This window comes from Callospermophilus lateralis, chromosome 10 (assembly GCF_048772815.1).
Source record: "Callospermophilus lateralis isolate mCalLat2 chromosome 10, mCalLat2.hap1, whole genome shotgun sequence".
In the NCBI taxonomy this organism is placed as follows: domain Eukaryota; kingdom Metazoa; phylum Chordata; class Mammalia; order Rodentia; family Sciuridae; genus Callospermophilus; species Callospermophilus lateralis.
Genome location: NC_135314.1, coordinates 86,347,032 through 86,491,210, shown reverse-complemented (window position 1 = coordinate 86,491,210; position 144,179 = coordinate 86,347,032). Strand labels below are relative to the sequence as shown.

The following is a 144,179-nucleotide window of genomic DNA, read 5'->3' as shown; positions in this document are numbered from 1 at the left end:
ATTTCCCAGTGCACTTAAATGAAAACCGGTAATAAAATCAGATACAACTCCAAAAAGACACACTGGAGGAGAACCGAGCTGGGTCTATCAGGAATTACACATGAAAATGGCACCCAGATTTGATCATCTTGTCACGTCAAGCTGAAAATGTCACCACTATCTGGACAGTTGGGAATATTTAACTGGGAATGTGATCTTTCTTTAGCTCTGAAGGTTCTGTAGTACTGGTTTTGGTTGATTTGGTAACAAACGTGAAATTTAAAAACAATTTTGAAAGTAAAAAAATGTAGATTCATCTTCTACAAATCAATGACATATAAAAAGTGGAAAAGTGTTTCTTGAGGTTAAATCAGACTAAAGAGGTATAACAAGTAGATTTCACGGATGGAATTTATTTGGATCTTGGTTTTGAACAAAACAATTGAAAAAGGACATTTGTCCCGCAGTCAAATTACAGTATTAGAGGATATTAAAGAATTAATGTTAGTTTTTGCTAGGCATAGTGGTGCACACCTGCAATCCCAGCAACACAGGAGGCTGGTACAGGAGGATTGCAGGTTTAAGGCCAGCCTTAGCAATTTAGCGAAGCCCTAAGCAACTTACTGAGACCCTGTCTAAAAATAAAAAGGGCTCAGGACATATCTCAGTGGTAAAGTGTCCCTGGGTTCAATCCCTAGTACAAAAGAAAAAGAAAGAAAGAAAGAAAGAAAGAAAGAAAGAAAGAAAGAAAGAAAGAAAGAAAGTAAGTTATTGTGTGTATGTATAAAAATTATATGTATTCATGTAAGAAAATACTATATTTTATATAGAAGCATGCAGGAGTGAAATGATGTGAAAAATTTTTAAATGCTTCAGAAAGGGGGCAGGGGGAGAGAAAGAAGGAGAAAGATGAGAGGGAGAAGGGAAGAATAAAACAAAGAAATAAATCAGGTGAAGTGTAACAAAATCATATAACTATGGAAAACTTTGATAAGTATAGGGGGTTCAGCTCATTTATTCTTTTTTTTTTCCAACTTGCTTAGGCTGGCCTTGAACTTGTGATCCTGCTGTCTTAGCCTCCTGAGTTGCTGGGATTAAAGGGAATGCCACCATGCCCAGCAGACTCATTTCCTGCCTTCACAGAGAATATATTCTACCAAGAAAGACACTGTGGAATTTCATCCCACCACAAGAAGAAAGTTGTTTTTTATTGTGATTAGCATTCATTACAAATAATTACGCCTTTGCAGAGTATTTTTATTTTTATAAAATTTGTTTATTTATTTATTTGGGGGGTACTGAGGATTGAATCCAAGGGTACTGTACCACGGAGACACCATCAGCCTTTTTTAGCTTTTGATACAGGGTCTCACTAAATTGCTGCAGCTGGCCTTGAACTTTCGATCCACCTTCCTCAGTCACTAGCATTACAAGCGTGCACTGGCTTGCAGGGTTTTTTAAACTTACAATTGACAACATCAGGAAAAGTGATGTTACTTAGTTTGAGGTAGTCAAATTTGGAGTAAGTAAACTAGATATTTCTGATTATGTTTACCATTTTTTTAATATTTATTTTTTAGTTTTAGGTGGACACAATATCTTTATTTTACAATTACGTAGTGCTGAGGATGGAACCCAGTGTCCCTGCATGCTAGGCAAGCACTCTACTACTGAGCCACAATCCCAGCCCCATGGTTAACATTTAGTATGTGGCACCACTTGATATTATGTCTTCAGTACTTCAAGAAGAAAATACTCCAAGAAAATTACAAGTCTGAAAGAATCACAAAGCATTTCAAGGTAGCCTTGAAAGACTGTATGAAACTAACTAAAGACATATTTCTTATTGCCCCTCCACAGTGGCTACCATAGTTATCTTGAAAATAGTAGACTTTTTTTTTCCTTATGGAAAATAGTAGACTTTAATAAGTACTTGTTAAATGAATCCAAATGAAATTCAAAGGCATGTTAATGAAGCATGCATTTTAATAGATTCAATGTATGAATTTAGCCCTTGAAACTGTCAGACAGACTAGTGATTCTGCAATAACAAACAATCCCAAAATTTAGTAAAGCTTGTTTCTTGTTTGTGCAGCCTCTGCTGTGGGTTCTGTTTACTCCATTCAGAGGAAGAGAGAAACTGAAAACTGAGTACTGGAAATGAAATGCCTCCACCTAGAAGTGACACAGAACACTTCCACTGCCATTTCAGTGGCCTAAGCAAGTCACATGTTAATACCCAGTTTCAAGCAGGATAGATAGTATAATCTGAAAGTAGAGATAGATAGTATGCCTGAAAGTAGAGAGTACCAAAAATTGGATATTATTGGAAGGGGGTTATGGCTTAGTGGTAGAGCGCTGCCTAGCATGTGTGAGGCACTGGGTTTCATTCTCAGCACTGCATATAAATAAGTAAAAAAAATAAAAATAAAAGGTCCATCAACAACTAAAAGATATTTAACAATATTGGATATTGCTAAGCAGTGATAATGCTTACCAGAACCAAAACAATGAGCTGTTTTCCCCAGGGATAACAAACATATCTATTACCTGGAAAATGTTTCCTTTTCATCACCTATTAGTGTCAATTTCCCTTTATGTGGTTCAAGCCTTCAGATCATTGCAGGTATGGTGTCAAGTTCAAGTCTATCAAGTGGATACCACGCTTAATGTTTGTTTCCAGGTGTTACAAATACACCCAGTGCTCCAGAAAAATTAAAAGCACCACAGAAGCACTGCACAAAGAATCACTATTGCTATTTTAATAAGGAAGACTGGGTAGATTTTATTCCTTCACTTATTCAGTTACTCACTTAGCTAAATTAAAAATTAGATTAAGTCTAAAAATTGTGAAAAGAGTTTAGAGTCAGGCTAGGACCCTGGTCCACTAAAAACTCTTGGTTAACTCTCAGGGATGAAACTGAAGAAAGGAAAAATGGGGTAGTCTTTTGCAGCCAGGAGATTATCTCTGTCCCATTTTAGGTAACTAAATTGCATGGGTTAATTGGCAAGCTAGTTCTGGGCTTTGTTGGCTTTAAAAGTACTTCACTACCACTATTTGACCCAGCAATCCCATTCCTTGGTGTATACCCAAAGGACTTTTAAAAAGCATACTACAGTGATACAGCCACATCAATTCAATGTTTATAGCAGCATAGTTCACAATAGCCAAACTGTGGAACCAACCTAGATGCCCTTCAATAGATGGCATAAAGAAACTGATATATATATATATGCTGGGAGCCATCAGCCAAGTAGGTATGACAATTTCCTTGCCAGCGTACCCCCACGTTTCTTTAGTGGAAGGACTCGTGGAAATAGGACATTTTGCAGCGACATTGCATGTAAGGTAACCTTGCTCAAGGATCAGGGCGGATCCGTGTTTAGGGTGTTCCCGGTTAAGCATAATCCGAGATTAGGGCGTTCCCCGTTTAGAATAGGGCCTATCCTGCTCCCTTGAGTTCTCACGGGATTCAGAATATATTTGGGAGACAGAAGCCCAGTGTGGTGGATTTGAGAGAGAACATGGATTTCCCCAGAATGTGTTTGTAGAAGGCCGGTGTGAGATCAGGAATAAAGAATTGCTGTTTGAATCTACAAAGCTGTGAGTGGCTCGTGATTTGTGCCCAGCCAGACTGCGGCATATATATATATATATATATATATATGTATATATATATATATATATATATACACACACATATATATATACACACACACACACACACAAATGGAATATTACTCCACAATAAAAGAGAATAAAATTGTGGCATTTTCAGGTAAATGGATGGAGTTAGAGAATACCATGCTAAGTGAAGTAAGCCAATCCTCCCCCCTCCAAAAAAAAGGCCAAATATTTTCTCTGATAAGTGGATGCTGATTCATCATGGGGTACATGTGTGCATGGGATGAGAGGAGGAATTTTGCATTGCCCAAAGGAGAGCGAGGGGAGCAGAAGGGGCATGGAGATAAGAAAGATGGTAGAATGAGACAGACATCATGATCTTAGATACATATATGATTGCATGAATGGTGTGACCCTACTTTGTGTACAACCAGAGAAGTGAAAAATTGTGCTCCCTTTGTGTACAATGAATCAAAGAGCATTCTGCTGTCATGTATAACTGATTAGAACAACAACAACAACAAAAAGGTACTTCACTGCCTGGAAGGCCTTTTCTGTGTAGGTGGCTTGAAATTATGAATGCTAGGTATGTCTGCTGAGTATGCGAAATCAGTGACTTGGGACTACAGCATGCAGCTGCCTGGGAGAGGAGCATATCAATCACTCAGTGAGGTCTGCAGTAGTGCAGTGGTCTAGATGCTCTAGACACTGTTTATCAATTCATTCAGTAAGCTGAATAACTAGACACTTTACCCATTACATCCTCCTTAGACTAATCTAGGCCATCTGTCATGTGCTCCTTTAATACTCTGTTGCCCTATAAGTTTACTTAATGCATTTCAATGTTGTTTAACTGCCTATCTTCCCCATCAACTCTAAGGATGACTAGGTCCATTGATTGTCTTGTTTGCACCACATTCCCAGAATCTATCACAGTGCCAGACACAGGATATATATGCAATGAATATTCTATGAAAAACATTGGTCGAGCATGGTGACACACTCCTATAATTCAGCTACTTGGGAGGCAGAGGCAGGAGGATCACAAGTTCTAGGCCAGCACAGGCAATTTAGTGAGACCCTGTCTCAAAATAAAAATGTCTGAGGATGTGGCTCAGAGGTAAAGCACCCCTGAGTTCAATTCCCAATAGTGTCCACATGAACACACACACACACACACACTCACTCACACATAGAAAGAGATGGAGAGAAAAAGAGGCTTATTAAAAGACACTGTACTTGAAAGGAAAGCGAGGAACCGAGAGACAGGTGAGTGAGAAATGAAAGACGAAGACTAGGCAGAGAGTATATTTGTCAGAGCTGACAAATAAAGGCACATCTCTCTACAGATGGAAAGAGGCAGCACAGGCTTAGGCTCTGCAACTTTTATGGGGCAGGCTCAGGGATTAGAGCTGGGCGGGCCCTAATGTGGGTGGTTAAGATTGGGGTTGATATAAGGGAGTGGTGAGCCTTTCTCAGAAAGGCTCTTGGGCAGGAAAGTAAAACTTTTTCTTAAAATGGTGGCTGTCACTTAAGATGGCCATCCAGATGCTAAGCAAAGACCTTACAGTACTAAGCCAGGAGCTGGAACAGATTGGAAGATAAAATTAGAACTCACTGCCTGTGGAAAAACAATGTAAACAGGAATGGAACCAAAAGTCATGAGGACAGAAGCTTGTGCAAAGTAGAAGAAACATTTAAGAACATAAAATTATAAACACAAAGTACTTTGTCTTGGAAGAGGTTCATGCAACTGAACGGACTTGAAGCTTAAGCGTCACTATATTCATTGCAAATGTATAATAAGTGGTGATAAACGAACTAATGTGCCAATCGCTGTGGAGTTTCTGAAGAATGATCAGAGATCTCAGCAAGGGAAAATCCAAGATTTCAAAGAAGAGATAAATCCTGATCTGAATCTTACAAATAGAGACAAAGGAAAGAGATTGCAGATTTTAAAAAAAGGACATGCTAAATCATAGGTGAGAGAGAGGCAATTTACCTGTGGAACAGTGAGAAGTACTATTTGACTGGTATGGAACTGGGTGAAGAAAGTTTAGGATGGTGGTTCTCAAAGTATGATTCCTGGCCAGCAGTACCAACATTTCTTGGGAACTTGCCAAGTTGCAGTTGCTCAGGTCCTATTCCAGACTTACCCATAGAAAAACTCAGGATAAAACACAAACATCTACATTTAAACAGAGTCTCTAAATTATTCTTTTTTTTTTTTTTTCTTTTTCAGGGGCACTCAAGCACTAAGCCACATCCCCAACACTTTTTTTTTTTTTTTTTTTTTTTGGAAACAGGATTTCACTAATTTACTTAGGGCATCACTACATTGCTGAGGCTGGCCTTGAACTTGTGTTCCTCCTGCCTCAGCCTCCCAAGCCACTGGGATTACAGGTATAAACCAGAGTGCCAGACTCAATTCTAATGCATTTTAAAGTGTGAAAAACAATGCCTTAGATTACTTGAGCATCAGATGAAGTTATTTTATTTCTCACAAATTTAATTTTGGGCTGTTATATAAGATAGGCAGAAATAAGAATAAAAGAATTATGATAGAGAGAGAGAAAAAAATAATTTTATTTCATGCCCCCAAATAAATTACAAATAAAGAGCTAAAGTAGAGAATCTGACCAGAACTTTCATGTAAGAATTTATTGTCTCAGCATAAAGCTAATAATAGGACCTATAAAGAAAAATATTAGTAGGCTTGATTTCATAATAATTGGAGAACTAACAATACTTAAAAGTAAAAACAAACTAAAAAGAAATATACATATCACCTATCTATAGTAAAAGGCCAAGATTATTAATTTTAAAAAAATATAAACAACATGTTTAAAAAAATAGGAAAAGGCCATTCACTGAAAACTCATGAAAGACAAATAGCCAATAAACACCTGAAAAAAAGAATTTAATTTCAAACAAAAATACATATTAAAATGGAACACTACATTTTGCTTACTAAATCAGCAAAGCATTTTTTGAAGATGGAAGCAACTTAAGTGTCCACTACTTAACTGTATGATCCCTTGTAGTAGTGCAAAGTGCTGCTAACATTTTAATAGCATAAGGAACACTCACACTATATTTTTGAAAATGTTGTTACAAAACAACATAAACAATAATATTCTAATTTTGAGAAAACGTATAGAGGGATAAAAATAATGGGTAGATATAGAGCAAAACATTACCATTGATTAGCTCAGAGTTATGGGATAACATTTTTCTTTTGTTCTTCATACTTTTTTACTGTCTCCATTATTTTAAAAACATGCATCCCTTTTCTTTTCTTTCTTTCCTTTTTTTTCCTCCCATGTATCCCTTTTCTAATCAAGAAAATATTAAGCTATTCTATAATGTGGCAAAAATTTAGAAGGATGAGGATTAAATATTCCTAAATCAAAACTATAATAGAATTTAGTAAACTATAAGTTGGTATTTTGAGATTTCAAAGTTTCACTCAAGTTGCCACCCTCCTTTGGAGGGGGACGTGGGGGAGGAGAGGAAAAGGAAGAACTTACAATGAAACTGTAAATATACATAGTCAAGCTACTCAAAGAACTTTAAATTGCCTTTGATTTGTGATTATGTTACAAGACATCTAAACATTGTAATTCTTTTCTAAGTGGCAGTGTGATAATTTTTCAAAATAATGCACTGGGTAGGAGAGGGGAAGATGTGTGTTTAACTACAAAACGTTTTGGAATAAAACTTCATCCTAGAATGCACACTGACACAAGACTACCCAGCGAGCAAAAATAACTAAAGATGGTCGAATGACACCCTCTTGTGGCTTCCACTATATCTAGATCAGGAAACAACAGAACCAGCAGAGAAGGAAGGGAAGGATATAGGTGGTTCTTTATAAATTTATGTATTAATCGCGTGTGGATTCCCTGTTCTGTGCCAGGGACAAACTATACTACAAAACAGCTTTAAGTCTCTTCGTACTTTATCCAAGTCATACCAACACTCGTGAACATTCGTTTATTTGAACTGAATACACACAAAGATTATGAGGTCATAAAAATTAAGCCTCACCAACAAGTAGTGTCTCTTCTAAATACCATATAGCTTTATTTCCTTAGAGAGCGTGAAGGAATGGGGTAAGGTCTGTTTCCTCCTTTCCAGAGGTTCATTGGTTAATTAGCACGTGCGTATCAGAAAAAGCACAACAGAAGTAAATTAAAAATCATGAATTGCTGACATGACTTTCCAAGTGACCTTAGACAAGGATTATTATATATGGACCTCATTCATTCACTTCATAATTATTCGAACCTTGGGTGCTTTGTCTATAAAAATAAAGTGTCAATCTCTCACAAGCTAAATTTTCTAATTTGTAAATTGAGACTAATTACTTCAACCTGTTGTCAAAAGGATTAGGGGCTGGGGGTAAAGCCCAGTGGTAGTGTTTTGTACGCATCAAGACTTGGCTTCCATTCTCAGTCTGGGGGCTGAGGGGGATTCAACATGATCACACTTAAAAGTTGCTTTCTTTCTTGATTTTTCTCTGTGATAGTGTTGGGGCTTGAACCTCAGGCCTCGCGCTTGCAAAGTACACACTTCACCCCTGAGCTGTATTCTCAGCCCTACAGGTTATTTTAAAAACCGTGTTCATAAACTTATTTATGCTCGTTCAATTTAATCCTTTCATTAGCTGCTCAAGGAACCTCTAGGTCGGAAAAGGAGTGAAATAATCTAATCCAGCACTCTATGTAATTTCACGTTCATTCCAAGATGTCTTGAGCAAACGAAACGGGCTGAAGCCTAATAGCCACTCAAGATCTTAACAAGTGTCACCTCTCCGTGTGGACACGATCCTAGACCGGTGTGGTTCTTCGGTGGGGCCCTTTTTGTCGCCTACAGGGTGCTGACCTGCTTTAGGACTGAAATGCCATCTGCCTTGCCTAACCTGGGCAAGATCAGTCGCGTTACCGCCCTTGCGAGAGCACTGTCGCAAGGGGGACTGCTTGCACGCCGCGCTTCTTCGGTTCCTTGCAGCGCCAGAGGGAGGACGGAGCAGCCGGGGTAAATTCGTCCGGCTGCCTGGCTAGGAGCAGTTCTACGGGTGGAATCGCTCGCTGCGTTTCCTCGGGAGGGGCGGTACCTCGTCCGGAAGGGGCCTGCGGCGGCGGAAAGGCGCCGGCAGGGGGCGCGGGCCTCGGGGCCACCCCCGGGGTGGAGGCCGGTGGTCCCTCCCAGGCCGAGTGTGCGGCGGGGCCGTGCACCCGCCCCCCCCCCGCCCCCCATCACCTCGTCACCTCCCCGCCCTCTCCTCTGGCCCCCGAGGTGAGTGGCGCAGGCGCGGAGCGAGGCGGTGAGTGCGGCCGCGCAGCCTGGGCCTGGGGCCTAGCGGGCTGGGCTTGGGGCGCGCGGGAGGGAGAGGGCCGGTCCTGACAGAGCGCCCTGGAGCGCGAGGGCCTGAGCGGCGTCGCCCGCCGCCTGCGGCCCTCTCCGCCCGCGCTCGGCCGCAGCCACCTCAGCTGTGCCTGGGCCGGCTGGGGCCCCGGGGAAACGGTGAGTGTGAGGGAGAAGCGGACGGGCTGGGCGCTGGACTGCTGCAGGGGACGCCGGCGTGCGGGCGCATCTTCCAACGGGAGAGGGCAGGAAGGGCCGGAGGCTTCCTCAAACTGAAACCCTGCCTTCGTTTGAGGCGGGATGGCGTCCCCCTCCCCCACCCCCAAAGCAGGTCCTGACTGGCCGAGGACGCTGAGGCCCCCCGCGCCTCTTCCTTCAGGGCGCCCTTGGGGTCGTGGTTAGGAGTTCCCCAGCGCCAGCCGCTAGTGGCTGGGCCGGGCCGGGTCGAGGCGGGCGCGTGGCGCAGGGTGGAGGCGGCGGGGGCCGAGGATTCTTGCCCGGCCCCTCGGACCGGCATGTGTTTTGCAGCGTGGTGCCACGCTGGCCCTCCCGCCCTGCCCGGCAGCTCCGTGACCCTCCGGCGGCGCATCTTGGTGCTCGCGTTGGTCCCGGCGCCCAGTCTCCCAGAGCTGCCCAGACCCACCCGTTCGGGTGCTTAAGCCCCCTGCCGCCCACCCTCTCTGGCTTTCTTTGAAGTGCAGCCTAGGGACACCAGTAAATTAAGCAGTTTATCTCCTTACAAAGAGATACCGATTGTGCTCGAGTATTTCAGTAGAGACTGAGTCCAAGTTGGATATATAGTGGACTCTAGTTCATACTCTCCTGAAACATTTTGTTTCAATTTAAAAAAAAAACATCTAGGGAATATATACTTATTTTTATGAAGATAAAAAGGAAAGTTTAGCTCTTTTAAAACTTGTTTAAAATGTAGCTTCTTATTGTAAAGATGTCTTATAGCATTTAGCAAGAAAGACTTTTGCATTGCACAAAAGGCACAGTATGAGAACTGTTTTTTGTATATAGACATTCTTGTTGAAAAAAATGACGGGTGAAAAGATGCTAACTTGTATTGTTAAAATACTTTTAAAAAAAATGTTTCTAATGACATGCCCCCCTTTTGTGAATGTATATCATAGGAAGAAGTGTAGGTGTACATACCAAAATGTTAATAGTGGTTTTTCCAGGTGAATGGATTGTAGGTGATTTGCTTTTTAAAATAATTTTAATTTTCCCGCGGGGAAACATTATGTATAGTTTGTACTTAAGTGGGGAGAGGGGAATGAGTGGTAAGTTGCATGTGATTCAAAATCTTTGTGATAGGAGAAGGATTGGTGAGCAAATATTTGTTTTGGTACTGACACTGAACCCAGGGGTGCTCTACCACTGAGTTACAGCCCCAGCCCTTTAAAAAATTTTTTTAATTTTTTTTTTTTAATATGTAGATAAGGTAAATCGCTAAATTGCTGAGGCTGGCTTTGATCTTATGCTTCTCCTGCCTCAGTCTCCCCAGTGGCTGGGATTATAGGTGTGTTCTGCCAAACCTGTTTTAGTGAATAAATTTTTATATTGATAGCTTTGAATAAAAAAAATCAAATTTCTTCATCAAGATAATTATGCATACAAAAAGTTTTTGTTGTTTTAGAGTGTATAGAATATGAATTCTGAAGCTTTTGGCTATATAAATTCTCGAAGTGTATAAAAGGTTTTAGGGATAAGTCTTGGAATTTTAGCTTATTATATAAAAATGAAAATAGCCTTTTTGATATTTGGATGCATTGGATTGGGCTGGAAACTCAAAAGAATGCTCTTTAGGTTGTTGGATGGGCATTTTATATATGCTGGGTGAGGCATTTATATCATTTCTGTAAAATTCATGTTTGTCAGTTTTTCTTAGGTGACTGTCTTCCCCTCCTTACAATTGCTGGCCGAGAAAGAACCGGAAACAAGATGTAACTTGGTGGTGGCAGTGCTTAGCCATGAAGATGTACCCACATACAGTTAGAGTTATTCAATGTCCAGGAATCAGAAGACATGTATTTGCATCTCTGGTTTTGCCATTTCTTAGTTGACTTGACTTTCACTGAGTATGTTTCTTCATCAGTAAAATTGAGGTGGGTTGAACAGTAAGCCTCTCAGTGTACATCACAGAATTTTCTAAAAGACAATCTAGAATAAGGGTTAGGAAAATCCTTAATAAACTGAAGTAATATATTACTATATGATTGCATCTGGTGCTGATATACCCAGAACTTAGTAAAGCAGCAAAAATAGTATGTGCCCCTCAATTCTTTATCACTAGAAATGAGAAAATCACCTAGGTGATAAGAAAAACAGCACATAAGACTGGATTTGGTTTCTGGCATTCCCTCCTTGCCCATGCTTCTGTGGACAAGCACTCTTCTGAAATGAGGGGGTAGTTCTGATTTAAACACTAATCTACTGGAACTGGATTGGTGACTTTATCTCCCTATTTGTTTCCAACACTAAATAAAGGAATTGAAGACTTTGTTTCTAAATTGGTTAGATGTGGCTAGGGATGTAGCTCAGTGGTAGAGCAACCTAAGGCCCTGGATTTATTCCCCAGGACAAAAAAAATTTTTTTCTAATAAAATTAGTTAGACTTATATTCAAATCCCAACCTCACTACTTAGTAGCCAACTTTAACTAATCAATAACAAGGAGTAAATAATAATTTGGGGAGGGTGTTATGGATTTTGCATAACAGGATTAAATGAAATAACAGGTTCACAGCTTGCTTATGGCTGGTTAAGAACCTTAACCATTTCAGGTCTATGATTCAGTATTTGTTTTCTCTATGTTTACTTCCCATTCAGCTGAATAGATTAAAATATTAATGCAGATTTATTTCTATTTTGAGGTCATCCATAGCTATAACTTTAGAAGGTAAAGTCAAAGGAATATGAAAAATTATATAAATAATCACATCAGTATATACAATTTTTAGTGTTTAGTAAAATACACTCAAAAGAGTATTATGCTTGAATTATTTCTTTATACTTTTCTAGTTAATTAAATATCTGGAATAATTGTAGTTTTGAATCTCAGAAATGAGCCACACTTTTGCTTATATGACTTTTGTCATGTTTAACTTACAGGTATTTTTTTTACCACCTGTGGAAACTTTGTAATTCATTTTTCCTCACTGAAGTATTAAGAATTACACCAAGTAAGTGGAAAGTACTGAAACTAATTTTATAACTGTTCATGTGGGAGCCAGGCATGGTGGTGTACACCTATAATACCAGCACCTTGGGAGGCTGAGGCAGGAGGATGGGGATTTCAAGGCCAGCCTGGGCAAGTTAGTGAGAACCTGTGTCAAAATAAAAAATGAAAAGGACTAGGTATTGCTCAATTGTAGAGTGCCCCTGGTTTAATCTCCAGTACCACAAAAAACAAAAACAGTTGATGGTAAATTAATCATACAATGGTTGCCACACCTTTTCTCACTCAGTAGAATAGCAAATGTGACTTTGTCAATAAGTTAAGGATTTTTTTTCTTAAAAATTATTTATATTCTAAGGTTCTATGTGATGCATATTTTTTCTGGAAGCTGTGAGTCAATACAAAGGTGGTAACAATATATTTTTTAGTGTATCCACCTTTAGCTTGAAATCTGAATAAAAATATTCCCAATTGCAGGAAATGTGATTTGATAACATAATGGGCTTTTTAAAATAAAAATTTTAAGCATAAGTTTTATTATAATTATCCAATTCTTATCATTACAACATTTGAAAAAGAATTTCTCCATCTTAGTTAGAAAGAATGCAGAAATCAGTGTCCTGTCTCTAAGCTTAATAGGAAAAGTAATCCAAAATATAAACAGAGACATTGTATAGCATTTCTCGTACAAGGTTTATTTTCATGTGGCACACACATTTCTTAGGGCAATTCTTTGGTTAGAAATAATTCTTATTAAAACATTAACAATTATTTGTGATATTTATTAAATGTTTTTACTTTTTAGATTGAAAAGATATGAATGAGTATCCTAAAAAAAGAAAAAGGAAGACTTTACACCCTTCTCGTTATTCAGGTTAGTGTATAAGTTAATTAATTTAAAGGTGAGTGTGTATATTTTCGAAGAAATTGTATTCTTATCCATTTTCTCAAATGATTAGATAAGACTTAAATATCTGATCAATTTTTAGGTCAGATAAATTTTAAATTCTCTGAATATATATTCCTTATTGTCTACCATGTGCTAGAGACAGACATGTTAGAACTTTAAAGACATTATTGTATTTAATTTTCATAATTCCATGGGTTATAGATATTTAAAATTTGTTAACCATCATTACGACTTATATAGCATAATTGAGCTTTGCCTACCTAATTACCAAGCTGTGCTTAAGACACAATAATAATTTGAAAATATTTTGCATTACTGAGGGAACAAAACTTTATCCTATACATTCTTTTCAGAAATGTGAACTTTCAATTTGACTATGTGATTGAAGTTGGCTGTGTTGTATTGGCAATATGAAGAGGTCTTTATGGCCATTTCTGATATAGCTTACACATACTTGAGACAGTCTCAGACATACCTGTTAGCTTACTCCATGCTCTTATTCTTCTTATCTGAGGAAATTAAGCCTGGTCTACTGCTTACTGGTGTTTTCCAGGCAAAACTTGAAGTGATTATATTCAGAAGCTTTCATTGGACCCCTCAGGCCATTTCCCCTATGTATTATGCTTTCTTTGCCTGATGGCATACCTCTCACTGTTTTGTGTAGTTAACAAAGCATTCATTATATATTTGTATTTTTTCCCCCATGGTGCTGGGGATTGAACCCAGGGCCTTGCGCATGCAAGGCAAGCACTCTACCAACTGATCTATATCCCAGCCCTATGTATTTGTATTTTGTGAGATTCTGATTGTAAGGAAAATTTTATCCTTATGTATTTCAAAGTTATTATATTTTAAAGTCTGTAATTTATGCTTTTCTTAAAGCTAAATGTCAGTATTAGATCTGAAATATAAAAGTTTAAAACTGATAAAAATACACTTTCATTATAGATGCTATTTTTTTTTTTATCATTAAAATTTGTGCCGAAGATATAGCTCAGTGGTAGAGTACTACTTACATAGTATTCACAAGGCCCTGGGTCCAGGAAGGAAGGAAGGAAGGAAGGGAGGGAGGGAGGGAGGTAGTTATCTTCGAAAATAATGTGAATTTGAATATGTTAAAGATATATGTATGTTTGAAACATTTTAAAATTTTCTTTTATTGTTTTATATTCAGATTCCTCTGGAATAAGCAGAATTGCAGATGGATTCAATGGGATTTTTTCTGATCATTGTTACAGTGTCTGCTCTATGAGACAGCCAGACTTAAAATATTTTGACAACAAAGGTACATTTAATATTTTCCAAAATACTTATTTCTCTTTGAATTGATTTTACAGTGACTGAGTATATAGGTAGCTCTATGGTAGAGCCCATGCTTAGCATGAATGAGGCCCTGGGTTTGATCCTAACACTGCTAAAAGAAAAAATAAATGCTTTTACATTTTTTTTTTTTCTTATTTGAAATGGTAGGTGATCTGGGTGTTGTGACACATGCCTATAATCCCAGCAACTTAGAAGGCCAAGATAGGAGGATAGTAAATTTGAGACCAGCCTCAGCAATTTAGCAAAACCCTGTCTCAAAAAAATAAAGGACTATGGGTTTAGCTTAGTGGTAGAGTGCCCCTGGGTTCAATGCCTAGTATCTCCCCCTACACACAAAAAAAGAGGGGGGGGGATATAAAATATTGAGTTAATGATTTCAAAGCAGGCAAGAGTTTGAATTTGGTATAACTTAAGAAAATGTAGTGTTTGGTATTTTTCTTTTAAGAAAGGAAGTAAGTAATTTCATTTTTTAACTTTTTTCCAGACATATGAATAAAAAACACACCTTCCTAAATCCTTTTTAATTGTGTAGGAATTGGTGGCAAAGCAGGAGTGATGTGGAGTTGGGAGCATTTATGGTGGAAGGTTAAGAACAGTGTTTCCATAGCTCTTCCACTCAGCTATACCTCTCAGTCTGAAAGGCTAATGAACAGAGGGTGAGCAAGGTCAACATCAACAATTATGAATCTTGTATCTCCTATTGACTCTTATTTTCTAGGCATTGAGTAGAATGATAACAACTTATACTTACTGTCTTCTCTCTGAATGATCACTGACACAACTAATTCCTTTGGACTCCTATTATAATCACAGAAACATACGTTATAAAGCACACATGGACTCAGGGCTATCATTGTGAACTTACGTTTAGCTTGATATAGATTCAGATTGATATACATTAGTGTTAATAGATGCGGTAGTATACACACACATTTTTTGCTCTGTTAAACTGAGAGGACCTACGAGCAGTGATACTTCAGGAGCAGTGGTGACATTTTGTGTCCATATCATGATTTCCAGTACCATTCATAAGTAAAAGGAACTAAGTCCCCTGGAGAAATAGTTGACATTAGGTCTGGGGCAAGAACAGAAAAGTCCTTTCAAAACAAAACAAGAGGCTAAAGCAGAAAGATTATAAGTTCAAGACCAGTGTCGGCAACTTAGCAAGACTTTATCTCAACATTTTAAAAAGGACTAAGGACCATAAAGAAAATTATATCATTTGCAGGAAAATGAATGGAACTTCAGAACCTTACGTTAAGCAAAGTAAGCCAAACTCAGAAGGTTATGAGTTATATGTTATCTTTCATATGTAGAAGCTAGACAGGGAAAAGAAAGTGGGGTGCATCTCATAAAAATCAAAGGGAGTAAAGGGGAGGAAACCAGGGACAGTGGTGCATGTCTGTAATCCCAGTTGTCTCAGGAGGCTGAGACAAGAAAATTGCAAGTTCAAAGCCAGTCTCAGCAACTTAGCAAGGCCCTAAGCAATTTAACAAGAACCTGTCTCAAAATAAAATATAAAAAGGACCTGGGATTTATACCTATGGTAGTTAAGTACAAAAAAAGAGAGAGAAAGAGACCAGGGGAAGAGAGGATGAGAGGGAGGGAAAAAGGAAATACTTAAAGTTTAAAAGTTAAAAGGCTCTGGGTACCAAAAAAAAAAAACCTCACTACCTAGAAACCACACACACTTATTAGGGATATGCTTAAGGAGCATAAGAATCCATCTGAAAGAGCTCCCAATAACCAAAGCTGAAATAATTTGGGGGATTAAAAAAATCAAATTATAACCTAAAGAATCAATTAAATATCCAAAGTCTATACTGATGTAGATGACTGAATAAATAAATAAGGGATATAAAACAAATCTCCTGTATAGAAGAAGTTTATTTATATAGAGGGGAGTTATGTTCTATCTCCTTTTTCTCAAGTAGATAGAACATAACTTCTCACTCTTTAATTGTGATAAAGTATGAAAGGAAAGAGTGACTTTATAATAGAGAAATTTTAGCCAGGTGATCAAGGTCAACATCAACAGTAAAAGTCATGTTGATATAGTATGCACTCTTACCAAGAGCGCATCACATTTACATCACAGTTTACTTCAGAATTGTGCTGCTCAATAACTCATGATTCCAATGTAACCATAAAAAAGAAACAGCAGATTCCATTATTGGGATATTCTACAAAATACCTGACCAGTAGTCCTCAAAATAGCCTAAAAAGACAGGATAATTAAATATAATATGGGATCCTGGAACAGAAAAAAGACATACTGGGTAAAGTAGGGATATTAATGTATCACTAGTAATATATCCGTCATTGGGCTGGGATTATGGCTCGGTATTAGAGTGCTTGCCTAGCATGCACTAGGTTCGATCCTCAGCACCACATAAATGGAAAATAAAGATATTATGTCCACCTAAAACTAAAAAAAAAAAAAAAAATTAATAATTTTTTTAAAAAGTAATATATCCATCATTAATTATAACAAATGTACTATAAGATGTTAATAGTAGGGAAACAGCATGAGATACATAGGAACTCGATCTTCATAACTTTCTATAAATCTGAAACTTATATAGTCTATTTAAAAAAAAAAAAAAAAAAGTGGGCTGGGGATTTAACTCAGTGGTATAGCATCCAAGCCCCAGTACTGCAAAAATAAAACTTTTTGAAACCCAGTTTTGTCTATTGACCTGCATTTCCATTTCCCCATGCTAACTTGGTAGAACCTGGGCTAAGGCTTATTCAAACTCAGAAACTTAAAATTCCTAAGCAAGTTCAAAAAGTGTGTTTATTCTTGGGCTATGGTTGTAGCTCAGTGGTAGAACACTAGCATGTGCAAGGCTCTGGGTTCGATTCTCAGCACCACATAAAAAATGTCTAACTACAACTAAAAAAAAAAAATGTATTCTTGTCTAATTGGGGCATAAAAGCATTTGCTTATTTGGACAGGTTGTTTTATTTGTTTGTGGTATATAGATAACATCTCTCTTAATGGCTAAATCTAAGTCCTTAGTTTCTATTGGAATTCAAAATTATTATATCAAAAATAGTTATTGCTTTATTTTATAATAATGTTTAGTGCTTTGATATAAATAATAAACATTTTTCCAAATTTTTTTTTTTTTAACAGATGATGATTCTGATACCGAGACATCAAATGACTTGCCAAAATTTGCAGATGGAATCAAAGCCAGAAACAGAAATCAGAACTATCTGGTTCCCAGTCCTGTGCTTAGAATTATAGACCACACTGCCTTTTCTGCAGGTTAGGGAAACTAATCATATTGGCATATTTCTATAGACCTATGAGAAAAACTCAGTGCATACCATAAACTTCTTTTGGCACTGAGGTATCTATCTAATTGATCAATTGAATAACGGTAATATAATAGGATCATTTCATTTTTCAGAAAAATCTGCTGATGTAGAAATTTGTGATGAAGAGTGTGACTCACCCGAATCAATCAACCAGCAAACTCAAGAGGAGAGTCCTATAGAAGTTCACACTGCTGAAGATGTCCCCATTGCTGTAGAAGTGCATGCCATTTCTGAGGATTATGACATAGAGACAGAAAACAATTCCTCCGAGAGCCTCCAAGACCAAACTGATGAAGAACCACCAGCTAAACTTTGTAAAATTCTTGACAAGAGCCAAGCTTTGAATGTGACTGCTCAGCAGAAATGGCCTTTACTGAGAGCTAATAGCAGTGGCCTCTATAAATGTGAACTTTGTGAATTCAATAGTAAATATTTTTCTGATTTAAAACAGCATATGATCCTGAAGCATAAACGTACCGATTCAAATGTGTGTCGAGTATGTAAGGAAAGCTTCTCTACCAATATGCTTCTGATTGAACATGCCAAACTACACGAAGAAGATCCCTACATTTGTAAATACTGCGATTACAGGACAGTAATTTTTGAGAACCTCAGCCAGCACATTGCAGACACCCACTTTAGCGATCACCTGTATTGGTGTGAGCAGTGTGACGTGCAGTTCTCCTCAAGCAGTGAACTCTACCTGCATTTCCAGGAGCACAGCTGTGATGAACAGTACTTGTGTCAGTTCTGTGAACATGAAACGAATGATCCAGAAGACTTGCATAGCCATGTTGTAAATGAGCATGCGTGTAAATTAATAGAACTAAGCGATAAGTATAACAATGGAGAACACGGACAATACAGCCTCTTAAGCAAAATTACCTTTGACAAATGTAAGAACTTCTTTGTGTGTCAAGTATGTGGTTTTCGGAGTAGACTTCATACAAATGTTAACAGGCATGTTGCTATTGAACATACTAAAATATTTCCTCATGTTTGTGATGACTGTGGGAAAGGCTTTTCAAGTATGCTAGAATATTGCAAGCATTTAAATTCACATCTGTCTGAAGGGATTTATTTATGTCAATATTGCGAATATTCAACAGGACAGATCGAAGATCTTAAAATTCATCTAGATTTCAAGCATTCGGCTGACTTGCCTCATAAATGTAGTGACTGCTTGATGAGGTTTGGAAATGAAAGGGAATTAATAAGTCACCTTCCAGTCCATGAAACAACTTGATTATTCTCTTTTATTTTGATTTACATAATGTTTTTGTGAAATAATAAATTCAACCTTTTTTTTTTTGAGATGTTAAAATGGGTAATTTTAAAAACATTAGATTTGCCTTTTAACAAGTAACATTTTCCAGTATGTAATTATACCTTAATTGTGGTATTCAATTGCATGGTAGTATATAGTTTTAATCATTCTTGGTGACTGTAATTTGGTGTCTTGCATGTGGTTCAGTTTTATGAATTGAGAAGAAACATGTACTGAAAAAATTATCTACAGTTTTCCTTCCTTAACCATGGTGCTATTAACCTTTTTAAACGCAAGATATGCTTAGTTTTTTTTGTGTATGAAGTTATTAAATTACTGCACTACCAGAACTAAAAGAACATAAAATACATTTAAGTTCATTCACACTCCATTAATAAGACCACCCCCGCCTTTTTGTAACTCCCATCAGGAATTAACCCCTAAGCAATCAGTAGACTCTGTAATTAATAACAGTAGGAAGTCTTCGTTATAGTAGGGGAAAATGCCATTTTGGGGGGCAGTTTTTCATTTTTTAAATCCCCTATCTGTTGAATAATTTTGAGATTGGGGAGACGGTAAAGCAATAGACCAAAAAAAAGTAACCATTTCATAACTGATAGACATTTTATCTTTAATTATAGGACTATGAAGATATGTCCAACTACTTTTTTTTGGTACCAGAAATTTAACCCCCAGGACACTTAACCACTGAGCCACATCTCCATAACCTTTTTATTTATCTAGAGACAGGGTCTCACTTAGTTCCTAAGGCTCACTTTGAATATGGGCTTTTAACTTGGGATCCTTCTGCCTCAGCCTTTCAAGCCACTGGGATTACAAGTGTGGGCCACTACCCCTGGCTAATGCCCAAACTTCTGATACCAAATTATACATTGAGAAAACTCATTTAACTATTAAATTAGGAAGATCTGGGTGATAAGGAGTTGCTGGCATGATAATGATAAATTAGCTTTATTATTTTTACTAATTGACTATAGCTACCATAACAAATTATTACAAACTAGGTTGCCTAAATAGCAGAAATTTATTGAAATTCTGAAGGGCAGAAGGAGTTGGCACAGTTTGTTCCTTCTGTAGCCTGTGAGGGAAGAATCTGTTCCAGATCTCTCTTGTTGGCTTATACATGGTCATATTCATGTTCATAGGGTATTCTCTTTGTATTAAGTCTTGTTTCCACATTTCCTCTTTATAGACATACCAGTCATCCTGTATTAGGGACTATACTACTAGCTTCATTTTAACTTGATAAACATTCAAATAAGGGCTGGGTATGTTGGCGCATACCTGTAACCCCAGCAGCTCAGGAGGCAGGTGTTAGGCAACTCAGATTGTCTCTAAATAAAATACAAAATAGGGTTGGGGATGTGACTCAGTGGTCTAGTACCCCTGAGTTCAATCCCTAGGGACCAGGAAAAAAAAGATTCAAATAAGGCCTGAAGTACTGAGGACTTCTAACATGAATTTGGGGAAACAACCACAGATCAATAAATAGCTTCTAAAGTAATATCAAGATACAATTTTCTTTTTTAGGAGAGAATTTTTTTAATATTTATTTTTTAGTTTTCGGCAGACACAACATCTTTGTATGTGGTGCTGAGGATCGAACCCGGGCTGCATGCATGCCAGGCGAGTGCGCTACCACTTGAGCCACATCCCCAGCCCCTCAAGACAGAATTTTAAAATGTTTTTATTAGTGCATTGTAATTATACATACTAGTAGGGTTTATTGTGACATTTATACATGCACATAATTTTCTCCATTTCCTAGTACATTCCTTTATCCATACATTCTTTCCCCTCCTTCCTTCCCTAGTCCTCTTACTCTATTTTAATGATCTAAGAAGATAGAATTGTACTTTTTTTTTTTTTTTTTTTTTCTGTTTTTCAGTACTGGGAATTGAATCCAGGGTCATTCTACATTGAGCTACATCTGCAGGCCTTTTTATTTTTTGAGACAGGGTCTGGCTAAATTGCTATAGCTGGACTCAAACTTGTGATAGTTCTGCATTACCCTCATGAGTCGCTGAGATTAAATAAATGTATGTGCCTCCATGCCTGATATTGCTTTCAAATTTAATAAGCATTGCTGCAAACATTATTTCCCAGATATATTGATATAGTTGAAAAGACCAATTTACAACCCCGGAATTTGGTCTTATTTTGAGATGGGTGGCTACAACAAATATTCTCAAATCCATTCCATCATATTGCTGGTCTTAGTGTTTATTCCATAATCCCAGCCCCTCAGCAGGCTGAGGCAGGAGGATTGTAAATTCAAGGCCAGCCTGGACAATTTACCAAGATGTGGTCTCAATAATAAACCTTATTTCTGTTTTTGTCATATAAGCATACTTGCATTCCTAAAAACATTCCATCTGATTATAATATTCCTGGTAAGACACTGCTGATAGAAATGTTTCTCAGAAGACCTAATATTTAAGCACTTTAAATTTTTTTTTTTTTTTTTTTTTTTTTTTTTTTTGGTACTAGGGATTGAACCCAGGCATGTGTTGCTACTGAGCTGCATCCCCAGTACTTTATTTATATTTTGAGATGGGTCTCACTGAATTGTTAAGGGTCTTATTAAATTGCCAGGCTGGCCTCAAACCTGTGATATTCCTGACTCAGCCTCCCAGATTGCTGGTATTACAGGTGAGTGCCACAACACCCACCTACAGTTTGCTACAGGATCAGGTTGTTATGAGGCCAAGAGCACATACCCACTTAACACCTTGCAGGAGTGGAATCCTAGTCATTTGGATTACAGCTTAATGATGTCTCCATTACACCATGTTATGTAAATCTAATCTTTGTCCTTGGGGTATTTTGCATGACTACTTCACCTAGTCATTCACCTAACTTCTTGATAATTGTTTTTTATACTTTCTGATACACATCTAGCTTTGGGAATTTGAATTTTAGGAAGCAAACCTTAATGCCTTGGTGTTAAAAAATAGTATGTTGGTGCAGGCATGTAATCCCCACTACGAGGGAGGCTGAGGCAGAAGGATAACATCTTACTGTCTCAAAGTAAAATTTAAAAATTTGGGATGTAACTCAGTGCTAGAGTGCTTTCCTAGCACTTTTCCTAGCACTGAAAAGAAATCTGTACTTTATTGCTTCACTCTTGATTAGGTGTTAGTAGCAAATGAAAGAGTTACAATGAAACTACTCAAGAGGCATAAATCCATATCATGCTGAGTGTGGTGGTGTTCACCTATAATCCTAGAGGCTCAGGAAGCTGAGGTAGGAAGATCTTGAGTTCAAAGCCAACCTCAGCAATGGTGAGGTGCTAATAAACAACTCAGTGAGACCCTGTCCCTAAATAAAATACAAAATAGGGCTAGGGATGTGCTCAGTGGTCGAATGCCTCTGAGTTCAACCCCTGGTACCAAAACAAAAACCCAAAACCATATGGTTTCCTACTTTTATTTTTGGTACCAGGGACTGAAAGAAGGGACATTTAATCCCGAACCATATCTCCAACCCTTTTTGTTCGTTTGTTTGTTGTTTTGGAGACATTGGTACTAGGTAATGTAGTGAGAAGTTCTCGCTGAGTTGCTGAGGCTGGCTTGAAAATTAAGATCCTCCTGAGTCACTGGGATTACAGGTGTACACCACTGAGCCTGGTTTATAATTTCCCACTTTTTGATAAATCTACAGCATGAGGTCATATTCCACTGAGTTTGTCCAATAAAAACAGTTTTCAAATAAGACTATGATTGTCCATAAATTGCTAAAGTAATTGGGCTGTATTTTAGCTTAATAAGTTTGGGAAAAGAAAATCTATGTAAAAAGAAATTTTCTAACTACTTTTGGACTTTTTCCCCTTTCTGGGACAAGACACTGCCTCTGTACTCTTTTGTGACTTGATCCACAATTCAAGAATACATAATGATTTTTATGAACATTACACAACAGAATTTTTGGCAGCAGTGAACAAAGATGGGTCATTATTGTTTTTCTTGCCTTTGTTTTAATCATCACTTTGCAATGAATTATTACTTCTGAAATTTCAAAGTATTTCCCTGTACTCTAGAATTTGAAAATGGTTGTACACTATTCAAAAGCCTTTATCTGCTTATAAATTTGCTAGCTTTACCATTTTAAATCATCTTTCTTAAATTTCCCTGAGAATGCACCATCACATATTAACCAATTTCTCAGTTTTACTGGGTCTATAACCTATTGTTAAGCGGTTTCAGAATTGTTGCAGGTAAGGCACAGAGGCTTTAAAGACTAACACCCTTCCTAATCTTTAAATCTAATTTACAAAGCTTTGGATTAACTTAATTTCTAGTACTTTTCAATTAACTTTATAGCTTAAAGTAAAATATATTTTCCAAACTATTGTGCTTAATTTTTAATGTATTTTTAATGTCTAAAGAAAGCACTATGTGGGGCTGAGATTGTAGTTTATTCAATGGTAGAGCACTTGCCCAGCATGTGTGAGGCACTGGATTCAATCCTCAGCACTACATAAATATAAGAAAATAAAATAAAGGTATTATGCCATCTAGAACTAAAAAAATAAAGCACTATGTGTTATATAAATTTGAAAAAGCTATAAAAATCAAATGGCCACAGTCCTGTAAAGAAGTAGATGGCATTACCAAAAAAACAGTGTTTATTAGGGATTTAAGTGAACATAAGTAAATTAAGACCAAGTATTAATCCTAATAGAGACACAAATTTGGTTAGTCAGGTTTATCCTACAGCAACACAGTTTCATGCCTACAAATTAGGGACAAAGTTTTGAATATAAATCCCTTTGAAATGTAATTTTTCTGTGGGAGAAAGTGGGGATCAATCCCAGAACTTGCCCATGCTAGGCAAGTGCTTCACCACTGAGTTATACCTCCAGATATCCTTTGTAACTTTTAACCTCAGTTCTGATGCTGATGAGAGTATTGCAAGAGAATTTTTTTTCACAACACTGAATTTATAGATTCATATATATTCCCGATATTTAATTTTCCATAAATTAATCTTTTAAGATAACATTTAAAGTCTAAGAAAAAAATATTTGCTTTTCTGGTATAAAATGTTAATTCACAAAGCTAAAATTTGTCACATAATTTTCCTGTTTTTATTTATTTTTTTGTCCCCTTAGTGGTTCTAGGGATTGAAACAAAGCCTTGTATATGGTAGCTGAGAGCTCTACCTCAGTCCTATAATTTTCATGTTTATATGCAATTATATGATCAATTTGTAAGTTTAAAAACCAAGACTTTAGGGCTGGGGTGGTGGCTCAGCGCTAGACTGCTTGCCTAGCATGTGGGTTCAATCCTTAGCACCACATAAAAATAAACAAAATAAAGATATTGTGTCCAACTACAACTAGAAAATAAATATATTAAAAAAAACCCAAGACTTTAAAGTCTAACAGTTGTTTGGAATTATTTCATAATTCCCCATAATAATCCCATTTCACTGGGTGTTAGGATTTCAATCTAAGAATTTTAGATGGGACACAAACATTTAGTCCACTGTGATTCACTTTATTAGTTTGGAAAACTTTGATTTTTGTGAACTTTATGAAAACCCAAATTAGATGATGAAGAATTACAAAAATTATAAAAAAACAGCCATAGGATATAGTTTGAGGGCCAGGCATTGTGGACACATTTATAATCCCAGCAACTTGGGAGGCTGAGGCAGGAGGATGGCAAATTTGATTTGATTTTTTTTTAATTCGGGATTAAACTCAGAGGCACTTAATTGCCGCAGTCTGGCTGGGCACAAAATGACTGAACCGCCACACTGCCTTGTAGGTTCAAACAGGAACCTTTATTCCCGAACTCTCATGGGCACTCTACACACATTTCCCGGGAACATACTGCCTCCACCGGGCTCTGCACACCAATTCTCTCAGAACCCCACGAGAAGTAAACAGGAACTCCAAAGTAGCAGGCAACCAAGGCAGCAGGATCCGCCCTATTCCCAGCAGGATCCATCCTAATCCCGGAGCAGGGTCACCTTTCAACCATTCCCTCTGGCAAAAATGCCAGGCATCATTCTGACTAAACTGTGGCTCTCAACACCTCCCCCCTTCTATTTAATTAAACAACAAGCATGTGGCTTAGGGACCGTGTCTATCTTAGGTTGTCCAATACTACATATGATCCTTACCTGTCATGGGATGAGCTGACCTCAAGGTGTCAGCCTCTTGTCTTAGGTTGGTACCAATGTAATTGGATCTTACCCGTCATTGGCTACCAGGCCAGCATACAGCCATACTTGTGGATAGGCCTTTGCACCAGTGGGGGGGGCGGTGAGGTTCGTTGCCTCACCTCTGTTGGCCCCCAAATTTTAGACCATCACAAGCAGAAAGGGAGGAGGATGCAAAATGCCACGGCACCAAGCCAAAGGATGGCTCTTATTGGAAAAATTGTACCACTGATGACACCATCAGCAAAGATACCCCAGCAATACCACAATTCACTACACCAACAGAGAGTTCACAATGCATGCAAGTGATACATAGTCCATGCAAGTTCTGCAAGCAGTTCAAAGCAGAGGAATCTATTAATATTCCTCCCAAAGTAAATTGACTCCTTGATTGAGCATCACTTGCTGAGTTATTATTCATTGATGCATCAGTTTATACAGTTTACTGTGATAGCTATCGAAGAAGCTGTAGCTTAGTTTTATCTTTGTCTTCACCGGCACTGGGATGAAGATAGGAATTCTGGCAATGATGGCTAAAAAAAAAATTATGTAACATTCCAGCAGGCACTAAGAAAACAATTTTCTGAACAATTTATATTATCCTGAACAGAATTATTAAATATAATGAAAAGAAAAGGTAAAAGTAAACAAACAGATCTGTTAAACTCCTTTTTTGTTCACATATTAAAACAATCCTCAACAGCTGTTTACCCAATTTAAATTAAACCATTTAAATCACGTGAATAAAAAAAAATATTCGGATCCATTTTTTCATGAGCACTCCTCATATATATGGACATACGCACATACAGACATACAACACAAAACAGAAATGTGCACACATAACATACAACACATAAGACAATAGAAAAGGCCTTGTAGCTTTACACAGGTGAAATCTCCATTGCAATGTTTAAAAACTCCACAGTCATAAAATAGAACTGATCAGAAAAACATTAACCTAGGTCTGTATGAGCTCAAAAAATAAAATAAAAGTTCATGATGTGGGAAAAGGCAATAAGAAAATAGATATTGAAAAAAAGCATTCTGGTTACCACCTGGGTTTGACTCTTATGATATTCCATCCTTCTTCCTGTAACTTGCATAATGGGTCTGAAGGTATTCCCACAAGCAAGCCTCAAGGTTTCTTACATTTGAAATAGGCCTTAATGGTGTTCATTATTCATTAGCCTCCAGGTGTGGGAGAATCACTGTTGCAGATGTAAGAATAGCCAAACTGGAGTTCTGAATATCAGCTGTTATGGATTTGAGTCAAATCATCTTCTTTTTGGTCTGTAGAAATCGCTTTAGTTAATCTCTCTGGAATCCAAATCGGCTGCTGTTCTCTCTGTGGAAACACACAAACAGACCCCCGATTCCAGACAATCACTGAGTCAGGACCTTTCCATTGTCCTGTCAGAATATCCTTCCAAAGTACCTTAGGCTTATGTACATTTTTTGGACACATATGCCTTTCCGCAGCACTAAGCCCTGATGAAACCAAATTTAAAAAGTTTAGAGTAAAAAGGGTTATTTTAAGTTTATCTTTGGGGGATATATACCCCTTCCCAATTCCCTCTTTTTGCTTTAATAAGTACATTTTAATAGTTTGATGAGCTCTTTCAACTATGCCTTGTCCCTGTGGATTGTATGGGATTCCTGTTATATGAGTAATGCCAAATGATGAGCAAAATTGTTTAAAAGAGGTAGAAGTATAGCCAGGGGCATTATCTGTTTTTAACTGTTTTGGAACACCCACAGTGGCAAAATTTTGTAAGCAATGAGCTATAATATCTTTAGTTTTTTCTCTGGCATAAAGGGAGCCCATCAAAAAATCCGGAAGAGGTAGGAAGATGGCCGCGAAGGGAGTGCAGTAACTCCGAGTACTGCGTCACTGTGAGGGAAAATGATGAGTTAGAACGGCTAAAAGCTATCTGGTTAGGAATTTCCAGCAAAATTGGGGTGCTCCAAAACCTAGTGGAAGGATTTTCATCGCACGAGGATCAGCTTCAGGGGCTCAAAAGCGAGCGATTTGTCTGTACAGAGCGCTGATTGTTCGGCAGATCGCCCTGCGGCTGGAGTCTGCGGAGTGCACTGGGAAATGACGGGCTGGTGGCGCAGAGATACAGCGATGCTGATTCTGCGGGCTCCTGCCAGCTAGGCATTTGCTGAGCTCGGAGCTGAATTCTGGGTTGGAGACGGGGAAGGAAACGGTCCAGTTCGGTTCTCCACACCGGTCAGACCACGGAGGAAGCCAGCGGCCACCATCTTGGAGAGCTGACGTCACCATCCTTGTTTTTGACTGATTGCAGCTCTTTCAGCTATAGAACAGGTAATTTCGGGCTGACAATTGTCTGCGTCTCGCAGACAAATTGCTCAGACTTAGTGCTAAATAACACGCGGAAACTGCTTCTTGGAGCCTGCTCCTATCAGAACACGCACCGAGCCCGGAGCGGCGGAGCTCCGGCTACCGGAGCTGCTCTGGCCCAGGGCTATAGAACCCGCGGAAACTGCTTCTTGGAGCCTGCTCCTGTCGGAGCATGCACCAAGTCCGGAGAGGCCGAATTCTGGCTCCCGGAACTGCTCTGGCCCAGGGATAAAGAACCCGCGGAAACTGTCTCTCGGTCCAGGTCCTGCTGAATACTGTGAAGGCCAGAGGGGCGGAGCAGAGCCGCCGCCTGCGCCCGGAACAGGTCCAGCGACCCGCCGGCGTGGTGTCGCGTCGCTCCGGCTAGAGCAGGGGCCGAACAGAGCCGCCGCCAGAGCCCGGAACAGGCCCAGCGACTCGCCGGCGTGGTGTCGCGTCGCTCCGGCTAGAGCAGGGGCCGAACAGAGCCGCCGCCGGGGCCCGGAGCAGGCCCAGCGACCCGCCGGCGTGGTGTCGCGTCGCTCCGGCTAGAGCGGGGGCCGAACAGAGGCGCCGCCAGAGCCCGGAACAGGCCCAGCGACCCGCCGGCGTGGTGTCGCGTCGCTCCGGCTAGAGCGGGGGCCGAACAGAGCCGCCGCCTGCGCCCGGAGCAGGTCCAGCGACCCGCCGGCGTGGTGTCGCATCGCTCCGGCTAGAGCAGGGGCCGAACAGAGCCGCTGCCAGAGCCCGGAATAGGCCCAGCGACCCGCCGGCGTGGTTGTCAAGAATCCCCAATTGGAGTAGGGGGAAAGCAGATCCTCCACCCGCGTCCGCAAGGTAGGCAGGCCTGTGACAGTCTGGCAGAACAGCCCCAGTGGCCTGCCGGCGTGGTAGACACGTCATACCACTTGGGGGAGGGGCAGAGCAGAGCCGCTCCCCGAGCCTGGATCAGGCCCAGCGGCCCGCCAGCGTGGCAGTCACATCACTCCATTTGGAGTAGGGGCAGAGCAGAGCCGCAGCCCGCGCCCAGAACAGGCACAGCGACCTGCCGGCGTGGTAGTCACGACAACCCAATTGGAGAAGGGGCAGAGCAGAGCCGCCGCCCACGCCTGCAAGGTAGTCAGATCCGCGACTAACTGGTGGAACAGGCCCAGGGGTTCACGGACGTGGTGACGTGGTAGACACGTCACACCAATAGGAGGAAGGGCAGAGCAGAGCCGCTGCCCGCGCCTCCAAGGTAGGCAGACCTGCGACCGACCGGCAGAACAGTCCCAGCGGCCCACCAGCGTGGTAGACAGATCACCCCAATTGGAGGAGGAGCAGAGCTGCCGCCCGCCCCTGCAAGGGAGACTTTTCAACTATACAAGAGCAATATAAATATATAGGGGGAAAAATTTCAAAAACACAATAGTTTCACTAAGCAGAAAGAAACACGAGCAATATGAAAAGACAAGGAAAGAAAGGACCACAAGCAATGCAGGTCAACTCAACTTTAGAAGAGGTTATAGCTGCAGCAGATGGAATGTCAGATAAAGAATTCAGGATATACATGCTGCAAATGATCTGGAGCCTCAAGGAAGACATTAGACAGCAAAATCAGACAATGAAAGATCATTTCAACCACTTCGACAATGTATTACATAAACAAATCCAAGAAGCAAAAGATCAACTATACAGGGAGATAGAGGTAATAAAAAACAAACAAACAGAAATCCTAGAAATGCAGGAAGCAATAAACCAACTTAAAAACTCAATTGAGAATACTACCAGCAGAGTAGAACACTTAGAAGATAGAACATCAGACAATGAAGACAAAGTATTTCAACTTGAAAAGAACATAGATAGCTCAGCAAAACTGTTAAGAAACCATGAGCAGAACATCCAAGAAATATGGGATAATATAAAGAGACCAAACTTAAGAGTCATTGGGATACAGGAAGGTATAGAGGTCCAAACCAAAGGAATGAACCACCTATTCAATGAAATAATACGAGAAAACTTCCCAGACTTGAAGAATGAGACAGAATCCCAAATCCTAGAAGCATACAGGACGCCGAATGTGCAAAATCATAAGAGATCCACACCTAGACACATTATAATGAAGATGCCCAACATACAGAATAAGGAGAGAATTTTAAAAGCTACAAGAGAAAGGAAGCAGATTACATTTAGGGGTAAACCAATCAGGATAACAGCTGATCTTTCAACACAGACTCTGAAAGCTAGAAGATCCTGGAATCACATATTTCAAAAACTGAAAGAAAATGGGTTCCAACCAAGAATCATGTATCCAGCGAAATTAAGCTTCAGGATGGAAGATGAAATTAAAACCTTCCACGATAAACAAAAGTTAAAAGAATTTGCAGCTAGAAAACCATGTCTTCAAAACATCCTCGGCAAAACATTACAGGAAGAGGAAATGGAAAATAACAATGAATACCAACAGTGGGAGGTAGGACAGTAAAGGGGGGGAAAATAATCAAAAAAAGGAAAACAAACCATGTTTAGTAACATAAATAAACAATTATGGCTGGAAGAACAACCCATATCTCAATAATAACCCTAAATGTTAATGGCTTAAACTCACCAATCAAGAGACACAGACTAGTAGAATGGATCACAAAACAAGACCCAACAATATGCTGCCTACAGGAGACGCATTTGATAGGAAAAGACATACATAGACTGAAGGTGAAAGGTTGGGAAAAATCATATCACTCATATGGACTTAGGAAACAAGCAGGAGTGTCCATACTCATATCAAATAAAATAGATTTCAAGCCAAAGTTAATCAAAAGGGATAAAGAGGGACACTACATACTGCTCAAGGGAACCATACACCAACAAGACACAACTATCATAAATATATATGCCCCAAACAATGGTGCAGCTATGTTCATCAAACAAACTCTTCTTAAGTTTAAGAGTCTAATAGACCAACATACAATAATCATGGGAGACTTCAACACACCTCTCTCACCAATAGACAGATCTTCCAAACAAAAGTTGAATAAGGAAACTATAGAACTCAATAACACAATTAATAACCTAGACTTAATTGATATATATAGAATATACCACCCAACATCAAGCAGTTACACTTTTTTCTCAGCAGCATATGGATCCTTCTCAAAAATAGATCATATATTATGTCACAGGGCAACTCTTAGACAATATAAAGGAGTGGAGATAATACCATGCATCTTATCTGATCATAATGGAATGAAACTGAAAATCAACGATAAAAGAAGGAAGGAGAAAACATGCATCACTTGGAGAATGAACAATTGGTTACTAAATGATCAATGGGTTATAGAAGACATCAAGGAGGAAATTAAAAAATTCTTAGAGATAAATGAAAGCACAGACACAACATATCGGAATCTATGGGACACATTAAAAGCAGTTCTAAGAGGAAAATTCATTGCTTGGAGTTCATTCCTTAAAAAAAGAAAAAACCAACAAATAAATGATCTCATACTCCATCTCAAAATCCTAGAAAAAGAAGAGCAAAACAACAGCAAAAGAAGTAGAAGGCAAGAAATTATTAAAATCAGACCTGAAATTAATGAAATCGAAACAAAAGAAACAATTGAAAAGATTGACAAAACTAAAAGTTGGTTCTTTGAAAAAATAAATAAAATCGACAGACCCTTAGCCATGCTAACGAAGAGAAGAAGAGAGAGAAATCAAATTACTAGCATACGGGATGAAAAAGGCAATATCACAACAGACACTTCAGAAATACAGAAGATAATCAGAAACTATTTTGAATCCTTATACTCCAATAAAATAGAAGATAGTGAAGGCATCGATAAATTTCTTAAGTCATATGATCTGCCCAGATTAAGGCAGGAGGATATAGACAACCTAAACAGACCAATATCAATTAAGGAAATAGAAGAAACCATCAAAAGACTACCAACTAAGAAAAGCCCAGGACCGGATGGGTATACAGCAGAGTTTTACAAAACCTTTAAAGAGGAACTAACACCAATACTTTTCAAGCTATTTCAGGAAATAGAAAAAGAGGGAGAACTTCCAAATTCTTTCTACGAGGCCAACATCACCCTGATTCCTAAACCAGACAAAGACACTTCAAAGAAAGAAAACTACAGACCAATATCTCTAATGAACCTAGATGCAAAAATCCTCAATAAAATTTTGGCAAATCGGATTCAAAAACATATCAAAAAAATTGTGCACCATGATCAAGTAGGATTCATCCCTGGGATGCAAGGCTGGTTCAATATACGGAAATCAATTAATGTTATTCACCACATCAATAGACTTAAAAATAAGAACCATATGATCATCTCGATAGATGCAGAAAAAGCATTCGACAAAGTACAGCATCCCTTTATGTTCAAAACGCTAGAAAAACTAGGGATAACAGGAACTTACCTCAACATTGTAAAAGCAATCTATGCTAAACCTCAGGCTAGCATCATTCTGAATGGAGAAAAATTGAAGGCATTCCCTCTAAAATCTGGAACAAGACAGGGATGCCCTCTCTCACCACTTCTGTTCAACATAGTTCTCGAATCACTGGCCAGAGCAATTAGACAGACGAAAGAAATTAAAGGCATAAAAATAGGAAAAGAAGAACTTAAATTATCACTATTTGCAGATGACATGATTCTATACCTAGCAGACCCAAAAGGGTCTACAAAGAAACTATTAGAGCTAATAAATGAATTCAGTAAAGTGGCAGGATATAAAATCAACACGTATAAATCAAAGGCATTCCTGTATATCAGCGACAAATCCTCTGAAATGGAAATGAGGACAACCACTCCATTCACAATATCCCCCCAAAAAATAAAATACTTAGGAATCAACCTAACAAAAGAGGTGAAAGACTTATACAATGAAAACTACAGAACCCTAAAGAGAGAAATAGAAGAGGATCTTAGAAGATGGAAAAATATACCCTGTTCATGGATAGGCAGAACTAACATCATCAAAATGACAATATTACCAAAAGTTCTCTATAGGTTTAATGCAATACCAATCAAAATCCCAATGGCATTTCTTATAGAAATAGAGAAAGCAATCATGAAATTCATATGGAAAAATAAAAGACCCAGAATAGCAAAAACAATGCTAAGCAGGAAGGATGAATCAGGCGGTATAGCGATACCAGACTTCAAACTATACTACAGAGCAATAGTAACAAAAACAGCATGGTACTGGTACCAAAACAGGCGGGTGGACCAATGGTACAGAATAGAGGACACAGAAACCAACCCACAAAACTACAACTATCTTATATTTGACAAAGGGGCTAAAAGCATGCAATGGAGGAAGGATAGCATCTTCAACAAATGGTGCTGGGAAAACTGGAAATCCATATGCAACAAAATGAAACTGAATCCCTTTCTCTCGCCATGCACTAAAGTTAACTCAAAATGGATCAAGGAGCTTGATATCAAATCAGAGACACGGCGTCTGATAGAAGAAAAAGTCGGCTACGATCTACATACTGTGGGGTCGGGCTCCAAATTCCTCAATAGGACACCCATAGCACAACAGTTAATAACTAGAATCAACAAATGGGACTTACTCAAACTAAAAAGTTTTTTCTCAGCAAACGAAACAACAAGAGAGGTAAATAGGGAGCCTACATCCTGGGAACAAATCTTTACTCCTCACACTTCAGATAGAGCCCTAATATCCAGAGTATACAAAGAACTCAAAAAATTAGACAACAAGATAACAAATAACCCAATCAACAAATGGGCCAAAGACATGAACAGACACTTCTCAGAGGAGGACATACAATCAATCAACAAGTACATGAAAAAATGCTCACCATCCCTAGCAGTCAGAGAAATGCAAATCAAAACCACCCTAAGATACCATCTCACTCCAGTAAGATTGGCAGCCGTTATGAAGTCAAACAACAACAAGTGCTGGCGAGGATGTGGGGAAAAGGGTACACTTGTTCATTGTTGGTGGGACTGCAAATTGGTGCAGCCAATCTGGAAAGCAGTATGGAGATTTCTTGGAAAGTTGGGAATGGAACCACCATTTGACCCAGCTATTCCCCTTCTCGGTCTATTCCCTAAAGACCTAAATAGAGCATGCTACAGGGACACTGCTACATCGATGTTCATAGCAGCACAATTCACAATAGCAAGACTGTGGAACCAACCTAGATGCCCTTCAATAGACGAATGGATAAAAAAAATGTGGCATTTATACACAATGGAGTATTACTCTGCATTAAGAAATGACAAAATCATAGAATTTGGAGGGAAATGGATGGCATTAGAGCAGATTATGCTGAGTGAAGCCAGCCAATCCCTAAAAAACAAATGCCAAATGTCTTCTTTGATATAAGGAGAGTAACTAAGAACAGAGTAGGGACGAAGAGCATGAGAAGAAGATTAACATTAAACAGGGATGAGAGGTGGGAGGGAAAGGGAGGGAGAAGGGAAATTGCATGGAAATGGAAGGAGACCCTCAGGGTTATACAAAATTACATACAAGAGGTAATGAGGGGAAAGGGAAAAATAATACAAGGGTGAGATATGAACTGCAGTAGAGTGGGTAGAGAGAGAAGAGGGGAGGGGAGGGGAGGGGAGGGGAGGGGGGTAGTAACGGATAGGAAAGGCAGCAGAATACAACAGACCCTAGTATGGCAATATATAAATCAATGGAAGTGTAACTGATGTGATTCTGCAATTTGTAAACGGAGTAAAAATGGGAGTTCATAACCCACTTGAATCAAAGTGTGAAATATGATATATCAAGAACTATGTAATGTTTTGAACAACCAACAATAAAAAAAAAAAAAATGAGCTGTAGTTAGGAAGCATGACGCAGCTAGCGCAGATTCTGGTTCTGAGCACAGTGCGAAAGGACAAGCCCACTGCACCTTGAGCAATGGCAGCCTGTGTGCAAGTGTGAAACCCTGAGAGACACACTTACTGAGATGTCACTTGACATGAGAAACTAGTTCCATGACTTTTCAGTACCATCATGTATGTGAGAACGCAAGGATACACAGGTAGAGTCTCAAACAGAGTAGCCAACTGAATAGTCACATAGTCACAAGACAAGGGACATTTGCAAGGACATCAGGGGAACCAGCACACTACAGGCTGGGGGCCAAATCCAGTCCACCAGGTGTTTTATTAATAAAAATTTGTTGAAACAGAAAAAAAAAAATCCGGAAGAAGTATCAACTTTAACATGCAAATATTTTAATTTTCCAAATTCTGGCAAGTGTGTGACGTCCATCTGCCAAATATGATTAGGTATCAGTCCTCTAGGACTGACTCCAGGATTAACTTGTGGTAAAAAGGCCACACAATTTTGACATTGTTTTATTATTTGTCTAGCTTGTTCCTTAGTTATTTTAAAATGCTTTTGTAAAGTATTAGCATTGACATGGAACCTTTTGTGAAAAATTTTTGCTTCTTCTAGTGTAGAGAAAATATGTATGTCATGTGTAGTTTTATCTGCTAAATCATTGCCCAAACTAAGGGCTCCAGGCAATCCTGTATGTGCCCTGATATGTCCGATAAATAATGGATCTTTTCTGTCCCAGATTAGACTTTGTATAGTGGAAAACAAAGAGAAAACAGTAGAGGAAGGGGAAATCCTACCAGCATCTTCAAGGGATACTATAGCATTAACTATATACTAACTATCAGAAAATAAATTAAATACAGAATCTATAAACATCACAAAAGCTTGTAATACTGCATTAAGCTCTACCTTTTGAGCTGATTGTTTGGGTACTAAAAATGTAAAAGTTTGATCAGGGGTAACTACTGCTGCTGTACCATTATTTGACCCATCAGTGAATATATTTGGAGCATTTATGATAGGTGTTTTTATTGTCATTTTTGGAAAAACTACAGGATGCGAAGACCAAAAAGACAACAAAGGATTAGATGGTAAGTGATTATCAAATGAAACATTAGATTTACACATGATTATTGCCTAAGTATTTAACTCATTAGCTAACTCATCAATTTGATCCATAGTATATGGAGTAATAATTTTATTGGAAGAAATTCCAAACACTCCCTTTGCTGCTTTTATTCCTTTGAGTATTAATTGTCCTACAGTCTCAGGATACCTAGTAAGAATAGTGTTAGGAGAATAAGATAAATGTATCCACAATAATGGACCTTATTGCCAAAATACTCCTGTAGGAATATTTTTTGTTGATAGTACAATAAATAATAAAGGTAAACTTATATCAATTCTATCCAAATGCATATTTTCCATATATGTTTCAATGATTTTTAATGCCTTTCTTGCTTCAGGTGTTAACATTCGGGGTGAATTTGGATCTCATGGACCTTTTAGGATATCAAATAAAGGTCCTAAATCTCCTGTTGGTATGCCTAGATAAGGCCTTATCCAATTTATGTCTCCTAGTAACTTTTGAAAGTCGTTAAGTGATTTGAGTTGATCTACTCGTATTTGTATTTTTGGTGGACGAACCATGGTTGAGGATAATAGAACTCCTAAATAATTAATTGGAAAATTTAATTGTACTTTATCTATTGCTATCTCTAGATTATAATTTTTTAATAAGTTTGTAAGTATGGCATAACATTCTAGCAATGTGTTTTTATATTTGTGTGCTAATAATACATCATCCATATAGTGAAATATTTATAGTTCAGGATTTTGATTTCTAAGTGGCTAGATTGCTTTGTTAAGATAAATTTGACACATAGTTGGGCTGTTAGCCATCCCTTGAGGGAGTACTTTCCATTCATATCTCTGATCAGGACCTTCATGATTCAGTGCAGGGATAGTAAATGCAAAACGTGGACTATCCTCAGGATGAATTAGAATTGAGAAAAAACAATCTTTAATATCTATAACTAAAACGTACCAGGTTTTTGGCAAAGCAGACAATTGGGGAATCCCGATTGAGCAGGTCCCATAATAACCATCTCATTAATAATGGCTCTTAAATCTTGCAATAATCTCCATTTACCAGATTTCTTTTAAATGACAAAAATGGGAGTATTATGGGGAGATACGGAAGGTTGTATATGTCCCTCTGCTAATTGTTGTTTGACCAGGTCATGGGCTACTTTTATCTTTTCTTTAGTCAGGGGCCACTGAGGAACCCATACTGGTCTTTCTGATTTCCAAGTAATTTTTGTTGTCTCATGACCCCTTCTGAAAACCCAATCCATGTCTATCTATTCCTTGATCTATTTGAATTGGTGCTGCTATACCTAGTTCTTGTTCTTCTAATCTTTTTTCTTTCCTAAAACCTTGTCTAGCCCTAATAGTGGGCACATTTGGATTGATGTTATATGTTAATTTCAAACCTAATTGATCTAGGACATCTCGTCCCCATAAATTTATAGGAAGATGATCCAATACATATGGCTGTATAGTTCCTTCACATCCTTCAGGATCCTTCCAATCTAATACCATTGCACTTCTATGGGGATTAGTTGCCACTCCTAGGCCTTGAAGCGTTTGAGTGGCTTGTTGTAATGGCCAATGTTTTGGCCATTCTTGACGAGAGATGATGCTAAGGTCTGCACCTGTATCCAGTAGCCCATTAAATTCATGTCCTTGAATATTTAGTTTTAGCATGGGGCGAGAATCTAAATTTAAAGAAAGCATTGCCCAATCCACACCTGTGGAGCCTAATCCCCTGGAACCTTTTTCTATAGTATGGCTGGAAAATTTATCATGCAGGCTGGGTATTATTAATAACTGTGCTATTCTATCTCCTGGTGAAATTACTGATATACCCCTTGGAGAACTGGCTATAATTTTTATTTCACCTTCATAATCAGGATCAATTACCCCAGGACTTATAATAAGTTCTTTTAGAGTGGAAGAACTCCGTCCTAATAAGCCTACTGTTCCTTGGGGAAGAGGTCCTTTTACCCCTGTGGGAATGATTTGAACTCCCATCTCTGGAGTTAGTACTGCTCTGGCAGAGGCACAGATGTCCAACCCTGCGCTCCCTCTGGTTTGTCTGATGAGGGATCTGATGGACAATGTGTCCTGGGCACTACCCTGATGGTGTTGCTGGGTTCCTCCATTGTCCCGTATATTTGTGGTCGTGGGCACCCCTATCTGTTTTTTGGCAATGGAGCCTGATGCTTTTCTTCACGATATTGTGGGTAAACACTTGGTCCTTGTCCGCTTTTCAATAATGGAGTACCCTTTATGGTGGTTTGAGAATGGCATTCATTAGCCCAATGTCTCCCTCTAAGGCATCATGGGCAAATACCCGGTATTCTACCCCTTTGATACCTAGTTTTGTTAAACCCTCCTCCTATGGGGCAATTCCTTTTAAAATGTCCTGTTTGTTCACAATTGTAGCATGTTTTTGACCTGGCATCTAAAGCCTGTTGTACTGCAGCTGCCAAGACTTGCCCTTGTTCATTAATGTCTCTACATAATTTAATATATGTGTTTAAATCTTCATGTTTCCATGGTCTAATGGCTTCCTTGCACCAACGATTTGCTTGCTCAAAGGCTAGCTCTTTAATTAATGGCATTGCTTGTTCTATACCCCCCAAAACTCTGGTAGCTATTTGAATAAGCCTATCTAAAAATTCAGTGTAAGGTTCATTAGCTCCTTGTATAACCTTAGATAATTGTTATTGTAAATCTCCATGTCCTTGTAAAGTCTTCCATGCCCTAACCGCATCTGCAGCAATTTGTGAATATTAGCAGGATCATATTCAATTTGTTGCTTCTGACCCTCATAAGGTCCCTGTCCTAACAACATATCTAGATTTCTCTGAGGATAACCAGCTGTTGCATTTCGCCTAGCCGTCTCCGTGCAAAATTCCTGATTGGCAACCTTCCATAACAAATATTGCCCACCATTTAGCACAGCTTTACACATGCTAGCCCAATCTGCTGGCGTAATGTCCAAGTTGGTAATGGATTCAATCATGCTTACAGTGAAGGGTGCTTGGGGACCATAGGGTGTTACAGCCTCTTTTAGCTGCTTCACTGTTTTAAAATCTAAAGTACGGTGAATTCGCTGCCCTTCTGTCTGCTCAAATACAGGGCATGCTAATCTTTGAGGTCCTGTCTCAGAATCCCATCTATCAACTACAGGGGTTGGGGACCCCACAGCATATGTTGTCTCTATAGGTGGAGCTGTTGGTTGGACACTTACGCCCTCTGATGATAGAAAGGTATTAGTAGCAGCCTCCTGTTGTAACTTTTTTTCTGATAGCCCCTTTTCCTTTAAAATTTCTTCTTCTGTCTGACTAACTCGAGAGACCTTCTCTTTTACTTGATCTACCATAGTCTGAACCTCTAACAATTTACTTAACATTCTTTCAGTTTGTTTTTTACTAATTTGTGATCTACTATAAAGATAACACAACCCAACAAAATAACACAAAACAAAACCGAAACAGAATGAAATATAAATGGAACAAAAAATCGTTGTATCAGTTTTTCTATTTTCTTGACATGTGCATTTGTGGTCTATCTCTATCTGTTCCTCAGGGGCGAACAACTTCGAACTTTGAGCCAACCATTTTCCCCAGTTTTCCTGAGAAAGTTCTAGGGACAGGCAGCTTGAAATAAAAACAAAATAAATCAAAACAAGAACATATTGTTTTTTGAAATGGTCACCCATTCTTTCACTCTACTTCAGGGGCGAGCAATTTCAATTACCTCCAAGCTTCAGGTGTTCCCTGCACGGGCCACCAAATGCCGCAGTCTGGCTGGGCACAAAATAACCGAGCCGCCACACTGCCTTGTAGGTTCAAACAGCAACCTTTATTCCCGAACTCTCATGGGCACTCTACCCACACTTCCCGGGAACACACTGCCTCCACTGGGCTCTGCATGCCAATTCTCTCAGAATCCCGGGAGAACTCAATGGGAACTTCAAAGTAGCAGGCGCCTGAGGCAGTAGGATCCGCCCTAATCCCAGCAGGATCCGCCCTAATCCCAGAGCAGGGTCACCTTTCAACCATTCCCTCTGGCAAAAATGCCAGGGGTCATTCTGACTAAACTGTGGCTCTCAACACTTAATCAATTCTGATTTATTTGAGACAGGGTCATGCAAAATTACTAAGGCTAAACTTGAATTTGGGGATTCTCCTGCCTCAGACTTCAAAGTATTTGGGACTTCAAGTGTGTGCCATTATGCCAGACTCAGTTGCTGGGATTATCATACTAATGATTTGAAAAATAATTTTCTGAATAATTATTTTCCACATTAAAGCATTAGCCTCCATAACTTGCTAATTAAGGTCATCCTCCATAATAAACTTGGTGTTAAACTGGTAATTATCTCAATCCAAAAAAGTTGTGAAAGGTAATTTCTTCATTCTAAAAAGAAAGTTTTTTACACTGCTAAATAGGAATCCTATATTATCCTCTAATCTTATTTACATACTTTAAGAGGGTGATTAGAGTTTTTAAGAAGGAATTTTCATTATACAACTTCTAAAAGTTGGTTGTTCATTGTTTCATTTTTTAATAGGCAAATGAATCTGACCTGGATAGATAATTGTTTTTCCTTGCTAATAATACTGAGGTGAATTATATCCTAAAAAATGTAATGAAAAGTATGTTTTGAAAGAAAATTTAGTTATCTAGTTTTTAATACCTATGCAAATGTCCACTTCCAAAAAATAGTGTAGTTGAAATAATTGCTTTTTCCTTTTTATAGTAAATCTGAGATCAGGAATTGGAACCATACTCATCATATGTAATTTCTGGTGGGAAGTTTCTCTTTAAGCCCATTTACCATTTTGTTCTGAATTCTAGTTGGTGAAATTTGAAAATATTGAATTCTCTTTCTTCCTGTCTACCCTATTTATTTTATTTAGAGGGTTACCTCTTCATGGCATTATTTGTCTGTTTCTAAAACATATTCCTCAAACTATATTCTTCCCTAACCCCCAGCATTGAGGATTGAACCCAGCAGTGCTCTACCATTGAGTCCTTTCTTTAAATTTTGAGACAGTGTCTAGCTAAATTGCTGATGCTGCCCTCAAATTTGCCATCCTCCTGCCTCAGCCTCCCAAGCTGCTGGGATTACAGATGTGTCCACAATGCTTGGCTCACAAACTATATCCTATGGCTGATTTTTATAATCTTTGTAATTCTTCCTCACCTAATTTGTGTTTTCATAAAGTTTCAAAAAATTAAAAGTTTTTCGAACTAATAAAGTGAATCACAGTGGACTAAATGTTTGTGTCCCATCTAAAATTCTGAGATTGAAATCCTAACCCCTAGTGAAATGATATTATTTCCTTTGGGAAATTAATTAGGTCATGAGAGAGGAGTCCTCATCTAGGGAATTAGTGCCCTTATAAAAGGGACCCTAGAGAGTTCTCTCATCCTTTTTTTTTTTTTTTTTTATGAGGGTATAAAGTCAGCAGCCTGCACTGGAAGAGGGCCTCCACCAAAACCCAACCATGCTCATTCCCTAACCTCTGACTTCCAGCCTCCAGGACTGTAAGAAATAATTTCCCCTATTAATAAACTGCCAAGTCTATAGAATTTTATTATAGCAGCCCTGACTAAGACACCGTGGGTCTGTTTTCATTTATTCTTTTTTTCTCTCTAGTCTCTTTAAAAAATTAAAAAGTCACCCCATTTATGCCATATACCACACCAGTTACTTGTACACCCTATAAATATTTTATATGTAATGACCTAAGAGTAACTTGGCTATGATGAATTTGTACATTTCAAATGCATTTATTTTAGATTTTAAGCAGCAGAACATCATGGCACAGATTTTAATGAAAAAAAAAAAACTTTGTAATACTTACAAAAATTATTATTAAGTTACTTATAGTATTGATCCAATATGGGTTACTGAGCAACTAAAATGTTGAAGAAGAAACTACCCTAAAATGACAATGTTACATCTGGGAGGAACTTCAGAGATCTAGTCCAGGCTCATAAAGTGCACAACATATAAAATAACTCTCTATATAATAACTATGGTATTATAGTTTTGCTTTTCATGGTTGTAAATTATATGCTGTAAAAGTTAGCATACCAAATCTTTGGTTCATGTATATTTTATGATAAGACTAATTTTTAAAGAGAAACAAATAAATTTAAGGAAAAATATTGGTGCATTGGACTACACTTGTAATCCCAGTTGCTCAACAAGTCTGAGGCATGAGGATTTCAAGTTCAAAGCCATCCTTAGCAATTTAACAAGGCTATAAGCAAGCTAGCAAGAACCTGTTTCAAAATAAAAAGGGCTGGGGATGTGGCTCAGTGGTTAAGTGCCCTTGGGTTCAATCCTTGGTATAAAAACAAAACAAAAAAAGTTTCTGGGCATGGAAGCACACAACTGTAATCCCAATGACTGGGGAGGCTGAGGCAGAAGGATTGCAAGTTCAAGGCCAGCCTCAGCAATTTAGGGAAACCCTGTCTCAAAATAAAAAATAAGCTCTCTGCTTTCTGATCATCATGTAAGCTGCATCTCTCCACCACACTCTTCCACTATGATGTTCTGCCTCACTTAGAGCCCAAAGGAATGGAGTTAGCCTTTAAAATCCATAAAGAACTGAGACTTCTGAAACCTGAACCACTGAATGTTAATGAACTACTCATTATATAATTCTTGGCTTTTTTTTTTCAACTGACATTAAAATGTAGCATTTCTACAAGTGAAAATGAAATAAATAGGACATTATAGGATTTTAAGAAGCATTTGTGAAAATTGACAGAATGTGGATGAAGATAGATGGTTGGAAGGTACCAGGTCTTGAGCATCCTGCAATGATCTTTCAAACCTCTCCTGGGATCTGCACAGGCTAGACCTAGGGAGAGAGCAGTGCAAAGTATGCTGTAAAGGGAATCAGAAAGCTTTCATCTGAATATTATGTCCCTCATTTATTTTCAGCTTTATATTGTAGACAACTTATTAGCATTTCTCAAGAGTAGAAATAATATATAATATATTCTTAACTAATAAGGGATTATGTTTGATTTATGAATTTTGAATGGGGAGATGATAATAATTATGTTACTATCACCAGGTGGAGTACACATGCCTATAATCCTAGCCAATTGGGAAACTGAGGCAAGAGGATTACAAATTCAAGGCCAGCTTCAGGAATTAAGTGAGGACCTAAGCAACTTAGCAATACTGTCTTAAAATTAAAGATAAAAAGGTCTGTGGATATCTCAGTGGTTAAGCATCCCTGGATTTAATCTCTAGTAACTGCCCCTGGCCCCAAATTTTTATTACTGGTAATAGGTACCATGATTGAATCCTTATCATGCCTTTGCCATGGCAGTAAATATTTTACATAAATTGTCTTAGTTAAATTTCACAATGATGGTGTGTTTGGTGTCACTTTTACTTGCATGTTGTTGTAAGAAAACACACTCAGAAGTTAATTACATCATCTTACATGACTGGTCTAGTAGGCATTAGACATAAATTCTAACCTGCATTAACTTACTCAAAAGACCACACATGTAGTCAGTATTCACACATAATAAAAACTCACTGAAGCAATATAAAAATATGGGATCTTTATGAATATTGACCCATGATAACTACGGAGTCTGTTAGCTTGCTGTACACAAAATAAATGCACTATGCTTATCTTGTAAAAAATAATAAATAAATAAAAATTTAAAAAATTCAGGGGACGTTTCCTCTAAGTTCAATTCCCAGGACAAAAAAACTAAAACTAAAAAAAAAAATGTTTTAAATGAAGTAAATAATAGTAATATTGATACATGAGTACAGGAAGAACTGAATGGGTGATGCATAAATGATTTTTGAAATTTGAGAATATGGAATTCCATTTTTTTCCAGTACTGGGGATTGAACCCAGTGATGCTCTACCACTGAGGTACATCCCCAGCCCATTTTATTTTTTTAAAATTCTTAGACAGCATCTCACAAAGTTGCTGAGGCTAGCCTTGAACTTGTGATTCTCCTGCCTCAGCCTCCTGAGCCACTGTGCCCAGCTAACATGGAATTCCAATCTAAACTTGTTTTCAGCTTAGAAAAATGATTTGTTAATCATTAGTCAAATGCTTTTTTAAGGTAACATAAACATAACTTCTAACCATTCTAATCATTCTAAGAATTTTCCTTAGAGAAAGTTAAAATGTTCCCTCCCCCTGCCTTTTTTTTTCATTAAACATTATACTTGACACCTGGAAAGAGAAAATAACAAAAGAATATGGACCAAAGCATGACTCTTGATTTCTAATCTGTGTTCCCTAAATATAAATTGTGATTATGACCATGAACAATGAATGCAGTGTTACTAAATTTCTCTCAAAAGGGTCCATGGACTCTTTATAACTCCTTAAAAACTCACTTCTTTACTCTTCATTTCACAAACAGCTAAGGATTATCCAATATCAAGCTAAGTGCTTAGGGATGCAAAGATGAATAAAACATGTGATTCTTTACCTCAAAAAGATATAGCTTATTATATAAGAAACGTCATCACATTTTTGAACTTGGGTTAAAAGTCAAATAATGACTTGCTGTGTTTGTTTGCTTTGTGTATAGTGCTACCATAACCATACTTGTGACTAAATACTCCAAAATATTTTCCAGAGTGGTGAAAGTTTACATAGTCATTGGTGGATCATGTTTCCTTACATCCTTTTTTTTTTTTTAAAGAGAGAGTGAGAGAGAGAACTTTAATATTTTAATTATCAGCGGATATTTGTATGTGGTGCTGAGGGTCGAACCCTGGCCGCACGCATGCCAGGCGAGCGCACTACTGCTTGAGCCACATCCCCAGCCCCTCCTTACATCCTTATCAACAATATCATATGACTTTAAAATCTTTTGTACGTCTGAGGTGTATAAAGTAGTACATTGCTTAAATTTGTAAGGCTGACAATATCTTAATTTGCTTGATAGTCATTTTAAATTTTTTTCTCATTTTGCGAACTTCTTCTCCTTATTTAATTTTATTTTTGTATTTTTGAGACAGGGTTTTACTATGTTGCCCAGGCTGGCCTTGAACTCAGGTGCCCAGGTGATCCTCTTGTCTCAGTCTCTGCAGTAACTTAGACTACAAACTGATGTCACCATGACCAGTTTTGCTTCTCCATAATTTTTTGTCCACTTTTCTATTGTTTTTTTTTTTTCTGATCAATTTTCAGAAATTCTTTATACATTTTAAATACTGATTTTATTTTATTTCTTTATTTTGGGGGGTATATCAGTGCCTGAACTTAGGAGCACTCGGCCACTGAGACACATCCCTAGTCCTATTCTGTATTTTAGAGACAGGGTCTCACTGAGTTGTTTAGTGCTCACTTTTGCTGAGGCTGGCTTTGAACTCATCATCCTCCTGCCTCAACCTCCCGAGCTGCTGGGATTACAGGCATGCATCACTGTACTGGGCTTGATTTTATTTTTTACAGTACTGGGGATTGAACCCAGGGCCTCATTCAGGCTAGGGAAGTGCTCTACCACTGAGACATAATTCCTGGCCCTGATTTTCTTGTTTGTTTTTGGTGCTGGAGATAACTCAAGTGTTGTGTGCATGCTAAGCATGCACTCCCCCACTGAACTTCTTATCATTTATTTTGCACTGGGGCTTTAACCCCAGGGATAATTTACCACTTAGCCATATCCCCAGCCCTTTTTATTTTTTATTTTGAGACAGGGTCTCACTATGTTGCTTACAGCCTGTTGCTAAGGCTGGCCTCAAACTTGCAATTCTCCTGCCTCAGCCTCTTGAGTACCTGGGATTGATTACAGGTATGCATCACCTTGCCCAGTAAGTTTGATATTTATGGCCTATATACACACACAAAAAAATAGATTCCTAGAGCATATCATTTGTTACTGATGTCTTTTGTTGAAATCTTCATAGTTACTAGGGATAAATTGCATTTTCCCTTTGCAAGTTGTAAAATTCTCTCCAGCTCGTATGTTACAAAAACTACTTCACTACATCTTTTTATTGTTTTATTTTTCATGTTTAGGACTTATACACATCAGAATTTATTTCTGTATAGGTATGACTCAAGTTTAATTTTTATTCATTCATGTTAACCTATTTCTAACCCAATACTATCAGTTTAAAATTCATCTTCTTCCATTGACTCATACTACTAATTTTACAAAGTATCAACTTCTCATAGACATAATCAGAATTATGAGTCCATGCCTGTACTCATGATATTTCATTGTTTGTTATCCCAACAGTACCACATCCTTTAATAATAATAGCATGCTTTAAGTATTATGGCTCAGCAGTGTGTGTTTATACCATGTTGTGTGAATTCATTATCTCTAGTCTGAGAACTGTTTGTTATTGGTAGAGTTTTTCTTCCTCCATGTAAATTAGAACTAGCTCCAATTCCATTACAGTCTTTTTAGTACTTTAACAATAATTGCATTAAACTTAAAGGAAATAATCCTGGGTGATCTGGGTGAGCCTGAACCAATTAGCTGAAAGGTCTTAAGAGCAGAACCAAGGCTTTCCTAGGTAGAAGAAATTCTGACTCTGGACTACAGTGTCATGGCCTGCTCAAGAGTTACTGACCTTACTGAAGGACTGCTTGACATATTTTGCTGTTTACATGGATCTTGGTCTCTGGTAGTCTTTTGGGGGTCCCGAATTCGAGCATAAAAGAATCACCTTGGTCTTGGTCTTGCAAAGCCAGTCCATGCACTCATATAAGGCACTTCATTACAATAAATCTCATCCTCCTACCATAACTGAAACACACAGTAATACAACAAAGTATGAGACTGTCCTTGATCATTTGGAATAGTTTTCTTTTCTTTCTTTTTCTTTTTTTGTAATATGAATTGAACCCAGGTGCACTCAAAATGGCTGAGACACATCCTCAGCCATTTTTTTAAAAGTATTTATTTATTTATCTTAGTTAGACACAATACCTTTATTTTATTTATTTATTCTTATGTGGTGCTGAGGATCGACCCAGGGCCTCACATGTGCTAGGCGAGTGCTCTCTACCACTGAGCCACAATCCCAGCCCTTTTTTCTTTTAGAGACAGGATATTGCTGGGTTGCTTAGGGCCTTGCTTAGTTGCTGAGGCTGGCTTTAAATTTGCAATCCTCCTGCCTCAGCCTCCAGAGTTGCTGGGATTACAGGCATATACCACTGCACCTGGCCTACTTTTAGATCTTTACTGGGAAAAAAGTATCTTTTTTCTTTGTTTCCTTTTTTTCTTTATTTAGGTGTGGTCTCACTATGTTGTCTAGGCTGACTTTGAACTTTTGGGCTCAAGTACTCTTGCTGCCTCAGACTACACAGTAGCTGGCATTACAGCTGTGTGCCCATGTGTGCCATTAGGTGGGACTCTAGAAAAAATTTTTTGAACAGGACTGGGGATGCAGCTCAGAAGGTAGAAAACTTGCCTAGCATGCACAGGGCCTTTATTTGATGCCCACTAGAACAACAACAACAACAACATTACTTTTTTCTTTCTTTCTTCCTTTCTTTCTCTTTCTCTCCTTTTCTTTCTTTCTTTCTTTAACTCATGGGTGCTTAACCACTGAGTCATATCACCAGCCCTTTTTCATTTTTTTTTTTTTTTTAATTTTGAGACAGGGTCTGACTAAGTTGCTTAGGGCCTCACAAGTTGCTGAGACTGGCTTTGGACTTGAAATCCTCATGCCTCAGCCTCCTTAGCTGCTGGGATCACACACATGCATCACTGTGTCCAGCTCTTTTTCTTTTTCATTAACATTTCTAAAGATTTCTAGCAGAAATAATGAACATGTTCTGTGTGTGCATATGATTTTGGTGTGGGGAGAGTGGACAGGGAGAGGAGAAAATGAGTAAATGTTGTAAAATACCATGAACCAAATGATTCCAGTTTATTTTAAAAATCACACCTAGGGTTTTACCATATCTCTGTAATTCTAGCCAATGGACTAGCCTGTTTAATAAACAGTATATAGGTCTGGGGATGTAGCTCACTAGTATGTGCAAGACCCTAGATTTGATCCTCAGCACTGCAAAAGCAACCATAAGCTACTAAAGCCCTCAAATAGACTGTGTGGAATCTCTCCATGACTAGTGCCCACAGTGACTGAAATGACCTTCTAAACTGTAAATCAGACCTGGGCTCCAAATTTTCCAACAACTAGCTGTTGCATTTACAAGAAAATGCAAAATTCTAATCTCAACCTCTATGATTCCACATCTGCTTACTTCCCTAAACTTATTTCCCTCACTTTCATTTTCCTTCCCTCTACCCCAACCATACTAGCCTCCTTTCTTTTCATCAGCCATACCACGGTCCTTCCTATGAGTCTTTGGACTTCCTGTTCCAACTATTTTGGGCATTCCTCCTTCAGATATTTCTAGGATTGGCTTCCTGGGGAAAATTTCCTGGGAAATGTTACTTCCTTAGTAAGAATTCAGCCTCTTTCTCATTTTTCTTCAGAAAGTCAATCTCACTGCCATTGGGGATTTTTTTTCTTCAGAAAAAAAGCATTATCTGAAATGATCTAATTTACTGTTATTTTGCTTATTGATAAATCTGTTCCAAGAGAACAATATTTATCTAGTTCTTATTGTATGGCCATCAGTACTCTAATCTGAAAATCACAACACATGAAGTAGGTGTTATCAATATTTTGATTTTCTCTTTCCAGCCGGCGCCGAGCCATGGGCATCTCTCGGGATAACTGGCACAAGCGCCGCAAGACTGGGGGCAAGAGAAAGCCCTACCACAAGAAGCGGAAGTATGAGTTGGGACGCCCTGCTGCCAACACTAAGATTGGACCACGTCGGATACACACTGTCAGAGTTCGAGGAGGCAACAAGAAGTATCGTGCTTTGAGGCTGGATGTGGGGAACTTCTCCTGGGGCTCTGAGTGTTGTACTCGGAAAACAAGGATCATTGATGTTGTCTACAATGCATCCAATAATGAGCTAGTCCGCACCAAGACCCTGGTGAAGAACTGCATTGTGCTCATTGATAGCACACCATACCGACAGTGGTATGAGTCCCACTATGCATTGCCCCTGGGCCGCAAGAAGGGAGCCAAGCTGACTCCTGAGGAGGAAGAAATATTAAACAAAAAGCGGTCTAAGAAAATTCAAAAGAAGTATGATGAAAGGAAGAAGAATGCTAAAATCAGCACTCTTCTGGAGGAGCAGTTCCAGCAGGGCAAGCTTCTTGCTTGCATTGCATCAAGACCAGGACAGTGTGGCCGAGCAGATGGCTATGTTCTAGAAGGCAAGGAGTTGGAGTTCTATCTGAGGAAAATCAAAGCCCGGAAGGGCAAATAAGTCCTCCTCCCTTCTGTCTTAGCTCATGTAATAAAGGGGTTTATTGTTCTAAAAAAAAAAAAAAAAAAAATTTTTTTATTTTATAGATGAAATACCTGTGATCCAGACATATTAAGTGCCTTCACTTGCATCTCATTTGCCAACTCTGGAAAGAAATACCCACGACTCTCTGTTGAGTCACTGTATAGACCACCAGCAGCAGTCACTTTCCATGGATGTGAGAAAAGCACTCTCAGGGTACACCTCTGACTCAGTGAATAAGAACCGGCAATTTAACAAGATTCCCAGGTGATTCTGTTATGCTCAAATTCGGGACCCCCAAAAGACCACCAGAGACCAAGATCGATGTAAACAGCAAAGAGGTGTTTATTGCGAGCTAGCTTGGTCCTTCGCGCACACACAGCAACTGGTGATGCTGAGAGGCCCCAAGCCCAGGGTTTGCAGCAATTTTATACATTCTTTGGAAAAGGCAGGGACCCCCACATACATCATAGCATCTCTCAGCAAATCATCACACACCACATGAAAATCAAATAACAACTCTAAAACATGATTAGCACATTCCCTGGCGGGAATAAATTGGGTAGGGGTGATTGGTTACTACAAGAGGGGGATTAATTTGAACTGATTGGTTTAAGCCAAGAGGGGTGTTTGTACTGAACTACATGGTTTCCCAACACCATAAACTACTGGGAGGGTCATCTGGCATCCCAGGTATTTCCCTGTCTCATGCTGATTGGTGGCTGCTATGGGTCCCCACCTAGTCTGACTGATTCAAGGACACCTGGTGCAGCAGATCTCGTCTCTTATTTGTAGATAAACAATTTAGCAGGGTGGGAATGTGCCTAGGAGTGCTCTGTGGGTCTTTCCAAGGACAAAGGTCATGTCCCTTCCTTGGACAGGCTTTGCTCCGAGGTAGAGGCTGGTTTTTCAACTCCTAATGTTTAAGAATCACTAGTCTAAAGAATGTTGAAGCCAGAATTAGACAGGTAGTCAGGGTAGATACGTAAATCAAGTCAGGTCAGATCTAGGAGGCCAATTTTGAGTGAGTCTAGGAAGTTGGAGACTGTCCCTTGAGGGATCTCATCAAGAACCAACCCCTGCTCCAACCTGTTGCCAAGATAACCTGTCCCAGGAATTTCCCTTCCCCCACGGGGACCTATAAGCTTGTTAATGTGTCCTTGGCTACACCACCTGGCCCTTCCCCCTTCAGCCCACCTGTTTCCCACCTTTTGGCCATCCCACTGAGCATTCCTGGGCCTAGTCACATACACAGGAAGGAGAAAAATAAGGGGGGAAAGGCAGGAGAACAAAGGAATCCTAGGACATATAAAAAGGGCAGGACACCTGGCTTCTTCGGATACCAGGATACCAGCTATGCCCCCCCCCCCCCACTTCTCCCTCTAGGAGAAGTCTATCTATTTCCCTTTGGAGAAGATTAAACTGTTTATTTAAAATAAACTCTTTTCAAATAAACCCTGCTTCATATGCTTGCCTCTGCATGCTTCTCTAATGTTCAAACTTCAACATATGGGGAAGCACGACTTGGGTGGCCGTATCGACGTCATATTCCTAAATCTCACCTTTAATCTCTCTCTCTCTCTCTCTCTCTCTCATACACACACACACACCCATTATTGGAAAAACAGGTAGCAAATCACACAAAAACAGTAGTGGAGAGGTCAAAAGGTTTTCCTTTTGTTGTTGGCCTGCCAAACATAAATCCCTCTGCTCACTCAGTTCAGACCCCCACATTTTTCAGTTGTTTCTGAATAGTCACGGAAAGCTAGCCACACCTAGGCTGGGCAGAGCTTGGCTGACATTGAGGGAGGAGGAAGGAAAAGAACACTTCTGATAGAAGTCCCTGCCCACAACAACCCTTGTCTTCTGCCTTTAAGAAAAATGGCGCCCCATGTAGATGCGTTTCCGGCCACGGATCCCAACATAATAGGAGAGGGCCAGAGACCGGAAGCAACCGCCCTTTTGCCACTCCTCCCGCCCCCCCTTGCCGTCCAGCCTCTCTAGGGAGAATGAGGCAGCCAGGGGGCTGTGGCGGAGCTGCGGTTGCCGGGTGACAAGTTTAAGAGCTGGAATGTGAGTGCCCGCTGCCTTGACCGCTGGTTGGTTCGCGAAGCTTGGGGTGACCTTCGAGCGGCCAGGGACAAGGGGCGGAGAGTTAATTGTTGGCCGAGCTCTCTGTGACGGGGCTCCGCCGCTGCCGCCGCGGGTCTTTCGGGGAAAGAGCGAGGCAAGTGGGGTCCGGCGGGGCCCACGAGGCCGGAGCCCCGGGGCAGCTAGGGGTTCCGGGCCGCGTCCGGCGCGCGGGGCGTGCGGGGTCTGTCCCCCAACCTGCGAGCTGGGCACCCGCGCCCGCGGTGTCAGACATGGAAGGCCTTTCCCCAAGGTAGGTGTTCGCGCCGCGGAGCCCGTGGACGTCCCCGCCCTGCTTTCCCACGCAGCTCCTGGGTGCGCTCATTTCGTGACCCTCTGGAAGGATCCGGCTTCTTTGGGCCACCGTGGTCCATTCCACGCACACGCCACGAACAAAGTGAACAGTGATTGGAGTTTTTTCGTAAGAAGCTTCCAGGGAGGAAATTAAAAAAAAAAAAAAAAAAAAAGTACATTCCTTGAAGTTTTTTTGGTACTTCGGCTGGGAGCGCGAGACTCCGTTAAGACTTGTTTTCTTGTTTGTTCTGATCAAATACTTCTGAACGTCAGCACTGCATTGTGATCTTGGGATTTTATTTCCCCCCTCTCACCTAAAGCTCCTGTTTGGGAAACTTAATAACTTAGTTATTGTTGGGAACTTGGCTTCCTCTCACTATCCCAGTTCCCTGATATACTTGAGTCACATGCAGTCACGATTTAGCCACGGTTAGTTTCATCTCCAAAGGGAAATAAAGTAGAAATTGCAACCAATACTTTGGCCAATAGAGTTCATCTATTTTATCTATTTTAGTGAGATGTCGCTCAAATATAGCCTGTAATTTCTGACTAAAACGCTTTCTGCTCAAAAAACAATTACCTAAAAGTATTTTGGCAGTTTTATTTCATCTGGGAGTTAAGGAGTGATGTCAGAATGTGAATGTCATTATTATACAGTTTTGATCAGTGCTTTTTTTTTTCCCCCCCAGAGACAAGGTCTTTGTGTTGCCCAGGCTCCTGGGTGCAATTGATATATCCGCCTCTGCCACCCAGGTAGCTGGGCCTATAGGCCAGTACCAGTGCTAAGTACCCGCTTTTATAACTTTTTTCTTCTTTTAGTAGCATAATGGCAGAATCGGCTTCTCCACTGAAGCACTTTGTGCTGGCTAAGAAGGCAATTACTGCAATATTTGCCCAGTTACTGGAGTTTGTTACTGAAGGATCACATTTTGTTGAAGGTTAGTTCCTCTTAAGTTCTTAAAATGATTACTGTTGAAAATATGTAAAGGTGCTTTATTATTTCAACTCTAGCTATTAAACTCATTTTGGACATTGTTCTGTATACTTTGAGAGAGTCCGTAATTAATAAAACCCATTTCTGCTCTCCAGAAAATTAAATGGTATTAATAGTTAAGGAATAAGTGCTTATATGTAAAGTACTATTTATTCTAGGCACTTTATTATATTAAAAACTTCTTCAATCCTCATATCACCACTAAGGTGGTTATAATCATACTCATTTTGAAGGTAAGGAAACCAAAGCACAGCAAAATTAAGCAGTTTGCCCAAGATTACACAGCCCTAAGTGCCTAGTGAAAAATAGGCAGTCCACAGTCATTATACTTATTTTCTTCCCCAACTTAATTAAACCAAGACCTCAGGCCCTAAATTTTCTTCTTACATAAGGCAAAGTTACAGTGCAGAAAGGGTAAAAGGAGTTTTCATAAAATTTTATTTTCTTCTCATTCCTTTCATGCTACTGGGAATTTGAACTCAGGGACAATTTACTACTGAGTTACAGTCCCAGCCCTTTTAATTTTTGAGATGGGGTCTTGCTAACTTGTTAAGGCTGGCCTCAAACTTGGAATCTTCCTGCTTTAGTCTTCCAGGTTGCTAGGATTATAAATGTAGATGTGCCCCACTGCCCTTGGCTAATTTTCATAAAATTCCCTGTAACTGTTGAGGCAAAGATGGTAAGGAATGTCTTCCCAGTATATACTAATTTAGAAATAACTATTGAAATTCTTCTAGCTTTTAAGATTGTGTGAACATTAAGTATACAATGAAAGGGGGGAATTATTATGTAAACTACTCTGGTGACATGGGGAAACATTTGTTAGGTTGATAGAATCATACTTTTTCCCCCTTGTTCTCCTAACCCTCCCTCACCAGATTTTGAGCTCAAATCTCTTCATCTTTGTCTCACTTTGTCACTAGCACCAAGTTGACACAGTTCAAGTTCTATTGTTGAATGAGGAGGAAAAAATTACTGGTATAGTATCTTTATGTTTCCAATTTGGAAGGAATTTGAGCTTTCACAGTGACTTTTTTTTTTTTTGTTTTGCACAGTGACTTTAGTTTTTTTTTCCTAAAAATGTTGATAGAAAGTGACAGTGAGGTTAAATGTAATCTGTGATGAGTCTAATAAATTGAGTTAGTGAAAAGGGCAAGTTTTGAATCTGAATTCATTTTTACTGGTTCTAGAACCTCAGAAAAAAGTGTTGCAAAAAAGATCAGGAACAACAAAAGTAAAATGAAAAAGTATAGTACTACTTTAGCCAGTGCTATTTACCAAATTGCACATATTTTTATTAATGTATAGAAAGGTAAAATGAGATGGAAAATTTAAGTTTAATTAGACAAGCACTGGGTAAGTTTTAAGTGGCACAGTTGTCTCTAATTAGGATCATTTAGACAGGCAAATGTCTTTACTCTGGAAAAAAAGGTGATAAGATTGCAAATATCAGTTTATCTCTTACTCCTAAAAAAAACAGTAGAAAAGGTTGTTCTGCTTTTAAACCCAGGCTTTTCTAGCTCCTGGTGCTTGGAAGAGCAGAGGAAGAGGAAGGGTTGAGCTAGAGTGGGCAGGTATCATTAAAGCTATGAAGTGGGATTTAACTTGTAATTCTCTTTCCTCTGCCTTTTCATGTTGAGTGAATTGTGTTGCTCCATCCTTGTAGGAAGCAGAACAAGAAGTGATAAGGTTGCAAGGTCTTTTTTAGCCTGGAAACTGAACCATATCTTAATTTCTGAAGGGTTTTTGTTTAAACTTTATTTCTTAGCCTGTAGGCCCAGGTTCTCAGCTTTCAGTTAGTTGGAACAGTAACAGGTGGTTATTAGATTTTTGTTTTTTTCTTTGGAATTGGATTTTTATGTCAGGTAGATACTTTGTATTTTTGAAATCTAGATGAATAATAAATTCTTGCAATTTTTAATGTCTGAAATTCTTTGGGGCAGTATTCTTATGACCCATTGCAACAGGGCATGGATCTTTTACCAAATACTCATTAGACTATGAGCATTTTTATTTTTCAAATATTTTAATATAGAACAAAGCCAAAATATATAGTTTTAGGTGTTCCACTGAATGGTATTTCTAATATCATTTCAATTTTGCAGCAACATACAGGAATCCAGAACTTGATCGAATAGCCACTGAAGATGATTTGGTGGAAATACAGGGGTGTAAAAATAAGCTTTCTGTCATTGGTGAGGTGCTGTCTCGGAGACACATGAAAGTGGCATTTTTTGGCAGGTAATCCTTATTATTATTAAGAAATTATTATTTCTTCTAAGGTAGGTTTCTAGAAATCAGCTTTTCTTGGTCCTATCCCCAGCTTTGTCTGATGTTTCAGCAAGTTATATTCACCCTCCCTTCCCACACACCCCAACAGTTTGTACCTGTGTTAGATGTGAAAGCTATTAGAATGTAAAGGAATTTCTCAGTGTATCTCTGCCATAGCCTACACATTAATTTAATAATCAGTTAATGGGCTGGGTAGTAGAGCACTCACCTAGCACCTAGCACACTCAGGGCCCTGGGTTGATTTGTAACACCTTAAAAAGAAAATAAAATTAATTGTTAACTCCCTGTATATTGTGTATTCTGTTAGGCATGAGCGGTGCAAAGACAAATGACTAACTAGCTCCATACTTTTTTTCACAAACATCATGCTTTATCCTGTCACAGGAGAAGAGATGTCTCCAGAGGAGGGTCCTGAGGAGTTTCTGGGAGAGAAGCAGGAACTCAGAACTAGATAGATCCAGAATGATGAAAAAGAATTTCAGCACACACCAGGCAGAGGCATACACAGATTTATTTAGGAATGCAGATACATGTTCAAGGGAGAATGTGGGCCATCTGAAGTATGAGAGATGCACTTTTGGGGTTTTGGGCTGTTTTATATGAAATTTTGTTAGTGGTGGGAATGGAAAGATATGTAGGGATGATAACAGTCTGGTGCTTGATGGCTTATGGTGTTTTGGTCATTCTTAGAATCCTTAGGCCAATGTGGTGTTCATTATCTGATCAATAGATAATGTTGGAAAGTTTCTCTAAATTATAAGTTTTTCAAAATATTATGTCTCTTTGGCTAATCTGGAGGGCTGTTTAACAGTGCACAAGGTAATTATCATAAGTGAATTTATGGTTAAGATTTACAAATTTAAGATTTATAGATTTCCCAGAAATTTAGGAATGGTAGGCCTGGGAGAGAGATTGGCTTGGTGAATGAGAGGCCTGGAAAAATATTCAGAACTTCTGAATTAAAATTTCATTTCCTTGCCCTTCCTTTCTGTTTCTCTTCTATTTCTTTTATTCTATCCTACCTCAGTACCAGTAGGAGCATTTACTTACTGAACTAACCTCATAGGTCTTCTACTTTCCATCTTAGGGCTTTTGTACTTGCAATTTCCTCTGTCTAGATTACTCTGCAGATTTCATCCCAAATACTTCGGAAGCCTTCCCTTGTTACTCTGTCAGAGAAATTCCTTCACAATTCTTCTTCTTCTTTTTTTTTTTTTTTTTTTGTTTTGATAGTGGGGATTGAAATGAGGGATGCTTAATCACTGAGCCACCTCTCCAGCCCTTTTTATTTTTATTTTTTATTTTGAGAGAAGGCCTTGCTAAGTTGCTGAGGCTGGTCTGGAACTTGGAATCTTCCTGTCTCAGCCTTTCAAGTTGCTGAGATTACAGATGTATGCCACTATACCTGGCATTCAGTCATTCTTTCTTTTAAACATTTATTTTTTAGGTGTAGATGGATGCAACACAGTGCCTTTATTTTTATGTGGTGCTGAGGATTGAACCCAGGTCCTGCCTGTGCTAGGCGAGCCCTCTATTGCTGAGCCACAATCCCAGCCCCTCAGTCATTCTTTCTTGAAGCGCCCTGCTTATGTCCTTCAAAGCTTTTTACAGAGTTCCATTATTTTGTGTTTTTATTTTCTGCTTCTTCCACTTGGCAACAAGAGTTTGATAGGAGATGGCTCCATAAAAGAGGTTGTACCTCAGATTAGGGTGGAGTAGGAGTGGGAAGAAGCCTCCTGAAGAGGCAGTGACTCAAGCTGTACTACTTGAGAAGGAGAAATAGGTAGGTCCAAGCAGCTGGTCCTTAATTTACCATGGTTCTATTAGCGATTTTTTTTTCTGACTTCTCTGTGGTACAAAAGCAGTGTGTACTCAGCTGCAATTACCTTTTTTTTTTTTTTTTTTTTTTTTTTTATAAAGAGAGGGGGCGGGAGAGAGAGAGAGAGAATTTTAATATTTATTTTTCAGTTATTGGCGGACACAACATCTTTGTTTTGTATGTGGTGCTGAGGATCGAACCCGGGCAGCACGCGTGCCAGGCAAGCGCGCTACCGCTTGAGCCACCCCAGCCCCTGCAGTTACCTTTTGAATTTTGATCTTTTCCTGGGCTAGTGATGTATGAAATAATACTCTCTAGACTCGGGATAGTGGCAGCAAGCCATAACTCCAAGTCAGCCCCATGATTACAAATAAAAACAACTGTAGTCTATATGATGGTAAATTGTAATGTTGAAGAGGTTAGATGCATTAAATGAATTTTCAGCAACATGGTATTTTCAATTTACTATGGGTTTATTCGTGTATAATCCCATCATAAGTTGACGAACATATGTATTAGCTTTCAATGTGAAAAGGGTGGTGTCTTGAAAAGGAAAGACAATGAATTAGGGAGAGGATGAGAAACCTTTCATGAACAGATTTTCTAGACAGGTAAAAGGAAAATTAGAATTGGTATACAATGTAAACAAATATATTTGCTCTATTTACCTCCTGGTACCAGGGATTGAACCCAGGGGCATTGTACTACGAAGCTATATCCCTAGACCTTTTCATTTTTAAAAATTTGAGACAGGGTTTCCCTAATTTGCTGAGGTGGGCCTCGAACTTGCAATCCTCCTTCCTCAACCTCCTGAGTAGTTGGGATGACAAGTGTGTGTTGTCTGGATATAGCCAGAAATATATTTGGTCTTTGAACCCTGGTCCTGTCAGAGTTCCTAAAACCCTTGGAATTTCCTGAGTTATAAGAATAGCTTTTCTTATTTTGAATGAGCCTCTTATGAATAAACCTGAGTTTATGCTAATATAGTAGCTTAGGGTGGAGCCCCTGTGTTGAGAGCTACAGCCGAAGGGGCCCCAGCAAACTTCCAGCTGCCAGCTGATGATTGGCTTACAGCGGCCCCAGCAGACTTCTAGCTGCCAACTGATTGGCTCCTCTGTGGTGATGCTCATTGGGTTGTTTCCCCAATCCAGACAATTACTGGGTCAGGACCTTTCCATTGTCCTGTTAGAATATCCTTCCAAAGTACCTTGGGCTTATGTACATTTTTTGGACTGGTGGCCAAACGACTGAGGGTAAGTGATAAGGTAAACTGCTCTGCCCCTGAGGGCAGGGCGAGAGGATGGGTAGCCATTTTAAGATTCTTTTGTTTTGTTTCACTTTTGTTTTAAGTTGCCTGTCCCTGGAGATGAGTGAGACAGAAGAAAAACCACTCCCATCTGAGGAAAAACTATTTGCGTCTGAGGAACAGATAGGGAGAAAGGACGGATGGACATTTCAGGAGGATGGAAAGGCTGATATGATGATTTTGTGTTGTTCCATTTTTGTTTCATTCTGTCTCGGTTTTGTTTGGTGTCATCGGTGGTACAATTTTTCCAAAAGGAGCCATCACTGAACTGCTTTCAGAACTTGCCTGGACTATGTATCTGTCCTTTATAATATCCTTTTAATAAATGAAGTAAAGTGTTTCCTTGAGTTCCAGGAGCTGTCCTAGCAAATTATTGGATCCAGGAAGGGGGTTTAAGGGAACCCTAACTTAAACCTTTTTTGGTCAGAAGCACAGACCATAACCTAGAACTTTTCATTTGGTATCTAAATTGGGGGATGGACTTGGGAGACTAAGCTCTTGACCTGTAGGATCTGACACTATCTCTAGGCAGATAATGTCAGAAATGAATTAAAGGACACAACATTGGTGTCTGCTATAGAATTGCATGGTGCCTTTGGGAAGGACCCCCCCACCCCCAACAATTGTTTTTTCTTTAATGTTTGGGAAGACAAGGTGACAGTGTCTCCAGTTTCAGTGCACATAAGAATCATTCTGGGAGCACTACCAGACTCTGATTCTGTAGGTTTACAGTGTATCTTAGGAATCTACATCATTAGTGGGCTTACCTGATGATTCTGATGGGGATAGGGGGACCCAGACTGTTCTTGAGGATCATTGCAGCAAAGCTTCATGCAGTCATTAAAAGGATTAATTTTGAGAGAGGTCATCTGTGTCATTGTAAGATGTGTGTAGTGGCAATGGGAGCATTGTTGAGATAATTAAGATGAAGTGGTTCCTTAGGGAGGAAGTGAGGAGCAATATCCATAACACAAGTAGAGTATGACTCTTAGACTGAGGGAAAGAGGTGAAGCATGTACCACAAAGATGCTGTTTTTGCAGTGAAGCAAAAGGCTCTGAATAATTTCTGGGTTTTGAGCTGATTGGAAAGCAAGCTCTTAAAGTGGTATGAGGTGTTCTTAGGGTTTCAGTGTCTTCAGAAGTGTAAATGCATAACAGATTATCCCAAACTTAGCAAATTAAATATAACCATTTTATTATGTTCACTGATTCTGAGTCAAGAATTCAGACAGGGCACAGCAGGGATGTCTTGTCTTTCCTTGTTCCATGGTATTTGGAGCCTCATGAAGATTTGGAGGAGGTTTAACAACTGAGTTTTAGAATCATCTGAAATCTTTTTACTCACATGCCTGGTACTTGCCCAAGAAGAGTAGAAGAATAGGGCTTTCAATTAGAGTATTTAGCTGGACCTTTCTGTTTAGCTTGACTTCCTCATAGTGCAGCAGATTCAGAGTAATTGGACTTCTTACATGGCAACGCTCCAAGTGCATGTGATCCAGTGAACAGTCCAGAAGCTTCATTGCCTTTTATGCCTTGCCTTGGAAGTCACCCAGTGTCACTTCTGACGTGTGTTATTTGTTGAAGTAGTCACAAATCAGCCCAGATTTAAGATGATGAGACATTAGACCCCATTTTTATAATGGGAGGAGCATTACAGAATTTTGACTTGTGATTTGAAATTTCCACAAGAACTGAGAAAGAAAAATTAAGGATAGATATATGAAAAAGGTGGGGTTTGTTTTCTGGTGTTCTCTGCTCCTACTTTAAATATACATTCTTAATATTTAAGTGAGGTTAACTTTTTTTTTTTTAACAAAAAATACAATCTGATGAACTTCCAATGAAATTGGAATTTTGAAAAAGTTGGTGTGAAACCTAGTGAAAGAATTAACTTTTTTATTGTTAATGTTTTGTTTTTCATGATTTTGTATATTTAGAACAAGCAGTGGGAAGAGCTCTGTTATCAATGCAATGTTATGGGACAAAGTTCTCCCTAGTGGGATTGGCCATACAACCAATTGCTTCCTAAGTGTTGAAGGAACTGATGGAGATAAAGCTTATCTTATGACAGAAGGATCAGATGAAAAAAAGAGTGTGAAGGTATAGTATTTAACCTTTAGCAACTTGGTATACCAGCATCAGTGTCCTTGAAGTTTTAAAACTTTATAAGATGGCTACATTGCTGAAGATGGAAGTATTGTTAATATTTTTATTCATAACTTTTAAAGGCATCATTGATATTTTAGTTCTTGTAAAAGTCTTTTGCTTCAGAGTGAAATTATTGAAAGAATAAAACCTGTCCTTAACTGTGTTTTACTTTAGGAGAAGTTATTAACCATATTTGTAAATAAATGTTATAGATTTATTAAATAAGGACTAATACAATTCCCTAGCTTTCACAAATTGATTTATTTCTTCTTTCCTCAGTCCCTTCCTTCCTTGACCTTGCACATGATAGGCAAAGGTTCTACCATTGAGCTAATCCCTAGCCCTTTCACAAATTTCTTCCTTTTTTTTTTTTTTAATTTAGTTGTAGTTGGACACAATTCCTTTCACAAATTTCTAATTCAATGTCACCATACTCCTTCAGCCAATAAAAGAATAAAATAGAAATTAGGTTGTAAGATGATAGCTCTGAGCTGAAAGGAATTGGTAAGACAGCGTCTCATTATAGATACCCTTCCCCACCTTTGGGGATTAAACGTAGGGCCTTACACATGATGTTTATGAAAGTACAAGTGCTATCCCAGTGAGCAACACTCCCAGCCTAGTCACCTTATCTTGTGTCTACAGATCTCTCCCACAAACACTGAAGAAGTTCAGTATTGAAGATTCTTGCCATTTTAGGTTTTGCTAAACTGAAGGTAAAGTCATAGGTCTAGTTCTATGGGTTTGCTGTTTGACTTAGTATTAGATAACGGTCTATATTGGTTTACCTTCTTGGACTGATTGTACCCTTCACTTTTGTTATGAGAAAAAAATTATGTTTATGAAAATACTTTTCAAACTTTTAACCTGTACAGGAATCACTAATATTTTGTAATTAGGATTTTTACCAAGCCATAATTCATACTTATTTGTAGCTTTAGATTCTCAAGGGAAAATATGTTGTGAGATATTTTAAAGAAATTTTCTCTTTTTTCCTGATCTTTGTTCTCTACTTCCAATTTTGTTCCTTCATTGCTTTATTCCTCCTTTCCCCTACTCCCACATTTAAATTTGTTAACCTCAAGTAGAAGTTTGCTTTACAATATAAATAAACTTTGATTCTTGCTTAAGCACTTATAATAACTTAAACTTCATCACAATTCTGTTAGATAGGTACTTTTGCTATCATAATTTTATTAGCCTGTGCAATCTAGCTCAGTGATAAAGCTCCCCTGGGTTTAATCCCCAGTACTGAGGGGAAAAAAAATATTTATTGACTTTTTATATTGTTTCCACTATTCCTATAGGGATTTTAAAACTATTTTAATAACAATATCTCTTCTCATGTTTTTCTTTTGATACTTACCAATACATATTGGTTTTAGAAGAGTCAGAGAATGCAAACAGGCCAAAAGAACAAAGATTACAAAATAACGATTTGTAAAACCAGTGTCACTTTCAGGAGTTGCATAGGATTCCATTGCTGAAGTTCAATTTGTTGGGTCACTTAGAATATTTCCAACCATGATGATTTTGTAAGATAGTATAAGTAAACTTTTTGAAGGAAACCATTTTTTCCCTACTGTATTATTTCAAAGCTGAGGTTTCTTAACATTGCTCAGATGTTTTTATTTCAAAGTATTTGAAGTTCTATCTTTTACAAAAATGATATTGTGCCAAATCAGAATATTTAAATCTTTAAAAAGTTTTTATTACAAGTAAAATTTTTTTGTTTCCTCTCCTGCTTTAGACAGTTAATCAGCTGGCCCATGCCCTCCATATGGACAAAGACTTGAAAGCTGGCTGTCTTGTGCATGTGTTTTGGCCAAAGGCAAAATGTGCCCTATTGAGAGATGACTTGGTTTTAGTAGACAGGTAAAATTACATATGAGCTGTTTTTTCTCTGGGTATACGTTTATTTAATATAGCATGTGGTACACAAAACTTCAAATGTTCAGTTGCTACTTGGTCTCATTTCAGAGTGTTGGTTTCTGTTTTCAAGTTGTATAGTCTAATTTTGTTAGAAGAAATTCTAAAAGATATTCATTTTGGGGGGTTCCTTAAGACAATTTTATAGTTTGAATAAATGGTTGGAAGTTACAAATTGTCTAACTCTCGATATCTAGAGTAATAACTAGATATATAGAGGTAATAACTTTAAATATTTTTTTTAGCCAGTAGTGACTTGGTTCTTTTTGTATCATGCATGTGTCTTACTGGGGAATTGAACCCATGGCCTTGTGCATGCTAGGCAAGCATTCTACCCCTGAGCTACATCCTCAGCTCAAGACTTGGTTCTTTTTTTTTTTGGTACCAAGGATTGAACCCAAGGCCACTTAATCACTGAGACACATCGCCAACTGTTTTTTCTTTTATTTAAAATGGCCTCATTAAATTGCTGAGGCTGGCTTTGAATTTATGATTCTCCTGCCTCAGCCTCACAAGCCACTGGGATTACAGGTGTGAGCTACCACACCCGGCCTGTGACTTGGTTCTTCAGTTTCCCAAAATAACTTTATTGGAAAACTCATACAACTTTTTGTTTTTCCAGAGCTAATAGAATGCTTTTGGATTTTTTTTTCCCCAGTGCTCTTTGATTAATTTGCATTTATGACAGTTTTTATTTTTTAAATTAATTTATTTTGTGGTATGGGATTTGAGACCCGGGCCTTATGCATGGAAGGCAAGTGGCAAGCACTCTACCACTTAGCTATGTCTCAGTCCCTGTGATGTTTTAAAAATCATCCCTCTATACTGATTCTTCATAAAATGATTATGCATATCAGTTATCACTATCATTAGCTAAGAAAGGTATTTAATGTTTTTAAAAATTTTGGTGTGTTCTTTATTCAGTTAAAATTTTAATGTTTTATATAAACCATTTGTTTTGATGATGAGTTTTCCTTATTGCAAAAGTGTTTCATATTATAGTCAGTGGGATAACTCAAAGGAGAGAGAAGATTCTTGTGAAATCAAAATAATTTTAAATATAATATTAGTCAATTTTGCTTTATTTCATAGCTGAACTATATCCATAATCCCACCAGTCAAGATATACAACAGGCAAATCCTTCACTGTAATTTTTATAGATGGTATATTAAATTTATATCTACCAGAGGGTATTTTATTTTTTATTATTTGTGCTTTTAAAAGCACTTAAATCTCTGAGCTGTACCAGATATATATCTCAGAGCCTCATTTTTTGTATTATCTATTAGCCTAGTTTGGTTTGTTTTTCAGTACTTATTTTATTTTTCAATCTTTTAGAACATAAAGGTTAAGAAGATTTAAAAATTGATCATATTACTTGCTTTATCAAAAATTACTATTAAAATTTCCTAGGAATCATAGCAATCATGGTCCTTTAGGCTTCAAATAATACATGAAAGTCTAAACAAAATTGTATAACCCAAATTTTCTTTTTTAAAAATTTCATATAATTCAATCTTTATTTCATTCCTATTAGTCCAGGCACAGATGTTACAACAGAACTGGATAGCTGGATTGATAAGTTTTGCCTAGATGCTGATGTCTTTGTTTTGGTTGCAAACTCGGAATCAACACTAATGAACACGGTAGGATATAATCATATTACTGTGTTTGGGGTCAGTCAACTAATTGATATTCATTTTAATTCCAAAAAATGAGTGAAATCCAAACCATGTATTAGAAAGAAATCTAAAATTGGGTGAATGAAAGCATTTGTGTTTCCATAGGACCATAAAGCACAAACCACTCCCACTTTCTACCATTTATCAGGCAAAGCTTTTCATATTTTCAGTTTTGTTACCCTTTTTCAGCTTTACCTGTATATATTGTAGGTTCCAGTTTACCAGGATACACTTTAGACTGCTATTAAATTTAGATTATCCAGGATATCTGTCTAGATTTTGGGGATTAAACGTAGGGCTTTACACATGATGTTTATGAAAGTACAAGTGCTATCCCAATGAGCCACACTCCCAGCCTAGTCACCTTGTGTCTATAGATCTCTTCCACAAACACAGAAGAAGTTCAGTATTGAAGATTCTTGGTCCTTTGTTTATGGGTTTTTTTGTTTCGTTTTTGGTTTTGGTAGTACTGGGGACTGAAGAACTGAACGCAGGGTGTTGCAAATGCTAGATAAGCACTGAATTACATCTCCAGCCCTTTATTTTTTGGGTTTTTATGTTGAGGCTGGTACTTATTAAGTTGCCCAAGGTGGCCTGGAACTTGTGATCCTCCTGCCTCAATTCCCTGAGTAGTTGGAGTTACCGTATACACTACTATATCTTATATTTATGCTGTTCTTTTTTTGGGTTGTTTTTTGTTTTTTGTTTTTGGTATTAGGAATTAAACCCAGCAGTGCTTAACTACTGAGTCATCCCCACCCTTTTTTATTTTTCGTTTTGAGACAAGGTCTCTTTAAGTGACTTAGGGCCTCCCTAACTTCTTGAGGCTGGCCTTGAACTTGTGATCCTTTTGCCTCAGCCTCCCAAGTTGCTGGGATTGTAGGTGTGTGCCACCATGCATGCCTAGGACTTATGCTGTTATTTACCTATAATTTGTCTACCTCTGAAATTTCCATCTTTCAACAGTCTCTGTTAATAGTGCTTTCAAGGCCATCTTTTATTACCACTTCCTTCTTTATGGAGCTTTTTTCTTAATTTGAACTAGATATAGTATTTGTGGATTATACCTTTCTCTATTTATGATTTGATTTATGTAAGTAGTTTACATTATTATTAATAACTCTAAAAAAAAGATTTTAGGGCAGCTCAGGAGGCTGAGACAGGAGGATCATGAGTTCAAAGCCAGCCTCAGCAAGGCAAGACACTAGGCAACTCAGTGAGACCCTGTCTCTAAATAAAAAATACAAAATAGAGCTGGGGATGTGTCTCAGTGTTTGAGTGCCCTTGAGTTCAATCTCCAGTACCAAAAAAAAAAAAAAAAATAGATTTTAGGTAGCTTTTGAGAGCATGGATTATTGTATCCAATAGTTCCAATTATATCTTGCATGTAGTAGAGTCTGATAAATATTGGTTAAATTCAAAAGTACTCGTGGCAGGAGCAATAGCAATTATCACTTTTGCCTTCTTATATGTTAATTTTCTCATCTTTGAAACATTTAATGTGCATATAGTGTTTTGGGATCCTTTATCAGTGGATGTTGATCATTATTGTATAAATGGTTCAAGTTAAAGTAAAAATTTCAAATATAAATAGAAAGTATCATTTAAAAGTGAATATACTGTTTTTTAAAAATATTTTTATTTGTAGATGGACACAATACTTTTATTTTTATTTTACTTTTATATGGTGCTAAGGATCAAACCCAGTGCCTCACATGTGCTAGACAAGCACACTACCACTGACCTATAACTCCAGCCCTACTGTTTGTTTTTAATGTTTTCCAGGAGAAACATTTTTTCCACAAAGTGAATGAACGACTTTCCAAGCCTAATATTTTCATACTGAATAATCGTTGGGATGCTTCTGCATCAGAGCCAGAATATATGGAAGATGTAAGTTATTTTTTTCCTGTAAATTTTTAAATACAGTCATGTCTGAGAATACTTTCATTACGTGCTTGTCTGAGAAAAGTATGTCATAGAACATTATAAGAAGTATTCTCTTGTGAAAAGAATATGATTACAGAATACGTAAAGTTGATTAGTGATAGACACCAAAATATTAAACTATTTTGAAGAAAAATTGTTATAAAGTACTATCTAATCATTTCAGTACTTGAGAAACTTTTTTTTCTTTTTAACTTTTTATTGAAGTATAAAGTAACAGAAAAATACATAGGTAAATCATTTAAGTATCCAGCTCTTTGAATTTCATAAATTTAAAACTCCTGTGTGAGAGTCCAAATAAAAAAAACACAAGATTCCTAATACCCAGAATCCCTCCTCATAGTCTCTCCCATCCTCTGCCTTCTCTCCCAAGAATTAAATGCCTAAAATGACTTCTAACACATAGATTATTTTTTCCAGTTGTTCAACTTTATGTGATAGAATTGTATAGTATCTACCTTTGTGTCTGTTTTCTTTTGTTCAACATTGTGTTTGTCCTAGGCATCTGTATTATACATAGTTGTTTATTCTCATTGATATATGGTATTGTATCCTGTAATTATTTTGTTAATAATAAGAGAAAATAAACTGTTTATGTTCTGATTTCAAAATTAAGAGAGCCTCATTTTATACACTCTGATTGCATTTTCCATAGCTCATAAAAAACTAAAAGCTATAACTGATTATTTTTCTTCTAATTAAGGCTATAATGGGGGGCAGGTAACTGTGATTGAACTCAGGAGCATTCAACCTCTGAGCCACATTCCCAGCCCTATTTTTCTATATTAAGCTGCTGTATATTAGTATATAACATCACTCTCTATATTCTTGTATGTGTCTTTTGGTGTCCTCTGTATGTGTTTTTGTTTGGACGTATATACACCAATGAGTCTTAGGGGGGATTGGTTGATTATGTCTTTCAGAGGATATTTGGTCATGTCTGAAGATATTTTGGTTGTCACAACTGGGTTAGTGTATTATTGGCATCCAGTGGGTAGAAGCTAAAGATGTCATTTCCCATCCTGTAGCACAGCATAGCTGCTCAAACAAATTTGACTAATCTAAGTTGTCACCAATGCAGAGATCTGTAAATGATGGATATATATTTAATATGTACGTATATGTATATATGTAGAATTGTTGAATTACAGGTTAAGAATATGGTCAGTTTCAGTAAATGCAGCTCAAGAGTTATCTAAAGTTCTTGTGCATTTTATATTCCTACCAGCATGTTAAGAACTACAGGTAGTTTACATCTTAAACTCTTTTTGTAATTGGTATTGGCCTATGTCATATTAATTTGTTTGATACTAGTTTTTCTGATTTTAATAGTAAGAGTTTGTTGTAAAAAATTTAGAGAATAAAGGGTTAAAAAATCTTCTTCCACCACTTTTACATGTTAGATAATTTGCTTTCATTCTCCTCCCTATTGGAATTTTGCTTAAGACAGTTTTGTTTCCTGATATTATTAACTGTTGTAATGATACATTTTTAAATTGGGGTCTCACTTAATCATTGTAGAATTAGGAAATACCACTCCAAATTGTCCTTCCCCACATAGTTCAATGTTCCTTTTAGCTTAATTTTCTTAAGTCTTAATAGATCTCTATTAGCATAATGCAAAAGGCTAATATTAGATCATAATTTCTAATTCTTAATTCTCATTTTAGTATCTTTTGTTGTTGTTTGTTACTGGGGATTGAATTCAGAGCTGCTTCAACTTTGAGCCACATCCCCAACCCTTATTTTTTATTTTGAGACAGGGTCTTACTAAGTTGCTTAGCTTTGCTAAATTGCCGAGGTTAGCCTTGAATTTGCAGTCCTTCCATCTCACCGATTGGATCTGCTGGAACTATAGGAATGTACCACTGCTCCTGGCTCATTTTAGTATCTTAAGCCTAATTTGTAAGTCTAGTACTTAGCTAATACATTTTTCTCAACTTTAATTCCCAGTGTTCCTAAGAAAATAAACTGTTTATGTTCTGATTTCAAAATTAAGATAGCATCATTTTATACACTCTGATTGCATTTTCTATAGCTCATAAAAAACAAAAAGCTATAACTGATTATTTTTCTTCTAATTAGGGCTATAATGGGGGGGGGTAACTTCGATTGAACTCAGGAGCACTCAACATCTGAGCCACATTTCCAGCCCTATTTTGTATTTTATTTAGAGACAGGGTCTCACTGAGTTGCTTAGCATCTTGCTTTTGCTGAGGCTGCCTTTGAACTCATCATCCTCCTGCCTCAGCCTCCCGAGCTGTAATTTAATGATTTCCATTAAACAATATCAGTCTTTCTTATTTACACACACATACAAAATAGCTTAATTTTATCCAATTTTTGGTAGCACTTATTTTCTGATTTCAAAGGTATTAATAGCTTCACTGTTGAAAATTTAGAAAATAAAAGGATAATAAGGACCAGGTGTGGCACCATTTGAGGCAGGAGGTTCACAAGTTCAAGGCCAGCCTCAGCAATTTACCAAGACCCTCTCAGAATTAAGTTTGAAAAAATGATCAGGGGATATAGCTCAAAAGTAAAATATCCCTGGGTTCAGTGTCTAGTAGAAGAGAAGAAAAGGAAAACAAGGAATAAATTAAAATGCTACTGATTTTTTGGGCTTTGCCTCTCTGCTGCTATTATTAATTTTTTTGGAGGAGGTACTGGGAATTGAACTCAGAGGCACTCGACCAATATGCCACATTGACAGGGTCTCACTGAGTTGCTTAACACCTGGATTTTGGTTAGGCTGGCTTTGAACCCAGATCCTCCTACCTCAGCCTCCCTAGCTGGTGGGACTGGGCATGCATCACTGGGCCCAGCTTACTACTATTATTAATTAATACACATCTATATACTCATTATTTTTTGTAATAAAAATCATGTATATCCTTAATACAGATTTGACATTTCCATACCATTAAATATTAACATTTGTCTGCAGTATGTTTTATAATGGTTGTATAATATTTGATGTTTTGTTAGAATTTTAAATAAATGTTCAAAAGGAAGATCATTAAAAGAAAGATTTCTTGTCAAGTATTGTACTTTATTTATTAAAATATTCTGGATTTATTTAGGTATATGGGACTATTCCTATACTATCATTGTAAATGAAGTATAGTATAGATCTATGTTCGTTGGTTATGTTTATTTAAATTATTTGAATTCTTGGGGCTGGGGATATGGCTCAAGCGGTAGCGCGCTCGCCTGGCATGTGTGCAGCCCAGGTTCGATCCTCAGCACCACATACAAACAAAGATGTTGTGTCCGCAGAAAACTAAAAAATAAATAATAAAAAAATTCTCTCTCTCTCTCTCTTAAAAAAATAAATAAATAAATAAATTATTAGAATTCTTTAATATTCTTCTTTGTAGGTACGCAGACAACACATGGAAAGATGCCTGCATTTCTTGGTAGAGGAGCTCAAAGTTGTGGATCGTTTAGAAGCACAAAATCGTATCTTCTTTGTTTCAGCAAAGGAAGTTCTTACTGCTAGAAAGCACAAAATACAGGGGATGCCAGAAGGTGGTATGTATTAATAATAGGTTTTCCTTTTAAATATATAAAAAACAATATTATGCTGGAAATCTAGCTGTATACAGTAGTCCCCCTCTTATTACTGTGGTTTCAGTAATCTATGGTCAGATATGGTCTGAAAGTTTTAAATGGAAAATTTTAGAAATAGACAGATCATTAATTTTATTTATTTATTTATTTATTTTTAGAGAGAATTTTTTTTTTTAATATTTATTTTTTAGTTCTCGGCGGACACAACATCTTTGTTTGTATGTGGTGCTGAGGATCGAACCCGGGCCGCACGCACACCAGGCGAGCGCGCTACCGCTTGAGCCACATCCCCAGCCCGATCATTAATTTTAGATTGTGCACTGAATAGTATTTTGAAGTCTGTCCATTCCAGACAACATGGAACATCCTTTTGTTCAAGGTTTCCATACACTACTCAGCCATCTTGGTTAACATGTTGATTGCTTTGTAATCACAGAGCTTATGTTCAAGCAACCCTTACTTAGAAATGACCCAAAGAGCAAAAATAGTTACTGATGCTCGCAATTGACATACACCAGAGAGATGCTATAAAGTGCTTGTTTTAAGTGAAAAGCTAAAAATACTTGATTTAATAAAGAAAAAATATTGTATGCTGAGGTTGCTGAGATCTACATAAGAATTGCTCTTCTAACTGAAATTGTGAAGAAAAAGAAATTTGTACTTTCAGCTTCAAAAGTTTCAGCCACAGTGCATGATAAATGCTTGGTTAAGATGGAAAAGGCATCAAATTTGTGTATATATGTGTAGATAAAGTTTATATGGGGTTCAGTACTATGTGCAGTTTCAGACATCCCCTAGGGGTCTTGGGACATATTTCTCATGGATAAAAGGGACTGATATATTAGATTTTAAAAAGTCTTTGCCTGTATATTACAGGTGGGGCACTTGCTGAAGGATTTCAGGCAAGATTACAGGAATTTCAGAATTTTGAACAAATTTTTGAGGTAGGAATTTTGTCAATGTATCAAATAATGCAAAACTCCTGAATTGGCTGGAGAGTGATTATAACTTCATTTTCACTATCTATCTTTCAATAACCTCTGCTGTTATTTAGTGTAGTTACTGACACAGCAAGTGAAACAAGGAAAGTTGGAAGAAAGGAAGCCCAGCAAAATGGATGATCTGTAAGAATTGAGAATTAAAGATTATAATTTCTTCCTTATTCTTTTTCCTTATGTATTTATAAGTGAGAAAGTTTTTTCATTATTGCTTGTGTTGTGCAATGTATGAAATTCTTGGTGTTCAGTTATTTTAAGCAAGAGCAACAAATGTAATTGCTGTGGAAGGAGTAGAGAGCAAAGTGAAAATCATCCCCTCTCTCTCTCTCTCTCTCTTTTTTTTTTTTTGATACCATACTATTCATGGAGATATATAGGACATGTTTAATGTCATTTGATAAACTTTTACATTTCTAAAGTGTATTGCAACCTATTCATTCTCCTCATTTTGTATCAAATGTTCTGAACAAGTGCGTTAATAGAAAATAATTAAAATACAGCTCCAACACTAGGAATCTGGTGGGAAACTACCAAAGTGTGACTGATGTGTGTGTATAGTATTGGGGAGACAAGATAATTAATCTCTTATAGTGTAGGCACTTGAGTATTCGGAGACATTAAAAATCCTACATTTGACTAAAAAGTTCTTAAGATATTAATCTTCTAAAACCTTCCATAGCCCTATTTAATATAGTACTGCATAGATTCCACATCAACTTCTCACTTATCAATGAACACAAAGACTTTAGAATTAGAAATCTGGCATCTGTAATTATTCTTCTAAGTGGTAATTGCCTTAGTAGGACAGACTTGAAAGTTGAATGTGCTTGGCAGAATTTTTAAAATTTTAAAAATTTGCTTATTTTTTCCTTATCTATAAATTGATAAAAGGAGGAAAGACCTTTAGACATATGAAGACAAAAGTGTTTAAGAAAACTCACTATATGCTACCTTAGTGAGAACTCTACTTTTTCAGAGGTTCCTGCCATATCAGTAGATGTCCTCTCAAGCCAAGCCATAGGATACATGGATTCCCAGTTACTCGTAGAATATTGTTTGTTTATTTTTTTCTTTTTTTTTTCCACAAGAGAATTGATACTTTCCTCATGCTTTCCACTTACTTCATCCATGTGGAAAATGTGTTGAGAGCATGTATTGTTCTGTTTCCTTGTCTGTATTTATTGACAAGGAAAAAAAAAATATATATATCTTTCATATTGGTTCATGGTATACCTTTTGCTTTCCCAGAATATCTTGAAAAGGGGCAGGAAGGAGAGGAATAAAAGATGTGTGTTATAGAGCATTGGTTCCCAAACTAGCTGATTATTAAAATCACATGAGTTACTTTGGAGAACTGCAGGCACCTGAGGTTTCCAGAAATTTTGATCTAGTTGGGCTGGAATTTGCCTAGGAATCTATGTATAGTCAAAGTTCCCCAAGTGATTGCAGTAATCAGGTAGATTTGGGAACTAGCTTCTTATTCTCTCTCTCTCTCTCTCTCTCTCTCTCTCTCTCTCTCTCTCCCTCTCCCTCTCCCTCTCCCTCTCCCTCTCCCTCTCCCTCTCCCTCTCCCTCTCCCTCTCCCTCTCCCTCTCCCTCTCCCTCTCCCTCTCCCTCTCCCTCTCCCTCTCCCTCTCCCTCTCCCTCTCCCTCTCCCTCTCCCTCTCCCTCTCCCTCTCCCTCTCCCTCTCCCTCTCCCTCTCCCTCTCCCTCTCCCTCTCCCTCTCCCTCTCCCTCTCCCTCTCCCTCTCCCTCTCCCTCTCCCTCTCTGTGTATTTATATATTTTGCAGTGCTGGGGATTGAATCTGGGGCTTGAGCATGCTATGCAGGTGCTCTTGTTTTTAGAAGAAAAAAACAGTTCATTAGAAGAAAAAAGCAGTTTTTTTTTTTTGTTGTTTTAGTTACATATTAATAACAAACTATACATATAATAGTATATGATCATCAGCTTTCTTATGTTATTAGGACATCAGAAAATTAACTTAATTGGCATGATTACTATTTTGAATCTCAATCATTAAGTTTTAAAGGAGCCTATATTCTGACATGAGGGAATTTAAATTGGTTTATAATAGTATTTTTAACTTTCTGGAAAATTAGAGTTTCTGATAAATCTAGGAACTCTATAAGCTGTATATTTTCCCATGGAGATTCATTAGCATATTAGTCTGCATTTTTAATATCCTGCAGATAAATGGGAATAGCAGTTTAGGATACTTTTTAATTAGAAAAAGATTGTTTTTCTTTTTTATATTTATTCATTATTGTGTTTTTGAATCAAAAAATAACATTTCCCAAATAACTTTTCAAGATCTTTTCATTTCTTTCTGGTCTAGCTCTAACATTGTGCTGTTATCTACAAATTTGGATCTTCATTGCTGATATCTAGATTTACTTCATCGAGGAACATAAATTTTATTTTAACCTTTTTGTTTTAAAATTATTTTTATGTTTTTATTATAATTTTTTGGAGCTTAGTTTGGCACATTTATGAGACAGCTATTTAAAATAAAATTCAAGTTGTGTTTTGGTTATTAAAAAATAAGTAGTTTACAATTCAGACATTTACTATTAGGTAATTATTGGTGGTTTTATAGAAGGAAACATCCTGGAATGTTTAACCTTTGTTTTAGATATATATGGGATAGGATACTTAAAATGCATACCACTAATATTTTGAAGATTAGTGAAAATGAATGAGTGTAAATGAGCTTCGCCGGGGGCAAAAGTGAAGGTAGACCAAACAAGAAATGTATGGGCTTAGTTGTCTTTATAAATGAATTTTCTTCACGTGCCCTATCCCTAAAGAAGTGAATTGTTCTGTTTTTTATACCTCAAAATACTGGAGAGGGGAGAAAGATTAAAGGCTTTCTATTTGAATGAAATGCATACATAGTTTTAGAGACAGGGCTGAGTCTAAGTTATAAGTAGTACATTTATTTTTTTATTTTTTATTTTTTTGAGGGTGGGTACTGGGGTTGAGCTCAGGGGCACTCCACTACTGAGCCACATACATCCCCAGCCCTATTTTGTATTTTTTATTTAGAGGCAGTGGTTCATTAGCTCCTTGCCATTGCTGAAGCTGGCTTTGAACTCGTGTACTTCTTGTCTCAGCCTCCCAAGCTGTTGGGATTATAGGCATGGACCACCCGGCCTGGCCAAGTAGTACATTTAATGAGCATGTAACATATTCATTTCAGAATAATAAACATAGTACTTCAGTGCCAAGTGAATACCTTTTAAACCTTGAAAGCTATTTATTTTTACAAAGGAGGGACAATAATGAGCTTTAGGATGTAATTAACAATTTGTACTAGCTAAATATATAAACAACTAAATATAATACTTTCACAGAAGTATCCATCTTAGGGAATTGTGATATAACCATAATTCTAAAAAAATCATTGCTGGGTGCAGTGGCATACACCTGTAATCCCAGCACCTCGGGGGTCTGAGGAAGGAGGATCACAAGTTCAGAGCTAGCTTCAGCAATGGTGAGGCACTAAGCAACTCAGTGTGACCCTGTCTCTAAATAAAATACAAAATAGAGATGGTGTTATGGTTCAGTGGTGGAGTGCCTCTGAGTTCAATCCCTGGCATTCTCCCCTCCAAAAAAAAAAAAAAATTGTCATAGAAGATAAACTTGTCTCCTATGAAGTATTGTTGTAATTACTGATGTGGCCCAGGCTAGCATTTCTTAAATTGTTCAGACTGAATGTCTTTTCTATGTAAACCCCTATAGGTTTCAAATGTTGTCACTATAGAATTTGACTTTCTATGAAGTAAAAAAAATGAGTTCAGTTGTAATATTATAGTTTGATAAACTTGATGAATCACAGTAAAAATAAATTTAGATCAGTAATATTGCATATATTGAAAATTCAAGCAAAAATTTCACAAATAATTGTGTCCATTATTATATGTGATGCATTCTGATGTACTTTATTTATAAAACACTAGTTGATTTGTACAGCTATTGATGGTTATGAGCTGCAGTTAGCTTGAAGGTGAAACAAATGAGGTATAGGGCATCATTCAGACCAGTGTGTACCACACTGTCATCTAGTGATAATACTATTGTCTTTGAAGTAGCTATAGATATTTTTCTGTAAATAACTTAAAATATTACGTAGGTTGTTACATATTATTTTTCAAATTGTTGACATTTTACTCTGTAGAAATCCTTTTTGGTAGCTTTATGAATCACCATATTACTCAACTAATTTTTTTTTTTTTTAATGGTATTGGGGATTAAACCCAGGGCCTTGTGCATGCAAAGCAGGCACTCTTCCAACTGAGCTATATCCCCATCCCTCATATCAACCAATTTTTTAAATTAATATTCTAATTCAAAACTCATTTAAGAACTTTATAGGTTATCTATTATAAGTATGAGAAAAATAAGAGAGATAGATTAGAATTGTATAATATGATTCAAATAGGTAATTCTGATGGGGAAACCTTTTTTAATATTGAAAATATAGTGCCATTTATTTTTAAAATGTTAGTCAAACCATGCCACATTACTGTGTAAAAATACACAAAGATAAGAACTTGCTGTTAAAATCCTTTTTACTTTTGAAGCTTTTAATTTTTTTAACCTTTGTAATTTTAAGTTGTGTTTATCGTGTGTTTTTTTTGTTTTGTTTTATTTCTACCCTTGTTTCTGTTTTGGTTTAAGTTACAATCAGCAAGTTTTTGTGTTTAAATTCCTGAAAATGTTGTGATGGAATTACAGTAATGTGTTATGGCTTGGGCCCCTCGCAGGAGTGTATCTCGAAGTCAGCAGTGAAAACAAAGTTTGAACAGCACACTATCAGAGCTAAACAGATTCTAGATACTGTGAAAAACATAATGGATTCAGTAAACGTGGCAGCAGCAGAGAAAAGGTATGAGTTCATTTTATTGCAACATAAAAATGTTAGTTTTTCTATATTAGACTTTTGTTAAGACTAAGATTTTAAATTGTAAAATTGTATTATAGTTTTGTGCACTAAAATCAAGTCTTGTGAATTTTACTGATACCTACTTGTGTATATCTTTTTTTTTTTTTTTTTTTTGATGCTGAGGATTGGCAGCCAGGGGCACTTGACTAATGAGCTATGTCCTAGTCCTTTTTATTTTTTGAGACAGGGTCTCCCTGAGTTGCTTACAGCTTTCCTAAGTTGCTGAAACTGGCCTTGAACTTGTGATCCTCCTGCCTCACCTTACTGAGTTGCTGGGATTATAGGCATGCACCATCTCGCCTGGCTACTTGTGTGCTTTTTATTTTTTATTTATTTTTTTTTAAGAGAGAGAGAGAGAGAGAGAGAGAGAGAGAGGGAGAATTTTTAATATTTATTTTTTAGTTTTCGGCTGACAAAACATCTTTGTTTGTGTGTGGTGTTGAGGATCGAACCCGGGCCGCACGCATGCCAGGCGAGCGCGCTACCGCTTTAGCCACATCCCCAGCCATTGTGTGCTTTTTAAATGTTTGAGAATATGAATATTGATTAATTCTGTGACCTGTTTGAACACATTGTTTATATTTCATGGATCACTACATTTGTGTATGAATTGCGATTTTAGAATGTTTAGTGGTTTTAAAATATCTTTAAAGCAGTGGAAGAACAAATTCTTCAAGCAGAATTTTCTGAAGGATTCCATATCAGGTGATCCTCTTTTTGCATTCAACTCATGATTCATTCTTGTTTAAAGTTGAAAATGTAAACCTTTAAGTACTAACTGTATTGTTGAAAAGTATAATTCTCACTAACTTGGTATACTTGAAGCAAAGATTAGGATGTTATTAGATATGTTTTCAGAAGTAATGATGTTAAGCCTCAATTGTACTTTTAGTGGGCTTAAGCCAGCTCAAGGAAACATAACAAAGCATCAAAGATTAAAATCCAAGAGGAGGTAAAATTGAAATTTTATTCTTTCTGGAAACCCCCTGCCCCCATATCCTATCTAAGTCTATTGTTTGGTTTTAGTACTTTTTTCAGGAATACATGTGTCAAAAGGAGAAAGTACCAAGTGTATAGAACACAAGGCTGTGAACCCCAAGTCTGATCTCATTCCTGGTGCTGTACCTCTATGTAGCCTTTTTATAATGAGATAGTGTTGTTATAGAAGCCCTTTCCAACTCAAATGCTTTATTATAGTACCCAAAATTTGGTTGCCAGATTGACCTTATTATTTATTTTTTAAAACTATGAGACATCGAACCAAATATAGCATAAAGATGTGATTTGAGGATACTTTGTGTAATATTAACTCTTGGCAACCCTTTTAGCAAAGATCTTAAAAGGGTCTCATGCCTTTGGTCTTTGTGCCATGGAGGGATAAACAAACTTCTACGAAATTTCCTATGAAAGGCCAGATAGTAAAATATTGTAAGCTTTCTGAGCTGTACTATCTATCTTGCAGCTGCTCAGTTTTGCAGTTTTAGAGTTTATATATATATATAAAATAGGCAACTGAGTGAATGTACAGGTATTCTAAGAAAACTTCAACATGAAACTGGCACATGACTGGATTTGTCTTGCCAGGGTACTGTTTGCTGACACTTGTTTATTAAAGTCACAGTTGAGTTCTATTTTTGACTGTTCATATCTGTGAAGTGTTCAGTGGCTTTGTAGAGTCTTTATCAATCCTTTGTAGGAGTTAGGTTCACATGGGCAGAAAGACAGTGTAGTTTATAGCAAATCCATCATTATAAAATATTTCATGAATGAATGTTAGTTGAATACTTTCAGGTGTTGAAGCACATGATTTCTTTTTTCCTTGGGTCTTGCTTGAGTATCGTTGCTTAATTGATTTGGGACTCTAGTGTGTCTTGAATGTTGATTGCTTTTCATAATATAATAGGGTTTATTCAATGGAAGAGAGGGAAGACCAAATTGACAGACTGGACTTTATCCGAAACCAGATGAACCTTTTAACTTTGGATGTTAAGAAAAAAATCAAGGAGGTCACTGAGGAGGTAGCGAACAAGGTAACAAAAATGTTATGATTAAAGCTGGTATACAGAGTAAACTTCATACATTGATCCCTTACAAGAAATTTGACCTCAGTTATGACCTAAATTGCCACAAGTTATGTTCAGATTTTCAAGAGGATATTGTATTTCGTTTTTCCCTGGACATATTTTTTGATCATGGTAAAAATGTTAACCCTTAACTTAAAAACAGTATGATACTTTTTCTCATTTTTTGGAGTAGTTGGTAATCTCATTTTAATTTTTTAACTCTAATTTTTTTAATATTCTCAGGTTTCGTGTGCAATGACAGATGAAATTTGTCGACTATCTGTTTTGGTTGATGAGTTTTGTTCTGAGTTTCATCCAACTCCAAGTGTATTGAAAGTATATAAAAATGTGAGTTAAAGTGTAATTAAAAAGTTGTTATGAGATACTTTTATCATCATCTTTTGTATTCATTTATTTTATTGGTTTGGCCATTTCAATATCTTCTTGGCAGTTACTTTATAAGCTGTTACAACGCTTGTGCACTGGTAATGAATGTAAACTATTTTGCACAGAAAACTGTACAGAGTGGGGCTGGGGCTATAGCTCAGTAGTGGAGTGCTTGCCTGACATGCATGAGGCCTTGAGTTCGACCTCTAGCACCACATAAAAAATTGAAAAAAATCTTAAAAGTTGTTTAATATGTTAAAAAAATTTTTTTAAAATGTGTTTTTAAAAAACTGTACTGAGGGGCTGGACTGGGATGTAGGTCAGTTGTAGAGCATATACTTAGCAAGTGTGAAGTCCTGGGTTCCATCCCCAGCATCAAATAAAAAACCCACAGAATTTATCCTCAAACATTTAAGTCTTTATAAAATCTATATACTTTCTGGAGAAAAAAATAACATGAAAATCTACCATTGTTAACAGGAGTTAAATAAGCACATAGAAGATGGTATGGGAAGAAATTTGGCAGATCGGTGCACCAATGAAGTCAATGCCTCAATGCTTCAATCCCAGCAAGAAATTATTGGTAATATTTATATCTACAATATCATGTGTGGTTTTGTTTTCTTCTTGGTAAACGGTTTGTTTTCCTTTGTGTATTCTTAGAAGGTCAAACATTACTGTTTCTTAAAATAAATGTAATAAAATTTTCTTCTTTCCAGAAAATTTGAAGCCATTACTTCCAGCTGGTATACAGAATAAACTTCATACATTGATCCCTTGCAAGAAATTTGACCTCAGTTATGACCTAAATTGCCACAAGTTATGTTCAGATTTTCAAGAGGATATTGTATTTCGTTTTTCCTTGGGCTGGTCTTCCCTTGTTCATCGATTCTTGGGCCCCACAAATGCTCAGAGGGTATTGCTTGGATTATCAGAGCCTATCTTTCAGGTATGTATCTTTGATTTTACCAATTGAGACTCCCTTTTCTTATTTTACTTGTGCAATTTTCTCTACTCAAACTATCTTCTGCAAATCTGCATGTTTATAAGCTAATATCTATCTATAACAGCCATTTGAGTATGCATTATAAGGGAAAGCCAATTCCAAAGTGTTTACCCAGTACTCTTTATATATATATTGTTGTTGTCAATGGACATCCATCTATCTATCTATTCATTGTGCTGAGGATTGAACCCAGGGCCTCATGACACTTAACCACAACCCCAGCCCCTACCTAGTACTCTATTATAGATAGTTCTGTGTTTACTTTTGAAACTTTTAAAGGATTTTTTAAAAAGATTTCGTTTTCAGACTTTACATGAATTGGAATAAATGCAAACACTTCAAAAGAAAAACTTACAAATTTAATAGTTTTAATAATTTTTAAGAAAATTTATGAAACTGTAAAACCATCACTGTTATCCCATTTTAGAACATTTCTGTCATCCCAAAAGGATCCCATATGCCTATTAGTCAGTCAGTCATCATTCCTACCCATATGCCCAGTCAGGCATCATTTCTACCTCAAGGCATACCCCAACTCCTCTGTATGGTTTTATATACAATACAATTTACATTTAATACCAGTGCACAAGGGATTTATCAGTTTGTTCTGCCAACAAAACACTGAAATAGCAAACTGCTAACTAATAAGAGGACAAAATAGGGCTGGGATGTGGCTCAAGCGGTAGCGTGCTCGCCTGGCATGCGTGCGGCCCGGGTTCGATCCTCAGCACCACATACAAACAAAGATGTTGTGTCCGCCAAAAACTAAAAAATAAATATTAAAATTCTTAAAAAAAAAAAAAAAGAGGACAAAATACAGTGAGGAAAATGCCGCAAACAATTTTTTTTTTGGTTCTAGAGTTTGAACTCAGGGGCAATCTGCCACCGAATTATGTCCCCAATATTTTTTATTTTTTATTTGGAGATAGGGTCTCACTAAGTTGCTTAGGATAGCCTTGAACTTGAGATCTTTCCTTCCTGAACCTCCTGAGTTGCTGGGATTATAGGCATGCACCAACACATCCTGTTTTCAGAATAATTTTTTAACTATTATATGTATATATAATATATAACTATTATATATATATATATTTATATACACATATATACATACACACACACACATTTATATACACTTGGAGGGGGATGTAGCTTGAAACAAAATTCAGTTATTATTCCTATCTCTAGCCCTACCATTAATCACCTTTTTATATATCAAGGGATACGGATTTGCCCTGTCTGGGTATTTCCTGTGAATGGAATCATGTAACACATGGCCTCATATGACTGGTTTATTTCATTTAGTATAATATTTTCAAAGTTTTTCATTATTATATTGTTATAGCATGTATCACTATTTCATTCCTTCAAACGGCCAAGTAATATTCTGTTTTAGATAAAACATTTATCCATTCATCAGTTGAACATCAGGATAGGTAGTGTTTTAGGCCCATTAGGAAAAATGCTGCTATGAACATGCATGTATCTGTTTTTAGGTGGACATGTGTTTTCACCTTTCTCAAGTATATATCTAGGTGTAAAATTGCTGGACCACATGCAAATTTGTGTTTAATTTTCTGAGGAATTGCCACACGGCTTTCCAAAATGGTTGCACCATTCTCACCAGCAGTGTATGATGGTTCTAGTTTCTCAGAATATTTGTCAACACTTGTTATTGTCTTGTCTTTTTTAATTCTGGTGGATGTGAAGTGGTACCTCATAATGCTTTTGATTTGTATTTCCTTTAATGATTAATGATTTTTGACATATTTCCATGTACTTATTAACTATTCATATACCTTCTTTTGTGAAATGTCTATTCAAATCTTTTATTCTTTAAAATTTTTTTTTTTTTTTTTAGTTGTCAATGGATCTTTATTTATATGTGGTGCTGAGAATTGAGCCCTATGCCTCTCACATGCCAGGCAAGTGCTCTACCACTGAGCCATGACTCCAGCATCTCCACCCTTTTTTTTTTTTTTTTTTTGGTATATACTGGGGATTAGACCTTGGAGTGCTTAACTACTGAGCTACATCCCCAACACTTTTTTTTGTTTATTTTGAGACAGGGTCTGGATAAGTTGCTGAGGCTGACTTTGAACTTGGGATCTTCTTGCCTCAGTCTCCTGAGTCACTGGGATTACAGGCATGCACCACATGCCCAGCTTTTATTCATTTTTTAATTGTATTGATTTGTATTGAGTTTTAGGAATTCTTTATATATTTTGGATAAAAAGTCCTTTAATCAAATACGTGATTTCCAAATGTATTTTTCCAGTCTCTGGTTTGTCTTTTAATTTTCTTTGGTTTATTTTGTTTTGAAGTCCAACTTATTTTATTTTTTTTCTTTTTTGAGGATTGTTTTATGATGTGAGAGATTTTGGGGATTTTTTGGTTCTGGGAATTGACCTGGGGCTGTGTGCATACTGTGAACATGCTCTATCCTACTGAGTTACATTCCAGCCCTTTTTTTACAAGAAGGTTTTAATTTCTATTGAGAATTATTGTTATAGGTAGACTCCATTGTATATTATGAAAATTTATTGTTGTTTACTATATCATTTGGTCCATGTTATAGAAAATAATTTTTAGTCAGTTTTAATTTTTTTTTCATGTTTATAGTATACTCATTATTTGGGGTCATTTTTTAAAATTGTTTCGCTACTATGATTTTAAAATAAATTTTAAAATCTAATAAATGTGACTATTTCATTTATACTTACTTCTTTAACTATAATAATCTCTTTTTTCCTCCTAAATTTATCAGCTTCCTAGATCATTAGCTTCAACTCCCACTGCTCCCACCAATCCAGCAACACCAGATAATGCATCACAGGAAGAACTCATGGTTACCTTAATAACAGGATTAGCTTCTCTTACATCTAGAACTTCTATGGGCATCATAGTTGTTGGAGGAGTGGTAAGAAATGTTATTTTTAGTATAATTAAAATTGAATTCGTTTCTAAGTTGCCTATTAGATCATGAAAAGAAAGATTTTTTTGTATTTTCAGATCCATAAAGCAATAAGAAAATAAATAGGCTAAAAGTAATAAATGAAGAGTTTCACAAGTCTAATCTTAAATTTTAAAAATACGTAAATGCTTAGGAAAGAACTATTATCATCTGGGCAGCTCCATCTACTTGTCTGTCTCTCTGTCTGTCTGTTTATCTTAACATTGGTGGGGATTAACCCCTGGACCTTACACCTACTAACCAGGTGCTCTACTACTGAGTTGCATACATTCCCACCATGTCCGATTTTTCAAACAATGCTTCTTTATTACTTTCATACCACAGCAGACAAAAAAATGATATTTGTATGATGAGGTAACAATAAAAGATGGTAGATCAGTGGAGAACAAAAAAAGAAAAAAGAGAAGATCAGGTGCTTTGTTTAGCCTTCTCTGAATACCAAGGGAATCTTGTCTTAAAGTATTAAACATTATTATAGTAGTAGTTCTTACATTTTGAAAATTTATATGTATCATTAACAGACATATATGTGGTTGTTTTGGTTTTTAAATCTCTGACCTAAATTTTAAAATTTATATAATTTTTTAGTGCATCAACTTAAAATATTACAGGTTTTGAATGCTCTTCCTGATATATATGTGCTGATCCCTTTTCCACCTGATTGTCTTTTGGTAACGTCAGATTTTCTTATAGAAAAGGAATATGCATTTTTAGAAACTAGGTACAATTCAGGGATTTTTAGGGACCCCACAGGCATTTTAATATTTTCTCCCAACTGGCATTTTTTCTTTTCAGAGTAAGCTGTAACTTTATCTTACAGATTTGGAAAACTGTAGGCTGGAAACTCATATCTGTTTCGTTGAGTATGTATGGAGCTTTGTATCTTTATGAAAGACTAACCTGGACTACACATGCCAAGGAGAGAGCCTTTAAACAGCAGTTTGTGAACTATGCAACTGAAAAACTGCAGATGATTGTTAGTTTCACAAGTGCAAACTGTAGCCACCAAGTACAACAGTAAGTGGAAATATGCATCTTTTTTTTTAATTAATTTATTTTTTATTCTAGTTTGTTATATATGACAGCAGAATGCATTCAATTCACATTACACATATAGAGCACAATTTTTCATATCTCTTGTTGTATATAAAGTATATTCACACCACTCGTGTCTTTAATGCATCTTTCTTTTTTAAAAAACATTTTTTGAAATATGACATATATGCAAAGAATGAACATCTTGTAATCACCAACAAGGTGGAAAGATAGAATGATACTAAACCTCACTTCTGCCCACTCCCCTTCCAATCACTATTCTCACCATTCTTCTGATAGATTAGATTTGAACATTTGGAAATTGGTATATAGGAAATCCCAAGAACTCTGCTGGGCTTTCAAAAGATAGTTCTTTAGCAGATTTATTCTGAATTTATATTCCTGTGCTTGAAATATTTGTGGTTTCTTAATTATGAAAATTGAATGAATTATTAGCATTTAACAAGTGGGCTTAATGATGAGCAGATTCCTGATTTTATAATAGACATAATATTGTGTTTACTCTTATAATTCAAACTTGTTAGTCTAAATGTATTATTCTTTAGATTTCACAATTTTATTACAACATAATAAACAAATATCTAGGTCTATCCAGTTTCTGTTTTTCTATATCTTGAATATTTATTTCATTGATTTAAAGTATATGGAACTCCCCTTAGATCAAGACACAATATTATGTATTTGGATATAATTGAGAGCAAAATTTAAAAGCTCAATATAGTTGCAGTTTAATGAAAGAGAACGTGCACATAATTATAATACAAAGTGAAAGTGATAGGTAGTGTGAGAAAGAAAAAGCATTCTTGAAATGTGGGGTTCAAGCATTTACTTAAAGCATGAAAGATAGTGGGTCAGTATCTTTACTAAAGGATTGATAGCAAATGAGATTTGAACATTCACAAAAGTAAGATCAGACAGAAAATAATGCAAGTCAGAAGTAAAAAGAGAGAAAAAGGGGCTGGGATGTAGCTCAGTGGCAGAACACTTGCCCCTTACATGTGAGGTACTGGTTCGATACTCAGCACCACATAAAAATAAATAAATAAATAAAGTTCCATCTACAACTAAAAATATATATTAAAAAAAAAAATAGAGGAAAGTGATGTTATCAGGAACATGAAAAGAAAATGTCAGTGTGGCAGATGTATAAGGAAGATGCAGGTGAAGGTAACAACCCTAGGACAGGGCCCTGCTAGTACAGGGCTTGGGATTTGGATAATTAAGAATCCTGGGAGTGGGCTGGAGTTGTGGCTCAGTGCTAGAGCGCTTGCCTGGCATGTGTAAAGCCCTGAGATCAATCCTCAGCACCATAATATAAATTTAAAAAATTTAAAAAGATCCATTAACAACTAAAAAAAAAAAAAAAAAAAAAAGAATCCTGAGAGTGATACTGATAACTTAGCTATAAAACAAGTAATTTTGCAGTGATGTGGTATATGAAATGGTTTAGACTATGGAAACAAGAATTACAACAAAGTTATATCTGTTTCAGACATAAATTAAAGTCTTAACATAATTAAAGCTGTAGAAAATAGAACATGGAGACCGAATAGTTCAAGGAACTTGTTCATCCATCCATCCATTCATTCATCAAATATTTTTTTGAGGTCTTATTTTATATGATAGCTTTAATTTTAATTTATTTTTATTAGAAGATCTTTTCTCTAATGAAGATACCTGGACCTAAAAAGGAAATTTGATTCATAAAAATCAATGTTAATGTAGCTTTCTATTCTCATTTTTTTTTTTTCTTATTACTGAATATTAAACCCATGGAGCTACATCTCAAGCCTTTTTTTGTAATACAAAGGCTAGCTTTGAACTTTCAAAGCTGGGTAGCTGGTGTTACAGGCATGTGCCACCATGCCCTGCTTTTTTTTTTTTTTTTTTAATCAGGCATTGATTTATTTCCTACCATTTTGATAATTATGCAGTTATGGATAATAAAGTTGAGGATAACTTGATCTTTCTTTTTTAGAAGACTTTACAATGGAGGCAATCTCAAATAATTAGTTAAAATATACTAGGTGAATAGTAATATTTATAATAGTAAAAGAATGAAACATGCTCTATTTGTCTGATACTGGGATTTGGTGGAGTGGAGAAAATTGGGATAAAAAAGACCAGGGAAAGGGTGAAGATGCACAGGAGAATAGTTGCACAGAAAAATGAGTTAGTTAGTTAACTGTGTTCTGTAGGTGCACACACATCAGAAATACTCCTGATTGGAAAAATATAAACATTGTGTTTACTAAAGCTAATGTATTAACCAGCATTCAAATTAGATTTAACTCTTTAGATTTGGAAGCATGATTAAGTTTAGATATGATTTACAGTATTTTCACTTACTTCGTAATAGTTCATAGAAATTTTTTCTTTCTCAGTCTCAATTTTTTTTTTTTTTTTTAAACTGGACAAGAGAATAGGTTTATTGTGCTTCTGGAGAAGTACAGCCTTCTTTTGCCTGTTGATAGCTCATTTGAATTCACAGCCATATAGCAGAGGTAATATTATGTCTTTGAGCATTCATTTGTCTAGAGGCCAGATAAAATTAAGCTTACAGTAAGTTTACAGGTGCCATATCTTCCCTCGTATCATTTGTAGTGCAGTATTCTTTGATTCTTTTTAAAAAATTTTTTTTAGATATACATAAAAGTAGATTTTTTTAGATATACATCAAAATGGAGTGTATTTTTATATAAATACATGGAGTATAACTTCCCATTTTTGTGGTTGTACATGATGTGGAGTTACACTGGTCATGTATTCATATATGAACATAGGAAAGTTATGTCTGATACATTCTACTGTCTTTCCTATTCCCATTCCCCTCCCTTCCCTTTATTCCCTTTTGTCTAGTTAAGTAAACTTCTATTCTCCCGCCCCCTTATTGTGTGTTAGCATTTGCGTATCAGAGAGTATTAGGCCTTTGGTTTTGGGGGATTGGCTTATTTTACTTGGCATGATATTCTCCAGTTCCATCCATTTATTGGCAAATGCCATAATTTTATTCTTTATGGCTGAGTAATAGTTAATTGTGTATATGTGCCACATTTTCTTTATTCATCTATTGAAGGGCACCTAGACTTTGTTCCATAGTTTAGCTATTGTGAATTAAGCTACTATAAACATTGATGTGGCTATGTCACTGTAGAATACTAATTTTAAGTCCTTTGGGTATAAACCAAAGAATGAGATAGCTGGGTCAAATGGTGGTTCTATTCCAAGTTTCCTGAGGAATCTCCATACTGCTTTCCATAGTGATTGCACCAGTTTGCAGTCCCATCAGCAATATATGAGTGTACCTTTTCCCCCACATCCTCTCTAATACTTACTATTGCTTGTATTCTTGATAATTGCCATTCTGATTGGAGTGAGTTGAAATCTCAGTGTAGTTTTTTTTTTTAATACCTTTATTTTGTTTGTTTATTTTTATGTGATGCTGAGGGTTGAACCCATGGCTCCCCACATGGCAAATGCTCTACCACTTAGCCACAACCTCAGTGTAATTTTAATTTGCACTTCTCTAATTGGTAGTGATGTTGAACATTTTTTTCATATATTTGTTAATTATTTGTATTTCTTCTGTGAAGTGTTCGTCACTTCCTTTGCCCATTTATTGATTGGGTTATTTGTGGTTTTGGTGTTAAGTTTTTTGAATTATTTATATATCCTAGAGGTTAATGCTTTGAGGTGTAGGTGGCAAAGATTTTCTCCCATTCTATAGGCTCTCTCTTTGCATTCTTGATTCTTAATGATTTAGATGTTGTTTTATAACTTTTCTTCTGATTATGAAAACTTTACATTGAAGCTTCCTCATTTTAGAAGATGTTCATGGCTACTAATTTATTTTTTAATTTTAAGAGAAATGGCTACGACTTTTGCTCGCCTGTGCCAACAAGTTGATATTACACAAAGACATTTGGAAGAAGAAATTGCTAGATTATCCAAAGAAATAGATCAGTTGGAGAAAATACAAAACAATTCGAAGTTCTTAAGGTATTTAAACTTTTATTCTCAAAAATGTGAATATTTAGTGGTCTCATTACCAAAATGTAATTATATAAAACCACAAATGATTTATAAAATTTTGAACTTTCTGTGTTTAAATTAAGATCTTCCATATTTAATTTCATGTTTAGTAATTTCAATATAAGCTTTTTTCAACAAGAGAGAATATCTGAATTAAAAGGAATTTTATAGATCCAAATTTACTCTGTTAGGCCAAATTAGTCCCCTTTTAGAACAGAAGTTCTGTAATTTAAAGTGAATTTTTAGTCAATTATGGTCAAGACCATAAATTCTGTTCTCATTGGGGACTATTAGGTATATTTAAATCTGAAGCAACAAAAATAAACTAGTTTTCTGATAAAATGTATGTTTTTGGTTTGATATTTTTAATTATGGATTGTTTGAGATCTAATATAACTTCCTTTTGGGGCAAGACTGGAAGTGTCACTGTCAGGTTTATACTTAGCAGTTTGTACCTTCAGCTTTCTTATTTATTAGCTAACCTGCCAGTGTGTCTGGGAAAATTTTTAAGCACCATCTAAAAATGCTATCACTACTTCCAGGGAACATACAGTTGCCTATGCTTAGAGTAGCTTAGTAGCCCCTATTTACAAATTGCAGGAACTCTCTTTGTAACCAGAATTGTGGGAACATACATTTGTCACAGAGCACATAATAATGTTTTAGTCAATGACAATGTACATATGTAGTGGTAGTCCCATGATTTCATAATGCAACTGAAAATTTCTATCCCTGATATCATAGCCATCCTAAGGTCATAATATAACACATTACTCATGTGTTTGTTTATACAAATACTAATCCTCATGTTATAATTGTCTACTGTATTCAGTACAGATTTTTAGCCTAGAAGCTGCAGTAGGCTATGCCCTATAGCCTAAATGTGTGGTAGGCCATTGCCACATCTGGGGTTGTATAAATAAGCTCTGATGTTCACACACACAAAAATCAACTATTAATAAATGATGTACTTCTTAGAGAGTATCCCAGTTATGCAAGGCATGCTTCTATGCAGAGTCTCCATTGTTAATAGATGAGGCTCAACCATTTATGTAGAATTTAATTTAACTTGCCTAATGCTTCAGCACGGTGGCCTGAAGAAGTATATTCAATGGCATTTATGGCATATTTACATTTACTCAGTGTGATCTCAGTCATGGTGGGCAGAAACAAAACAAGACCCCCTTCCTCTCTAAAGTAGAGAATAAGCAGGCACCCATCCAGTGAATTCGTGCTCTGGCATAGCATGTGAATGGGAGGTACAAGTCTATTTCTCTGATAGTTTTAGTTACAGTTTTTCTCTATTACTATATGTGATTTTATTGCATCAAGTGTGATTCTAGTGTTGAGAAAATATTTTTGGTCTATCACGGCCCAGGAACATATACCAGCTTCTCTGCATGTACATAAAATGACTTATTCAGTATTTTGTGCCTTACTTACAAGGAGATTTCAAAGACAGTCATAACTGTATGTGACTTAAGATGTAATTCCTATGTAAGATGATATAACTCCACTGTCTTCTTATATTTCAAATCTTTTTCTTTATAAGTTTTTCTCTTTTATCTCAGTAAAGCTGTTTTTAGGTCCTAGACATTGAATTGTGCATTCATTGTGAAGTTTCAGTGGCATATAACAATGAGTATTCTGAAAAGGGTGGGTAACAGTCAAGGAGTTCCAAGGAACCTAATAATAGCTGGTTAGCAAGTTTTTCTTTTTAAGATTGGCTAGAATGAGGCATTTTTCTCATTGACCTTAATGATAATTAAAGTGTTTTTTTTTTTTTTTTAACTAGAAATAAAGCTGTTCAGCTTGAAAATGAGTTGGAGAATTTTATTAAGCAATTTCTACATTCAAGCAGTGAAGAATCTTAAACAATAGAGGTTGCTTTCATGAACTTCATGGGAGGAAATGGAACCTGGAAGATTGGGAGAGTTGCTATTTTTATGAAATGACTTCAATATGAATTATACTATAACTAAGTGGCAAATCCCTGCGTAGATTCTGGTAATGATCTATCCCAGGGTGTTTGCATTTCAGAAAAGTGTTAGGATATGTTCTTTGTTTTAATTTGGGATAAAGACTAAGTTTTTTGTGTTAAATAATGAATTAGTTAAAAGCAACAGAACCAACTTTGTGACCCCTGAGGGGTGGGTCCTTGAGCTCTTTAATTGGGGCTTTCTTTGTTTTTGATTCTGAAAAACTCTGCTTCCTGGTATCCAGGAGTTAGAGAGTGATCCTTTCATCTTCTTTCTCAAAACTAATTTTTTGATGCCTTCTTTAATGGGAATAGTCAACTTTTTGTTTTGTTTTATGAGCTCCATTGCTCTAACCTCCAAGGAGTGTGGAATGTTCTTGAGTGTCCTATTTATGCAGGTTACAGCCATTCTTGCCATCATGGCAAGTATGTAAACCACTAATAAATATGCTGTTTTTACCCCTTCTTTTATTCCCATTAAAATTGATGTTATAAATTTGTTATTATAGTCACTTATAAAAGTATCTGAGTCTAAATAGTTTCCTTATCTGTTTTCTAAGAAATATTTTCAACTTTGCTCCAGTTAGGAGTCCAGTAAGGAAAGCTTTTCTATCTTAGTTGGAGGAATAGAGTTTGATGTGATGAAAATAGCCAAAGATATAGGAGGTCTGCATTTTGGTTGATAACAGTAATGTTTAAAAGCTATTCTTCAGAAGGCACTTGTCTAAGGTAACTGCTGGATTATCCCCCACTGGAAGCTTTTACTTGTATTTAAGATATGAATTTGCTATGGCTCCATTAAAAATTAATACTGTAATTTTTTACCTTAATGAAATGTTCATGGATTCAAGTATTATATCTGCTTCTGTATGAAAAACTGATTGAAACTTATATGGGAATATTTTAAAATGACATCATTCTGGGATCTTGCTGTAAAAAATAAAGATCAGCATCACCTAGACGCTTGTTAAAATGCAAATCCCTGGGAACGTAGTGCATTTGGCCAGGTATGGTTTGATTCTTTTTTGTGGGAAGGTAACATTTCAGCCTTTTTTTCTTACATTAATACTCGATACTTCTTTCCTGTGCCTTTTAAGGCTCCTGAATACTAGTTGGTCTTTTCACAACACACAACTCTATTTTTCAAGATATTTGAAGGAAACAATAACATAATTTAGGCCATAGAAGCCTTTCCAAAACATTTGTTCTGCAAGTCAGATATTAGGTTGCATTATTCAAATTTAAATACAAATGACTATTAGTTTTTACCATTTTTTGCTGGTTTATAACCCCAGAAATGGTACAGGCAACCAAATGGAATTAGGTGACAACTATAACAATTAGGTTTCTAAGATTGGGTACTTACTGCTAATTTAGATTACAAGTTATATGAAAGTACTTGAATTTTTGGTATTACTTCATTAGTACAATACTGTGGTTCTTAAAGTTTGGTCCCTGAATCATCAATATCACTTTTGAGCTTATTAGAAATATAGATTCTCAGGTCTCAACCCAGACTATAAAATCAGATACACTACATTTGGGGCCCTAGCAAATTTTTTCCTCTGTTACTGTATTATAGTTGTACATAATAGCTGAGCTCATTTTGACATCATTCAGGCATGGAATTTACTCCATTTTAGTCCTTGGTTTTCCTACTTTTTCTCCCTCCTCCTGTTACCCTTCCTTTACTCTACTGGGCTACCTTTCACTCATTTACTTTTAATTGGTGCTTTATAGATATAAATAAGGTGGCGTTCACTGTGGTCTGTACATGAACATAGTGTAATTTTGTTCCACATTTCCTTCTCTTTTTTGTCCTTCCTCCCATTCAATTGCCTCCTACTCTGCTGAGCTGCTCTCTCTGGTATCCTAGCCCTTATCCCCACTTTTCCCTTACTTTGCTATAGCTTCCATATATGAAAGAAAACATTAGACCTGTGATTTTCTTCAGTCTGGCTTATTTCATGTAGCATGTTGTTCTTTAGTTACATCCATTTACTGACAAATGCCATAATTTCATTCTTCATGGCTGAGTAAAACTCCATTGTATGTATATACCTCATTTTCTTTAACCATTTCATCTATAGAAGAGCACCTGGGCTGATTCCCTATCTTGCCTGTTGTGAATTTTGATGGTATAAACTGATGGCTGTATCACTCTAGTAACCCAGCAATTATTTTAACAAGCCCTCCAGGTGATACTGATGTTTACAATAACGTTTGGGAACCGCTGGTATGTTGTTCTGGTATAGTAAGTTTTCCCATCACTAGTTTGAATGTAGTTTCACCTAATCAAGTTTGAAAATGTATGACTTGGAAATGAAACACTAAAATAAAGAAAAACAACTCTTATGCTTAGATATAAGTGCATTGATGACAAGACCGTGAATTAAAAGTTATGTAATTATGACTGGTATAGTTCAGTTATTACACATATACTTGATTATTTGTGTGTTTGGAGGATTATTTATTAAACTTTGTATAATCTTAAACTTCTTACAAAACATTTTTATGAGTGTGCAATCTTGCAAGGTGAAAATAAAACCTCTTTGCCAGATAGCTGATAAGTGTAGCATTTATACTAGTATTTAGTGAGAGTTAATTTTTCATTCTTAATCATTTTTAATTATGGTAGACATACAAGATTATCTTGCAGTGACTGGCACTTATGATTGCATTACTGTTTAGTTCCCCTGGCCAGATACTGAAAAGGTAAGTAAGATGCCATAGACCACAACTGGGGGCATATTTTGAGGGTTTTTTCCATATGGGATGTGCAATTTACAGGTACTTAGTATTATTCCCTGGACAAATAGAACTAATATAACATTCTCAATTTTCTCAGTAATCTTCCCTTAAAGCTGTGATGAGATGAAAGAAATTAAAAAACATGTTTTAATCAGTACTATAAGTAGAATTGGTTATATAAAAATTATACAAAATGGAATTAAATTATCATGGAAGGGGTTCTAGGGGAAACAATGACTTTTGCTCTTTAATGATAATCTATGACCTTTGAACAATAAGCTAGAAGTTTACAATGCTAAAGAATACGTGAGCAGCACTCTTCCTTGCTTCTGCAGCCTGTTCTTTTTTTTAAAGTTGGCTATGACACCTGGTGGACACTTTTCCTTTTTTTTTTTTTTTTTGGTTGTAGATGGACACAATATTTTTATGTAGTGCTGAGGTTTGAACCCAGTGCCTCACATGCACTAGGCAAGTGCTCTGCCACTGAGCTACAACTCCGGCCTCTATTCATTTTTCATGAGGAAAAAATAATGCTATTAAAATTATTTTAAGTGCTGGGGATGTGGCTCAAGGGGTAGCGCGCTTGCCTGGCATGCTTGTGGCTCGGGTTGATCCTCAGCACCACATACAAAGATGTTGTGTCTACCAAAAATAAAAAAAAAAATATTAAAATTCTCTTTCTCAAAAAATTATTTTAAAATTTTTTGTTTTGTAGATAGACATAAAGATAGCATTCACTGTGGTCTGTTTATACATGCAGAGTATACTTTTGTTCCACATTTCTTCCTCTTTCTTCTCCCTCTCAATCTTCTATTCTGTTGACCTTCTCTCTATGGTATCCTATTGTTTCTCCTATTGTTTAGTTAAAGAATTTAGGGCTGAGTATGAAATGCTGGATTTGAAGTTTAGTTCTGGGTCTTAAATTTTTTAAATCCTAAAATTTGACTTAAAACATATAGTGAACTCTGGTTAAAAGCACTTTATTGATTACAATATCAATTCACAACACATTATTTCACAAAGCAACTATACAAATAAAGGAATAAATCACTGTAAGAAAGATCAATGAATACTGTTAAATCATGTCACAAGTCCACAGTTGTATGGTTTAAAGCTTTTATAAGAGGCTTTAATCTAGCAAGTTTACCTTTTCCAAAATTAAACATACTACTGACATTCATAGTCCATTGGCCACAAGTGTATAGATACATCTAGGTGAAGAAAAACATTTTCAAAATTCTTTAACAAATTATTTTAACCAACTTTAAAGACACTTTGACATAGATGCCTTTGGATAAGAAAATGCAAATGTTCAGATGCTTCTTTGAAAGAAAACAATAGGTTAGAGCACCATTGTGTAAAAGACAGAAAGGCTTGAAATATCCTACCAAGTATATCACTGGAGTTATATTAATTAAAAATAAATATAATGTAATATTTTGTTGGGTACATATAATATGAATTTGAACACGTTTTTCTTCCTTAATGCTGCATTATCATACTGTATTTTACAAAATCAGTCATTGTACTTAAGAAAAATGACTTTAAGAAAGTTTTGTCAACATGTAAAACATTTGCTAAAATACAAGGTGGTACCATCAGTCTGATAAAATTTAAAACAATGCTAGCGTAGATATTCTAGAAAATATTTTAAGGTGTACCTATTTTAACCAATATTTTAAAATATAGTACTGAATTTGAACCAACACAAGATGAATAACAGAAGAAAAATAGTAAATCTGAAGTATATTTCATATTCTACTTAATCCAATTTAAGATACCAGTTTTATTTATGGGACTACATTTTCTCATTAAAAAGACAGTCTCATCTGTGGATGATTTAAAAAATTCTCACGGGAGGTAAGAAACAACTTAAAATTTTACTTCTCACAATGGCAAAAGGGAAATGTGAAGCTGAACATAGTACTTAATTACAAGCCTGACTTAGGTTCTAAAGATTCTAGAAAGAACATTCATTGCTAAAATGACAAGGAACCCATTTAGGGAACCGTTTAGTAAGTTTTTCCAAGTTAAACTCATCAACAATAAGTAACACGTATTGCATTATAATTTAAAATTTGAGACATTCACATCAATGCCTAAATTTCTCTGAACATTTTCGCTTTTAAAACAATGTCTTGGACCAGCAGGGTTGGAGCTCAGTTATACAGCAATGGCACAGCATTTTTCTTTAAGGTTTTTTTTTTTTTTTTTTTTTTGTAGTTCTGTATGGACAGAATGCCTTTATGTGGTGCTAAAGGTGGAACCTGGTGCACCTCACATGCTAGGCAAGCATTCTGCCACTGAGATACAGCCCCAGCCTGGCACAGCATTTTTTTTTTTTTTTTCTTTTTAACCAACAATCTGTCACCTGGAGAAAAGAATGTTTAATAGATTAAAATCCAACATTTCAGAAACATCTACATTTATTATCTCAGGGAAACTAGCTTATACTACCATGCAATATTAATCAGCTCAGCTAAGTCTAAATTGAGAATTGCTTACTAGGTTCTCTAGCTACTGAAATACTAAGCCCATACCTCTGCCTCTATGAATTTAGAGTTCAGTGTGGTGTATCACAACTTAAATTTTGAGCTAGGGAGGACCTTGAATATTTGGTCAAAAGTATATCTGCTAAAAATGAATCCTGTCCAAAGTGAAGGAAATATCCTTGCTGATGACAGGAACTGCTTTCTTGAGCAAGGATTTGGGATGATTCGCCTGGTGATTATGGAGCTTTAGAAAAGAACATGTTCCTTTAAAATATTCTTGCCAGAGGGATATTTATTGTGCATGTGTGTGAAGTTCCTACTACTTAGGAAGCTGAGGAGGATCCCTTGAAGCCCAGGAGTTTGAGGCAACATAGTGAAACCATATCTTGTAAAAACAAACACAGACCATTCCCCCAAGATCTCAAAAAAAAAAAAAAAAAGTCTACATGTAACCTGCTGAGGCACATTATGTTTACATGTTGCTTAAAAAGGTAAAGAAGAAAAACTAATAGGTACCAGATAACTGCAATATTTTTTTTTTTGAGAGGTGGGCCAGGAATTGAACCTAGGAACCCTTAACCACTGAGCTATGTCTACAGCCTTTTTTTTTTTTTTTTTAATTTGAGAAAGTCTCACTAAGTTGTTGAGGCTGACCTTGAACTTGGGATCATCCTGCCTCAGCCTCCTGAGTCACTGGGTTTCAGGTGTGCGCCACCACACCTGGCTGCGATATTCTTGATGATGCAAATTCTTTAAAATTGAACTGGCCATATTTTTAAACCTTGAAAAACTTAAGATCCAAACTGCAATTATATACTCTGATTTTAGGAAGTCTTATGCACAAAAACAGAATTAGAAATTCAGCTGAACTCAAACTGCAAATAAAGAGATCTAGCAACTGGAACCCCTCGCACTAGAAAGCTAAAGGTTTCATAAGGTAGTTACTGTTGGAATTACACTACTTTTTCACCAACTGGTCCTATGTACAAGTGTTCAGTTGTGGTCAGTTTTCAGTTGTCTAATACGAGAATTGCTTTAAATTCTCTACACAAACAGTAACATTAAAATAAAGGCCATTTAAAAATGTTAAGACCATAGGATTCTAGCATGTATTATGTTTTTCTGACTAAAGTCTCTTGTTACAGTAACTTTTAGCAGAAGATAACATACATACATATGTACATATATATCTATACACACATATCTATATAAGTTTGTGTGTATATATACATGGTTACTCTTATAACAGAAGTGCTTCCTTGAATGGGATTTTGGAATGAACTACCTTTTTTGGAAATGGATATGTTCCTTTAAAATGTGGCTTATCTCAAAAGAGCTACTCTTTATGAAGTGATATAAATAGTTCACAAATAATAATAGCAAAAAGTTGACAGTAATACTAATTAAAATACAAATATACACTCACACCTGCCATCTACAATATTGTTTTGGTCCTTTATCTTAATTTGCCTTTATCCTTTTATTCTCTTTCTATTATCAACTGGCCTTAATAAACAAAACTGACACTGATTTCATTGCGGTTAATGCACATTTTAGCACATTCATAATGTAAAAAAGAAAATTTATAGGTACAATTTGGGTGTACTTAGATTAGAGTTATAGGTTATCAAAAGTTAACACACAACTATCTGAACAATAACTTAACAGTTTACCAAGTTACAAAACAACAGTGCACTGCTATATATCAGCATAACCCATGACTTAAGCATCAAGCAAGACTAACAATCTTCTATTGTCAATCATTTAGATCTACTTTTAGGAGAAAAATCAAAGAAGTGAAGTATTATTGTTTAGATTGGTGGAAGGGACATTGTAGTAACTGACCTATTATACTTTTGACAAGTAGAAGAATTGTGTGGTATATTTTTCTGACTTTCAGGCAAAAGCTGCTTTGATTTTTTTTTTTTTTATTTTACTTTCAAGTAGAATCACGTAGAATCACTTAGACATAGATAGTCTTTGAAGCAAACCACTTAGAAACCAGTATTTTGTGGGATTGAGAGAATATTACTGTAGGAGAGCAAAAAGCTGTTTCATTTTAAGAATTTGAGAGAATAGTTTATATCAAATAAGATTTTATATTACATAAACAAAATTCATAAAGCCACCTTATTATATAACAAATCAGTGCTAGCAAATAGTTGAAGTTTTATACTTCTCTGAAAATGTTAATGTTGTCACACTAAATTTTTCATCTAGATGTATATTAGTAAAGAATACTAGGACAGAGTCTTCAGATGCAGGGACAATCCAAATGTTTATCAAACTTCTGAAATATAAGTAAACCCGACAAATTAGATCCAGAATATGAAATTAAGAGGAAGGTGCAACTCAAGAGGAAGGGCTACTCAAAAGTGGCAATTGATCATGATCAGTCTTTTAAAATGCCAAGAATTATTTATATGCTAGTATACTTTTTACTAATATAATAAATTCTAATGAAGTTTCTTAGAGATGTTCAAAATGTCAGAGTGAAATCTCTATCTCTGGCCATTATAAAGTGAGCACTTATTTAGACTGACATCATGGCAAAGAATGCACTAATGATTCCCCTCATCTACCCATGCTCTTAGTAAGCAATCAGTATCCCTTTCAGATTAAAAAGCAATTCAGGATTCAAGGGGACTTCCCTCAAACAGCACACATGTACAGTATCACTTCCATCTATTATTGTGCCTTCCATTACAAAACTCAAAAATGTGACATTTCTTATGTATAAAAAGTTTAAAATTTAGTTCTTAACAAAATGCAAACACAATGACCAGCTGCTATAAAGTGTACATTCTATTCTACATAAAGAAATAATTAAACTCAGTACGAGCAAAAATTCCTCAATGTTAAATTCACCCAACTTCTCAAATTAATACACTTGGTCCTTCTGATTTTCACAGGTACCTTGCCTTGTTTGTTTCCCCCATTTTTTTGTAGTTTCCCAAAAGCTGCTTTTGTATATAATAACTCAATAGAAAAATCTTCACCTGCAAATAAAAGGTAGATTTTTTTTCACAGCTATAGGCTGTAGTATTGATTTCTCCAGATTATTAATGGAGAACAGAAAATATGTATGACACTGTTAATTCCAGATTCTAAGAAAACTGTCCCAAGATCCTGTTGCCACAGCCATGCCATCATCTGTCACACCTAAACAGCTGACACGGTTGTCATGACCAGCGAGGACACCTAAAAAAAAATAGTTCAATACAAAGTTAGCAACCATCGTTTTAGTATTTAAAAAGTATGTACACAAACATACTTTTTAAAGGTATGTACCCTGCTATGTACTCTAGCAGGGTAACCAGGTTCCTTTGAGTGGGCAGACCGCAATAAGTTAAGACGTATGTAAAACACACCTTTTTGTATTATTTGAATTGTTGATCAATTTGTTTTTAGTTTTTAAAAAAACATTCTGTAATTAAGCTATTTTATATCTAGAAAAACCACAGTTTACATAACTGATATGTTCATGATATTTCAATTTTGCTACTGAGCTGTGCTTTCAACAAAAATAAAATTTTAAGTGAAGTTCAATGAAGTAGACTTTTTTTACAAGAACAAAAACATGAAAGTTGCCTTATATCTCTATTTCTAATACCAACTATATATATTTCTAGAAAAACTGAAGTTTACATCACTAATATGTTCATGATATTTCAATTTTGCTCTCTCCATATATAGAGTTTATTCTGTTATCCACCAAACATAACTGTGGTTATAATGTTGGTTATAACTCTAAACCATCCAACTCAATGAATTTTTATTTCCTTTCATCTTAAACTCACTTTATATCCTGATCACTACACAGGATAAAATGAAGTATCCATTTTGGAGAGGGTTTGGGAATAAGAAATGTAAAAAAAAAAGGTTTTTTTTCAGTACTGGGGATGAAACCCAAGGAGGCTCTACTACCAAGCTACCTTTCTAGCCCTTATTTTGAGACAGGGTCTCACTAAATTATCAGACTGACCTTTAACTTGCAATCCTCCTGCCTCAGCTTCCCAAGTTGCTGGGATTACAAGTGTGTACCACCATGCCTAGCTATAAAGTTTACTTTCTAATTATGGCTCCTAGTTTTTTTCTGGAAATCAGCCCTCAAACCAGCAGCTAGATTATGCATTCCAGGTAGAAAAGTAAAAGATGCATCTGGGGTGGAACATGGCTAGTTCAAAGAGGGGGAAAGTCTGTAAGTTATACCATAGGTTCCCCAGTGAAAGCCTGGCTAGATCATCCTTTAGTGAGCCCTACTGTCATCACACCCAACCATAGCTGGATATATGGAGTTTCAAATAGTTTTGGTGCCTCATAAGGATGAACAAGAAGCCAAGAATCACCAGTCTTTTAAGGAAATAATCCAAAAATAAGGACAGGAGAGAACAAAAAATAGGAACATAGAAAAAATTGGAAAAACAAAAGACTATGCTTGAAGAAGAAAACTTAAAAAATAATTCACTAGTAATGTCAAAGAACAGAAGACATCAATCATGAGAAAAATAATAGATGCCATAAAAATGAGAGACAAAAACAGCTCTTAAATTAAAAAGATGGCAGCAAAAATGGAAACCAACACTTAAGGGTTGAAAGAAAAGATGAAGATTCCAGCACCTCAGGAGGCTGAAATGTGAGGATCACAAGTTCAAGACCAGGCCCAGCAACTTAGAACAACATCATATATATAGTTTATCCTTCAGCAACATAGAAGACTATTAACTCAAAAAAAAATCAGAAGGACTGGGGGATATAGCTCTGTGGTACATGCTCGAGGCCCTGAATTCAATCTCCAGAACCACAAAAACAAACTCAAAAAAGTTCACCAAATACCCAGTGCAATGAATGAAAATGGATCCACTCAAAGACAAAAGAAAATCTGAGGATTCATTAGTGACCAGCCCATCAGAACCAAAAAGATAATCTAAAAAAATCAACTGAACTCCAGAGAATACAAAAATACGGTATAGCAAAGAACATCAAAGTACACCTCATTGTTCAGTAGTAAACACTTCTTAAAAAGTCATATATCACACAATGTTGTTTATGAATGTAACCAAACAAGCTGTATGGGAAAACTGGAAGATGGGAAGCCTGTGGCTATTGAGGGAGCAGGGATGCTAAGCCATACCCTTGCCATCCATGACAGTAGTTCAACAGAGAATGCCTCAAAGTTTCTTAAAAAGAAAAAAAAAAAAAAATCGAGTACCATCAATATAGTCCTATTTGAAGATATGGAAATAAAAGTCTAAAGTAACTAATTTGGAAAGTGGAATATATGGGTTAAAGTCAAAGGTAACAAGTCACATAGAAATATTCAATTGCTTAAATATAATTTAAAGTAAAATTTTGATTTTTTAAAAATTAAAATTGCTTTAATTTGTTATTAACCACAGTCCCCAATGTGGCGTGATTGTGTATTCTAATATTTGGAAACCTGCAAGGGAGAAATCCAAGAATGAGACTAAAGGAAGATAATAGGTCTATATCCTATCCCCGACAAGATCTGTCCCAGAAGGAAGACAACCCACAGTAGTTAAACTACCTCCTGTCAGGTTTTAAGAAAACTGAGATTTATTATAAAAGTCATATTCATTATTCATCTTATACTGAAATTTAGCAAACAAGAAAATATTATGGAACTTAATGTTACTCTTTAGAAACCTTAATAAAAATACAGACGATAGTTTGTAGGTCCATTCCAAGGGTAATGACAATGAACACGAAGGCTCTGAAGCTCCTGGGGACTTATTTACCAACCTGCACGATCTCCTTTCAGCGTGTCCCATACATTACAATTAAAGTCATCATAACCAGCCAGCAGGAGGCGCCCACTTTTTGAGAAAGCTACAGAAGTGATTCCACAGATTATATTGTCATGAGAATACAACAACAACTCTTGGTCTGCTCGGAGGTCAAAGAGCCGGCAAGTAGCATCATCGGAGCCAGTGGCAAAGGCATATCCGTTTGGAAAAAACTAGAAAGAAAAGCAACACACATTTATTCCTTATGTGTATATAAAAATCATGGGAGGCAGTATAATAACAGACTGGATCAAGGCAGATCTAGATTAGAATTCCAACTTTGTTACTTACCCTATAAGTGACTGCTAGACACTAAAGATTTTTAAATATTCTGAGCCTTAGTTTCAGAGTTAGGATTGAATAAAATGACATATGCAAAGCACCTAGTCCACTGTTAAGCACAGAGCAAATGTTAATAAATACTGGCTCTGCTCCTCTGGTATGTTTATTAAAACACTGAAATCAACAGGGGATAGAGCGGGGAAGTGCTCGGGAGTGATATTGGTCAAATTTTATTGTTACATTGTGTAAAAAACCATTTAAGTCATGTATTATTATTTATGAAATAATGTGACACGTGTATTTAAGTATATGTGCATATGCGTGTATATATATACATATATGAAGATTTTTGAATATTTGGATATTTTGGATATTCTGAAAAAAAAAAAAAATATATATATATATATATATATATATATATATATATATATATATATATATATATATATAAAGAAATATTCCAAAATCATGATATAGAAAAAAATTTATAAAAGAAAACATAAAACATTACAATGATACTAGGTAATAAATGAGTAATAAAGAAAATTATGTAGGATTACTCTGTGAATAATATTTCTCAGATATTGGGACTACATAACAATGACTTTTTTACAAAGGGAAAATCACATTCTTTCATATGTTTATCAGCCATCTATATTATTTTTGTGGGATGATTTATTCATGATCTTTGTGTATTTTCTTCCTTTGGTTTGTTGATTTTTTAATTTATGGGAATAAATAAATTCAACTGTTTACTTGTTGCAAATATTACTTTACAGTCTCATTGTTTGTCTTTTAATATTGTTTACTTTAAAAATATGCAGCACCGGAGGCTGAGGCAGGAGAATCACAAGTTTGAGGCCAGCCTCAGCAACTTAATGAGGCCCTAAGCAACTTAGTGAGACCCTATCTCAAAGTAAAAAATAAAAAGGGATGTGATATGGCTCAGTGGTTAAGCACCCTTGAATTCAAGCCCCAGTACAGAAAAAGAAAAAACACACACACACTCTCTCTCTCTCTCTCAGTAGTTTTACATTTTTGTGCAATCAAGTTTATCTTTCCCTTTGAGATTTCTTTCATTGCTTTTATGAACCTTCTCCAGGTTGATAGCTGATAAATGCTGTATGTTCATTTTAATTTCATTTTTCACATCTTAATTTTTATTCATCTGGAGCTTATTCGATAAACAGCATTCAGTGTAAGAATGTAATGCAATTTTCTTAATAGTTCAGCAACTGTTCCCTCTGTTAACTGATTTTTCTATTGATTTGCTACATCATTCACTACATTCTGGGTAACTTTTTTTTTTTTTTCTTAGTTCTGGGGATCAAACTGGGCCTCATGTATTCTAGGCAAGTGCCCTACCACCAAGCTACACCTCAGCACTCACTAAATTCTTATATATACTAATTTTAGAGTTTTCTGCCTACCCTTGGTCACACCTGTGTCACACTTTTTTTGTATCACCTTTTTAAAAAATAAGTATAAAATAGTAAATTTTTATAATCTGGCTTGGCGAAACACTTTTGTTACTCTTCTGCTTCAAATCAGTCCATTTCCCTTTTTCCCTGCTTGAATTTCACAGACTTTGATCATGTGTCTTTTCTCTACATACCTCAGATTCTCCTCAGCAAAACAAAACGCCACTTGGATTATTGTTTTTCTTCTTTTTGTGTGTGTTCTGGGGATTAAACCCAGGGCCTCACAATTGCTAGGCAAGCACTCTACCACTGAGCCATGCGACCATCTCTAGAGTTTTAAAATAAGATTGAGGGATGCTTAGTTTGAGCCAATGGAAGGTATTTTCAGTTATTAAATATAAATATTTAGATTACAGTTTTCTTCATAAAGATCTGCATGATTTTTGGTACACTTACTTATAATTATTGTTGTTCTCAATTGGATTTCCTTCCTTTATATTTTCTCACAAGTAATTATTGGTATAGCAGCTGATTTTTTAAAAATATTTTTATTAGTGCATTATAGTTACACATAATAGTGGTGTCCATTTTGTCATAATCATTCATATACATGTTATAATTTGCTCCATTTAAGTCCCCAATGCTGCTGCTTTCCCTCTTGCCCACCCCTCTTTCCCTTCCTCTTCCTCTACTCGACTGGTTTTCCATCTACTTATTGTTTTCCTTCGTCGGTGCTTTAATTGGTACGTATGAAACCAGCTCAGGTGTCCTTCAACAGATGAACAAGTAAAGAATGTGTGGATATATATACAACAGAGTTTCACTCAGTCATAAAGAAGGATCAAATTTCAGCATTTGTTGGTAAATGGATACAATTGGAGAGCACCATACTAAGTGAAATTAGCCAGACTCAGAAGATTCAAGAGGTGAATATTTTTTCTCATATGCAGAAGCTAGAGCAAAATAAGGGGTAAGAGGGGATCCCATTAAAATAGAAGGGGATCGATGGAGTGAAAGGAGGGGATTGAGGGGAAGGAAGGAAGGGAAAAGAAGGAATTATGGAATGAAATTGACAAAATTTTGCTAGGTACATATTTGATTTTTAAAATAGTTTTTGTAATCCAGAATATACAGTGAACTTTTTTCCTTGGGTTACATACCTCCTTCAAACAATATTTTTTCCTACTTTCTAATGCATCTCTTATTTTCATTGTAATCTAACTATACTGGCTGGAAGTTTCAGAATGATTTAAATAAGGGTGATAGTGTTACTACTGTCCTCTTGCTACCAGGTGAATGCCTTTGCTGTGTTTCACAATCCAGGTGTTGGTGGGGTAGGCAGTGTTCACAGGTTAATCAGTTTCTGGAAATGCAAACACTTGTAATGCTTTTTAGGATGGTGAAAGCTTGGTCCTGTTGGAGATGGTGTCTCCACACTAAATGAGCAAATTCTTTTCCTTTTCAAACTCCTTGAGGGCTTGATAACCCTCTCACAATTTCTTCCTTCCATCTTCTAAGCATCCCTTTATCAGTCATCCCTGACTACAGTGCCGTTCAGAAGGTCCTCTGAAAAGCAAGACTTTACCAAATCCTTGCAGCCCACTCAGGCTCTAGTATTTCTGATCATTTGCTTTCATTTTAATAACAGCAAAACACTCCGTCGTTCCTTTGGAGAAAGTCCAACACTAACTTACATGTCCAAATATGTCAAAGAAGAAATTAAAGAAAATCAGAATTCTGAACTGAATGAAAATGAAAACACAAAGCATCAAAATTTGAAGGACATAGTTTCAAGCAATACTGAGACAGAAATTTATAGGTGTAAGCTCCAGTATTAGAAAAGAAAATAGTTTCAAATCAATATCCGTTTCTGCCTTAAGAAACTAGAGAAAGAAAGCAAATGAAATCCAAGTTTCATTCAATTGAAAAATAATAAAGATCTGAGTGAAAAATCCATAAAATAGAAAACAAACAAACAAACAAAAAAACAGGGAACATCATTGGAAACAAAAGCTCAGGGTTAGGGATGTGGCTCAGTGGCAGAGCACTTGCCTAGCATTCGAAAGGCCCAGGGATCCTCAGTAACAAACCAAAAACAAACAAACAAACAAACAAAAAACCTCCAAAAAACAAAAGCTGGTTCTTTGAGAAGATAAATAAAACTGCTAAGCTTCCAGCTAGAATTGTTCATTTTGCTAGGGCTACCATAACAAGGCATCACAAACTGGTGGTTTAAACAACAAAATGTGTTCTCACAGTTCTGGGACCTAGATGTTCAATATCAAGAGGTCTGAGGGCTGTGAGGGAAGAGCCCGTTAGGCCTTTCTCCTCCGCTTGTGGATGGTCATCTTCTCCCTTCTCTCTTCATATCTGTCTTTTCGTTATGCTCAGCTGTCTTCAAACCTCCCTCTTTCAAAAGGACACCAGTCACTTTGGAGAGTGGCCCACCCAAACCAGGAGAACCTCATTTAGGTAATTACATCTGTAATAAACCTGTTTTAACAAGGTCACATTCTAAGTTACTGGGGCTTAGGGCTTCAACATATAAATTTTGGATGGACACAATTCGGCCCACAATACCAGACTATTCAGGAAAAAGTACAAATCACCAACACCATGAATGAGAAGGAAAAATCCTACATATTCTACAAATATTAAAAGAATAGTAAGGAAAGAGTATAAAAATTTAAAACCAATAAATTTGACAGTGTAGATGATATGAATTCCTTAAAAGATACAGACTACCAAAACTCAAAAAAAAAAAAAAAAATAGGCCAGGTACAGTGGTGCATACCTATAATCCTGGCAACTGAGGAGGCTGAGGCAGGAGGATTGTAAATTCAAGGCCAATCTCAGCAAATTAGCAAGATCCTGTCTCAAAATAAAATTTAGAAAGGACTGGGGTGTGTCTCAGTGGTAAAGCTCCCCTAGGTTCAATCCCCAGTACCAAAAAGAAAAGAGCCTACACCTAATATGACATAAGATCTGGAGTTTAAAATCTTTTTTGAGGAAAACTTCCTGGCTAGAGAGCTTCACAGATAAATTCAGCCAAGTATTTATGAAGCAATAACAATTCTATACAAACTTCCAGAAAGCTGAATAGGAATAGGAGGGAAGGCTTTCCAACTCCTCCCCTGAGGCCAGCATTATTTGATACAAAAGCCAGACAAAACATTTCCAGAAATGAAAAATAGAGCAATGACTTTATGAACAGGAATGCAAAACTTCACAACAAAAATTTCAGCAATCAAATTCACTAATATATAAAAAGAATAATGCATTATAACCAATTGTGGTTTGTCCCGGAAATGCAGGGGTGCATTAATATTTAAAAATCAGTGATAAATGTCAATTAACTTGATTTAATGCATTCCACGGTGTGTGTATATATGTATGAACATAACTATGCATTATAAATATATAAAGATTTTATTTGTCACTTATACCCTTTTAAAGCTGGGGTTGGAGAGAGCTTTGATAGGAACAGCTGCATTTGGTCCTGGGAATGAAATTAATAATTCCAATTTATAATTATTAACAATACCTTTACTGCCAAGAAACACATGGAGGTCCCACAAATATAAACTCAAGTATAAAATTTCAGAAACTCAGCGAACTATTCAGTGAGGTTTAAATGGGTCTTGCCTACAAATCAGATATTATGGCTTGAGTTCCTAGCACACGATAAACAGTATGAGAAAATTTTTGGTAAATTAAAAGTCACCACTGAATATAACTAGAAAGTGAAAATACAATAAAGTTGGTTATAATTCCATCTGAGACAAAAAAGGAATCATATCTTCTTTTGAACCATTTGACAGTGTGGATGATTCCAAAAGAAAGTCTCAATATTTATTTTAGTAAAGCTGGTGATAACATCCAGCCCACCTCCCCGCAAAAAGCAGAAGAAAAATCAATCAATGTAAATTCACCATTTTAACAGACAGAAAAGGGGAAGCTACACAGGACCGTCTCAACGGATGGAGAAAAGGTACCTGATAAAATTCAATGCCCTTTCCTGATTTCAGAACTTAGTGAATTAGGAATACAAGAGGACATCCTAGCCTGAGAGACGTGCTGGGGTGAGTCGGGAGGGCTGGGCTTGCCAGCTCTAAGACTCTCAAACCAGGCTGACCTCGGGGTGGGGGTAGCAAAATATTTACTTTCTCTGATGTTCTCCTTAAAATCATGTAAAAATGACTTTCAATTTGTAAATGATAAAAACTTAACCATTTTTTAAATCTGAAAATATCTTCTTATAAAACTAGAATGTCTTATACATCTGTCTTTGGTGACAGTGGTACTTTTGGAAATCCCAGGCACATCTATACACTTTGGCATCTGACGTACATAGGGACATTTGCCACATCTCCTAACACCTTCCCCTGGATCCTCACCATTGATAATCGTTTTGAAGGCTATTCAGAATGTCACTTTTGCTTTATCCTATTTATAAACACATATGCCTAGTTCATTCTCACATATACCGAGTACTTTTTGTCTGGCTTAATCAACTTACAGTTCTCTGTTTTTTTTGTTTGTTTGTTTGTTTGTTTTTAATGAGAGTTCATGCAGACAGTAAATGGAAGAACTAATATTTAATCCCAAGTACAGCTCACCTCAGAAGCTACACTCTTTACACTAAACAGCTGCCTTTTTATTTGTTATTGGTCTCTCTCCAGGTTGTTCCCTTTGGCCCAAGAGAGATGTTTTTCTCATCTGAACACACTGCGGGGACATCCTGCTTCTTCAAGGTGAGCTATCCCTCTAATTTGAAAGGAAACCTGTATTTTGAGCTGGGAGTGTAACTTAATGGTAGACTCCTCACCTATCATGCTCAAGGCCTTGGGTTCCCCCAGCACCATATAAACAACAACAAAAATAATTCTTATGTTTCATCTGCAAATGAAAATCTCTGGATTAAACTTTTTCTCACATCAAACACTATTATTTGGAAATTTGATGTTAAAAGAGCACATTATTTATAAGAATCCTTGAGAGCAATTTTGTTATTAAAATCTTGCCACAGAGTTCAAGACTTTAAATGCATAATACATTTTTTTTAAAAAAAATGCAATTTCAAAACAAACAAACAAAAACAAAAATGTGATGCACTTACACTGACAGCATTAATATCTGAGACGTGTCCTGTGAAAGACTGTCTACACATTCCATCTCGAATATCCCATAATTTGGAAGAGGCGTCACAAGCACCAGAAACAAAAGTCCGCATGTCAGGACTCAGAGAAAGACTCATGACATCTCCAGAGTGCCCAGTGAATGTGGTGGTCTGCTGGGCAGTTTCTATGTCCCATAAAGCACTGTAATTAAACAACAGCAAAAAAAAAAAAAAAAAAAAAAAAAAAAAAACCAAACCTCAATAACCAGTATTGTGTCTGCTGTTAGCTCCTACAAACTACCCTCAACCTCCAATCAGTGTACTTCTGGGATAAACTTACCAAGTTGTATCTCCTGAACTTGTAACAATCTGGGTGTCATCTAAAAAGCGACAGCAGGACAAGTAGCCTGCAGCACAGAAAGTAGAAAATTTTAGGTTATATCACTGATTAAATAAACCAAGTATAACATGGAATAGTAATATTCTTTTAAAAATATAACACCCGGTTGGAAGTGTGTCTGTATGATCTATAGTTCTGCTTTTCATTACTTCAACTCCACACAGTCTGCAACTAAATTGTATCAACAAGTTCTACTGAGGCACTCAGTACCTCAATGACATTGGGCACTCTGAAGGTTACAAAGCTGATGACAACCTCTAAGACAGTTACCCAGGAAAGAAGATGCTCCCTTACACACCTAATTACAATCCAAGCTGTTAAGAACCTGGGAGGAAACCTTAAAAATGCAGAGAGAAATGAGAATATCCATGGAGGTTTTATGAAAGATGTAGTACATGAATGCCCAGCGTCTCTCAGTACTTCATAGTATGGAAATGGCAGGGAAATACTATGCTAGAGACTTTTGTAAAAACACAATAAATAGTAATGACAAAAATTCAGATGGATAGAAATCAAAGGAGTGGCAATAAATACCTATTAATGCCACTAACCAAGTACTACACTACAGAACTGTGGGGGTGCACACTGGCAAATAAGGCAAGCCAATATCACACAGTGCAAAATGCTCCTTTCATGTATTATCATGAATACTTTAGATTATATAACTGAGTACAGATGCCATGAATCCCATACTTGTTACATGGTAGCAGAAAAGATAAATAATTGCATTGTCTTTTTATTTTATATTTTTCATGATTGTTTAAATATTTATAATAAATTTATCATTTTTTACAGGAACAATTGCTATTTTCAAAAGAAAAAATAAAATTGTAGGGAGCTGAAAGTAGTACAGCTCCTTGGAAAAGCATGTGGTTAGCATGCATGAGGTCCTGGGTTCAATCTCTAGTACCCAAATAATATTAAAATAAAATTAAGGTCATTGCATGCATGATTTTTAAAAGTTATCATTTCCCTATTTCAGAGTCATTTCTATTCTTTCCCCATTAACACTCATCCTTTAGTCAGTTGAGCCCAATTTGTCATGTATCCTGGGTTGGTGAAGTCTAGGAAAGAAGCAAAGTGGGATAGGAGCGGAGTATTTAGTGATACTCACCTGTGTGACCCGGCAACTCTCGGCTCACTCTCACATTTCCCTCTCTGGTTTTTAAGTTATATATAGAGCAGATGTTGTCCAGGCCTCCACAAGCAACATAATTACCAGACGGGGCATAAGCACAGGTCATCACCCAAGAGGATCTCAAAGGAATAGCATGCATCTATGTAACAAATACAACCCACAAACTATCACTAAGGACAGATTAAAAACACAGTCATTTATTTTTAAAATCTACTTACAATGAAGTAAATGTTATTAAAATTAAATACATATAAGAAAAATAAGCCAAATAAAAATATAACGACTTGAAAAAGTATTTATCTTTCAAAATTATCAAATTTAAAATTCCAATCCACATACAAATGCCTATTACTATTATTTCTGCATTCGGAGTTAAGAAGTATTGTTTTTAGAAATTTCTTTTAGTACAAGCACGGAAATAAGGGTGTTCCAATGCTAAAATACCCATCTGAAACATTGAGTGGCACGCAAAAAAAGAATCTCCTCCATAACACCAAACAATAAAAAGGAAGGTAATTAACAAACATCAGTTCGTTAAAGAGGTTCTTTCACAAAGAGATGACACTAGCATCCCTACATTAATAGGCACAGATTCTGAGTTCTCACTCAAACAATGGTAATAGTTGTGCGTAGTTCTAGTCACACCTGTCTGGTGACTTGACTCCAAACTTCTGCAGGTCACATGGAAAAACTGAAGGTGTTTGGAAAAACAAAGCTAAACGCTCTGTATGGGGAATGAACACATCCCATGCCTACTACTATGCTCTTCCTTAACCTAAAATAATGTTTTTGAAGTGCAGTTTTTAAAAAAATTGAGTTGAAAGAGACATGCTTAATGCCCATTAATACAGAAAAACTGTTATATAGTTATCTTAGCTAGCTTTAAAATCTCAAGCAGCTTGGGGTATAGCTCTGATAGAGTACTTGCCCAACATGTGCAAGACTCTGGGTTTGATCAACAGCACCAAAAAAAAAAAAAAAAAAAGAAGAAGAAGTTATTATTTCACTAAATAATTACTGGGATTATTATAAATATAATAGGAATTCCTTCCAGTGGATATATTAAGAGAATCCTGTATTTGACCACCAAGAGACCTAAACAAGTTGTAATTTGCCTCTAATCTACTATATCTTCCAATTAGTCCAGAACCAGAAATCAATGCCTAGAGTGGGCCAAGGAAAAGCTTTATACTAGCCATCTAGCTTACCCATACTAGAAATAAAAATCTCTGGGTCTTTCACATTAGAAAATGTGATTTAAAAAAAATAATTTATGCAAAAAAATTTCTGAAATTTCAATATAAATTAGGAAATTCAAGCCAAACACTCTGAACAATATTCCTGTAGTTTGTCCTCGGAAATAATAATAATAAAAAAAGGACTAAACATTAAAAGCAAACACTAAGCCTAAAGAGAGGATCTAGATTAAAATAAATAAAATGTTAATCTCAGAAGGTAAATAAAGTTTGAAGAAAGAATAAAAAAAAGAATTGGTGGACAGCAAAACAAACACAAGATTACTTAGAAGAAGGATTAAGAAATTCTACCTTATTTGTTGTATAGCTATCCCAAATAATTAATTTTCCATCTTGGGAAGCACTTACTAGTAGCCTAGAGGAACAAACACAAAAATAATTTGATACTTAGAGGAAAAAAGAGTTTAAATTAGTTATGCATTGCATTAATGTAGGACAGTTCAGAAAAGAAAGTAACAAATTTTTCCAATAAAAACCTGATACCAAGAAATGTTCTTCCCACTTTTAAAAAATTTATGCTACATGTCAAAAATTTTGAACATACATCATAAAATTTAGCAATTTGACTGAGAATGTCTGTGGCTATGATTCAACATCATCTCAAGTGACTGGATTTATCAGTCATTATTCAAGGTGTTGGTAGACATTAGCTAACTGGCTGGCTCGTTTAATATTACCAATTAAATTGAATGACAGTAGAGTACATACAGACTTAAAGGCACACTTCATTCAATCTAAACACAGCAACGGGGGGCTGGGGATGTGGCTCAAGCGGTAGCGCGCTCGCCTGGCATGCGTGCGGCCCGGGTTCGATTCTCAGCACCACATACAGACAAAGATGTTGTGTCCGCCAAATACTAAAAAATAAATATTAAAAAAAATTCTCTCTCAAAAAATAAAAAAATTAAAAAATAAACACAGCAACGGGACTCTATGAGTGCACTGCAGTATCACAGGTACAATGTGGCCCTATCTCCATCCTTGAGTTCTCTACCATCTGAAGGAGAAAAGACGTTTCTGTATATTTATAATAAGTCAAGGGAGTGAAAACTGTCACAAGAGTGGTATAAAGTACATCCCACAGGAAAGTAAAAGAGGAATGAATAACTGCTAGTTGAATTAATTAAAATTCAGTTGGTAGAGTGCTTGCCTCACATGCACAAGGCCCTGGGTTCAATCTCCAGCACCACCACCAAAAAAAAAAAAAAAAAAAGAAGAGAGAGAGATAATGCATCTTTAAAAATGGAATTAACAGCTAAAGATAGAGAAAACTGTGTATTCTAAGGGTAGGGCTGAAGTACGATCAATGACAACAGGTGGAAAAATACAGTGAATGTTTCAGGACTGGGTCTTCCAATTTTGTAGAGTTTGTGAAAAATAGGAAACATAAGCTAAGAAAAGTAGACCAGGCTTAACTACAGAAAACATTATTTGCTAGACTATGGGGTATAAACTCTTGACTAAGTACTTATTTGTCATTGAATTTTTAATTTTGTTCTGGAATTATATTTTTCACCATGATATAATATTTAGAAGATTTTAAAAAATTACTTTGCTAAGCCTAATCCCCAGCAGCTCAGCTGAGTTCCCTTCCCCATAGGAAAATAATATCATGAGTTCTTTTTTTTCTAGGGGCGGGGTGGGGGAGCGGGTGGTGGTTACCAGGGATTGAAGTCAACCACTGAGTCACATCTCCAGCCCTATTTTGTGTTTTATTTAGAGACAGGGTCTCCCTGAGTTGCTTTGTGCCTTGCTTTTGTTGAGGCTGGCTTTGAACTCAAAATCCTCCTGCCTCAGCCTCCTGAGCCACTGTGATTACAGGCATGTGCCACTGTGCCTGGCTATCATCAGGTTCTTAATGTTGTAAATATTAATATCGTTGTTACAAAAGGGAACATCTGATAGTGGAGAATAGGAACCCATGGAAAATTCTTCAAAAATCAATTGGCATCATCAGTTTCAGAATGGGTAGGAAGACAATGTGAGGCAGGTTCCTGGGGGACTTGTTTGCTTTTGAGAACATTTTTAAGGAAAGAAAGGATGACTAGTGTTGTTCCAAGTAACAGGACTTCAGGTTAAAAGTCTGCTCTGTCAACAAGGTAAATTATTTTTACCCCAAAATTTTTTTTAAGAAAGAGAATATGGTATTTGCCTTAGCTCTATGTCAATTGTATAATCTTATCTATCCCCTCCTAAGAGGCACACAGGGTATATTACTACTCTGCATCCCATTTATATCCAAGAGAAACAAGTGAAAGAGGCTTTCTCCACTTACAATTTTAGTGTCTCTTGGAACAGAGAACACATGTACAACTTTTATTAAAAAATATTTTCTGGGGGCTGGGATTGTGGCTCAGTGGTAGAGTGCTCACCTAGCATGCTTGAGGCACCGAGTTCGATCCTCAGCACCACTTAAGTGTAAAATAAAGATACTGTGTCCACTTAAAACTAAAAAATATTTTCTGACATTACACAGTAAGATGAACAAAGAAACAAGGTGGTCTCTGAGGCAGCAGGTAGATTTACTACTGCCAGATGTGCTGGATAAAGTGGAGGCTGAACTGAAACCCTAGAAACACAGTGAACTGTGGTAACCAACCATATATCCTGTAAGCCACAGGTATGCCCAGATGTGTGTGTGTGTGTGCACCTGCTGATGCTCAGGTTTAATTTGAACATATGCATTTATATGTTGAGTTGGGGGAGTAAAAAAGATGTAGTGAATAAAAACATCCTTGTTTCATGTAATTCGATTCTCTGTGAACTGAGGTAGTAAGAAATTGTAGCAGTATCTACTAATTTGCACACAGTGTTCAATATATATATTTGTTTATTAACTGACAAAGTTAATATATAATAAAACTGCTTTGGGAATATTTAAAAAACAAAGTATAATATCCTACTGCAAAAAAAAGAAACCTCTTTTAAATAGTTTTCCTAGCTCATATGATAAAAGGTCTTTTTGAGAAGTAAACTGGCTTTCTACATTAAGTTTTTAAACTTTCAGGCTGCAGATATAGCTCAATGGTAGAGCATTCAAGAGCCCCTGGGTTTGATCTTTGCACTGAAAGAAAAGTTTGAATATTCTTAGTGAAAATAAAGTGTTCAGGGGGCTGGGTGTGGTGGCACATGCCTGTAATCCCAGTGGCTCGGGAAGCTGAGGCAGGAGGATCTCAAGTTCAAAGCCAGCCTCAGCAACTTAGCAAGACCCTGTCCCTAAATAAAATGTGAAAAGGGGCCTGAGATGTGGCTTAGTGGTTAAGCACCCCTGGGTTCAATCTGCAGTACCAAAAAGAAAAGAAAAGAAAAGAAAGTGTTCGTATGGGATGCATATTCTGTAAACACTTCATAAATATAGTTTGTTTTTAAACAAAGAAAATGCAAATGATGATTCTTAAGGAAAACAATTTGGCTGACACATTGAAAGTGAGAGGCACAAACCTTGAATCATATCCCCAATGCATAGCATAGATTTTAGCTAGGTGGCCTCTCAGTGTACGTCTTGTTCGCATTTGTATTCGACCCACGGAGTCCATATTTGATGTGATCTTCAGAAAGCAATAAAAATGTTATTCTTTACTTTAGATATAGTTCAGGAGATAAACCTGAAATATTCAATTAGTAGGTGATAAAAAGCAGATATAAAATTTATAGTAATTTTCATTCAATATAAATAATTCTGCAAAATCATTATGGATCAAAATACTGTTCATAAAAAACTACGGTTAATTTAAAATAACCCTATATGTTTTTATAGGCAAGACTCTTAACTAAAAAGAACAGATAAACCTCTAAACTTTAATCAAAAATCTGCCACCCTAGAGTCTAGGAAGGGAAGTGGGGACTGGGGGGATTGGGTAATGGGTACAACAATACAGTTATACAGGACAAATAGGTTCTTATGTTCTACAACGAAGTACAGAATACAACAGCCTACCTATTATATATTTTATAAAAAAACTAGAAGAGAGGGCTTGAAGCTTCCCAATACAAAGATATGATAACTGTTGAAGAGAAGGGAAATGCTCATTATCCAGATTTGATCACTACATATTGTGTACCTACATCACATCATCACATTGTACCTGTAAATATGTACAATTATTATGTATCAATTAAGAAAATTTGCAATTAAACACTCATGAGGATAATCTCCAGGTCATCTGTATCAGTGTCAAGTTACTTCATATGAATCACTAAAACAAATTGGGGGAAAAAACTCTACCTGAACAAGCGTTGCATCATTACATGCTTTCCTGGCATCCTGAAACAAACAAACAAAAAAACATGATTATAATCCATTTAGATGTAGAATCCTCTAGATCTTATTAACACTTTATTGAAAATGTAGATTTGCAAGTAATTTTTTTACCATACATATAATCTTTATTTAAAATGATTTTGAGCTGGGCATAGAGGCATCCACCTGTGGTCCCAGCAGCTTGGGAGGCTGAGGCAGGAGGATTGTGATTCAAAGCCAGCCTCAGCAATTTATCAAGGTCCTAAGCAACTTAACGAGACCCTGTCTCTAAATGAAATTTAAAAATGGATGGGGTTGTGGCTCAGTGGTTAAGTGCCCCTGAGTTCAATCCCTGATACCAAGGAAAAAATCATGTTTTAAAATAAAATTTACATAACCTAAAATTAACCATTTTAACCATCTTAAGATATATGATTCAGTAATTTTTAGTATATTTACAATGCTGTACAACATCACCAGTATCTAATTCTAGAACATTTCTATCACCTCCCAAAAAGAATTCCATTCATCCTATTTCTCTTTTTCCATAATTTCTCTGTGATTGCTAATCTTTTTTTCTTTCTCTATGGATTTACCTCATCTAAGACGTTTCATATGTGGCCTTTTTTATATTGGCTTCTTTTATTTAGTATAATGTTTTCAAGGTTCAGCCATGTTATAGCATTATTCAGGACCTCATTCCTTTTTATGGCTAATATTCCATTACATGGATATTCCACATTTTGTTTATCCTTTTAATCAAAATAGATATGAGTCCCCCCCCCACTTTTTGGCTATTACAAAAAATGATGCTATGAGCATTCATGTACAAGTTTTTGTGTATAGTTATGTTTTTAATTCTTTGGGGTATTAAATAAGAGTGGAAATGGTGAGTAATATAGAAACTCTGTCAAACTATTTTTTTTAACATTTATTTTTTAGTTGTAGTTGGATACGATACCTTTATTTTTGTTTGTTTATTTTTATGTGGTGCTAAGGATCGAACCCAGGGCCTTGCATGTGCTAGGCGAGCGCTCTACCGCTGAGCCACAACCCCAGCCCTCTGTCAAACTATTATTCACAGAAGTTATATTACATTCCCACCAGCAATGTAGGAGGTTGATTTCTCAATTTCTTCATATCCTCATCAACATTTATTATCATTTATTTTTTAAATTATAGCCATCTTATTAGATGTGAAGAGGTATCTCATTATGGTTTTGCTTTGTTAATGATCAATGGTGTTGAGTACCTCTCTTGCACTTACTATTGGAATAATGTCTATTCCAGGTCTTTGCCAGTATTTCAACTGGGTTGTCATTCTACTGTTCAGTTTTGTAGTTCTTTACATATACTGAATACTAAACCCTTATCAGAGGAATAATTGATAAATATTGTCTTCCATTCTTTCAACTGTCCTTTCATTTTCTTGATTGTGTCCTTTAGCACACAAGTTTTTAATTTTGATGAAGTCCAGTTTATCTTTTTCTTTTGGTGTCATATTTAATTTGCCTAATCCAAAGTCAGGAAAATTTACAACTATGTTTCCTTTCAAGAATTTTGTACTTTTGAATGTTACATTTAGGTATCATTTTGAGTTATTATTTATATATGGTGTGAGACAGGGGGTCCAAATTCCTTCATCTACATATGGATATCCAAGTGTTCCAGTTCCATTTATTGAAAAGAATATTTTTTTCCCTATTGAATGGGTTTATTAAAAATCAGTGGACCATAAATATATGGATTTGTTTATGGACTTTCAAATTGTATACCATTGTACAAACTTCTTTATTTACCAGGGATTGAATTTAGGGGTACTTGACCACTGAGCCACATCCCCTGCCCTATTTTGTATTTTATTTAGAGACGGGGTCTCACTGAGTTGCTTAGTGCCTCACTTTTGCTGAGGCTGGCCTTGAATTTGCTCTTCTCCTGCCTCAGCCTCCCAAGACACTAGGATTACAACTAATATAATCCCACAGCGCCCTGCTCAAACATATTTTTATTTTATGATTTAAAGACTTGCAAAATTGTATCCTGATCTAAAATTATTAAGTTGATTTAATAAGCTCACAGTATTCAGAGTTATATTTATTATTAAGGCTTTAGCAGAAAGTAACATTTATTTATACAGGCAACTGTTATTTGTTGCTACTAGGAAGAAAATGTTTTAGTTCCAATATGCAAAACTATATCTCAGAAATTTTGAGTTGGGGATCTAGCCCAGGCCCTTGCATTTGCTAAGCATATGCTCTACCACTGAGCTATATCTCCAGACACAGTAAAATGATTTTTTTATGTAATAGCAACAATTTACACTGAGTGACATCATATTTTTATAACAAATTCTTTCCATGTAAGCAGGTGTTTATGTCTTAATTATTATAAGGTATTCTTTCAGTGAAACCTTAAATTTTTATACAAACAGAGGGAAGATGATGAAACAGAAATCAATATAATAAAATAAGGGAGCAATAAATATATTTAAAAAAAACATTAAAACACTTTATTTATTTAGGTGCTGAGGATTAAGTCCAGGACCTTGCACATGCTAAGCATGTACTCAACTAGTAAGCTATACCCCAACCCCAGCAAGACATTTTAAACCAAGTTTATCAGTTAATAACAAATTTAGAGAATTGATATACATGCTAGATTTAAGATAATCTCCCCCTCCACAAAGGTTAGTGTAGTATCCTCTTTATTATTATTTGCTTACAGTGCTTGGTATACTCCTAGGCAAAGAGAAGACACGCAATATTTACAGAATAAAACCCAACAAAGCCTTTGCAGCACAGACTAGATGGAAGATATGATAATTCTGGCTGCTCTTTCAACCTTCTGGTAAATAGACTATTTCTATGGAAGAGTGTTTCACAACTAGCTGCACAAAAATGTGATTTGATTCTCTCATTCTTAGCCAAATTGTGGGTTTAGAGATCTCATTTGGCAAGGAATAATTTAGCACACTTTTCTGCAATGAAACGAATGTCTGGAAATGACAGTGATGGCCTGAGCCATGTTCCAGAAATGGTGCAGTTGAAGTCTAAAATTCTGAAAAAAGGTTCTATGAGTTCAGGTGTTATGAAAATGACCTATCATTGTTCAGGCCTTCTTTCTTGATTCAGTCATCTGGTAAAAGACTCAGATGTGCGCGTCATGCCAGGTACCGCTGTAGTCACCGTACGCACAGCAATGGACAAATAACAATTTTTTGCCCTCATAGCATTAACATTAGTTTTAATAATACAATTTAAGGGCTGAAAATGAAAATCATTAAACTGCAGGAAAAAATCAGTACCAAAATTTAAAACACCATGTTGGAATGCAAAAATTTTACTAACATTTTAGCAGCAGTTAGGGGCAAATTTTCATAATTCAAATAATCTACTCACATCAAGAATTTATTCTTATGAACACTATTATCCATTATAAAACTAAATATAAAAGAATTCCATGCTGTTCAGCACAACAACAACAAAAATAAAAGATCTGATATTAATATCTTTGTGCCAGAAAAAAAAAAAAAAAAGGAATGTGGCAGATGTGGTGGTGTACCTCTGGAATCCCAATTCCTTGGGAGACTGAGGCAGGATGATTTTAAGTTTGAGGTCAGCCTGGCAACTTAGCAAGACCTTGCCTCAAAATAAAATTTAAAAAGGTTGGAGGTGGAGTTCAGTGCTGAAGTACTGCCTAGCACACGTTAGGCTATGGGTTCAGTCTGTAGTACCACCCCAAAAAGAATTAAGATAGGTGACATATTTATTGCTATAACTCAATTACAAAAGAAAACAAAATCTATGTTTTCTTTATTTGTCATTTTTTGAGTTTAAATTTAGTCATATGTTATGCCAAATAGCATACATTTCTATTATGCCATGTATTTCCAACATAGTTAGGTAAACACACAGATTTTTATTTCTGAAAGGAAGGGGGAAAGAGAAGAAAAAAAGGAGGGAGGGAGGTCTTTAACTATAGTGTGACATGATTAAACTGAGGAAAAAGTGCCTGGTATTTTATATACACATACTTGAAATCATGGGAGGAGAGGAGTCAGTGAACCTGTGTCCATGACATTGTGCCTGAAATTCTGGTCGGATATGGAAATGATTAAAACAGAATTTTCAATGTAACTAAAAGCAGAAGGGGTAAATGCAAACAAAGGACTAAAATACAGAGCAGACTAACATCAGCCCTGTCATAGAGGCCTACAGTGCTATACGATTGAGGAGCTGCCCCTCATCAGCATTACCATAAGTCCTGTATGTGTTATTTAATCCTCAGCACAAACCTATAAGGTGGGCATTGGTATTCTTGCTTCACAGCAAAAACACTGAGTGTCAAAAATGTTAGAGACCTGCCTGCGGCGACACATGATTAAAAATGTAATCCATACACGTTGTTTCACCATGACACCAATAAGAGAAAGAATGAATCCAAGCACAGGACTCTCATAAGGCTTTTAGAGGAGGAACAGGATTCGATGGATAGGATTCGAGAGAGAAAAATTGGAGCAGAGGTAGTAGAACTCCAGGCAAAAGAAACAATTTGATGAAAGACAACGAAATAGGAGAGAGCAACACATGTTTAAGGGATACAAAAATGGCAACCAGGCTAGGTTGATTAGAGCACAGGCTGCAGGGAAAGGTGTTAAATATGGCCAGGAGGAGGTACATCCTTGGTGATGGAGCAGGGGCCTTACAATCCAAACATGGTGTCTGAGTGATGAATCCGGTACTTACTAGTTAGGTTTCCTTGGCAAGTTATTTGATCTCACTGAGCCTCGGTCTCCTTAACCTTGCCAATTTTTTTAATTTCAATGAGCCTCAGTTTCCTTAACTATAAAATGAATCAATACCAACTTTACACAGGACAGCGTTATCAGGATGATAGGAGGTGGGCATGTGACCATGTCTGGCCAATCATCATTGTTCCTCTTAACATCTGGAGTACATGATATAAAGTCAGGATGTCAGAGAATTCATTCTGGTGGTTGGCAGTATAGGTGTAGCACCCCTAGACTGAAAAATCCAACACTTGGGCACTATCACCATGCCACAAGTGGAAAATTCTACACATGGCCTCATGTGACAAGTTATAGTCAAAACACAGATACGCTAAAAATATATAAAGTTACCTTCAGTCTATGTGCGTAAGGTATATATGAAACATAAATGAATTTTGGGTTTAGACTTGGGTCCCATCTCCAAGATATCTCATTATGCATATATAAATATACCAAAATCCAAAAGATCTGAAATCCAAAATATTCCTTGTCCCAAGCATTTCAGAGAACAGATACTCAACTGTAATATCTAATTCAGAGACTTGTTTGTGAAGTCTTCTATGAGCATCTGAAGCAAAATAAATCCCTCCTTTGTTCTGACAGCTTTGTTCAGACATAAGGTATCAACTCAGAGTTCTTGCTCACAACTAAATTGTTAACTTCCTTGAATTCCTGGTAATAAGTCTGGTTATGATTTCACTCAGATCAACTCTTTATGATGAGTGTTTTTTTTAACATTTATTTTTTAGTTATAGTTGCACACAACTATTTATTTATTTATTAAATTTTTTATGTGGTGCTGAGGATCAAACCCAGGGTCTCACACGTTCTAGGAAAGCACTGTACTGCCACTGAGCACAATCCCAGCCCTGATAAGTGTTTTTTTAATGTGTTTTTGTTGTTGTTGTTTTGTTTTGGTACTAGAGATTGAACCGAGGGGAGCCAATCCCCAGCCCTTTTTATTTTTTATTTTGAGACGGTGTCTCCTTTAGTTGCTTAGGCACTTGCTAAATTGCTGAGGTTAACCTTGACCTTGAGTTCCTCCTGCCTCAGCCTCCTCAGTCGATGGGATTTCAAGCATGCACCACCAGCCCAGTATGGTGAGTGCTCTTTACCCTTCCCTTGATTTTCCTCTTCCTTCTCTCCCTCTCCCTCCCCCTCTCCCTCCCTCCCTCTCTCCCTCCCTCCCCCCGCCCTCTTTCTCTAGTTATATCTCCATACAGCTTTATTCTTCAGTTTTAAATTAGGTAAATTATTCTGAAATAGCTATTACCAAAGATCCAGATTGGGAAGAGTCACAGCTATATTCCAAGCTACCAGAGATTCTCCCACTTTGTGCTGAAGTTCTTCATCTATATTTGCAAGCTGTTTTAGCTTTTACTTTTCCCTGTGAAAAGAAGCAGGCAGCTGCTAGGCTACTCACAATTCAGTCTCTCCTCTATCCAGCTCTCCAGGAGGTGTACCTACATTCTTTCATTTTTAACTCTGCCTTCTTGATATTCCTCAGTGCCAACAAAGTCCAAGAAAGCATCTGTTTCATTGTTCCAAAGAAGGGATTGTTGGGGCTGTCCCTTGGAGAGTGCTTCCTACTTTGTATGAGATTTACAGCTACAAGCACCTCTGTCGGAATTGTCCCACAGGCTGCTGCATTTGGCAAAGCTTCTCCATCCTTTTATGGCTTGAAGTTCTAACAGTATTTTAATTTTGCTAAGGCCAGAGCTTGTATTTGTTTCTTATCCTTTTTATTGTCTTGAGCTGATTTCCAAGACTAAAAGAGGTCAGATCTACCCTTGATCCTGCCTTTTGTAATTTTTAACATTTCTGTGATTTAATGTCTTAGAGATTCACATTTCCTACTTTATCACAGTGTAATGTCTGCCTCACTGTATTGCACCAAAAATCTAGATTCCAGGTGTATGAGTAAGAGGAGAATTGTTTATCTTCCAGCTGAGCTTATAGACATACCTATTATTAACCTCTTAGGGGCATGGAAACCACTTGTGGGGATAGGCACTTATCAGGAATCATTTTCAGAGCATTCATTAGAAGCAAGATTTTAAAAAATTGACTATTTCTGGCCTTACAAATTACTTAATGTATGTAAACTGACATACTCAGAAATTTTATACATTGCTGATACTGAAAAAAAAAGTGTAAAAGCTGGGGCTGAGGATATAGCTCAGTGGCAGAGTGCTTGTTAGCATGCATAGGGCTCTGGGTTCAATCCTTAGCACTGAGATTGGCCGGAGTGGTGGGGTTGTGGGGAAAAGCATTAAAATTTCAAAACGAAGTTCTTACCTGGATCTGATTCCGCAGTTGTTCTGCTTCCTGCCTCAACTGTTCCAGTTCACTCATCCTTTGAATCTGTTTACCTCAGTAATTACCAAGTAAAAGTAACTGTTGAGAGAGAGAAGAGAGAGAGAGAGGTTACACTTAGTTGTTCATCTTCAAATTTACTTTTAAGACACTAACATATAATTGTTTTTAGCCCTTCTGAAACTCTGAAATAGTCAATTATTACTAAAATTGACAGTTGCTTAGTAAGTATGGATCTGGGTCATTTACTGAAGGGTTTCATGGAGGAATGTGATGTGAAAGTTGTCAGCACCAAAACAGCACTTATGTCAAACCCTGACAAAACAGAGCCAGAGGCCATGAAGGAGGAGCCCCCAGACATGTGCCTATGAAGGAACCACCCAAGGAATTCCTGGAAACCACAGTGTTCTAGATAAGCCTGCACGCAGACACTTGCCTCCCAGCTGCCTCCGCCATGGGCTAACACCAGCTCCTGTAACAAGCTATGGGAGCCAAAGGGCTTTGTTTCAAAACAGTGTCTGTGGACTTTGACCGCTTTTCTTTCGAAATCCTCTCCTTGCCCCAACTTCTTCGGATGTACCTATAGTCCCCCATACCATACATATCCCAGACAACAATCCCTTGCTGTCTAGGGGGGAAAAATCTTGTTTTGGACTGTTGGTCTTTCTGTCACTCATGTTAGGCTAAGAGTGATCAGAAGAATCCTCGAGTTGTAGTATTTAAAAATGAATTATAAACTGGGTATGGCAGTGTCCACCTGTAATCCCACTGACTTGGGAGGCTGAAGATCACAAGATTGAGGCCAGCTTAGTGAGATCCTGTCTCCAAAAAAAGAAAAGAAAAGAAATGAAAAGGAAAGGAAAGAAAATGGCTAGGGATATAGCTCAGTGGTAGAGCACCCCTGGGTTCAATGGGAAATCTGCCCCCCATACACAGACAAACTAAATTATACAGAAACGGTGCTGGACAGGAGTCCAGTGAGAAACACTTTACAGCAGTCCACAGGGCAGCACTCAACATCTCCAACTGGCCTCCATATATGCACCTCAAATTCAAAGCTTCAAAACTGAATCCACTCCATCTGCAAATCCTCCTCATTTCAGTAAACAGCAATTCCATTCTTCCAACTATTAAAGATAAAAATCTGAGAGTCATCCTTAATTTCTGCTTCTCTTCCACCCTCCCCCTCTAATCCATCAGCAAATCAAGTCAATTATTCCTTACAATATTATTCAGGATCCGACTGATTCTGATTACTTCCTTTACCTTGATGCAAGCCCTCATTATCTCTCACCTGGTCTCCTTCCTACTGACAGGATCGCTCTCAGTCTAATCTAGGCAGAGCAAGTCGATTATTACTAAAATACCACTAAATATCACTCTTAAAATACAAGTCACTCTAAGGCTTTAAATTCTGCAATGGTTTTCTGCTTCACTCAGAGTAAAGCCAACTCTGTATCTTGACCTAAGGAGCCCTGTACCTGTCTCTCATACATACCCACACCCTGCTCATACCTACTCTTCCTTTGCCCCTCCCTTTTCTCCTCCAGTTGCTCAAAAGCTTTCTTGCTGTTCTCTGAATACACTAAGCAGACTCCAGCCTCAGTGTCTTTCATTCCCCCTTCCCTTGGCCTGGACCACTCTTACCTGTGACAGTTTCATCGCTTGCTTTCTTGTGTCTGCTCAGATGTTACCCTCTCAGAGGAGCCTCTGCTGATAGCACACACACACCCAACCTTCTCCCTTTCTAGGTCACCTACCCTGTCCTATATTTCACTATAGGACTCAACACAATTGAGCATGTATTTACCTATTTGTGGATTTGTTTCCCCCTTATAGAAAGCAAGTTCCCTGGGGTAGGGTTTTGGTTTGCTTTACTCTTTGCTATACACCCAGCACTTATGACACTTGGTTTTCCAATAAATAAGCAAACCTTAAATTAGCTTAAGAAATAAAGGAAAACTCATTCTAAGGAATTAGAATAAATCACAGAACCAAAAGGCAGGAATATTACCATTTTAGGAAGAGATTTCCCCCATTGTGTTTTTACATCTTGTTTGTTGGAATCAGGATCCAATTAAGGACTACATGATACATTTTGTCATGTCTCTTAAGGCTCTCCATCTAGAAATAGCCACCTCTTGCTTTTTTCTCCCCCCTGTGATATTGATTCACTAGAGACTAAGTTACTTGTTCTTAGAATGTCCCACTCTCTATTTACTTCTTGATGCTACTATTTGTTTACTTACCCTCTACACTACCTGTAAACTGGAAGTTAGATTGACAGGATAGAATATATTCAGGTTAGAATATATTGTATGTATAGAATGCACATACATATATATGGCAAGAATTAGGTGATCTATGGACTTCTTTTTAAAATATTTTTTTTAGTTGTGGATGGACATAATAACTTTATTTTTATGTGGTGCTGAGGATCGAACCCAGTGCCTCACACATGCAAGGCGCGTGCTCTACCACTGAGCCACAAGCCCAGCCCTGGACTTCTTCATACTACAGTACATCAGAATGAACTTCCTGTTTTCTTTATGCCACTGCTAGTGACTCTCAGCTTGGTCAGTGAGTTCAGTTCTTAACAGTGTAATCTATCTAGTGGAGTGCTGGGTTTCGGTTAGCAACTAAAAGGCTCTGGGGCCACTCCAGTTAAATTGGGCTAATTGGGCTGTGCAAAATAACCACACAAGAGACACAAATATCTTCTTCTTTGGAGTCGGTTCTCTGATCTTAAGGGTCCGCAGGAAGAGAGAGAGCTAGAGCACACGCTGACCCTTTTTATTGAGGAGAAGCTATTCAAATGAGGCAAGGGGTCAGGTTTCAGGGGGCTGAGTCTATCTTCATGATGTCCACTGTCAGCAGGTTGACTGACATCTGGGTAGGCCACACCCAAGGCCACAGTAAGAGAAGGGGACACACACTAGGCACTTCCATGGAAGATTCTATCCTAAACAGGGCAAGGGGTTATATTACAAAGGAACAGGTGAGCGTAGCTTCACCCATGGGGCTGTAGCAAGACACACCCAAGCACGAGACACCGATCCTCGAACCCAAGAAGGGTGGGGAAAGCTCTGCCACATTTCTGTGACTGAGTGCCTCAGGACCAGCCAGGGAGTGTGACTCAGTCAAGTGCAAGGTTGGTCTCCCACAGAGGGGGACTACAGCTTTATCGTTTCATTCAGTAAGTTATCTGCAAGGAGCCTCTGACTTTCAACTGGATTCTTACCATCAGCAGTTAAACATGCCCAAGTTTCTCCCTTTAAAAAGAGTGTGGTGGGGAGGAGAAGGCAGTCAGAGGCTATGGCAATTGTGGTTCAAGTGGATCCAGGGATGGCTCGTGCTGGTTGGTACCATCCATATGATGGTGGCTCTGCAAGCCTGAAGAATGTAAGAGTTATGGAGTCTTGGAAGCTTCCACCAAGATTGTGAATGGAAAGCCTGAGTAGCTGAGCAGTGTGCTGTGGAGTGGAATGGAAATGTGGGAGTGAAGCTAAAACTGCAATGGAGACCCAGGGAAGGTGAAGACGTCAGCAATGGGCAACACGTATTAAGGAAAGCTATGGGCAGCACACAGAGTCAGCCCAAGAGAGTGGACATGTGCACTGCCTCCAGCAAGGCTGAAAGAATGGGGCTTCCCAAGTCCTGGCAGCCCACATCTTGCCACAGTGTGACCTGGATGGAGCCTCAGGATTTAATGTTTACCCTACTGTGTTCTGGTCTTGATTCAGACTGATCCTTCCTTCCTATTTTCCTATTCCAAGCTTTTGAAATAAGAACATTTACCTTGCACTTATCTTACCATTGTGTCTTGGAAGTATGTGACTTTCTTTTTTTTATTTTTATGGGTCTCACATTTGAGTTTGTCTGGAGTCTTGAAGAAGACTTTGTACTTAAACATTTGACCAATGCTGGAACAGTTAAGACTCTGAGGACTCATGGGGATGGACTGAATGCATTTTGCTTTATAAGATGGACAAGAGCCACTGGAGGCCAGGGCTGGAATGCTACAGTTTGGATGAGTGTTCCCCAAGGGTCTATGTGTTAAAGGCTCAAACCCTAGTGTGATATTGTTGGGAGGTGGTGAAACCTTTAAGAGGTGGGGCCTTACGGGAGGCTCTTAGGTCACCAAGGGCCTTGAAGGGAATAGGGGACCCCAGGTCACTTTCTCTTCTTTTTGCCTCCTGGCTGATAAGGTGAGTGGTTTGCTCTGCCCTACAGTCAAACCACGGTATGCACCTTGCCAGAGGCACAAGGTTATGGGACTAATTTTCATGAGCTGGAACCTCCGAAACTGTGAGCCAAAATAAACTTTTTCCCTTTCTTAATAAAAAATTTTTTTTCTTGACCATACATCTCACCATCACTTACAATCCTTCTCTTAATTAAATACTTCTAAAGAGAGCTGCCTATCTGTGACCCCCTTTCCTCATGTGGAATTCTGAATTCTCAAGCCTTGTTCATGTCTAGTAGACCTGGGCTGATTAAACAGGCATGATGGAAAGGGAGTGGGCAGCTATAAGGCAAGAGGCTGTCTGAGAAATGTTTCAAAGCCACAAAACCAGAATCCTTGCAATGTTAGTGCCAGACAACTGTGAACTTTCTTTGGATAATGTCAAAGCTGCCTTTCCCCTGTTCTTCCCTTTCTGCTGCTAAATAGAGAAACTAACTTTTCATTCTTTAAGAAAATCAGGACAGAGAACATATTGCACAGATTTCCTAGGTTAATTTTTTCTTCTTGTCCAACAATTGTCAGATTCTTTAGAGTAACAATAAAGTGCAATTCTAACATAAACTCATAGACAAGCCTAGAGACTATCTAGGGTAAAATGAGGCTATAAGATGCCCCAGGTGAAAGCTAAGATGGTTAAGTTCTAGGAAATTATGTTCTGAAGGTGAGGATTCAAGGTTAAGGGCAAGTTGTGTATTGATGTGTATGCATGTAACTATAAGCTTAGAATTCCTGGGAATAATATTTCTGCATCAGGTATAATTTAGTAAGTAGCTCCCTCAAACTGTGCACCTAAAGCATGCTCAAATTTTGAGAGATCAAGTCCCCTAAGAGCATTTATTTTGACCAACAGAAAACGAAGACATCTATTACTTGCCCATCCATAGCTCCCGTATATCCACAGTTTAATAAAAAGTGGAAATCAGAGAAGTGGCAAAATATTTTCTAAAACTGTGTGAACTCTATATGGAGAAAAGGGAAATATGGAAACAGGTAGGGGGCAGAATTGGCAAGACAAATGGTGACCCACTACTGAAGAAGTCCTCCACTGGGTCCCAACCAGGCAGACTAGCTGCAGTATAAACCAGCTCAGAGTCTTTCTTACTTAAAGCTTAAAGTAATCAAGATCCTAATCTGAGAAAGGCAAAAGCCAAAAATAATCTCTAACCGACCAGACTTTCCCTGAATTAATGACAAGGAAGCCATTACAGATAGAAATTAAAGTTTTCCACTGACACTGGTGTGGGTATGTAACAGAAAATTGAGGAGGATGTCTCCTAAGGATTAGATCTGGTATGCATGGGCCCCAACAATCAAACATACTTTTTTTTTTTTTTTTAAATCTTCCAACATATGGAAACAGAATCTCCCTAATGGTTTACTAACAGCTCAATGATCAGCTGCATCCTGCCCACCCCACATACAACACATCTGCCACAGTTGATTATTTATTTATTTCGCCACATATTTGATTTTAAAAAATTATCCCTAAATATAAGAAAACTGGAGAGAGGAAGAAATGTTAATAATAAGAGCTAGATAAATACAGTGTATTTTCTCTATCCCTAAAATAAGAAAGAAAAAAGACACCCCCGCCCCCCCCCCCAAAAAAAAAGACAAAAAACAAAAATCAAGCCTTGGACTGGGAAAAGATAGTTATAAACTAAAATTCAAATAAAGGATTAGCATGCAGAATCTTAAAAGCAGTTCCTTCAAACTACCAATACAAACAACTAACATTCCTATAGGAAAATATGCAAATACAGGAATTGGCCAATCACAGCAGGAAAAACTCCAGAGGCCAATATATAAATGGAATAACTCAACCTCAAAAATGAGAGAAATGCAAATTAAAATACAGGATACAGTTCCACACCTGTTAAGATTTTTTACAATATTTTTTTAGTTGTGGATGAACACAATATTTTTATTTATTTATTTTTATGGGGTGCTGAGGATAGAACCCAGTGTCTCACACATGCCAGGCAAGTGCTCTACCACTGAGCCACAACCCCAGCGCCCCCACACCTGTTAGATTAACCAAATGTTTTTTAACTTAACTGGGAATTAGCAAGGTTATAGAAAAATGACAACTCTCATTCTCGTGGGGCAACTCTTTGTAAAGCAATGTGGCAATATCTATCAAAGGTGATGATACTTATGTCTTTCACTGATGATTCAATTCCCCTCCTGGATAACTAGGTCTTAAAAGATACTCTGGTGCATGCATGCAAGAGCAGGGTATAACTAGTCATACCACACTACTTAAAATAATAACAAACTGGAACACCAATGGCCACTGTCAGAATGGATAATTGTAGCATCTTCACAGCAAATTATTATAAAGTGATGAAAACAAATGAACTACAGTAAGAAACAGCACAGCTGAATCCTAAAAATAATGTTGAGGAGAAAAAGCTCCAGCATAAATATTTCTTTTACAAAACTCAAAACCACTAAAACTAAACAACATTATTTAGGATATGTGAATATGTAATACAACTTTTTTTTTTAAGCAAAAGAATGATCATATCATATGAGGAAGGAACACACAGGTGATTGCTATTTTTTTTTAATTCTTGGGCTGAGGACTTTCTTGATATTTGTCCATGTATTATTAAGTAAGCACACATAAATATATAAAAGTGAGTCATACATGGATGAACTACAGGCACAAGCCACCATGCCTGACAAGATGAGTCTCGTTATAATGAACCCAACTTTTGCACATGAACTCCACTGCTAACAATGAATTAAATAGAATGAAATAAAATGAAAGGAAAGAAAAAAAGAAACTGAGGTTCAGACAAGTTCAATAACTTGCTTAACATTAGAGGTTAAGTAGGGATTTGAAGCACACATGACTGAAACCCAGGCTCAAGATGGCTCTGCCGGGCTGCCTCTTTTGAAAGGGCATCTCACTGGATTTGCTGGATCTGACTGAGGACCTTTGTTTCTTATTTCAACTTTATTCCTACGGTTGTTACAATCCCACAGCTCCCTCGCCCTCCTTATGCTTAACCATTCCTTTTCTGTGGCTTTGTGGGTACTTCAATCCGTTCATTTCTTAAATATTTATTTGTGTTTCCCTGGGCTCTATCTTCAGCCAGCTAATTAAGAAACTTCCCTCCTGGGAGGAAGGAAAGATAAAAGGAATACAAGGTATAAATGAGCCAGTCCTACCTTCCTTAAAAAAAAAAAAAAGAGAGAGAGAATGCAGTTTAATAGTCAAAGAATCTCACCAGTGGTGATTTTGCTCAAGGTCAAATTGCAGCTGTTAATCACAATTTATCCTTGAAATGGAATGAAATTGCACAAGCAATCTTAACCTAATAATTTAACAGAAATTATTTGATAAACCCAGTGCTCTTATTTTTAGTTACTGTAACTTCTTGATTTCCTTTTCAACATGGATATTTGCTCCATTTAACACATTTTAAATAACTGTCATAAAGTGAAAGCATTGTTAAGGTGAAAAGAAAGCAGCATATCAGTTATCTTTTCGAAGTTCAGCTGTACCAGTTACACATATCGAAAGATACCAATGAACCATTGTATCCAAGCCAATTTGTTAAATAAAATGGAAAAAAAATACAGCTGTATAATTCAAATGGCCTTCTCACTCTACATCTTAAAAGTCCACAGAACTTTTACTAAAGCAAGGCATTATGCATCTGTACAATTACACTGCTGTGTTGGTCAACAGCCATTTGAATCCATACGAGACAAGCAAAAATAAGTGCTTCTTAGCTAGTAATAATTTTCACACTGATCATGAAAGCTCATGTTAAGCCATGAAAGACTATTTGAAATTGAACTTTAAAAATTTAAGCCTAAACCGCTTTCACTTCCTAGAAGTCTGTTCTCTGAAAGTTAGTTTCAAGTAGTATGTTGTTATATCTAATTTTCTAATTTTCTACTTTGCTCTTTGCAATCAGATTTACATTTCTTATACTTTACAAAATACATTTTAAAAAACATAATGAATCAGGTGAGGTATTTTAAAGCTTGAATGATCATTCTTACCAAGGAATTAAAAACACGCAAGCCACCCCATTCCACATTTGTCTTTCTCAACAAGTTAGCCAAAACCCTAGAGCTGCACCGAGCAAGTGGATACGAGAGCAAGAGAAGCCAGAGATGCTGAAATTGTAGCACAGAGCACCAGGTTTTGTGTTTTGTTACTTGGCCATCATGTTATTCATTACTTGGAGCATTTTTAAGTGTCCTCAAAGTAAAACAACCCACCTTCTTGTGAACTGAAGGCAGTCTGTTCTGTGTTCCAGGAAATAAAGAAGGCCCTGCTCTCCAGACTGTCTCCCTTCACCTAGCAGTTCCGTTCTGCAACAGTTTATGCTGTTACCCAGACATTTACTGAATATGCCAGGAACAGGGGCCATATGAATACAACTTAGGCCCTGGTCTCAAGGAATTTACAGTCTATAAAGGAAGACAGACATATAAATGCATACACACATAGGCCCATGATCCATTAAAATAAACCCTAGGGCTACATGTGTTTCAGAAATTTGAAGTTTTCAGATTAAACAAAGTGTTCGTTATATGTAGCAAAATACCCCCTATAGACCGTGGGGCAGCATCCCACATAATCAGGAACTGACATTTCTGCAGCAAAATATAAATATGTTCACAGTTAGAATGGACAAAGAGATTAGCAATGGCTTCCGATCACACTGTGCCACCAAATCAGTTCATGACGTATAAGGTTTTGACACTAAATGACTCATGAAGAAAAAAGCCTGTATTTTGAGAGCATTTTGGATTTTTAAGTTTGTGAATAAGAGATCATTGACCTGTAATACAGATGAGGAAGATTACCTGGCATGAAAGCAGGAGGACCTCTACACTTAAATGGTCTAAGCAGGAGTTATTAAAACAAGAAGATAATAGTAACTGAGCACTTACTATGTACATACACTATCCAAAGCTCTTAATAGTAGTAGTTTAGTTCTTAGAACAATCCCATTCTATAAAATGACCTACTCTAGATCCCTTGTTGATAAATTTCAATTTCCTTATGCAATAACCTGCCTACCATGTTCCATTCAAATAAGTAACATAGTTGATAGTATTCTAGGATCAAGTATCTTAAATTATTTTCTTATAAAAACTGGTCACTATGAGCCTTCTTAACTATCCTAAATACAGTGTATATAATCTATATCCCATTCCAGTGAGACAACAAAGCCTCATTCAGCTTAAGCTACATTACTGGGTTTTTAGTTTCACATTACCAAACAGCTATTTTTTTTATACTTCAAACAATTGCTAGGTGAAGTGTTTAGGTGGGGAACTTAATATAAAAACAGGTAGGGGGGTGAGTTAAGCCAATGCTAAATGTTGCCATAAAAATATCAAAAATCTTATGTAAAGCCCAGAGAGTATTTGGGTTTGGAGCATAGGGACATTTTCCTCATCTTTACCTCTCCCAAAGTAGTAGTCTAACTTTCTTCAGCTATAGAGAAATTGATAAAATTGACAGATTCTATTAATTCCTCTTTAGCGGAAAAATTTTTGACAAGCTAAATGGCAGAGGAAGTGGCAGGGCTTCTAAAACATAACAGGGAAGAAACTAATGTTTCAGGAAACTCATGAACTCTTCATATAATGAAAGTTTTAAAAAATCAATACAAGAGCAAGAATGATACACAATACAATGAAACATCACGTAGCTATGAAGAACAGCACATCGGAGCTTAAGCACTGATTACAAAGATGCCAGCACTAACATCCCCTGAATAAATTCTTCCTTTTCAGATACCAACGGGAAGATAAGGATCTTGATGGGAGTTTTTTCTTGCATGTAATAACTATCCTGTACAGGAACAAACTCTGCTAAAGCCAAAATTGGGGAGGGGAAGCCAAAATCCTTTTAAGATGCTATATATTGCCTTAAGTATGAAATATGGACACCGAGAGAAATATATTATTTTAGCAGTAAGTAGTACTTGAATAATAAAAATCACTTCATGCAGCTTCTACTTCAAAGCTGACTGAATAACATTTCTCTCTTAGTAATTCCGGAAGAAAAAAATTTTCATAATGCATATTGGAAAAATAGTATTGAGGGACACATGCTGTGAGCTTACTAAGCATTTTTTCTTCATAACTATTGGCCCAAAGGAATTTTTTGGTATCTGACTGTTAGGGTTTAGATATGAGGGTGTTCTTCAAAGTCTCACGTGTGAGGCAATGTAAGAGTCTTCAGAGGTGAAATGATTAGACTATGAGAGCCTAATCTCCCTCCCCTCCCGCCCCCTTCCTGGTTGCTTGGGTTGCTTGTCCTGAGCTGCTTTCTTCTGCCACTCCTTTCCACCACGATGTTCTGCCTCACGGGCCAGGGACTGATCCTCTGCAACAATAAGCCAAAACAAACTTTTTTCTCCTCTACATTGCTCTTGTCAAGTCTTTTGTTCACAGCAGTGAAAAGCTGACAACCACACTGTTCCATCCACAGGATATTAGCAGAAAGGTGGTAGAGCAGCACAGTGATGATGAGCTCCACCTCTGGGACCCAACTGTTGGGGCTAGAACATGGCTTCTACAACTGCATGTGTTACCAGCAAAGTTAAGAAGGGTCAGCTGAAATTATTACAACCACTGAGGAAAAAGAGGTCTTTCTTTTTGTGGGAGGAGGGTACTGGAGATTGAACTCAGGGGCGCTCGGCCACTGAACCACATCCCCAGCCCTATTTTTGTATTTTATTTAGACCCCACAGGTTCTCACTGACTTAGTTGTTTAGCACCTCGCTAAATTGCGAAGACTGGTTTTGAACTTGTGATTCTCCTGCCCCCTACCTCCCAGGCTACTGGGATTACAGGTAAGTATCACTGAGCCCGGCAAAAAAGAGGTCTTTGAACTAAATGTGGAAAAATATTAAAAACATTTTAAGGAAAAGGCAGTATATTTGAGCAGAAAGTGTTTTTAAGTAATCAAAATATTTTGGATGTCTATTTTTTTTCATCCTTGGCTATACAATCTAACTACTGTCCATTCTTTTCAATTACATTATGATTAACCTGGAGGGTTACCTTAAATTAAAAATTTCAAACTGGTTTAATTTTTTCAAAGTTAATTATTCAGTTTGTGATCCAGGTTTTTCCATTTTTGATTTTTCCTACGGATCTATTCTCATTATTAGTATTACCTCCAGCAGAGGGCAGACAAAAGATAGGTAAAGATAATAAAGTTAGTAACTTACGGGCTTCCAGAGAAGTGTTAGTAGCTTCACCAAAAGACCTTAAGTAGCATTAATGCTGTATGATTCTCTGGACACTGTCTTGCCTGATTGAAATAACTTTGGCTAAAATGTAGCAACGAGTTGGCAAATATAAATTCAAGAATTCATTCAACAATTCTGAGTCTCAGCCACATACCAGTCATATTTTAAGCTCTAGTGATTCAGTAGTAAACAAAACAAACAAAAGTTTCAATTGTTGTAGCACTTTCTTCTATATCAGTTTGGGAGATAGTGAAGCACATAAACAAATTGCATGTTTTTAAATACAGATAGGTAGTATACAGGGAATAAGGGGAAAACTATCAGAAGTTGGTGGGGCATGGTGGTGTGGCCTGAAATTCCAGCAACTCACAAGGCTGAGACAGGAGGATCCCAAACAACTTGGCAAAGCCCTCAGCAAGTTAGTGAGACCCTAAAACCTTATCTCAAAATAAAAAATGAAAAGGGTTGGGGATATGACTCAATGGTTCAATCCCCAGTACTTAAAAAAAATAATTACAACAACTTGGAGGGTGACTAGAAAATTCATTTTTAAATTAATTAATCTAAGTAAAGCTGAATGGAGTGAGGAAAAAGAGGAAAGCTTATCAGGCAGAAACAAAAGTAAATGCAAAGGTCCTAAGGCAGAAACTAACTTGCAGGAAGATAACGAGGTAGAGGCATAGCAATTCTGAAACTGTTCTGTGTGTCTGGTAGAACTGAATAAATGAATAAATTCATTAGATTTGGGAGCTAGAGTTTGCACTCTGGGAGAAGAGAACTAAAAATGTGGAATGGAAGAAGGCACTAAAGAACACTCTGTTGTTGGAAGGGATTCATGGCATCAATGTGAACTCAGGATTAAAATATATATACACACATGTGCTGCTGCGGATGTGCATGATGTTTCTTTTCTCTGTCTGGTGAAAGGGCCTAGGAGTAATGATGCCTAGAGTAGCAGCTAACACAGCTAATGTCCCAATCGAAAAGGCTGTTTCCAGAGCTGCAACAGGGGAATATGAGCCTTGAACATTTTGTGCCACAAAGTAAGATAGTTTTTTATTTTTATTTTTTTAAGTTGGGCATGTCAGAAGGAAATAGGTATCTATCATGGTGGCACCTGCATGTAGTCCCAGCTACTCTGGAGGCTGAGTAGGGAGGATTGCTTAAGGCCAGGAGTCCAAGACCAGCCTGGGTAACATAGCGAGACCCTGTCTCAAAACAACAACAAAAGAATATAGGAATTAATTCAAAGGAGCTCTCAGTGGCCAAATCTGGGGAAATTCGAGCATCAAAATTAATAATGATGGTAATAAATTATAACCCACTGAATAACATGAGAATCCATTCCACATTTTTAGTTTTCTTCTCCCAGAGTAAAAACTCTAGCTCCCAAATGTAACGAATTTATTCATTTGCTCAATCCTACCAGACACACAAAATAGTTTCAGAATTACTATACCTCTACCATACAAAAAACAGCCTCATACGCGGAGTTCAAGATGTTTCTCAGTTCTTTTTGTCTTTAGATTAAGGGCATATAGTCAAAGTCCTATGTTCAAAACTTACTTGGATTCATTTTTTTTTCCTTCTGAGAGTTCAAGCTATTCATTGAAATACAGTTGGCTCATTTTTTAATTGTTTGTATTCAATTTTAAAGTCCACTCCCCCATCTTGTTAATTTTATTTTTGAACATGTAAAAGATAAACAAGTTTCCAAAATTCAAAACCACACAAGAAGGTATGTCATTCTTTTTAAATTTCAGTTTATTCAGTTTCTACTCACCCTGATATAGGAAACTAACTGGTTTCTGGCTACCTTTCCTGTATCAATTTATTTTAAAAAACAATTTTTGATGACACAGGGGATTGAAACCAGGGATATGCTACCACTGAGTTACATCCCTGGCTCATTTTTTAAAATTTTCTAAATTTAAAAAAACATTTAGTTGTAGATAGACACAATACCTTTATTTTATTTTATTTACTTTTATGCCCTGCTGAGGATCAAACCCAGTGCCTCACACATTCTAGGCAAGCACTCTACCCTTGACCCACAACCCCAGCCCCCTGTTTTTTAAAATTTGAGGTAGGGTCTCGCTAAATTCTTCCTGCTGGCCTCAAACTTGTGATCCTGCTTCTGTAAATTGCCCCAGCTAGCCTCAATGTTGCACCCTTCCTGCGTTGGCCTCCCAAATCACTGGGATTATAGGCGTGGGCCACCATGCCCAGCTATCCTGTATTGACTTTTGTTCTGTCAAAGAATTAGGCTTCTGCAAGGTGAAGCAGAGAAATGAGGTAATCACTGAAGTAGAATACTTACTGTTTTTATTTTTTTTAATTCACTATAAGATGGGAGACATGAGTATGTTTACATGGAACATAAATGATTCCACAGAAACTGAAAATTTGAAAATGAGAAGGAATAATCGCAAGGGTAAATATCAAAATATCTCTTGGTTTAATTTGAAGGATATCAAAGAGTTCCCATATTCCAAAATAGGTATCACCCTGTTTGTAACCTGAAAAATTAGTTATATCTCTGTGACAAGAGAATTCACATTAAAATGGGGTCATTATTTTGGAAGGATAAGTAAGTCATAATTACCTATTAATGTCAGTAAGATACATTCCAACAAGAGGCAGGTTCTGAACTTTAAACAAGATATTTAACAGGAGTAGAGTGACAGAATGGCTGATCTATAGAGTAACATGGATGAATAGTACAAATCATGCTGGAAAGACCAACTCGCATCTCTCGTATGTCTTGGAAATGTTATGCATATGCTAATGAGTAATTGTGGATCATTCCTCTTGCCTTGGCACTAAGTTAATGTGACACAGAGGAAGAACATGAACTTCAGATCCTGCCTTGAACCCCAGTTGAGTTAAACAGTGACCACTGGCAAGCTCCTTAACATCTTGCAGACAGTTTCCTTTCCTTAGTGGATAATGTCTCCTTTTCCAAGTTATTGAAATATAAATAAAGTAAAGCACTGTCACTGGCCCAAGATAGATGATTAGTAAGAAATTTCTATAATAAATGCAGATTAAACTAGTCAGCAAGGTAAATAAACTATAACAGCCATCTGACTTCTATAACATGCCTGAAAGAAATTAGAAATCACACCGCCTCAGGCAGTATTTGATACAGGAAGAAAAATGTCCAACACTTAGTTCCAATTTTTAATTTTGAAATTTTCCCAGAGTCTGTTTTTAAAGTGTAAAAATATGTGCTGACATACTTAAGCATCAATTATTTTTTTAAAAAATTTACAGGTTAACAAAGTCCAATAACTCAGAATAACTTCCTATACTCTGTGTGTGTGTGTGTGTGTGTGTGTGTGTGTGTGTGTTTTTACAAAGAGATAACCTAATTGTATCACAACCATATGGGTTAGGTTTGTAAACTTAAAATGTGCATTCACAGGTTGATGATCTTTATAAAACATTTTAAAGGCTTATATTTGTTTCAAGTTCATCTACAAACCAAAATGCAACATGAAAAATATTGAATGATCGTTAACCAAATACTGAAATATGCAATAAGCTTTCAGAGCCTAGTAGCACTGATAAACCAAAACTCCACACTAATGACTATTAAAATGTGCAGACTTAATGCGTACAATTTTAAATGTATATAGTTTACCACTAGAAATTACTTCCCTTTTATCTTGTGTAAGCAGTGAAGATGTACTTAAAGGTCACAATCTTAGTTTGCAACAATGAGATGTCAGAGAGTCAACAATTAAATTCCAATGTCTTAAGAAAACTTCCTGGTAGGGTGCTAATCCATACTCCTGACTATTCTGTCAGTGGCTGAAGAGAAAGATACTCATCCTTTACTGAAAGAGAAAGAGTGGGAGAAAAGGGTAGAGGGACAGATGCAAAATAAACAAACCATGCTTCTATAAACAATAAAAGCCTGGGTTTAACTTCTGGAAATCCAATCTTCCCTTATTAAATAGCAATAAATGTCAAAGTCTAAGGCAATCCTTTGTGCTTTGAAGAAGAAAAAAATGTGGAGAGAAAAGGAAAAACACTTTCTCATTGTAAAGAACTTGAGAATATTCAAAATCCATTAGTCTGCCCCCCCCCAAAAAAAACAACACTGGACATTATATCATTTTAAAAATAAATTTGACACGAAACTACAGGATTGATTTTGGCTCTTAGTAGAGAACTTTTGTGAGCTTTTCCACTGCTCTCCAGCCAATAACACTCCTGGGCAGCCCGGGATAACTGCTGTCTTCGAGGCAAACAGGGGCTTGCTAAGTCCCTAGGAGGAGGCCTCAAGACGTAGAAAGGAACCTGGGGGTGTCTCCCTGAGCGAGCTGTCGAAGCAGCCCCCAAAGTGCCCAAGACAGTGGCGGAGTGGCCATTCCCTGCGCGGTACCGGAGCGCACTCAGGGCGCGCTCGCCCCGTCCCTCTCCTGCTGTGTCGGCCACCGGAGGGCCCCGTCTGGGAGTCAGGAGGAACCCAGCCCAGCCTCGCGCCGCGCCGCCACCCGGGCCGGTTCCGCGACGGCGGTTCCGTGAACGGCACTCCCGCGGCGCCTCACATCCCCTGCGGAAAGTCCGGAGTCCCCTAGCGGGGCGCACCGACGAGTAGCAGCTGGCGCTCTCGACACCTACCTGGAGGGAGCTTCGGCCCGCGACGCCCTGGCGCTGGCCGGGTCCGTTCGGCGCTCTGCTGACCCTCGAGCGCGGAGCAGGCGTGCAGAGCACAGCGCACCGCCAAGCCCTGAGCCGCCGACCACACCCAGCCACTCCGCCCAGCAGCCAACTCCGCGGCGCGGCCCGGGGCGGGGACGTGGCGCGAGGCTCGAGGCACGAGGCGCGCTGGGGGCGGGCGGAGGCGCGCCACGGGCGCGCGCGGATCCTGGAGCGCGCGGGACCCGAGCAGGGGTCGCAGGGAGCGGGCGCCGCCCGCAGCTTCTGCTTCCTATTTTCTTTCTCGTTTCCTGCTAGAAGGAGAAGAAAAACATTGATTCCAGGGCAGTTTCGTTTTCTTGGTGCGGCGCCTGGATGCCGGAGCACTCAGCAGAGTAGAGCCCGTCTAAGTACTGTGGTCACTTTCCTTCCTGACACTGCGGGCGACGTTTTGCTCACGGATCAACCCCCAGGTCCTGTTTAGGTTTAACATTCTGGAATTCTAAATTGTGGGAAAGTGAAGCCCGGAGTCATACCCAATTGCTTTGCAGTCTCAGTCCTCCCATCACTAGTTGTGTGACAGCCTATATCCTCTCGGAGTCTTAAGTTCTGTCACTGGCAAGATAAGGACAGTGAAACCTCCCTCATAAAGGTGCTAAGAAATATTACCTGACACATTTGCACGCAACGTGCCTCTAAATAAACGATCAATTCTTGGAAGTTATTGTTACTATTGTCACTGACAAAACCGGAAGGCCTTCCATTTAACCCTGCCAAGCCCCTCTTGTCTGTGTGAGTTAAGCACCACACGCATCTCAATCGACTTTTTTTTTTTTTTTTCGCATTTCTCTGGGTGTTTTATGTTGAAAATGTCATAAAATAAATGCATCTATCCAAATTGCTTCCTCTGAAGTCAGTACCGCCTGGGAGCATTTTTCCTTTCCCCACCCCCATCTTTCTTTTGAGTTAATTCCAGTTTGACAGACTGTTGCTATAGCATTCCTTCTCTGACGTCAAACAATTTAAAGGAACAGCCCTGGGTAACGAAAACTGCAGAGGAGTTCTTTGTGGAGTTTCTGTGCTGAAGAAAGGTTTGAACAGTATCATAAGAGAACTTTTACACCCCCGCAGCCTTCCATTCTCTCATCTTCAGCTGCTTCCCACTATCACCTGGAATAAATCTACCGGTACCTTAAAAGAGATTGTGCCAAGATAAACACATCCTGATTGCAGCTGTGGTGAAAATGTGACCATTTTGTATAAAAGCCAGACCATGATAAAACATGGAAATAGTCGTGTACTAGGATGATGGAATTATGGATGTGTTTTTTTTCCCTCAAGTTTTCATTTTTCATAATGATGGGTGCATTTTTTTCATTAAGAATAAAAGGGATAAATACCAAATCTTCTACTTATCAGTGTCAGAAAAGTTGGTTGGGACCTGACCAGTCTGCAGCTGCAGCGGTTTGTGTGCTTTAGTGATTAAGTCCTGGGCTTTATCATTGTTTTTAGGAAGAAGTGAAGAAGTTGGGTAGTTAAAGGTTGTCTACTATGTACGAGACTCTGCTTTCTTATTATCCTACTTAATTCTTATAATGACCTATATGCATTTTATCCCTATTTTACAGATGAGCAAAATGAAGCTTGGTGAGATTAAGTACTTCACTTGAGGTCACCCAGGGAGTGGCAGAGATCTTACCTGGCATCTGAATGGACCAATTCCATTCCTATTTTCGTTCTTTTGATTCTTTTCTGTCTTGTTCCAGTGCTCTGGCATCTACCAGATACTATAGGACTTTTAGAAGTGGTTGGTTTAAGATTATATATTGAAATGCAAGTTGCTAGTATTAGGAAAACCCAGTTGAAAGCACTGAGGTATGGTACTGTAGAAAATATCAGGGAAAGTATAAACCAACAACTCCCAAACACAACATGCAAAACCTGAAAAGATATAACAAGCATGTCTCTAATCCTTGAAGATTTGTGAATAAACGATGATGTTCACCTTTCTAAAAATCTGATGTGGACACCAAAATTTCCAGAAGAATAAAGTTTAAGTACGAAAAAGGAAAATTTAATTGTGAAGTGGACTAATCCATTTCTAAGAACATTATATTTCTGTTTTGCCACATTCACTGCATATTTTTCTGAAAAGAACACTTGTTAAGAATGGCTCAGTGGTAGCACACTTGCCTGGCATGTGTGAGGCACTGGGTTTGATTCTCAGCACTGAGTATAAATAAATAAAGGTCTATCAACAACTAAAAATAAGTAAATAAAGAAAGAATAAGCCTATACTGTGAATCTGAAAGTGGATCTGATTAAAGAATTTCATAACCAGGAACATTTCCTAAGAGCACAGTAATGTATCTGAGTGACCCAGCAATTCATAATTTTTTCAATGATAGTGAGATCTATGTATAAAGAAAGAGAAAGAAGCATACTATTAATATTTTTATTAATATTTTTGATGCCCAATGCCTACGTAGACCATTGTAATGACATATCATACTTCTAAGGATTAAGTCCATTGATCTTCTGTTTGTATATCACTGGACATATCTGTACTGGCCTCTGGCCATGTCTAACTCACTAGGCTCATGTTCTCAAATCCTACTTTGTTAACACAATGATAGGGTTCCTGTTAGAGAACCTTTGAATACAAAAGCCCTGTTTCATCCTTGTATTCCCCATAGTGTCTAACAAAATAGCTTGCATTTACCAGGTATTTAGTGAACAAACAAATGAATGATGACACTTGGTTACTTGTTTTACTCAAATAAATGTCATATCTAATCCCTCCCCTGTACCCTTCAAAATCATGGCAGGAGGAAAGTGATCATTGTTTTTGGAGGAGTTTTATAACAGTTACATACTCAGGATGTTTGGATCCTCTACGATCAAGTTCAAAGAAGCTCCACTCTTGGTCCTAATTGGATGAACATGAATCCAGTTCTCAGATCCGCTATAATCTACAGTGCCCATATTCAACCTTTAGATCATACCTTAGAAATGGTCTGCTTTTTTTTCTGATTTTATCTTATTTTCAGACAATGACAATGCACTATAAAGAAGAATCTTGGCTGGGCATGGTGGTTGGTGCCTGTTATCCTAGCAGTTCAGGAGGCTGAGGCAAAAGGATCACAAGTTCAAAGCCAGTTTCAGCAACTTAGTGAGGTCCTAAGCAACTTAGGGAGACCCTATCTCAAAATAAAATGTAAAAAGGGCTGGGGAATGTAGCTCAGTGGTTAAGCACCCCTGGGTTCCATTCTTGGTACAAAAAAAAAGGCACTTCAAAGTGGACACTTTTTTTCAGTCCTGTTGTATTGTATGCATTCCAATTCCACCATATACCATACTGAGGCCAAATTTTATACTTGCAACATTTTAACTAAAATAACAGGTTTTCCTTCAACTACAACAAAATAAATTTTAAAATATTAATAAAAGTCTAATAAGATCTATAAGCATGGCCTGGGACTGTAGCTCAGTGGAAGAGCACTTGCTTCGCATGTGTGAGGCACTGGGTTCGATCCTCAGCACCACATAAAAATAAATGAATAAAATAAAGGTACTGTGTCCATCTGCAACTGAAAATAAAAAAATAAAAATGTTGACAAGCAGAGTTCCCCAAAGATGTGAGAAGCAATGCCTTAGTAGATTCTGTCAGAAGTAAGTTTATGTCATTTCAGACTCACATCCTTGATATGGACCAGTCATGTCTGAAGCCTGCTTTCCTGCTCACACAGATTGCATTTCTGTACCAACCTTTTTACATCCTATATTTTAAGCCCACCTTGTTGTACTCCTCTGACACTCATGATTCAAATTAGTGGTAATTCTTGTATTTTTTTTTTTCATTCAGATTCTCAGCCATGGCAATTTGGAATCTATCACCCATATACATCACAGTGACCTTAGGAGAGTGCTGTACTTAGCTAATGATGTCTGTTACAAGCATGGGAAAGGAAAATAGAAGAATATATCTGCAGCTCTATGTTCTCTATTTTAGGTCCCCAGAATCTGTTATTGGGAAGGAACATGGCAAAGTGGAGGAAATATTAAACTTCAAGTCAAAGATCTGATTTAAAGCTTTGGCTCCACTATTCAATATCTGTGTGATCTTGAGAAGATCACAAACTGCCTGCATTCTGTTTTATCCAATTATATCAAGTGAGGGTATCAAATGCCAACACAACAGTACTGGTGCCATTGCTCAGTACTATGCCCAAAAGTTAACTTCACTAATCAATCAGGTACTCTTTTCTTCTAAGCCTCATTCTATCCCAGAAATTCTTCTGAACACCTTTTAGGAAGGTCCAGGGATTCATTTGTATTGATAAGTGAGTAAAAACATCATAATAGTTCTCTTTTGTTCTGAATAAGCTGCTCAAAATTTAGTGAATTAGGCCTCAAACATACTGGGCCCAACAGCAATCACTTATTTTGCTCATAAATATCTGTGTAAGTTTGACAGCTTGGTTCTTCTCTGCTCCATGTAGTGCCAACTAGATTGACTATTCAAGATGGCACTCTCACATGGCTGGCAAGGTGGGGCACTCTATTGGCTGGAAGATGACCCAGGTATGTGGGCAGAGGTCTCAGTTCCTTTTCACATAGGTCTTTCCATGGGTTATTTTAAGTTCCTCACAATTCAGTGGCTGGATTCTAAGAGCAAATATTCCAAGAGAACAAGGAGGAAGTGCATAGCATTTTTATGACTTGGCCTTAATAATCCCACAGAAATTGCTTTCCATATTCTCTTGGGCTAGGTAGTCAAAGATACAAGTGATAGGGACATATTCTTCATGAAAGAGTTTCAGATTCCTAGAAAAGCAAGAAGGCTGGCACACATTGTTGTGGCCATCTTCAGAAATACAAGCTGCTGTAATCACATTCACCAACTCTGGATTAATCTATGAGAATCTAAGATTCTATCATTCCTTTCCTTCCTCCCACTTGACTTTATTTATGCTAATATGTTCTGTCAGTTAGATATTTCAAACAATGGAAGATATCTTGCTTTCCTTGATAATTTGATTTTTTGAGTGCTTTCTTAATTTTTGTTTTTAAATTATACTGTAAAATTGATTTGTCTTTCTTTTGGTGTACAGTACTATGATTTTAAACATATCTACAGATTCGTGTACTACCACTACAATCAGGATAAGGGCAGTTTCACGGCCCCCCAACCCCACCAAAATCCCTTTACATAACCCCTAGCAATCTTCTGTCCTCCCTCCATTCTTACAGTTCGATCTTTTTGAGAATATTATAGGGATGAGATTATATTGCTTGTAAACTTTTGAGACTGGCTTTCCCCCCCCCCCAGTACTGGAGGTTGAACCCAGGGGTGCTTTACTACTGAACTACAACCCCAGCCCTTTGAATTTTTTGATTTTCAGACAGGATCTTGCTTAGTTACCGAGATTGGTCTCAAACTTGTGATCCTCCTGCCTCAGCCTTCTGAGTTGCTGGGATAACAGGTGTGTACTACCTTCTTTTATTCTGCCTGACACCTTTGTTCCTTATTATTGTTGAGCAGTAACCCATGGTATTTCATAGCCTCTCCATTTAGCAAATGAATAAACTGAAGGATATTTGGAGTGTTTCTAGTTTAGGGTAAGTATGAATTGCCGTATGAGTTGCTATAAACATCATGCCCAGGCACCCCTCTACATGGGTTCTATAACCATGAATTGGAATTGCACTTTAGGCCTATGATGGTTGTAACTATACTAACTATACTGAAAATGTATAGTTTTTTTTTTTTGTTGTTGTTGTTGTTGTTGTTGTTGCTGTTATTTCCTAAACAATGTGGTATAACAACTATATACACAACATTTATATTGTAGTAGGTATTATAAATAATTTATTTATGATTCAAAGAATACAGGAGGATGTATGTAGGTTATATGCAATTATTACAAATTTGGGGGTTCTGGGAGTCAATCTCAGAACATTTTGTATTAGAGACAAGTACCTGTGACTTTTGGTATTCTTGGGATGTGTGTGTGTGTGTTATACCAAATCTGATATATTTTTTAGATTATAAGAATGACCAATTCATGTTTCCATTTTAAATTATAAAATAGACAAATGATAACAAATTCCATGGAGGTCAAATACGTGATGTATTAAAATTACAATTTGTGTAATCTTTCCATTGTATAATATGTCCATTTTAGAGTACTTAGAGCATAACAATTTTTTTGGTATGACCTAGAGGTTTATAATTGTCTATTTGATGCTAACATCTCAATCATGAGGTACTCATGATTATAACATTATATTCATGTCTTATAACATTATATCTATAGCACCTGCACATTGTGGGCATCTGTCAATGTTTATACAATGAATGAATTAGTGAATGGAAGCAGAGTGTTATGGTGTGTGTGTGTGTGTGTGTGTGTGTGTGTGTGTGTGTGTGTGTTTGTCCTAGAACCAATCCCCTGTGGATACTGAGGGACAACTAGTTTTGGGGTTAACATGTTTAAATTCTCTAGATAATGAAGAGTGGGGTTTGGGGTCATATAGTTAGTTTACGTTTAACTTATAAGAAAAATTGTGCTGTCTATGTGTAATAAGAATCATAATGCATTCCGCTGTCATTTATTTAAAAAATAAATTAAAAAAAAAAAAAGAAAATACCAAACCATTTTCCAGAGTGACTGGTCCATTTTGCATTATTTCCAATAATGTAGAAGAATTTCAATTGCTCTGAGTCAGTGTCAACACTTGGTATTGCTGGTATTTTAAAAATTTTACTCAAAGAGGTGTGTAACAGTATCTCATAATGGTGGTCTATCTTTGTATCTTATTCAGGATCACACGTTCATGTTGCTTCTGCCTTCTCTGCCCTAACCCAGTCAATACATTTCTTTCAAATTAATCTTCCTAAAGCACAACACTAGTTATACTCCCTTTTTGGTTCAACGAACCTACAGTGGTTTCCAATTATTTACTAAACCGAATATACATGCCTTGTTCTGGCATGTAAACCCTTGCATGATCTAGCTTCAGTTACCTTTCCAGAGCTACCTTGTACTACGTTATTTGATTTCACCCTCACCTAAGTCATTTTGCTCTTATGAACATAGGTTCTTTGCCTTTCCATCTTTGACAGTATTGTTCCCAAAACTGACTCTTCTGTCCTTCTTTCTGTAGCTCTCAAGAATGAAGAACTTAAGGAGACTGTCCATGTCCCTGAATATCCCTGTTCCTCTGTACCTAGAAGATCATCATGCCAAACCATGAAATCCCTCTCAAACATATGTTCCAAAACTTAGAGCACCCTCCAGGAAAGTCATAAACTTCAGCACCAGATAGGTAACCAACTGGGAAATGACTTCCCAGGTAATTTTATTGGGCTCCCCTTATTTGGAGATGGGAAAGGACTCAAGGTGCAGGGATAGCCTGTCTTCATTAACATTGCATTCCACTGGAGGGATTTCTCCTTTCCCAAACCCTTCTCTTTTTTAACCAGAAACTGAAGACAACGACTGAAGACGTGTGTGTGTGTGTGTGTGTGTGTGTGTGTGTGTGTATACACACACGTCTTCAGTCATCTATATATTTATCTATATGTATATATGTGTGTATGGATATATATACATATATGTGTATATGTGTGTGTGTGTATATATATATATATACATATATATATATATATATATATATATATAGAGAGAGAGAGAGAGAGAGAG

The 144,179-nt window shown here is 37.0% G+C and overlaps 4 protein-coding genes and 1 pseudogene across 8 annotated transcripts; 4 read left to right on the top strand and 1 right to left on the bottom strand.

The window, feature by feature from the left end:
- LOC143407892 (large ribosomal subunit protein eL39-like) overlaps nt 1–123 on the top strand; it is a 9,256-nt pseudogene extending 9,133 nt beyond the window's left edge.
- Nucleotides 124–8,773: 8,650 nt separating this feature from the next.
- Znf639 (zinc finger protein 639) lies at nt 8,774–19,031 on the top strand. 2 transcript variants are annotated; one of them, XM_076867536.2, is made up of 7 exons: nt 8,774–8,933; nt 10,859–11,085; nt 12,091–12,161; nt 12,963–13,031; nt 14,242–14,352; nt 17,530–17,664; nt 17,810–19,031. In XM_076867536.2, exons 4-7 carry the CDS (start codon nt 12,974–12,976, stop codon nt 18,961–18,963), a joined length of 1,458 nt encoding a protein of 485 aa, XP_076723651.1. In that variant the 5' UTR covers nt 8,774–8,933; nt 10,859–11,085; nt 12,091–12,161; nt 12,963–12,973; the 3' UTR covers nt 18,964–19,031. The 2 variants fall into 2 exon arrangements, with proteins under 2 accessions (XP_076723651.1, XP_076723652.1); XM_076867537.2 differs by lacking the exons at nt 8,774–8,933; nt 10,859–11,085; nt 12,091–12,161; nt 12,963–13,031 and adding an exon at nt 13,036–13,059.
- A 29,067-nt stretch (nt 19,032–48,098) lies between these two features.
- LOC143408399 (small ribosomal subunit protein eS8) lies at nt 48,099–48,804 on the top strand. The gene has a single exon (XM_077110380.1). It carries the CDS (start codon nt 48,119–48,121, stop codon nt 48,743–48,745), a length of 627 nt encoding a protein of 208 aa, XP_076966495.1. The 5' UTR covers nt 48,099–48,118; the 3' UTR covers nt 48,746–48,804.
- Nucleotides 48,805–50,759: 1,955 nt separating this feature from the next.
- Mfn1 (mitofusin 1) lies at nt 50,760–90,817 on the top strand. Of its 4 annotated transcripts, none has more exons than XM_076866944.2 (18): nt 50,760–50,839; nt 52,010–52,128; nt 54,290–54,425; nt 59,539–59,701; nt 61,500–61,624; nt 63,217–63,325; nt 65,147–65,254; nt 68,689–68,842; nt 69,758–69,825; nt 74,648–74,769; nt 76,730–76,856; nt 77,133–77,237; nt 77,757–77,859; nt 77,996–78,225; nt 81,050–81,202; nt 82,077–82,273; nt 86,177–86,311; nt 88,140–90,817. In XM_076866944.2, exons 2-18 carry the CDS (start codon nt 52,017–52,019, stop codon nt 88,216–88,218), a joined length of 2,226 nt encoding a protein of 741 aa, XP_076723059.1. In that variant the 5' UTR covers nt 50,760–50,839; nt 52,010–52,016; the 3' UTR covers nt 88,219–90,817. The 4 variants fall into 4 exon arrangements, with proteins under 4 accessions (XP_076723059.1, XP_076723060.1, XP_076723057.1 ...); XM_076866945.2 differs by having other exon boundaries at nt 50,770–50,839; nt 52,013–52,128; XM_076866942.2 differs by lacking the exon at nt 50,760–50,839 and adding an exon at nt 51,024–51,149 and having other exon boundaries at nt 52,013–52,128.
- A 1,220-nt stretch (nt 90,818–92,037) lies between these two features.
- Nucleotides 92,038–136,580, bottom strand: Gnb4 (G protein subunit beta 4). Its single transcript, XM_076868026.2, has 10 exons — nt 136,453–136,580; nt 120,316–120,414; nt 113,214–113,252; nt 112,430–112,536; nt 109,280–109,343; nt 107,709–107,871; nt 106,535–106,601; nt 106,195–106,396; nt 99,329–99,545; nt 92,038–96,766 (listed from the first exon to the last, which is right to left on the bottom strand). The coding sequence occupies exons 2-10, from the start codon at nt 120,370–120,372 to the stop codon at nt 96,660–96,662; spliced, it is 1,023 nt and encodes a 340-aa protein (XP_076724141.2). The 5' UTR covers nt 120,373–120,414; nt 136,453–136,580; the 3' UTR covers nt 92,038–96,659.
- Nucleotides 136,581–144,179: the final 7,599 nt, after the last annotated feature.

What these genes read in the sequence shown, in the direction of transcription:
- Mfn1 (XM_076866941.2), top strand. Translation starts at nt 51,130, where the DNA reads ATGGAAGGCCTTTCCCCAAG. An exon ending in AGGATCACATTTTGTTGAAG is followed by an intron (nt 52,129 to 54,289) that starts GTTAGTTCCTCT and finishes TCAATTTTGCAG; the next exon opens with CAACATACAGGAATCCAGAA. An exon ending in TATTGAAAGTATATAAAAAT is followed by an intron (nt 77,238 to 77,756) that starts GTGAGTTAAAGT and finishes CATTGTTAACAG; the next exon opens with GAGTTAAATAAGCACATAGA.
- LOC143408399 (XM_077110380.1), top strand. Translation starts at nt 48,119, where the DNA reads ATGGGCATCTCTCGGGATAACTGGCACAAGCGCCGCAAGACTGGGGGC.
- Znf639 (XM_076867536.2), top strand. Translation starts at nt 12,974, where the DNA reads ATGAATGAGTATCCTAAAAAAAGAAAAAGGAAGACTTTACACCCTTCT. An exon ending in ACACCCTTCTCGTTATTCAG is followed by an intron (nt 13,032 to 14,241) that starts GTTAGTGTATAA and finishes TTTTATATTCAG; the next exon opens with ATTCCTCTGGAATAAGCAGA. An exon ending in AAAATATTTTGACAACAAAG is followed by an intron (nt 14,353 to 17,529) that starts GTACATTTAATA and finishes TTTTTTTAACAG; the next exon opens with ATGATGATTCTGATACCGAG.
- Gnb4 (XM_076868026.2), bottom strand. Translation starts at nt 120,372, where the DNA reads ATGAGTGAACTGGAACAGTTGAGGCAGGAAGCAGAACAACTGCGGAAT. An exon ending in AACTGCGGAATCAGATCCAG is followed by an intron (nt 113,253 to 120,315) that starts GTAAGAACTTCG and finishes TGTTTGTTTCAG; the next exon opens with GATGCCAGGAAAGCATGTAA. An exon ending in AGTTCAGGAGATACAACTTG is followed by an intron (nt 106,397 to 106,534) that starts GTAAGTTTATCC and finishes GTTTAATTACAG; the next exon opens with TGCTTTATGGGACATAGAAA.